Here is a 105,514-nt window from a genome sequence, read left to right as displayed (position 1 = left end):
CTGTCTGCTCCTTCTACAACATCCATCAAGAGCAACATATTCCGTGCTAAGGTAAGAGGAGAATCCCAGCTCCTTTCTCCCCTTTCGCTTTTCTCAGCACACAGACACTCCTTCACAGGCTGCGTACCCGTGTGGTGCACCCAGCCAAGCTCATGACCAGCCACACTCCACAAAGCACCCTGCTACGTCATCCTACCTCACTTGTGAGCATGGATCATTTTCCCTGCAACAAGCAGCATACAGAGCAGCCCTAGCAGCAGCTGTCTGCTCTTACAGATACCAGGGAAGCTGTTAGCTACGGAGTATCATCAGCAGATGCCAAAGCAGAGAGGTGCTGTCCCTGTGCTCAGGTCCAATCCAGCTGAATGACACACAAACAGCCCCATCAACACCAGCCAGATGGCTCAGTGGCCCCAGCATCCACATCATTAAGGCAAACGAACACCAGAAAGGCAACTCACCAAGAACACCGCTTTCAAGCAGACACAGTTCCAGCTGTAAACTTCACAATGTTGATGGCTGAGAAGCACCTGCATTACTCTGCAGAAAACCACAAGACCCAGGTAAAAGTGCTACATACGTTTCCTCTTGCAAGAATTTCCTTCTCTTGTCCAGGTGCTTTTCACCTCTGGTAAGACCTTAAACAATGCCACCATCTCTCCCAGCCTCCTTGGTGGCCCCAGCTTCCCCTAGGCCAGCATGCCCATGGCCCCCAGGCACAGTGGGCAGCAGCAGGGGCTCCCACATGTCTGTGGCAGCACAATCAGGCAGCAGCTCTGCTCTGATGGAAGCTTGCTACACCTTCCTCCACCCCTGCTCTCAATTGCTTTAGGATTATCAAAGACCCTGGGAGGTTGTCAAGGATGTTCTTTTCTGTGTGTTTGCTGTCACTGAAGTAATTAAACAAAGGTCAAAGGGTGTCCCTGGAGGAACTGAGCAGCTGAAGCCCAGCGCAGGACACCAAGAGGTTCTGGGCATTTCCAGGCCAGCCAGCAGCCATACCACCCTATCAGGAACTTGTGAGGTGACAGCTGCCTGTCCCAAACACTGGAGGTCTCCGTGGGTAGATGTTGGAAGATTACTGACAGAAGCACAGGTGTGACAGCGACAGCCAGGATTTGCTCACAAAGCATTAGCCTGAAGAGGAGCCTCTGGCAAATGCAATAGAGCCTTGCAGAAAAGGCCCAGCATATGGGAAGTCCATCCGCTGAGTACGGATGGAGGCCCAGGTACATTTCAGTGAATGTCGTGGTCTTGGGAGAGCCACTCTGTCCCTGGGCAAGGGACCCCTGGGACCCCCCGGACTCCCACCTGGGCCTGCAGACCAGGGTAACAAAGAGGAACAGAGAGAGACTTGAGATGGGTCTGAGCACCTGCCTTTTTCAGACCCAAACTCATGGAAAAGCCATGTCCTCCAAAGTACTCTTGCCAACATGGGACAACATGGGACAACCAGGAGATTGTTGACACTGGCTAGAACACCACAGAACTGGGTCCTGCCAGAAGGAGGAAGTTTATAGCTTGAGAAATTGTGTGCACAAAACCTTCTCATACCCCAGAGTAGGAAAAATCTGGTTGATCTGTCACCCCACTGGCACGGTGGCTTACTTTGGTCCTTCAAACAAGTCTGAGGTTGCTGCTGAGGCCTGTCTCACACTGACACTTACCCCTCCCACCAGCTTGCTGCACAGCTGCACTGGCCATGTACACCCATCACCAGCTGCCTCCCGGAACTTGTCCTTGAACATCCTTGAGGAACGATAACATCCCTGCCTGCTGGCCTGAGCAGGGGCAGACGTATTGTGCCTTGGCATGCTCCCAAGCTGCGGGATCTGCCACACCTTGTGCAGAAATGGGATTGTCCTGGACTGTTGGCAAGTCTGAACATGGATTGACATTAGTACTTGGTCACCTCGCTGCACCTGAGGCTCAGCGCTGCACCGCGCTGCTGCCAGCTCGCTGCACTCCTCAGGGACATGGTTTCTTTGTATCTCCAGTGCCACCATGCTGACCTGTGGCTCAAAGCACCAGCTAGCATGGCCCCAGGAACATCCACCCAGTGTTTTACAGAGATAGGAGCAGCTAAAGACAAGGTCAAACCTTTCCTCTGATGACCGCCAGGCCAAATAAAGGTTAGGGTAAGCACAGCCTCTGCAGGGAGGCTTTCTCCCAGCCAGACACCAGCCTTCCACATCACATCCTCTGTGAGCTAAGAGACCTGACCCACAGTGTTTTCCCAGGCTATTCCATTTCTGCAATCCAGAAGAAACCCAGGTGCTGCTCGAAGGCATGCCTGCACCTTTCCCCTGCTTCAGCTGTCCCTGCCCTCCACCCGATGCTGGTGCCAGCCTCTGCACCAACTGCCTCGTGAGTCAGGCCCGGCGACCAATCCCTCAGAAAATTAATTCAACAGGAGGAACGGGAAACTATTTTTAATGTGGCTCAGCTCTCCAGTCCTGCTCTTTATCCAACAGCACAAACCTGTGTCTGGGAGGGACCATGACGAGCACCTGATCAGTGAACGGGTGCCCCCTTCTCCTAGCTCCAACCTGGCATACACAATTCCAAGTGGCCAGGTAAGCTTGGCCTCGCTGAAGTTACAGGGCCAGCTTCCCACCTCTGGTGCCATTTTGGCCTCAGCAGTACACAGGCCAACATCCAGTGCTCCCCTTTTTGCATTCTTGACCACCACCTCCTGTATTTTAATCCACTTGCTCCACATGCTAAAGCATAGGGATCTCTTCCAAAATAAAGATGCATTTTTTTGCCTCTGGGGATGGTCCCAGGCTGTCAGTTGAAAGCAAGGGAGAGGATGCAGTGTCCAAATACACTATATCCTCATTTGCAGCAAGGTTGCTCCAAGTCTTGTTGCTGTTCCATACTGCCACAGGAAGCAGACAGAGGAGCACAGGGAAGGGGAGGCAGACAGGTCTGCCAGGAACAACCACAGCAGGCAGAGGAGTCAGTGAGGCTGTACTCTCATTTGGCCACTGCTCAGGAGTTACACAGGTGAACACTGACAGCCCTCAGTCTCAGCCGAGGCTCACCACGGAGCTGAGTTTCCACCCACGGAGCCAAACACCACTGCTGCCCCAACATCTCCATTGCTGCTCCACAGAGTCCCCGAGATAAGCAGTGATACAGACCTGCTGGGGATGCCTTTGAGCATGTAACAGGTATTGCTTGATCTCAAAGGTGCTCTGGGAATTTTTGTAAACAAAGATACATAGATCCTACTTCTTCCAGAGAGGGAAACCAAAGTTACACAATTACTATGTGCAAGGCTGTTTATAATTGATTATATGCTTAACCCCTCTTCCTATTTTCAATATGTTTGAACATCCCATTTCCATCCTGCCAGCTACAACCAAGGGACCTTGACACCAGCTGTTCTTCAGCTGACACACGCAACAGAAACCAATCCACAGAAAGGCAGCACAGTCCAACAGGTTATTAGAGCAAGACACGATGCTCAATTCAGACAGGACAAATGCCCGATCTCTCCACTTTCACAGAACAGGAACTTAGAAACAGTTAACCTGGGGCAGACAGAAGAAGGATTTACATAATTTTAAATGAATAGACAAAATACAAATGCAGCCATCCAGAAATACAGGACTGAACTGTTTGGGTCCAGGTGTCACTCCAAGCAGCCCCTGCTCTTTTAGCCCACCAAGGCCAAGGATCAGACCAAGGGAGATTGGAAGGAGCTTGGGAAGCTAGAGCTACCCAGGGTTGACAGCCTCAAAGTACCACCAGAGAAGGACTTGCCTTCTCAGTTAGTATCTTTGGATGAGTTTAATATTATTGACAGGGGAAGGACAAAAACAGACTGTTTCTTTCTTTTTTCAGGTCTTGGTAAACCTTTGGCATTTTGTCCCATCCACCAGCAAGTATTTTCATTTCCAAAGATACTAAGAGCCTTTTTAAAGGCATTATTTTATTAGGATTGGTTTACACAAAAGGCTTTGGTGAAAAACCTTTTCCTCACCCCAGAACAAATGTCTTTCCCCATGTCACCTCACGGATTTCCTTAACCTCTTCATAAAGCTTGGCAATGAGTACAAATCCTTTCTTCCTCCCCTAAATCCCTGGATTATGCACCTCAGCCATTACTTGTAGCCTAACTCTGTAAAGCTCTTTGGGACAGAATTTAGATAAGCTGTAGCCTAAAAATAGAGTCTTAATCCTGCTATGTGCAGCACAGCCTTCACCCTGAGCCCACATAGGACCCACTCCAAGGACCAGTTCCAGCTTTTCCTCTCCACTGCAAAAGCAAACAATTTCCTGCAAATGTGTTTAGTTTTTAAACTAACATGTCTGAAGACTATCCAGTGGTTTCTGAAGTAGAAGAGCCTCCTATGTTACAGTCTCCTCCTCTCTATGGAGGTGGGAAGAGAGTTGCTTGTGCTTCATCCTTTGCAGAAATAAACCTGCTGAGAAGGATCAAGCTGAAAGACTTTTAAAAACAACAGCCCCCCAAAAATCAAGAATTCCAACTTTACTGAAAGCAGAAACTTGGGAGTGCAGGAAATTAATTTTTAAAATACTGTAATTAAAATACTGCTCAGAACTCCTCTGAGTATAATGTTTTCATTCTATTAAATTAATAAAGAAAGCATAATACTGTTTAAATCCTAATACACTAAAAAATATTTTTTCGATCAAGTGACCAGTCTATCAGGGATAAATCTTATGCAAGTTTCAGACAAGAATTAAGCAGGATCTCTGTACCTCCTCAGGTAGGAACCTGAGTACAAAGTCAGCCCTAGAGAAGCCCTGGCCAGAGCCACTCACTCATCATTGTGGCCTGGTGCTGCTATTTCATCACGCCAAGACAGGCTAGATCTGACTTCCTCCTGGTTTTGTTATCTTGTAACTGCCAGAACCAGACCGATCTTGCATGCTGTGGTTGCCATTATGTGGCTGCAGGTGGTATTAGCAGATGTGAAAATACTGCTTCTGCAGCTTCCCACCCATGACCATATCCTTTAAATCTTCTTCTGAAGAGATTGAGAGCAGCCCTGCAGAGAAGGACTTGGGGGTGCTGGTGGATGAAAAGCTGGACATGAGCCAACAATGTGCGCTCGCAGCCCAGAAAGCCAACCGTCGCCTGGGCTGCATCCCCGGCAGCATGGCCAGCGGGTAGAGGGAGGCAATCCTGCCCCTCTGCTCCGCTCTGGTGAGACCCCCCTGCAGCGCCACGTCCAGCTCTGGGCTCCTCAGTGCAAGAAGGACATGGAGCTGTTGGAGCGGGTCCAGAGGAGGCCACAAAAATGACCTGAGGGCCGGAGCCCCTCTGCTACGAGGCCGGGCTGGGAGAGTTGGGGTTGTTCAGCAGGGAGAAGAGAAGGCTGCGGGGAGACCTTATTGCGGCCTTTCAGTACTTAAAGGGGGACTATAGGAAAGATGGGGGCAACCTCATAAGCAAGGCCTGTTGTGACAGGACAAGGGGTAATGGATTTAAGCTAAAAGAAGGTAGATTTAGACTGGATATAAGGAAAAAAATTTTTGCTACGAGGGTGGTGAAACACTGGCACAGGTTGCCCAGGGAGGCTGTGGAGGCCCCGTCCCTGGAAACATCCCAGGCCAGGTTGGACGGGGCTCTGAGCAACCTGAGCTAGTTGAAGATGTCCCTGCTCACTGCAGGGGGTTGGACTAGACGGCCTCTAAAGGTCCCTTCCAACCTAAACCATTCTATGATTCTATGATTCCTGTAACAGCTCCTTTGGTCTTTAGTAGCTAAACCCTTTACTTTACAAAATGCAACCTTCTATGACACAGACATCTTGCAAAGTGTCTGTAACATTTTGAATAAGCTTACAATATACTGACCCTTTGGGTAAAACCAGGCCATTTTTGCATGTTTATACTGCACTTGGCATAACAAGATCAAGCTAGATCATAGATACTGCTGACTTTACTTACAGTCATACTAGTAGGTCCAGCCCTGCCCACTTTGCAATGTAACTTTCTCCATTCCCCTTTTCCTTCAGAGCTGCATGCCCTTTGGGGCATCTGCTAGGGCCTCCCTCTGGAGCCAAAAACCTAGAGAAATCACCCACTAAATTATTTCATGCTGCTGCTGACTTGCTCTCAGAGCAGCATAATCTCCCTCTCTCCCCAGTATGCCCAACCACAAGGCTACAGTGTATCACCACCACAGGGACACACTCCACTCTTGTCACACACATCCTCCTGCTGAGAGTGAGAAGCATCCTCCAGGCCTCCTCTCTTCTGCTGCTCCTTCACCCATCACTCCTAACTGGAGACGTGAACAGGAGCCAACAAACCCTGCTGTGGATCCTCACCCTGATTTCCTCCTGTGCTACATTCCCACTTCCCCCACCTCCACTGGGTGCTGAGCCAAGCTGCCATGGCCCCTGTGCGCTGGCTGGGCCGGGCTTTCACTCCTCCCCAGCTCCTCCTTCTCAGGCAAACACATCACAGGGGGGACCTGAGGTGCCACCACTTGTCCTTGCAAAGGACAGCACCTGGAGGCAAATGCTGTGGAGTTTCAAAGAGCAGAAGCCAGCAACGAGGCCAGGGTGGAGACACCGCATGCCCTGCCCAGGAGCTCCCCCAAACCTGTGAGGACAGGGTGACAGCCTAGCACCAGCACCGAGCAATGCTGGCCTCAACTCTCCTCATCCCTGTGCCATAAGCTGGGTTCCCAGCACCAAGATCAGAGCACGGGCAGCACGACAGGGAGCTGCAAGGCACCACAGGCCCCTACCCTGCCTCAGCATCCCTAGACCTGCCCCGACTCTCCAGTCCCGAGCCCCCGCGGGGCCCGGCCCGCCCCGGCACCCCCAAAAGCACCCTCAGGCTGTGCGCGGCGCATAGCCGCAAGGGAATGTCCCCTTAGGCATCATGGTACTGCTTCGGTACGCACGGCCTTCTCGGGGTCACGTGAGGGAGGTCGCCACGTGATACCGAACGCGCTGGAATCATGTGACCGGCGGCCTGGGGTTCCCGCGCGGGAGGGCTTTCCGGTGAGCGCGGAGCGGAGGCGCGAGCTGGGTGGTTTCCATGGAAACGCTGCTGTCGTTCCTGCTCCTTTTCCTGGCGCCGCTGTTGCTGCCGCCGGCCGGCGCCGCTCCCGGTGGGTGTTCCGGGCCGGAGCCCCGAACCGCGCCGGCCTTGCCGCGGGTGGGGCCCCCCAGCCGGCTTCCCTGAGCCCCGGCCGGGATCTCGACCCAGCCTCCCTGGGCGGGAGCTCCTAGCCAGCCTGGGGAGCACTGGGCTCCCCGGGATCCCCTGGGCCCCAGTCGTCGGGGCTGGGCTGCGCTGGGCCGAGCTGCATGTTGGCGCCGGTTGCCAGTTTCCCCTGTGCTGACTGTCCCCCCTCCAGCTGCCCAGGCAGCAGGGCCCAGCCTGGAGGAGCGGTTCTTCCAGCAGGTGCGGGACCACTTCAGCTTTGAGACGTGTGGCAATGACACCTTCCCACAGCGGTACCTGGTCTCAGGTAGGTCTGGGGGGTGTGCAGCAGCCAGGCTGCTCCCAGCCCTGACATGGCTGTGGCAGGGCCTTGCAATGACTTGGGGCAGAATTTCTGTCTGCTTAACCTTTAACTGCTTCTGTTCTGAGGCAGAGAGCTGTGCTGAGCAGCCAGGAGTCAGTTTGAGCTGAGTGCCTGCCCTTTGTGAGCTAGCCAGTTCCTCTGGCATTGTCCATATCCTCCTCTCCTTCCCTTCAATTTGTCATTCTCACCATGAGGTGTAGGATGCAGATGTGGGATTGGCCTCTGCAGAGTAAGACCAGTAGCTGCATTAAGCTTTACCAGGGCTGGCTCTGTGCATATGTGTCTTCAGTGGGCCATAGAATAGAACAGAATAGGCTATTACAGTTGGAAGGGACCTACAATGATCACCAGGTCCAACTGCCTGATGACTTCAGGGCTGACCGAAAGTTAAAGCATGTTATTAAGGGCATTGTCCAAATACCTCTTAAATACCCTCAGGCTTGGGGCATTGACTGCCTCTCCAGGCAACCCATTCCAGTGTTTCAACACCCTCTTGGTAAAGAAATACTTTTTAATGTCCAGTCTAAACCTTCCCTAATGCAGCTTTGAACCATTCCCATGCGTCCTATCACCAGATCCCAGGGAGAAGAGATCAGCACCTCCCTCTCCACTTCCCTTCCTCAGGAAGCTGCAGAGAGCGATGAGGTTGCCCTTTAGCCAGCTTTCCTCCAAACTAGACAAGCCCAAAGTCCTCAGCCACTCCTCAGAGGACATGCTTTCCAGCCCTGTCACCAGCTCTGTTGCCCTCTTTGGGACACATTCGAGGACGTTCACATTATTCTCAAATGGTGGGGCCCAGAACTGTACACAGAATTTGAGGTGAGGCTGCACCAGTGCTGAATAAAGCGGGACAAACCCCTCTCTTGACTGGCTGGTTATACTGTATTTGGGCAACCCCAGGATGCGGTTTGCCCTCTTAGCTGCCAGGGCACTCTGCTGGTTCCTATAGAGCTTTCTGTTGACCAGCACCCCCAGATCCCATTCTGCAGGGTTGCTCTCCAGCCACTCCTCTCCCAATTTATACTTGTACGCAGCATCTCTTACAAGTGCAACTTGGTGCTCTGAACACAGCAGGAAAAGCAAATAGTGACCCTAACTTTGCACTCTGTAACCATTTTTATTAGGAATGAAAAAAACCTCCTTTTGGGTCAGTGTTTTGTGTGCAAATCCATTTGTTAAAGTCCTGCAACTTCAGATAGCTTAAGCCATGCTGAACAATGAGGGTTTCCAACAAGGAGCTGGCATTGTTTTCCCTTCTAGCCAAATAATGAGCTATCGTCTGTGCAACAGACAGGAAGAGAGAGGAGGCTTTTCTAAACAGTGTGTGACTAAAAAGACAGCAATTCCAGTAACCAGCATCACTTGTTTTTCAGTCCTGTGTGCTTGGAGGAACTGGGGAGAGATTTGCAGGGAGAGAACAAAGGTGGAGCTGTGACTAGCACCAGCCCAGAGTGCTGCCCAGCCTGGTGCCTGCTTGCTGCTGCCTTGCAGACTGCCCGCATCTGCAGCTGCATATGCAGCATCTTGCCTTCCTCACATTGCCTGTTACTCTGCAACTTGTTCAGCACCTGCACCCAGTCATATATATTTCACCAAGCGTGAATTCATGGATCAGTTCAGCCCAAAGATATGGGGACACTAGTGAGTTTTGATAGCACACCCAAGGCTGAAATTTCACTAATTAAGCAGCCCTTTTTGAACAGAACTTTGGGGTGACCTGGTTTAAAGCATTGCATAACTCTTATTTGTTTTCCTTTTGAAGGGTTCTGTTTTGTCTGTGTGTCCTGGGCAGAGCTGAATAATATTTGTGAGAAACAAAACATTAACATTGCAGTTCTGCTGGTTTACAAATAGTTTCTTACTCAAAATTGCTGTAAGTAGTTCCTTTTCCCCTTTACTGTTTCTTTTGCAATATGAGACTTTTCAGATTATCAGTGAGAACTTGAAGGAGACTATTATTTCACAACCAGACATCTGACTGTCTTGAGGCTAACTGGCACTTCCCCAGGATTTCAGTTTTAAAATCGATACCTTTCTTAAGCACCGTGTATGGTTTGGTTTTGGCTCCTGTGAATGTTTGTTTACTTCAGCAGCCATGAAGCGTATCAGAAAAAGGGCCAGAGTAGAGATAGCACTTCAGTTTCCTATCTGATACCGAAAGTAACTGAAACACAGAGAGAATCAGCCTCTTTGTTAACAAAGAGCAGCAGGTTGGCTAATGGAAGGTTTCAAACCTATTTCCAAGCCAAATCGTGCTTTAGCAAGTCTGTGTTGAGAATGCCAAGAATTAAATTCAGGCCTTCCTGTTAATGGAAATAGCCTCGTGTGACATGCTGCAGTGGTGTCCGTAGGACAACCACTGTTGGGGGGTCCCTTTCGGGTGATATAGCAATGTGTTGAGATCAATGCTTAACTGACGGTCTGAGGTCTGTTGTTGAAGAAAGCTACTTATTATTCCTCTTAATTCCTGTGCAATTTAAGACTAAGCTAAAATCACGTTTGTTAAAGTCAGCAAGCATTAAAGCAACTGTTTGCTAGATAAGCAATTATTGACATTGTGAGTCAGCTTGTCCTGCCAGTCTCAATTTGCCTTCAGGTATAAACAGATCAGAGGATGAAGCCCCCATCTTCATATATTTTATATATATGATATATCATATGAGAGCTATGTATGTGTGTGTTACGTATATAACCATATGTCAGCATATCATCAGCAGCATCTCCTGGCTGCATCACCAGCAGCATGGCCAGCAGGTGCAGGAAGGTAATTCTTCCCCTCTACTCCACTCTGATGAGAACCCCCTGCAGCGCTGCGTCCAGCTCCAGGATCCTCAGCACTGGTGAGACATGAACCTATTGGAGCAGGTCCAGAGGAGGCCACAAAAATGATCAGAGGGATGGAACACCTCTGCTGTAAGGAAAGGCTGCAAGAGTTGGAGTTGCTCAGCCTGGAGAAGAGAAGGCTTGGGGGAGGCCGTATTGCAGCCTTTCAATATATAAAAGAAGTTTATAAGAAAGATGGACAGAGAATTTTTACCGTGGCTTGTAGTGACAGGACAAGGGGCAAGGGCTTTAAACTGAAAGAGGGTGGATTTGGATTGGACATAAGGAATAAACTTTTTACTATGAGGATGGTGGGATACTGGACCAGGTTGCCCAGAGAGGTTGTGGATGCCCCATCCTGGAAGTGTTCAAAGTCAGGTTGGACGGGGCTTTGAGCAGCCTTATCTAGTCGAGTATGTCCCTGCCTACAGAAGGGAGGTTAAACTCGATGATCTTTGAAGGTCCCTTCCAACCCAAACCATTCTATGGTATGTGATTTACAGCATGGCTCTACATTATACATCACAGCAGGAGCAGCAGAAAGATGCAGGCGATTGTCTAACGTCCATTTTGTTGGAAAAGTGATCTGTGCATGTGTTTGGGGATGAGTTGGGCTGAAAAGGGTAAAGAAATGGGAAATTGCTCTTTTGGGGGGCAGCTGTTTCCAAATGCCTTGCAGAAGTGAGATTTTAGGGATTTTCAGGCAGAAGTAGAAGTTCCAGGCCATGTGCTGATCTCGTGTAAGTTCTTATTTACTCCCACTCAAATGAGAGATTTCTGTAGCCTGGCCTTTCTAACACCTTTATTCCCCAGCTGGGGTCTCAGGGATCAGCCTGTTCACAGAGTTGTTCCTTGTTAAGCTCCTGCCCAAACTCACCAAAAGTAGAGTCATTTCATGCTCGTTGTTTTTGTTGGTGTGTTTTTTTGTTTTGCTTCTGTCAATTGTCTCATTCAGAAAAGTTCTGGAAGAAAGGATCTGGACCTATATTTTTCTATACTGGCAATGAAGGTGACATCTGGACTTTTGCTCAGAACTCTGGCTTTATATTTGAGTTAGCAGAGGAACAGCAAGCACTTGTGATTTTTGCTGAGCATGTGAGTATTTTAGTCATTATGCATACTATAGAGTCTTGTTCCATTCAATATTACTGAATTCAGCTTTCTGCAGGACAAGAAAAATAGTAAGATCTCTTGCCGCAAAGCTGAGGTATACCTGCTGTAAGCTTTCTGTTCATGGTAACAGCTCTTGTTTACTTAACCATGGCTTCTGGACTTTATTTTTTTTTTTACTATGCCTACCAGCAATCCAGGATACAGCTACTGTTTCAGTAAAACCTATGCCATGGTGTATTTGCTTTAGGCCAGTGCTTTTTTTAAGTAGTTTCCACAGGCCTTGAACCCCACATTGGACTAGAGAGTTATTTTACTTGGATAATATTTAATCTCTCTAGCCTACAAAGTCCCAAGCCAACCTTTCCCACACCACTCTATTAAATCTACTGTTCTACAACTTGTGCATTAAGAGATTACCCTGTTCCCTTCTCTAGTTGGGGATTTCAGGAGAGACACATGCTAAGGGCCCACTTGGCACCTGCTGAAGTAGCTTGTTGTGGACTGTCCATCCTTTACAGGATATGTCCTGAAGGTCTCTGTTTATCAGATGCAGGTGAAAAGGCACTTCCTCAGTTACAAACAAGTTAGAGGACACCTCTTCCTCTGTTATCATTTCCTGTTTGTGCACACTTATCCCAGTAGTGAGAACAGAGAAGACCCAGACCATGACACCAGCGTTTCCTCCGCATATCTTTCTCCTTGCAGAGGTACTATGGGAAGTCTCTTCCGTTTGGACTTGAGTCAACACATCTGAGGAAGACTGGCCTGCTTACTGTGGAACAAGCTCTCGCTGACTATGCAGTGCTAATTACTGAGCTTAAGCAGCAGTACGGTGCTGCAGACTGCCCTGTCATTGCTTTTGGAGGAAGGTAAATGTTTTATGTGCTCCTTCCCTTCTCTGCATCCTTTCCCAGCCACAGTCGTGGTGTTCTCATTTACCTTAAGCAAGTTCTAAAGGCAGAGCTTTAACCTATGTAACCTGATAGAGAGCAAATGTGCCTGTGCCTGAGTTCCCAAGAGCTCATCACCAGGTCTCAATCAGCTCTCCCATCAAGAATTAGTCTCGATTTGTGATTGCTTTGGAGGAGCACCACTGACTGAATGTTTGTAGGCATCTTCAATGTACAGGTCAGCCAGAACCACATATTCTGTGGTGTTCAGGGACACCCTTTGCTAAGAGCCTAGCTAGTCTTTATAATCATGCATGCAAAATGTGTCTCCTTCCCCCATTGAACAGTGACAGCTTCACTTGAGCCCCACTTAGTTCAGCACTGAAGCTGTCAGGACACACTCAGGATGATGCAGAGTTAAATACTGAGGCAGGATTTACATTTGGCTGCAGAAGCAAACTGGGCTGCTATGTTCCCACTGGAGTTGGTGTGAGCATTTGGGAAATGCCAGTAAGAACATGTTGTGTGCTGCTTATTGACCATAACTGGATCTTTTTACATCCATTACTAAATATCCATAAGCTTCTTGTTGCCTTGTGTTAGGCAAGCCTGTGACTGCTGGCCTGAACTTTTGAGTTACTATGTTAAGCCTCCACTATATATTTCCATTAAAGGAAATAACTCTTTTGTCTCTTCTGTGGCAGCTATGGAGGAATGCTAAGCGCTTACATGAGGATGAAATACCCAAACCTTGTGGCCGGAGCATTAGCTGCCAGTGCTCCTCTGTTGTCTGTGGCTGGGCTTGGAGACCCCACCCAGTTCTTCAGAGATGTAACAGCAGTAAGTAGCATCTCTTTTCAGGAGCATTATTTTCTGCCTTTAAGAAGGCTGGATTTTTTTTTTTCCTTTTCCATGTGTTTAAACAGACTTCACAGCATCAGTGCCGGGCAGGGAATGCAATTAAATGGGATCCTGCAAGGAAAAGCAGCAGCTGCAGATGTGATGGCTAAGCATTGCCTTAGCTGTGGCAGCTGATGACCCAAAGGCCCTGATGAGCAGCATAACTCAGTTCCAGCACCTTTAGTACCACTAAGTATTCACTTTCCCATTTCTAGTGACTTGACCATATTACAGTGTGAAAATTTTCCTTTATGTCTGGCTGAACCCCCTTCGGATAATTTAGTTTTCAAATCCTCTCCCAAAATACTGCGCTTTGCATTGATGTGAGTGATTCACAGAGCTCCTTAGTCCCAAGATGGTTGTGTTTCAATGAAGAGCTTGGAAATCGTCATTTCACTGACTGAAAATACACAAGGTGTCCTGGATTCCCTTAAAACCAAAATTTAAATATGTCTCTCACACTTCGAGGACATAAGACCCATCAGAAGATGGTATTGCTCAGAACTGACTTATATTTAGTTTATAAGGAAAGAAACATACTACCTGTTAGTACTGGAATCTTGTGATGGTGTCTGTTTTGCCTCTTTTTCAACAGGAATTTCTAGATCTGGGTGACATGGATGGCTTTGCATGAACTACCTGTGTATGAAACTTGTGGTCCTTTTGTTCTTATTTACATATATGAAAACCTTATTTCAATGTAAAGACTTACACAACAGATCACATTACCAGTCCGCATAAAGAAGAGACTGTCATATGAAAATAAACACAATAGCATTTGAAACTCTATAAGAATAAAAGACATCTTTTAAAATTATACATTTTGAACAAAAAAGTCATCTAATGGGCACTGCAGTAGGAATTCTTCCCTGGTTGAAGCCAATTCCTTCTCAGAAGGCCTGCTCAGCTGGTAGCTCTGTCTTGCTTCAGCTGTGAATATGCTGTGAGTCATTACACACCTCTGAAATTAGGGCTTTGACCTTTTCATGTGAAAAAACTTTCCAATTAATTTTAAAATATATTCTCTGCAGCAGTAAGCCAGCCTCTGGGCTGAGATCCTAAGCAAGTACTTTGTGTTGTTTTCAAAGTAATTCCTTCTACCTTCATGTTTGCATAAAAGCAATCTGTACACCTGAAATCTGAATTCAGTTGCTCTTCTTGGTGTGAGAACACCCCTGAGAGCTGTTAATACTAAGGAAGGCACAAACCTTTCATGAATTATTGCAGGGGCTCTCTCTTCACATGAGTCAGAGTCCATTGTCTCAAAGCAGTTTTCTCTGAGACTTCCACTGAGCTTTTCCAGCTCACTTCATAAACTTCCACCTCACAGGGGAAGCAAGCAAAGGGCAGAAATTTGATTATGCATAAGGCATTTGCATAAGACTGGCTATATATGCCAACTGCCCTGCCTGCAGCTGGGCAGAAAGCCCCTGTGTGAATACTACACACAAACCTGCATGCATGCTTCCTCTAAAGTTACTGCTGCAGGGGCTGTTCAGGCCATCAACTTCAGATCAGGTTAGACATCTGAATTAGGTGTGATTCAAAAGAGTAAAGTTGGTAGCCTGGAGGGGGAACAGCTTTCTTTGGAATCACTGTAATGCCTCCTCTCTGCTTCTGCTGAATTGTTCCTGTCAGTAAGGGTCTGGGAGGGGAGAACTAGAATGGGGGGTGGTTCCTTAGCGTGTTAGGCAATGCACTACAGCAGCCCTTCATTGCCTAGTGGGGAGCTCAGCTGTCACGGCAGCCAGAGCAGACCTACTCCTCTGTCCCAGGCCAATCCATTCCCACACTCCAACTAGAGCCATTAGTAGATGAAGATCAATTAGCACATCCAGAAGGAGATTTGGAACCCCTAAAGGGATGCCCAGGTAAATTGTGGAAATCTCCACAGTGATTTCCCCAAGCCTAACTATCAGATAAAGGCAGAGTTATGAATAAAAGAAAGGGCCCAAAACTTTTTAGGCGAGGCTGTGTCTTTGTAAGAAAAATGCACAGCTAGTGATTTGTGGTTACTTAACCATTGCTTTAGCAGGGTAAAGGGACCTTAAAAGAGCCCTAATAATTCTTATTATTAGCACTGGTTGCCAGCAGATTTCAAACTGCCTTACAAGGTGACAGAAGATAAACCGTTTGGGTTGCTAGAGCCTTCAGTGACAAAAACAAATTGTTACACCAGCATAACCAGTCACAGCTCTTCAAACATACCTTAAAGTGCTTTTTCAGGATCAGTAATGTTTTTCCCAAGAAAAAGGACTTGGCCTTCTGGGTCGTCTGGCAGGTTGCTGGAAGGCTTAAAAAAAGCAGGTTCTTGGTTCCCAAAACAGTGCTCTGCCCACCATGCATAACTGACTTCTCCATGACTCCTTCTCATAGACAAAGTGCAGTTGGAAGGACTGTATTCTGTAAAAAACTTTTGAGCCTGGCATCTGCTTCACATACCAAGGCATGTGTCTCCTCTCGCTGCTTCATATTCATTCTAAAGGTTCCACTAAGTGCAAAGAATGTTGTCTAACGGCTCGTCGCACTGAGATCTAGTGAAACAGTTGCTGCTTGGCCTGAGCTGTGCAGGCTGTTGGCTTCTGCTGGGACATGCTGATTGTCTGGAGAACAAGGCAGAAGCACTGGTGTCGCTGCTCTTAGAGACGCAGATGAGGTTCTGGCCAGTGACCGCTGTCATCTCCTGGTACTTCTGGCAGTTCTTCCTAGTGCAGCCTCCACATGTATCTCCTCTCTGCAACCGTAATCCCATGTCTTTTCTATCCCGTCAGAATTTTCAGAAGTCAAGCCCAGGCTGTGTCACAGCTGTCCGCAAAGCCTTCCAGCAGATTAAGGATCTGTGCCTGAGTGGAGGTAAGGATTTAGCCCTGCAGACGGCTTCTCAAGGGCAGCCAGCAGGCATTCGCAGCCATGTGGAAAAAAAGTTAATTCAGTTTTACTTCAGCTAGGTCTTCAATTGGTTCAGCTAAATGAATGCAAATGCCTACCTGGCTACCTCTTTCTCCTTGCACAACTGATTTTTGATTTAATGAACAGTTTCAGTCAGCATTAAAATTAGTAACCAACACCAAAATGAAAGCATCTATGTGGGGGCTTGTGCAGTGTTACTGAAACTGTCTTTTCTGCACCAAAGTGCAAAAACGCCTGCAGGTGCAAAGCACCTGCATTTTATGCTGGTAAAGCCTCATGTTTCACCAGATACTTGTCCTGAACACCCACACTATTGAGAACTGTTCATATGGGTATGACAGCTGTGTGGCTCAGCTCACTGGACATATCTGAGAAATATCTGGAAGGCAATCTAGGTCTTGAAGCAGCCACTGACATCTCTTTCATCTCCAGCCTCGGACAGTTAGGTGAAGCCAAGGATAGAGACTGGTGAAGATCACAGCAATGTCTCCTAAGTAGGCCAGAGCAGATATCATGGGCTGATGCAGCATCTCCTGGGAGCCCTGTGTGGTGTTGGAACAGCTGTGGTGGGTTCTTGGTCTGTCTCAAGGCTTGGCTTGGACTGCGGTGCCGCATGTCAAGGGCTGTGTCACTGCCATGCTGCAGGAGCTAATCCTGGAATTGCCCAGAGGACCCAGGGGTCCAAACCCCCATTTAGCTTTGTGTCACAGCAGGAAAAAGGTTACTGTTAAATAGCCAAGGTCCTCAAGGTCTGCCTGGGGCCACACCTTCTGCAGCAGAGTGGATAAGGTGGTTGTATTTAAGGCCTAGGCTCTAAAATGAGTATCCAGAGGCAGGTCCCAGGCCTTGGGTTTCCAAGTAAAGACAGCTGGGCTCCAGCGGGCAGCTTGTAGTGTATGATAGGGACAGACAGGAACTATGACTCCAGAATGTGGAGGATGAAAATGATGGGAGCAGCTTTCCCCAGCAGAAATGCAAAGGTATATGAGTGAATCTTAAAGGAATCTCTGCAGAGATGGATTTCCTGACTCCAGCTGACCTCTCTGCATCAAACTGAAGTTTGAAGGCACATCTCAGGAGTTGTCTGTGACTTTGTGAGGGCTGTTCTCGTTGGCAATTCTTACTGCAAATGCTCCCAGCTCCCAAGGAGCTCTTTTTTGTTTGTTTTTTTCCCTGACAGTTCTTCCAGCTGTTGAGTCACCCTGGGACCTGAATGCTGTACCCTACACTCCTGCGTAAGAGCTTGCCTGGGGAGACTGCCCTGCAGGGCACAGCAGACCCTGAAAGGGAGCCTGTGGGGGGGAGGAAGAGGCAGCCAGGAAGGGCACTGGCAAGAATGAGCTCGTACCAAGCTGCTCTTCTCACTGTGCCAGCTGGGACTCATTCTGTCTTAGTGGGTGCTGATTCCCCTGGGCTCTTCCGAGAGGTGTCGGTGGCCACGCGAGGGGCAGAGTGCAGGCCATAGGCTATGTGGGGTCATGAAGCTGCACAGGAAGCTTGTGCCTGAACATGGGTGTGTGTGTAAATTTAGATATAATGTGTCCTCACCACTAGAAACCTCATCTGTCTGTTACAGTATCTCCTTACTCCTGAGTGAAACAAGATGCTGAAGCCTGGTATTATTTTCCTCTGCTGAAGGTTGTGCCTTTCATTTTCCTTCCTTCTGCAGCCTACAATGAGATCAGCAGCAAAATGGCCACATGCAATAAGATCTCTAACAAGGAGGATGTCTACCAGCTTTTTGGGTTTGCTAGAAATGCCTTCACCATGATGGCCATGATGGACTACCCTTACAAAACCGATTTCATGGGTCACCTTCCTGCCAATCCAGTGAAGGTGAGTACCAGAACCCAGGTGAGAGTAGTGGTTTCCGATGTGCACCTCAGTGACCAGAGCGCAGGGCACTGCACAGCTTGGCACACCATCAAGCACATACCACTAGTGATGGTGACAGAGGGAGGTAGCGGTGGATATTTCAGCCCTTCCACTCTGACAGTAAATCTACACATTTTAAACTTCTCTGTGATGGTGGGGAGGGTTTGCTGGAGCCACTCCTACCCTGCTCTGCCTTTACCTTAGACACAAAGGCTTGTGCAGGCTTGTTGACTTGAACTTTTGAACACTGAAAATGTGTACCTTTTAAAAAAGAAAGGGTAGTTTTGTTGTAGCCCACTTCAAAACACTTTCATAGATATATTTGCTTTGTGGGTATGGATGGAGATCTAAAAATCAGGCTCCTTTCTAAGTATTGCCCAGGAAGATGACACACCTCAGAGCATAATGCAGAGAAAAGCCTGCTGCTGTGGAGACTGGAAAACCTGTAAACTTTCAAGAGAGTTGGAGATGGCAAAGTGTGGGAAAGGGGCCTGGTTCTCAGGGGGTTCCAAAGACTTCTCAGACACCAGCTGCTTTTGAAAGGTCCCAGCTTTGATCCTAGATCACTAGTTGCTGTTGCAGTTCTTGGTTTTGCCTGGTGTGCTGTCAGCCTTGTGCTGCTGTTCTCTGCTGCACTCCAGCACACCACTCCAACGGGACTTTATTTGCCTCTGGCCTTGTGGCATTTATCATTCGAGTCCTACCTGGAGCAAAATGCATACTGTGCAAGAGGTTAGACAGGCTACACTGCACTGGCGCTCAGGAGATGCTGTCTCTGGCTCCACTGGGCATCCAGTTCCCTCCTAGGGTCTGTTTAACAACCTGTTAAATGGAAATAATTATTCTACTCCTGCTTGAGAAGGGCATTAAAATATTCTGATTGTAGGAGGAAGGAGCTATTGTGTATACTTGTGGCCTCTGCACAGCTGCTTCACTTGGTAAAGGAACTGTTTGTCCTAGCCCAGTCTCCTTGTTTCTGTGTATTTTGTTGCTAGAAGGGAGGAAAAAAAACCCAAAAAAACCTTTTGCATTAGGCCTGTAGAAAGCTGCTGAACCATAAAATGTTGATAATTCTAATGAATCTTCCAGCTTAGCCCTTCCACAGAGCAGAGGCTGTTACCTATCTTGTCTGCAATTTGCCTGTAATGTGTCTCGTCCAGGTTGGCTGTGAACAAATCCTTGCCCACACAGACCCAATTCAAGGCCTTGCTGCTCTTGTTGGTGAGTTAATAATATCAGTTTGATCTTTTATTTAATGCCCTGTTTTCTAGAAGCACCTGTAAGTAGAGCTGTTGCATTTTGTGTGTCGTGTATCATGGGACCTGGTATGACTCCGATCTCCCACTGGGACGCTTTACCCCATATTGGCTCTATCAGATGGATCGTCCCATGGTGGGCCATGGGTTCATTCTGTCACCTTTCCAAACTTATGATACAAACTGATAAATGATGATAAAACAAACAAACTGAAAAACTTGTCAGGTTTTTCAGCCATTGCAATCCCTTCACCTGTTGACTGACTGTGAGATGTAGACCTCTAAGGTACTTGGTTCTTTTAGAAAAGTTTACCCATATTCTGGCTCAAGGAGTCATAGGTTCAGTGCACGTTCGCTGAAGGAAGTTTTCTGGTCTCTTTGTTGAGGGCAAGGTTGTCATCACAGTGCCTTACAGTCTTAATCCAGTGGAAGACAGTCTTAAATACATTGTGTGTATTTATCTCTGTGAGTAGTTAATTTGTCAGCAAGCAGTGTTTGTAAGGAAATTATTAGAGACAGAATTCAAAGCTCTTTTGAAGACCCTCATAAAAATCTCTCAAGTTGCTCATTAAAAAGTTCTGCATTGGTTATTATTCAGAAAAACAGGTTCTGAATGACAAAAAATTTATATAAGGAATTCTTATGGGTGTAAAGCAGCTTAGTAGGATTAGGAACTAATCATTTTTTTTGCAAATTATGCATGCCACCATGATAGCACCAAGTCAGAAGTGTACCAATTCCAAATCACTGCTACAGATGTTTGGCTGGCAACTAGAAAATACTTATGTCTTGGCAAACCCTGTCAGATCTCCTTGATATAGTCACATCCTACTTCTTTCCTGAGGCAGAATGTTACTCTTGTTTCTTTGTGTTGAACAAGCTGAGGGCAGATTTCTTCCTCCTTCTCACAGGGGGGCGCTTTGTCCCTCTCTGCATCTCACCAGCTGCATTCACTTGAGACAGTTTAATCATGCAACAGGCATGATCCACCAGAGCTTTAGGCAGGGGACTGGCTTTCTTCCACACCTGCCCCTCTGTGTTGTACAGGAAAACACTGTCTTCTTTCTGCATGTGCTGCAGCGATGCACCGCCTGCAAGGTAGAGTGTAGACTCATAGGCTGTGATGCTGAACTGGCAGCAGCTGAATGGGCATAGCATTAGTGTTGTCCACTGATTGCTTACAGGACAATAATACTCCGACTCGTTGACGTGAATCCATTCCTCTGCCTGCAAAGAACCACACCAACACTCACCCATCACATCACACCTCGAGTGGGCATTACTGTCCTGTCAGGCTCGCCAGGTTCATGATAAAGGAAACCAGTGTCTCAACATCTATTTGAATACCATGGGGCTCAAGGTGCCAGATTTTCGATCCACATTTAGCAATCAGAGCCTCAAAAGGAACTGAATAAAATGCCAGAATGGCATGGCTTTAAAGGAGCTTTGTTCTTGGAAAATCAGAGGTGTGAGCTGAGCAAGGTGCCACAGGGACCTGCTGGAACTGGCATAGCCCAGACATTTAACATGTTACGAAGGAAATAATCTAAAGAGAGCCATATTGCATTGAATTGTGGACAATAATTAAGTGTCATCTGGAGGAATTTTATGTCAGCCTTGGTGTACAATTTCTCTTTATAGATTTCTATCCCTTCCTCAGTGAGCAATTAAGTACTCTAAGATGCCTGCATCCCTTCAAAAGAAACTGTACCCATCACGGTAAAATGGGGCCAGGCCCCAGGTCTTTACACTTTCAAATGGAATTGGTGGAATGATCTTTGAAAACTCAGTTCTCTTGGCTTCAGGGAATGGGATTCTCCTAGAGTGAGACTTTCAGTCCCTGTCAGGTCTCTTCCCAGAATGCTGGGCAGTGCTTCCCTCCTCTTTCAGAGGTGGGAAATCCAGGTTTGAAGAGACTTCATTTGCATTCCAGGACTTGATCCCATCTTTCCTAAAATCTCGGCTAGTGTCCTCACTGCAGTCCATTCCTCTTCCTATCTGCCAGTGTTTCACCCACTCTCAGCTCAAACAAGGAAAATCAGGTGGTCACTGTGTTTGGGGCAGGTGCGTGACCAGTCTTACACTTAGGTTTTCCTGTGTTAGCAAGCTGTGCCTCTACCATATGTTTTCTCTAGTTGAAAAAATGCTTTAAACAGCCTTTGTACTCTAGCAAATAGAGTGTGACAACAGAGCAGCTTCCAATGCACACGACTATAATGGCAGGCCAGTCTGCTAAGAGACCAAAAATAATGAAGTTACTGGTCAACCTGTTGGAATGAAACAGTCACAGCCTAGCAATACACAGACACCATTTTGGGTCAGATTTGGGATTATAAGAGCAAGTTAACTTACTCCTTTTAGTGTCCTTCCTCCAATGCAAAAGATCCTGTCCCTGACTGTTGCCATCCCATGATCACAGCGGGTAAAAGCCATGGCACTGTTGCCAATCCAGCGACGGAGGCGAGGGATGTAGCTGTAAGTGTCTCGTAAGGTTTTACCGCCAGAGAAGCCCCCTAGAAGGAAAGCAGAAGTCTTGAAAATCTATCCATCATCCTGTCTGAAATTCAGCAAACCTTCTGCAAACATCAGCAGAGCTGATTTTCTTACTTTAAAATACTTAAGAAGCTCTGGTTTAAAATTTCACACCATTCTGCAGACCTGATGCAGTATGAAATTTAAAACATGAGCTTCTTAGGTATTTTAAAGAGGAAAGAAAATAACTAACCAGTTACAGCTCTTTCTATAAAGAGTTTCCACAAAAGATTTTTGAATAAAGCTCATGGGGTATTTCAAGGGTAACCAGGAACAGCTTTAGGGAATCTGCTTCCAGCCCACACAGTCACAGAATGGTGGATTGAAAGAAAGCTCTTTAAACTTTGGATCTTCAACAGAAAGTCAGAGCCAGTCTGCCAGTGCTGTTGTCAACTTTTTCTCTGTACTAGGCACTCACTTGTGTATTTCAGAGGTGCATTATGAAAAGCTCCTTGCAGAAGGAAGATGCTGCTATGGGAAGAGTTAATGCCTCCAGCTGCCTGCCTGTTGCATTCCAGCCTGCAGAGAGTCTTTGCAAACAAGGAAGATGATATTATCAATTGGCCATAAGCCCCAGCTGACCTGGGTTTTGATGCTTTCTGTGCGTGGACCCTTTGTCCGCGTGGAACTTGTGTTTAAATCTTGTACCAAAGTAATGGTTTTAATTTTTCAGTTTGCTTGGCTGTAGGCTGGCCAAATCAAATTTGCAGTTACCTCACTATTTAGAAGGAAATGAATTCTATAGGTCGGTAAGAGCTTATATCAAGGGATATAGTGTTATCCAGTCTAGATCACTATGGTTGAAGCTCTCTGAGGTGATTTTGTCCTTTCTCTCTAGTAGGAATTGAGACCAACAGAGGCCATGGGTTAGCTGAGTCAAACCAGGGACTTGAACTTGTGCCTCAGCCATTCCCCCAGCTGAGCCATTATCCTTCTTTTCCCAGCATCTGTGCTGCCAGTGCAGGAGCCCTGCTGTTGGTGGGGTACACAGCTGAGTAGGGCAGCCCATGTACTGCCTTCTCTGCCCCTGGGGCCTCGGGTGTACAGTCCATCGCAGAAAATTGCCCTTCCTTGCAACCGTGCAATTGAAGTTAACCTGGACTGGATCAGTACTGTGATCCCAGCTGACCATAACTGGTTTACAAAGCAGGGAGCCTACAGCGATGGCACAATAGCCTGGGACTTTTAACTGCAAAGGGAGTAGCACAGGCAACACTGTGCTTTTCCTAGGACAAACTGAAGATTAACTTTAAAGTCCAAATTAGTAGCTACAAAAGCTAAAGATACTACAACAATTTCCTGAAGTGTTTAAACCCGTGCTGCTTTATTGTTAAACACCCCGCACCATGGCTGAGGATCCCTTGTAGGGCAACAGCTGTACAGACTCAGTGGGTACGAGCGTAAGATACTGAATTATACTTCTTTTTGTACAGATTAACAAAGCAGCCTTGTAGGGTTAGTCCCACATCTTCCATTTAGATTAACACCAGGGTTTAATCCCATCCCCAACACTACGGCAGCTTGCTCCTGGTTTACCTTTTTGGACAGCCAAGTTTTGGGATTTAGCCAGGAATGCAAGGTCAAAGGCAAGCAGGGCTGTGGATTACAAGCAAATGATGTCACCTTTAATGTCTTGGAAAGAAAATAATTCTTGCCCTTCAGGAGGGCAGTGAGGCTGGGCTAACACAACAGGAAAGGAACACTGGAGCTGTGGGTGGTGTTGGTGTGGGTGCAGGCTTAGACTGTGACATTAAGATGCCAGCAAAAAATCAGTGAAACTGTATGAAAATATGCTGCTTTCTACTAGCTCTGTCACCTGAAATATAGAGGATTCCCCTGTGGGTTGTGCCTGCATGATCAGCAATAGGTATGGGGAAAGGAGCTGCAAACTCCCACTTGTTGTCAGCAGGCTGGTACAATTCCACGGTTCGGGTGAGGGACCCCAGCAGTGTCCCACCACCCACGACGAAGATGCGATCAGACAGTACATCTGCGTGGAAGCGTGTCCGCCTCTCCAGCATGCTGGCGACCTGGAGCCAGGAAGTGTTGCGGGGATCAAATCGGAAAACCTAGGTACAGCAGACAGGTGATGGTTAGCAGAAGGCAGGTGGCTGGCTTGCATCTCCTGTGGCTTCAAGAACTGATACACATTTTTCCTGGGCTGAGGAAGGTTTTATATTCTGACCTGGACAGGCTCAACTTCCAGTACTAGCCCCCTGATACAGCAGTACCTCCCCAATGGGACGGCAGGCTCAGCTGTGGCCTTTCTCTGGGGGTCTGGGAACAGGTTGTGCTCTCAACTTGCAGCAAGCAGGAGGTGAAACATTGGCTTAATGAAACAATATTGTTTCAACCACCAGCTAGCATGTGTCAGCTGAAAACTGTTTCAGTGAGAATTAAACAGGCACATTTTGCATCTCTGCTACTGTTTGAGTGTGTAGTGGAGAGGGCAGCTGAGCTTTGCCCACTGCTCTTGCCTAGGAGAAGGCAGGAGTGGCTTCCCCTTCCCTCGTCCTTGGTGGCATCACCACAGGGGCACAGCACCTCTGCTAAGGCTCAGCTTCCACTCACATTCAGTAGTAAACACCTCCCCAAGCTTGTTTGGTCAGTCCCCATTAGAAAGCCCAGGTCACTGAGCAAGGGCAGTATTTGCAGAACCACATGCAGTGAGCGCTGGGTTTGGGCTGTAGCCTGACAGCCAGTGCCACGGCCCTGCTGCTTCAGCATCCTCTGCTCTGCTGCCGCTGAGCTGCCTACTGCCTTCAGGGCAGTAGAAGAGAGTTGCTGTTTGCAGGGGCACTGCTGAGCTAAGTGCAATGCTGAAATAAGCCCCCTGGGAGGATGGGAAAGAAGAATATGCTGTTCTTTCTGGGAAGCTCACTGAAGCAATCTAAGAAACCATAAAATCCTGCACAAGTCCTTTTACTCTCCAGGCAGAAGTGGAAGGTCCTGGGAGCCAAAGCAGATTTGCCTTTCAAGGGCAAAACCAAGGAAGGAGCAGTTCTCAAGTGAAGTGGTAGGCTTTACCCGTGCCTCCCAAGCCTGAGTCCCAGAGCACCAACAATGGGGGTGGGGGTAGCATTCGTGAGACTGCTTCATTGACTGACACGGACCTGGCTGAACCTGCACTGTGGAAGTTGTGTACAGATTAGGATGACAATTTACAGTAGGAGCAAGGTGAGACCAGGGCAAGACCTGATTGTTTCCCAGAGAATTTGGAAGCGGTATTCCCAAGGGCTTTCAGTACTGCACAGAGCACTAAGAAATATGTAGAGGTGGGTGATCTGTGGTGGGCAAGAGGAATGACTCCCTCCATCCCTCCCTTACCCAGCCATTTTCTCAAGGCTAAAATTTTCTCGTGTCTTACCTCATTTGATGGCTGCTTTCCCATGGGATCAAATTTGCACTGTCCCCCAATGACAAAGAGGAAGTCATTGATGATGGCAATGCAGTGGTTGTACACTGGCACGCAGAGGTCCCCAACCTTGTGCCAGGTGCTGCAGCTCTGGTCTGCAGCCCAGATCTCTCTGCACACGCAGTTGTCCGCAGTTCTACCACCAGCGACAAGCAGCATGGTGGAACTGGAGCGGAGGCTCGTGCTCTGGGTCTGCAGGACTGGCTGAGCATACAGCTGGGAGTGGTAATTCAGAGCCTCCTGTAGGTATCTGTGGCAGCCTGAATCCAGCCTCATAAGAGGCATTTCCTGGATGTATCTCTGCAGATCCCTTAAAGGAATGAGAGGAAATCTTATGCTCCTTAAAATATCTGCTGCATCTTTCAGCCGTGTGCAGTCATGCTGCAGCCAGCTCACAGCGGCTCTGAACAGCTCCAGCTTGCTGCATCCCTCAGAGTCAGTCCTGTGTAAAATTTCACAAAGGGTTCCTAAGTCCAGGTCTTTCAAGCACTGAGGATCAATCAGGATCTGTTTGTAGTGCTGCCCTATGTAGCACATGGCTTTCTGTCTCAGCTCCAGTGGGCCAAGTTTTTTAGCAATGTTAAGAACATCCATGCAGTTCTCACAGTTCAAACAACCTTCCAGAAAGCGAAAACACATCTTGATCACCTCCCGAACCAGGAGGGTTTCTGCAGCTTTGAAGGTCTCCTCGATATTCTGTAATGAGAGGTCTAGCTTGTTGGAGTAAATGAAGTTGAGAACATTCCTCAGCCCAGCAGCACTGACAGCTTTCAGCTGGACGTTACCATCCGGGCTCCCTGCTCTTGCCAAGTTTCCAACAAACAGGATCTTGCAGTAATTACTTGCTGATGCTAAAATGATCCTGTGGGCTGGAAAGCAAACCCCTTCTGCCTCCAGTGTCACGTCGCAGAGCGTGCTCTGTGAGCGAAGCCTGCCAAGCCCTTCCATGAGTTTTGCCGGGTAGGTGTCTGACGCGAGCCTTGCCGTGCTGGCCTGCGAGCTGAGCAGCATTGCTCTGAAAGGTGCGTAGCCCTGGAGCAGCCCCAGGACTCTTTACCGCACACACTCAGTGTATCTCCAGGACGGTCTTCTGCAGCTGAACTAGTGGTTTCATGTGTCGAGGGAGCTGAGGCTGTGCTACCCGTGCCACAGAGCCATCCAAAAGGCAGTAGCTGCAGCAGCCTCCCTCAGGGGCCTCTGGCTGGTGCTTTGTAGGCGCAGAGGGTTTGTGGGTTTTGCCTGTGGGCTGTGACACGGGCAGCAGCAGACAGTCACCAGCATAGCTGCATTCCTCCTCCTTACTATCTGGTAACGACCCATACACACAAAAAAGTAGCTCATTCTTTGGCAGCACGACAGCTATGCTTCGCTGGGCCGCTTGGTCAGGTGCTCTTTCATCTGGGCAAGCCTGCACATGCTGTCTTTCCCTTCTTGAACAACAGTCAAACAAAGTCCTGTCTGCGATGTGCCACCCTTGGCCCTGTGACTCAATTTGATGCATTCAAACAGCTACTTTCAGGGAAGGGGTGGGAAGGTCTCAGCAGTTATGCCCTGTTCAGTTTGAAGCATTCAACTAATGGCCCATATACACCCTGCTCCTGGGTTTGTTGTTAACGATTGGAGGCTAGGGCTCGCCCAAGGACTAGTGAGCCAGTAACTTGGCTTTTGGCACAAGCAGAGCAGCAGTGAGCATTTGGGATCCTCTTCTACCCTGTGGATACAGCAGAAGCAAAGGTCATCATGCAGCCAGGCTTGAGACCATGTGAAAGCTTTGGAATGAAGTTGGGATTGTAACCTAACACTGGTGCAAACCCCACTAGCTCTGTCCCAGCCTTACACACTTGCCCAGCTGAGATAGCTACCCCTCTGCTTGGGCTTGGCTGTGAGACTCGTGCAGGAGGCAGTGGGTGAGACAACAGAGAGGTACTGACAGGTTGACTTTGTGCTGTGTTCCCTCCTGGCAGGGGTGTTTTACAACTCCTCTGGCTCAGCACAGTGTTACGACTTATACCAGCTGTACCAGTCCTGCGCTGACCCCACGGGCTGCGGCATTGGCTCGGATGCTGAGGCCTGGGACTACCAGGTAAGATGTTGGAGACATCAACAGGTTTCAGCTGCTGCCCTGGTTATCCCCCACCCCATGACAGCTCTTGTACCTCTCTTAGGTTTGCACTGAGATCAACTTAACTTTCGACAGCAACAACGTGACTGACATGTTCCCTGAGATGCCCTTCACAGAAGCCATGCGAGAGCAGTACTGTCAGAGCAAGTGGCGTGTGAGGCCACGAGCACACTGGCTGCAGACAAACTTCTGGGGAGGAGGTGCGCTGTGCTGGCTGCTCATCCCTTTGGATTACCCTGTAGTTGTCTGCCTGTCCCCATCGGCCCCGCTGAGCTCTGTAGGGACGGGCACAGCACATTAACGAGTCCTGACAGAAACCTTGTGCTGACTTGAGCCAAGCAGGCCCTTCTGTAACTCCTTGAGACAGAAGTGGAAAACCTAAAAACTGCCAAGAACTTGTTTTATTCTCCTGTATTCTCTGTTATTGGCCATGTTTGCTGCATTAGCCAAATGCAGTGGGTAAATGGGCAGGAAGGCGGCCTTTCAAATGTCATCTCTCTCTGAATTTCAGACCTGAAAAGTGCAAGCAACATCATTTTTTCAAATGGAGACTTGGACCCATGGGCTGGAGGTGGGGTAAGCATGTGTACTCCTGCGCACCAAGCACAGAGAACAGCTTTTAGGTGATACACCACCTCCTCTCCCTTTCAAAGCAGCACTGGCAATTCATCTTTAGCCCATTTGAGTTTCTGCAAGTGGCTGTTTTATGCTGAACCATTCAGGACATTAATGATGGACACATTGAATAGTGTCCATCAGCCAGGGACACTGATGCAGCAAATGTGGCTTCACTAGTGCAGACACAGCAGGAGCCTCCTTACCCAACAGCCGGGGTCTTGAACAACAATCTGTTGTGCTTCCATGTCAAGACTTGGACTCAGTGCTGCCACTGGAGTGCTCCTTGCCATCTCCAGTCTCAGCACACTTTGTGAGACCAAGTGGTTGCTGTAAGCAGCGACTCAAACCAGGGCATACTTTGGCTGAGGTTCAACAAAACTTCAGAGTGGTGGCAGAGCTCTATTTTAAAATTTAAAAACAAAAATTACCTGGAAGTGGATTTCGAGGTAGTTGTCCTCCTGACAGTAATGCAGGAGTTTCTTGGTATTAGGCTGGTTTGGCAAGCCCAGCTGCAAGAGGAACCGGCTGCTTAGGGTGCACAGACCCAAAGGAGCATCTTGGTTCGAGCCACCTGTACTGGAATAGGCTGACAGTTTTCATCCTGGGGGAAGCCTTCACTTGGCTCATTGGGACTGTTAGCCATGTACACAGTGTCAGCTGTACCAAGGATCCCTTTCAGTGCTTTTCCTCAGTCCTTTCCAGCTCATCTTCCAGTTTTCAGGACTGATGTCCCGTTCTGCCCAGTAACTTGATGAGAGTTTGTCTCTGCTCCTTTTCCTTGCAGATAAATAGCAGCCTCAGTCCTTCACTAATTGCACTGACCATTAAAGGAGGTGCTCATCACCTAGATCTCCGGTAAGTACTGAACGCCCCTTTGACTGACAAAATCCTACTGCCCTGGGTGTTTGATCCTAGCTAGCCACAGTCTGAGAACCAGGAGATACTTTACTTAAGGAGGGCTGGATACCAGCCTGTTGCAGCAGAACTGTGGAAGCGCAATCCTCTTCCCCAGTACAGGGCTCTTACAGCCTTCAGGAAAGCTGGGCTGTGCAGACTTTGGCACTAAGCTCACACACTTCCATTAGAACATGCCCTTGCACGGGGACTGGTACAAGTGTGTGATAGCCTGTAGTGATTGGTCACAGGAAGTAGTCTGGCATCTCTTGGCATTAGCCACCAGCCTTCAGGCCCAAAGCAGAGACGGCAGCAGCCACTGCTGTAAGGGAGAGCTCAGGGCTCTCAAGCCTGCCTCCCACTTGTTTTGCGGGGCATAAATATGAAGTACAAAACAGATAATCTCTGTCCTTCAGTTCCCTGGCTTGGCTTTCCTTGGGCAAGAGGCAAAGAGCTGCTGCCCACCAACTAGCTCACACTGCTCTGCCTTCTCTAGAGGACACAACCCAGCGGACCCCCCATCCGTCACAGAGGTGCGCAGGCTTGAAGGGAGCATCATCAATGGCTGGGTGAAATCTGCAGGGATGGAGAGAGCATGGGAGAAGCCCTTGGCAGCTTCAGCTGGCAGGCGGCTGTGAATGCACAGCCTCCGGCGAGGCTGCCACCAGGATACAGAAAGACAGTAGCCCGCTGAGCTGTGCCTGTGCTGTTTGAGAAAGCGTTATCTCCTCTGTCGTGACAGTGGAAATTCACCTTTCTGAAGTGTCCCACCTGCCCCTAATCAAGAATCAAAATAAAAGCAAAAGGCCAAATGCCTGACACCAAAACCATATTGTGTGGGTTTCCTGCTCACCTGCTCAGAATGAGGAGGCGTTTCAAATGGTGGAAATCTTATAAAAGCTTGCCTGGAAGGCCCAAGAATCATCACTGTACTGAACAGCATGGTTGTAGGAGGCACCTTAGGGTTGAAGCTGTATTTTTAGACAAAAAGTAACTATTAGATGACTAGTGGAAAAGCAGAGGTAGGCTCATTCCTTACACAGGTTCACAGGGGACTCCACTAGTGACCAGTTACATAAATAAGACTCTGACAGCCTCATCCAGTGCTGTGGGTTTGGTTTTTTTGGTTTTTTGTTTTAACTTGCACAAGAGATGTCCAGCTGACCTGGAGATGTACACAAAGGAATCCCAGTGTCTACTGCCATCACTCAGGAGCTGCATATTAGTGATCAGTAAAGCACATTCGCACTTGAGACATCTTCAGACATTTTTAAAATAAACTACAAGTTTATTGAAGTGTGTGATACAATTTCATGGCTTGGTAGCATAACCAAAGAAGATAGAAAAGGATACTTCTCATCTTCCAAGGTGGAGTAAACTCATCTTTGCACATAAACAGGTGGGTTCTTACCTACTGGAATTCCTATACACCAATAAAAAACTAGAATAATTGCAAAAATATTAAATCCTGGTAATCAATTGGATGCCTCAGTTGATCCATTTACAATGATTTTATGAGTCAGTAGAGAAGCCTGCTGGGTCATCACAGGCTTAAGTTACCAACACAGGCAAAGTCACAGCATTGCTTCAGCTTCTCAAACAAGGCTTTGTGTCAAGTGTTTGCACTGCTGGGTCCTCCCTGCCCTCATGGTAGGATTGCTTCTCAGAGCTACCAAGTCGGTGCTTAGGCTATTTCACAATTTTCAGGTGCTGACAAAAGGGGTTTTTGCATACAAATCACTTACCTCTTCCCTGTTCTTAAGCACAAAAGGCCAAAGCTTCTGCTCCCCACCCCCGCTGAGGAGTGTGGGAAGAGCAGGAGCAGATGAAGTCCATTTATCAGACCTTTCAGATATGTACAAATGAAGGACAACATACGGAAGACCTGATTAGTCAAACTCCCTCCCCCACAGAAGAACACTTTAAGACCGTTAATGGAACTACATCCTCAGTAAGACCCGTATCTTCTCCATTTGTGATGATTAAAACCTCTACACCTGTGCTAAACACTGTCAAAATCCCTTTTGCTCTTACCAAAGTCAGGCTTCAGGTTTGTTGCTGAAACTATGGCTGCATTGTGTAAGCTACTTCCAGCTGCACTGAGAATCTGGTATTCACCTTCCACGCAGGCACCCCTCCTGACTTCTCTGCATCTAGATTTGCTGTATCCCAGCAATTATTCAGGACTAACACCACATTAAAAAAAGCAGTCATCAGTGGATGCGCCTGCAGGAAGAGAGATTACATCTTGCTTGTATTACCTTTCTAAAACCATTGTTGGCTCCCAGCAAGCAGGCACCGTAACTAAACGAACGCAGTGCACTAAAGGAGCCAACTTCACCGTGAGTCTTTAGGAGAGTAACCTGCAAGCCTTTGTCCAGTGGCTTGTTTTGTGCCTTCGAGTGAACAGAGGCCCACATGTCTTTTGACCTTCCGGAAGGATGAGAGATCTTTAATCCTCTTAAAATGGACTATAGTGATCTCTTCCTTTCCTCTTGCAAGATAGTACTTGCCCTGAAGGAATCCACATAGTGCCAGGGACGCAAATGGTTTAGTTATATGGAAGGGTGAACTAAAGGCTTTCAGATACTATGGCAAAGGGAGAAACAAGATATACATGGACTTCCATGCAGATGACAGATGAGCAGCGCTAAACATAATTACAAAAACAGGCTTCAGACACTCTGGCAGAAGTCTGAAGCCAGTGCTACACACGTCCATAACGTTTTGAAGCCTTGGGCAAGGAAGAATGGAATCTCAGTGGAAACCCTGGTTGTGTGGAACACTCTCTGAGCCCAAGAGCAGCAGTCACGGCTCATCGCAGGAATGCTGCTTACGGCTGAACTTCAAGGAACACCGAAGGAAGATGGGAGGGCGAGCAGAGAGTAGATGACCCAGAGCACCACCCATGGGTGCAGCCCCTGTGCTGGTCTAAGTCTTGTACCAGTGGGGCTGCTGAGGAAAGTCTTATTTATTCTGTCATCATGTACCAGCATGGGTAGTATGACCAAGATGGGAGCACTGCACAAAACAGTAAGAAGTGTGTCTCTGGTCACATGCCTTTAAGTCAGAGCTTGAAAACTGATCATGCAAATCAGCAAGTTGTCCTAGCAAGCACAACTCATCCATTTCTGAAGATCTCAGCGTTGGTTTTTAATGGAAGCTGAGGCCTCCAGACTTTGACAGTAAGTTCTAGCAATACTTCAGAGACAAAAAAAAAAAACCAAAACACCCAACAAAAAACCCTAGCCATTCGTCCTGAATCCAAAGTCGGGAAACTCTTAGCCCTTCTGCTGAAGCAACAAGCTTGCCAGACAGCATCCCAGAGCTACCCCGCCGTGTCAGTTTTACTGGTCTTGTTAAATATACCAAGCATGGCACTGGATATCAGGAGCTGAACTGCCTGTATGGTCATTTCCAGACAGGCACAGCTGAACAAAAGTAGTCTTAAAGGGCAGGAGAAAGTCACAAAACTGTAAACCTGTTAAGTTGCAAAAACCTGTACTACCTGCATTCCTCATCACTGCAGCGTCACAGTGGTACAGAATAGGAAACGAAGCAGATTCTTTGCCTAGTATTTAGAGGAGTGAATACAGCTGTATCTGAGCTTGACATGTAATGTTGAAAATCTTGTAAAAGAAAGCCATGTGACACATGGAGGGGCCCGTGTCAGCCACGGGCCTTGTGAAACTGCCAGTTTCTAAGACCTGTAGAGACACTTCAGTTCTCAAAAGGTTCACGGATTAGATGCTAACTATGGCCCCATCCACCTATTGAATTTTCTTTGAGCAAACAGATGTATTTTTTCTGAGCTGTGGCTTAAAGCCCAGAGTATAAGCCTTACAAGTCCTAGAGCTGAGCATGGCATGGCTGTGCCTGTACCCGTTATTGTTTCTCAGTAAAAGCATAAGTGGAACTGGGGTTTTTGTTTTATTTTCATGAGGCAAGGCACTCAGGCTCTTGGAGAGAAACCAAGGCAGCTCTGAAAAGACTGCCTTTCCACAACATTCAACAGAAGCATCAGAAGCACACCAGTATTTTCAAGCACCAAAACAGATTACGGACCCTGCAGTTAAGGCTTTGGTTCAAAGAACTACGGAGTACTCGAAAGAAAACTTCTCAAAGATGTGCAAAGCTTCTGTAGCTGTGGAGCATGTAGTGGAATTCAGATGGGCTGTGAAGCTCAGGGACTTACGTGACACAACACATGATATTAAAGAAGTAAAAATAAATAAGCAATTAAAGTGACCTTTGCAAAAGAACAGGAAGAAGCAGATGAGCTTTTATTAGATTATTTAGGTTTGTGCCATTTCACATGTGATATAGGAGTCCAAAACAAACATTTGTTCTCAAAGGTAGAGAATGCTGACCAATCTTAACTTTAGATTTAAAGGATGAGGACAGTAAAGCCACACTTTGCAAAGAGATTCAGTTTCCCAGGAAGAATTAGGCAGAAAATAAACCATTTGGACCAACAGGCTCAGCTAAATGACAGGAAGTGTGTTTGGGAAAGTGGTGATTTATTCTTCTCTCCTTCAACTAATTATGAAATGGATTATTATTCTCAAGCCAATCATAAGGCAAAAAAATGATAGCACAGACTCCCATGGTCCCATTTGTAGAGTCAATTACATTAAGACTAGTCTAAGACTTCAACAACAGAAGATTTTTGGTGAGCATTTATATATATTCCACTTTTTAAATCTCTTTGTTTTCCTCAGTAGGGCTGCCATATAGATGAAATGCCAAACTCTGCTATGGATTGTGAAACTTCTGAAGTTATTAATTAAGGGTTCAATACTAGCTTCAGCTGAAGGCACAAGGCCAAAGCAACCCAAGTCAGTAGGGCCTGGGGAGTGTCACTGAATTTCTTTTTTTTCTTTTTCATCTCCAGTTCTAAGCCTTCAGCTTTTAGCCAAAGCTCAGCTCCTTAGAAATATGAACCTGCGCCACAAACAAAAACAAAACACCAACGAAAAAAGGTGTTTGCTCCCACATTTCAACAGCATTTTCCTTCTTCACTGTTATGTCAAAGAAAACAAAAATCTTGGGAGCAAATCAGTTGTGCAGACAAAAGCTACAGCTACTGGAGGAACATTAACATTTTGCACAAACTTGTCATGCCTTGCAAATCCCAGGGTCCCTTTGATAACAGAAGAAGGTGCATTTAAATAATTTGTAAAATTTCTCAATTTCCATAAGCCATCATAAGTATATGGAATGATAAATATTCTTTAAAAGACTTAAATAGTGGTCCCAAGGGTAACTCCTGACTCCAGCAAACAGAATTGATCAGCATAAAACAAAAAAAGATGCATCTTACTTTACAAATACTATAGAATACATATACCCCCCATAGTCACTGGAAAATTAACCATTACAGTCAAATTTAATTAGTTCCACTTAGTAGTCCCAGATTTAGAGAGGACTGTACCTCACTGTTACTACCATGCACTGCATACTTCCTGCTGCTCCCATTAACATGAGGGGAAAGGATATTTTGGTGACAACAACCTCTTTAAGAAATACAAATAAGCACATTTCTGAGAACGCGAGTACAGGACTGTCCAAGTAGCTACAAAACCAAAAGGAAAAGCAGTATAGAAAGCTGATTTCCAAAATCATCGTTTAAAATATATTTGCACATATAAAAATAAAAAGATCCCAGAGCTCCCATAAGATTCTTAAAAAAACAACCCCAAACACCTGGGTCTGCTTTGTCTTCAAGCAACTGAACAGATTTCACTAATTCTATTGGGACCAGAAATTTTTGGAATACATTTAGACTGTCTGCTTTTAATACTACTAATGAAAATACTTCTACCCAAAGTACTCCTAAAGAAAAAAAAAATTGAAAATTTCTCCACAGTCCAAAAAATTGTGAATAACATGAACTTTGCTGTACAGTTGTAAGCTTGTTTTGAGTCAACAAACACCTTACAATGCAGTATCTGGACAGGAAGGGACGGAAGGAGGCTGACTTTGAGTTACACCTAATGTGCTCACAAACTTTCCCAGTGCCCAACCTCAGAAAGCAGCTTTCAGTCAGAATACCTGAGTCTAACTGATGCAAATAATATATAAAATGCACATGTAGTTTCACATTATCTTCTGCATTCCTGCAGATCAGTTAAAAACTGCAATACCTCTACAAAATTATATACCACTTTGGGCCAAATCAGCAGCAAATTCTTCTCTTCCATCGTTCATTTCAGCCACAGCTTGAACAGATCGTTCAAAGTGCTCTATAAAACTAAGACACTGTACAACAGATGCTTTGCTGCCCCTTCCTTCTTCTAACGTGATGCAGCATAGCATCTTTGGAATGAGATCAGAGTATCAGTAGCAATACTGACAGCTTTGCATCATCCTGGGACGTGACAGTTCTTTGTTTATTCCACTTACCACCTGAAACACTATACATTCTTACGACAGAATGGTGCTGCAACCAAGTGTTTCAGTGAATCCAGAGTAAACCAGAAACCTGTAGGCTTATTCCGTCTCTCCAGGGACAATCCTGTGCTTTAAGACAACTTGCTGCATTCCCAATATTTAATGAGCATTTAGTAAGACTGACATAAGTGAGTTCTGGTTCACCAGAGCCCCATGTCATGGTCCACACTATAGTTATTCTCTGAACCTCATCATCAATACCAGGAAAACCAGCTTAGTATGGCACAGCCCGTCCATCCCAGAACTAGGGATTAGACTTAAGACTTACATGACTTCTCCAAACCACAGATGCTTTCCCAAAGGTTTTGTTTGTTTGTTTTAAGCCAAAAAAGGTGCAATACAGCATCTCTCCTCAAACCCTGAAAAGTAAAGTGACTTGAAGATAAAAATGCCACTGTTGGAAGGTCTACTGACACCCAGTCTATGCTGGCACCCAGATGGGGAGTGGATGAGCTTCTGTGTTAAAAACGTATTTGTCAAGGTTGATTAAGTCTATATCATCTGAAAACAGCAGAAACATGTATTTGAGTGTTTCCCCAAGGAAGAAGCTCTCCATCTTATCTCTTGGCTCTGGATTACTGGGATTCTGGACGTTGTTAATGGAAGTATAACCACCTGTAGGAACCTGTGCCACAAAAAGGAAAAAAAAGCAGAAATATTATATATTTTGATAATCTAAAATTATTTTCACTTATTAACATCCAGGTGCACTTTGAGAAAGTAAGTGCTAAGAAACAGATCAACATGGTTTTTATTTCATATTTGGTTTTCATTTACATATAAAACTTCAGTTATGAAAAAAATCTCATTGCATTTTGAAAGAAATCATGAGGATAAAATGAAGCAAAATGCCCATTTATGCTTAATTTAAAGTGGTATCACAAAGAACATCCCCTTGAAATTTCTGGACAGATGTACAGAAAGTCACTAGTGCAATTTCTACATTAGAGTTGGTCAAAGTACCATACCTGTTCTCTTAGTTACAGACCATGGATATTTAATGACCACTGGCATCTAGGCCACACTTTTAAGCACATCAGAGTGGTAACTCCATGAGCACTGTAGTCAGAATTAATACCAAAACCCCTCTATTAAAGCATTAATGCCATTTTGTGGCAATTTTTTTTTGGCAACTTCAACCAAAGGGTTCTTTCAACCCAGCCAGGTCCTTCTTAGCTTCTGAATTCTAAAAAAGATCGCAGTAGAGATTCTAGCAGCTTCCAAGAAGGTGTAGAGGCACTTTGGTAGTCCGCATACAGCTTCTGCATTTTACTTTTTAATCAGTGTAATACAAGGGGGTTTGCTCAGAAGCTAGCAGGGCTGATAGCCAGAGCTTTAAACTAGGTTGGAAGGGGGAAAGGGAAAATACAAGGCCAGTCAGTGACAAGCAACAGGATGGCATGCCAAAGTTCAAGTAGCTGCATGCGAGTGACATTCTTCAGACTGCATGGGGAACAAGCAAAGAGGAGCTGGAAGCCTTGGCCCAGTCCCAGAGATATCACACCATTAGCATAGTGAAAGCTGGTGGGATGAGTCCTGTGAGCGGTGTATATGATGGATGGTTACAAGCTCTTCAGAAGGGATAAGCAGGGCAGGCAAGGCAGGGGAGCTGGAATGCATGGAGCCTGCAGTTGGCAATGGCACAGCTGAGAGCCTCTGAGCAAGGATTAAGGGACAGACAAATAATGCAAATGTTGTCGTGGGAGTATACTACAGGCCACCAGGAGGATGACACTGATGAGTTATTCTTTAAGGAACTAAGGGATGCTTCTAAGTCATCTGCTCTTGTCCTTATGGAAGACTTCAACTTGCCAGGTGTCAACTGGGAATACCACACAGCTGGGACAAACAGGTCCATAAGGTTCCTAAACCATCTGGATGGTAACTTCTTGGTACAGGTAATAAGGGAACTGACCAGGAAAGGAGCCTTCCTCAATTTGTTTCTTATTAACAGAGAGGCCTTCGTGAGTGAAGTGCCATTGGCGGCTGCCTTGGCCACAGCGACCATAAAGCAGTCAAGTCTAAAAATCTATGGTAACAGGAGGGAAACTTCCAACAAAACCTCAACTCTGGACATGACGAGAGCAGAATTCAGGGCGCTCAGGGAACTGCTTAGTGAGGTGCCCTGGGGAAAAGCTTTTGAAGATGCTGGAGTCCATCAGTGCTCATCACTTAAGTACCACCTTCTAAGAGCACAGGAGCAGGCAATTCCAAAAGGTCAGGCAGGCAAGGCAGGAGGCCAGCTTGGCTGAGCAGGGATCTTCTAGAAATAAGGCGAAAGAAATAACGTATATGGCCAGTGGAAGGACGATCAGGCGACATGGGAGGTCTACAGAAATGCTGTTCACCACCATAGGGAAGAAATTCATGTGGCCAAAGCTCAAGTGGAGTTGAAGCTGGCCAATACTGTGACAGACAATAAGAAGGGCTTTTTTAAATGTTAATGGCAAAAGGCAGCCCAGAAATAACATTGGCTGGTTACTTGATGACCATGGTCACCTCACAAACAGGGAGAGAGACAAAGCAGAAGTGTTAAATGCTTTCTTTGCCTCGGTCTTCAACACTGATGGTGGGTTCTGGAGGTCCCAGAGCCCTGGGCTAGGGAACCATGACTGTGGGAATGATGAACTCCCAATCAATCCCAAACTTGTGTGGGACTTGCTGCTCCAGCTGGACCCCTGTAAGTCAATGGGGCCTGATGAGATTCATCCAAGGGTACTTAAAGAGCTGATGTCACAGCAAGACCTCTCTCAATGATTTTTCAGTGCTCTTGGGAATCTGGAAGGGTCCCAGCTGACTGGAAGCTGGCAAACATCCCAGTCTTCAAGAAGGGCAACAAGGATGACTCCAGTAACTACAGGCCTGTTAGCCTTACTTCTGTGCCTGGCAAAATTATGGAGATTATTCTGGGAGTTACTGAAAAAAACCTGAAAGACAACACAGTCATTGATCCCAGCCAGCACAGGTTCACAAGGGGCAAGTCCTGCTTAAAAAACTTAACTTCTTTCTATAACAAGGCTACCCACCTGGTTGACCAAGGGAAGCCAGTCATTGTAATCTTTTTGGATTTCAGTAAAGCTTTCAATACTGTCTCTCAGTCTCCTCCTAGACAAAATGTCCAGCAGACAGCTGGATAAACACATAATGCAATGGGTGAGCAATTGGCTGACAGGTCAGGCTCAAAGAGTCATAGTAAATGGGGTTACATCTTAGGGCTCGTACTTTAATGTCTTCATAAATGACTTGGATGCAAGACTTGAAGGAATACTAATTAAGTTTGCTGATGACACAAAACTGGGAGCTGCTGACACTCTTGAGAGGCCCTGCAGAGAGATCTAGACAAATTAGGGCTGGGCAATCACCAACCATATGAAGTTTAACACGGGCAAGTGCCAGATTTTGCCCCTGGGGCACAGCAGCCCTGGATGTAGAGACGGCCTGGGGAACGAGAGGCTGGGGAGCAGCTCTACAGAGGGACCTGGGGGCTCTGGTTGATGGCAAGTCGAACATGAGCCAACAGTGTGCCCTGGCAGCCCAGAGGGCCAACCGTGCCCCGGGGTCCATCAAGCCCTGCATTGCAGCTGGTCAATGGAGAGGATTGTCCCGCTCTGCTCTGCACTGTTGCAGCCTCATCTCGAGTGCTGGGTGCAGTTTTGGGTGCCAGTGTATTAAGGATATAAAGCTACTATAGAGTGTCCAGAGGAGGGCCACAAAGTTGGTGAAGGGTTTAGAGGGGAAGCTGTATGAGAAACAGCTAAAATTACTTGGTTTATTCAGCCTGGAGGAGACTGAGGGCAGACCTCCTCGCGGTCTGCAGCTTCCTCACAAGGGGAAGAGGAGAGGCAGGCACTGATCTCTTCTCTCTGGTGACCAATGATAGGACTCAAGGGAATGGCAGGAAGATGTGCCAGGGAAAGTTTAGGTTGGATATTAAGAAAAGGTTTTTCACCCAGAGGGTGGTGGAGCCCTGGAACAGGCTTCCCAGGGAGCCAGTCACAGCACCAAGCCTGACCACGTTCAAGAAGTATTTGAACAATGCCCTCAGACACATGGTCTAAATTTTGGGGTTGTCCTGTGCAGGGCCAGGAGTTGGGCTTGATGATCCTTGTGGGTCCCTTCCAACTCAGGACATTCTATGATTCTACGATAAGTTCTTTCCCTGAAGGTATTAAGTAGTGCATCTCAAACTGTAAGGCACTGCATGAAAGGATTTTTTTCTGTGTGTTCTTATGAATTTCCCCACAGGTATTTGATGACTCTTGAAAGTTAGGAAGTTTCCAAAGTTCTTGTTAGAGAGCAAGTGGATGAATACAGTCCTGACAGAACATGGTCATTATAAGCTGACCTTACCCGTGTGTATTTATTGAAGTTCTGCAAGATTTCCCAGCCCCAGTCTTGGTATTTCTTATCACCGGTGAATCTGTACATATAAAAAAGGCTTTCCACAGTTTCTGGTCGCAGTAAGTTGTGCCTGTCTGCAGGCTGCAAGACATTAAAAAAAAAATTCAGACAGGGAATTTCCTCAAGGACACATGCAGGAAGAAAAATAGTGATTCCCGTCTCCATCTATTCCAAAGACTTGAGTTATGCATAACTCAGCTTCTAAATACACTACAGAGGTAATTAAGAACAAAAGCTAGAGTACACCTAGAAAGCAAGGCAGCCAGAGAACAAGCTGCTCCACCACCAAGCACATTACCAATATCTGGCTGGGAGTTTCAACAGCACAACAGCATTACAGACAAATCATCAAATTACAGTTCAGGCCAGCTATCTGTTCACCTTGATTTCCACATCTTTGTGGCCCTTTTGTGCATGAAGATTGAAGTGTACAATCTCCGGACTCAGGCCTGTCTCTACTTGAGCATACATCTGGTAACAGGTTTCTATAAGGGCTTCAGCCAGTTTCAGATGATCAGCAGTCAATCCATTGTGAGCTCCCAGTGCCAAAGTCCCAGGCAAAAAGCAAACCAAGTGATCCTGCAAGACAAGACAACTCTTACCGGGGAAAAAATCACACAACAACTAGGTATTTGTGTGTGTGCATCTTTTCTTTTTTGTTGTTCTTTCTCTTCTTCAAAACACATTTCAGGTACCAAGAGCTTGAGGGTAACTTTTTAAACTGATGTAATGCAGCATTAGGCAGGCGTCACTAATTCGGAAAATATACAAGACACTGTTTTTATGCCAAGTTTCTGAAAAGAAGGTCTCAGGTCAGGGCAAGGGGGAAGAGTGCGTCTTTTGGTTTACCAGAAGTATACATTTCATACCAACTCATGAAGCAGGGTGGGAAGCATCACCTAAAAGTTTCTCAGTAGACACTCCTAAAGGGACATAAGGGACAAACTGATCATCTGAATTTAATTTCAAATTTAAAAATGGAACAGAGATGGGAGTCAGCCATAGAAAACAAAGCTTTGGAGAAGGGGGAGAGGTCAGCTGCAGAAGATTTTCATCATTCTGAAATAATCACCTCAGCATTACTGAAAGAGAGAACATCCGCAGAGACCATTAGATCCACTGGTACAACAGGGAAACACTATTAAGCTTTCAGGCATTCTTCTGCCTGAAAACTTGCCCCTTTCTTGCAACTTTCTTATTTGGGGTAGTAAAAAGCCATTACCCCTCACATCTATGGAGTACCAAAGACACAAGAGCACCATTTTTCTAGAGAGTCTGGGATTCAGCTGGCTCCAATGCCCACCACCAGCTCTCCTAGACTTATTCTCTTGTTTACAGCCAGCTGAATGCCACAGATACCAAGCACCATGAACAGAGCATCTTTGGCTCTCTGTGTATGCATGGAAGAGGGACACCTGTGGATGACCACATGAAGAGCATTCCAGCTTGCTTCCCCAAGGCAAAGCTGCAGCAGTGAAAGAACTGGAGGGACCTTTCTTAGTTTTTACTTGCTAGAGCAAACAATTTGTTCAAAGGAAAATAGGAGTGGTATTACTTCAAGAACTGTGCAACACTCTAAACAACCAAGACTAATTTAGTTTACTTTCCAAGAAAGGTCAATGGTCAAAGTCAGTTGAAGAACACACCAGAAAACAGATTGTATAAAAGGCCCAAAACTCATCTCCAGCAAAATCCAATTTGCAACACAAGACTGGTTGTCCTCTTTCAGGGGCTAATCCACCACTGATATTGTGAATGTAAGAATTACAGATTAATGTCACAGACAGAAATTCAAATTATTCTTACCATTCAGAATGAAAGCTCAGGTCTCATCACTCAAAAACACAGTAAAAACACTCTGGTGCACAAGCAGCACCCGTAAGGACCTTTAGAAGCTTTGTCCAGTCCTAAAGGAAATGGTTGAGGTCAACATAGACATAGGAGATGAACATCCCCCACTTTTCCAGTTGGCCAGGGTAAGACACCTGTCAAGACTGTCACCCAATACCAATTGATTAAATACCAAAACACTGACACCCTGGAACAGAAGCAAGCGTACCGACACATGCAGAAACCTAAGGCAGATCTGTCCTATCCTGGGATGGGAAGACCCCTCTACCCAAAACCCAGACTCTGGTCTCACTCACAGCAGGCTTGGAAAGCCTTTGGGAAATTCAGATGCAAGAAGTATGTGCTAAAAACCAGAATGGAACATGTCAAAAACACTACCTCAAGAAACCAAACAAGTCAAAGAATTCACTAAAACTCACTTCAGGTACTGAAAAAATATGCATAAGGCTACACATACATTAATAATACACGACTCATCTTAAACAAAAGCCACACACACACACACACACACAATACCCACACCTGCATGAGATCTTTAACTGAAAGATCGTAACGCATTTTAAAGAGTATGGATGCACATATTAGCAGCAGAGTGTTAAGATCAATCAATTTTCCCTACAGCAAACAGCATACTGTTTAACTCAATAACCCTACATGTAGGAAAAGAAACAAATGCCATGAATGGACAGAACCCTCCAAAATTATCAGTTTGGGTTTTTTTTTTTGAGCCAGTAATACAATATTAGATCACCTGCTTCTTTTGAAGGTAAATGTGAAAAGTGAGGTGTGCAACTATCCACATATATTTTTAAATTATGGAAAACAAATAATACATAAACCAGGCACTGCCTCAACAGTTTCAGACACTGGAATTTTATAACTAAAACCAAAAAACAGAGAAAGAAAATTTTACTCCAGCACCAAAATGTTCAGTCTTAGAGGAATGCAAATGGATCTACTAGAGTAACTCAAAAAGAGTTTGCACAGGTGACTAGTATCTACAAACTAGTTATGTCAGTAGTGCCATCACACTGGCTATATATATAGTCTTGGCTTTTTCTATGGTTTTTTTTTGTTGTGGGTTTTTTTTTTTGTTTGGAGGAGGGAATAGGGAAAGACAGCACAAAAGCTTTGCATCTGCCTGTCCGTATTTGGCTTTTTTTTTGTGGTGGTGGTGTTTTTTCTGTTTTCTTTTGATATTGTTGTTTTGAAATGCAGTTGTACTTCTTACCATCTTGGCACTGAAATGGCCATGAGCAAGCTCTCCTACAAAAGTAAGCTTCTTGGGTTGTGATTTCTGAAGAAGATGCTTTTTCACTCCTTCTATGGCTCTCATATAGTCTTCCAACAGTCTGTGAATTAAAATCATTCCCAGTTGGCTCACATACATGCAGTCAGAACACATTTAATCATAGCTGATGTTCAGCAAAATCCCCTTTTGGAAACCATTATTTCAGTCTAAAGAACAATATTTAACCAAATGTGAAAACTGACCAAAAAACCTCAAAGTCACCCTCAACTGGACATTAATTAGTTATTGCTACCATGTAGCAATATTGGATTTACTTTTCAAGTAAACCCTAAATTTATGTATTAAAGAAGACATACCCCCAACTCTGTTTCTAGGCAGTACCCAGATTTTATTTCAGGAATCCTCAGAAATACAGTAATTGAAATCACAGAAAATCTAGGCTGGTAAGGACTTCTTGGAGGTCTCTACTTCAACCCCCTACTCTGAAATAGATTCAATTCGATCAGGTTGCCCAAGGGCTTATCTGAGCAATTTTTTAGTATCTCCATCCAGAGATGGCCATTCCCCATCCAGAGATGGCCATTCCCCATCCAGAGATGGCCATTCAATAACTTGGAGGAATCTTTTCCAATGTTTGACCACTCTCATTGTGAAATACTGTTTAACAGTATTTAATCAGAATTTCCCGTGTTTCAAAGTACTTTTATGTGGAAAAACCCTGATGAGTAATTCCATTTTGAGGCTCACAAAATGCCGTTGTCTGGGGTCCCAAAGGCAACAGTTCTCCATTTACAGTGAGGTATGGCTTGGAAAAAGCAGAGTTGCAAACTTTTTTTGTAGAGATGTACCTACTTTGATATAAAGAAATGCCTCAGAGAGGCACATTGTCGCTCTGTATGCATTAAACCCCTTGACATGAACAAGTCCCACATAATTAGCTTATAAGCAGACAAAAACTGCTTGGATTTTTGTCTTGTTTTGGAGGAAACCTTATTTTCCAATATCTCTAATTCCTCTGCTCCTTGCAGACATTCTCTTCCAATTTTCCAGTGCAGATGACAGAAACATGAGAGACCTAAAGCAAAGTTTACACAACCATTAAACTTCAGTCTCCTCTTCTTTCTAAGAAAAGTTATTCTTTATAGATTACATCTCCCAATTCAACCATCTTGTAGGATTCACCTTTCCCTAACAAACCCAGAGAAGATAGACATCGCTGGTGAAATGAAACATCGTCAGTACTTCAGAAGTGTCTAATTATGCTCCATACCTACTGCAAAGACTTAATCCTCTTCTTCTGTCTGTAACCCTCCTCACATCTGATGTGCTGAGAAAGAAAAGTTTTCTGCAGAGTTTTAAGACTAGGCCTAACTCTCATACTGCTTTTACATCAAGATACCACAGGTACCTCTTGCTTGCTTAGCTTGCTTTTAAAAACAGGAATATTTTCAGTTGACTGTTCGGCACGTACATTGTTTTTCTTTAAGCAGCAAACTACAACAGAAAGTTTTATGGCTCACATAATTCTCACACCAATGTGAGAAGTGGAAAGAACTTACTCATTTTCTTTTTTCCCACCCTGAATCCATTGCTTGAGCAAATATTCATAGTAGCTGTCAGCTCTGGCTCCCAGAGTGTAGACACCCAAGTGAGTGAACTGCCCGCTATTGGTGTTTATGAACATAGGCACTAGTCCATCATGTTTCCCTGAGAGGGTGTGAACATGCTTCATCACCTCATCTACAGCTTTCTGAAAGAAAGAAAACAGCAAACACAAGTTACAGGTATAAATGATGCACAAAATTGTGGCTAGTAACTTCAGGCTGATAACATATCTTTAACTATTCTTCCTCAAATTAACATCAGGGACATTAAGTTCAACCCATGCAATATATTAAACACAGGATTTAAAACTTGCTGACTCTCAGAACTGATGTTCTGGGTACATTTAAGTACTCTGAAATAACTATAACTATTTCCTTTCCTTCGAGTAAGCCCACTCAAAAGCCAGTACTATGGCACAGGACTATGATCTGACCCTCATATGTACAAAGCAGAATTCCGGCTAAAATAACAACTATGCGAATCATGCAGTAGCCAAAACTTCTTTAAATAACTGCACTCTTCAAAACTTGAGCTGTGGATACAGTGTAAAACAATTAAACAACACTGCCAAACAAAAATATGAGTGGAAAATATTCTTTTCTTTGGAATTAATTTCAACTAACTTTTCTTTATCCTGTGACCTGCTGTCAGACCCGTATCTACCAAGTCACATTTTAGTTCCTTGGACGGCAACACCAAGGTTTTATTCTTTGTATTTAGATAATGGCATCAAGAAACCGCACACAGAATTCTAACAACATCAAGTAAGGCACAGTTGCACAGCCCCCTGTTTAGCTTAATATTTTTTCAAACAAAAATGTCAATGGTAAAAACTGGGGGTTTGGGGGTTGGTGGGAGTGGTGTTCGTTTTGGTTTTGTTGTGGTTTGGTTTTGTTCTTTATTTTGGGGGTTTCTGTTTGGTTGGTTGACTGGTTTTTAAAAAAAAAAAATCAAATGCTGTTTCTGAAGGAGAAAAATAATTTTCACCTCCACTACTACTTTTCAGGTGTTTAAGAATATAATTGGAATTACTTTATTTCTTTTCCTGCCCAAATCTAGAGTTTAACTCATTTAACATCACAAAGACTATAGAGACCACGTGTATTGATGGAGAGTCAGTGATGGAGCTGTAGAGAGGTGGAAAAAGAGAAAAGCATCAAGTGATTCTTCCCTACCTGGAATTTCTCATCTCCAGTGAGACGAGAGAGCTCCCTAAACTCCAGCTGAATACTGGTCACTTCTGCCACAGTGCTGTCAGATGTCCAGCGAGGTGGATGTGCAGTGCCCCGGCCAATGTTGACATCAGAATACGGTATCTTGGAGGGGGTCTTGAATGCTGGCATAAGCCTGTTGCCAATGTCTTTCTAAAGAAAACCCAAGAGCACAGGACAAAACAAAAATAAATACATACACACATGCACAGCCCTTTAAATTTTCTCTCACCAAGGAGACAGAAAAAGATCATAGCAGTCTTAGATGATGCAAGAAAGCCAAGAGCTAAAAAAGGTCAGGGATTTATTCATAGTAATGACTACAGTTTTTGCCTGGTTCCTAGTATTGCATGCCTCATTTGAGCCTGCAATCCCTACGCAACATGATGTAATTCTGAAGTCACTGACTGCATCTAGCTAATCTAAAGAGGTGGCTGATGCTGTTAAAACACACAGAAAGGTTTACAAAAAAACCCCATGACTCTTTGCCAACCATTTATTTCCTCTTTTGTTTCATGAACTTTATTATGGTCAGCTCTTCATCAACAGAAGAATGGACACACAAGAATACCCGATAAAACACAGAAAGGCTCTGAGGTTGTGCAGAGAGCAAAAAGAAGCACAGGCTTAAAAGATTAATCGTAAGTCTATTCCCCACTACTTCAAATACGAAACTTAAAAACCAGCAACATTTAACTTTCTGATGAATCTTCCTTCAGCTTTGTCCAATATGCAATACATAACCCAGCTTCATTTGTAACAGTAATCACTCACAGCTTTCTCCAGGAAGAGGCTGTCTCCAGAGAGATGGTAGGTGCTTAGCAAGCCCCCCAGGATACGAATAGTGCTCTCAAAGAGGTTCACATCCACGTTTTTATCAAATACTAAATCATTTGCTACCCATTTTTTTGCTTCTTCAAATTCTGCAAAGTATAAAAGGTAGTTCAGTTATGAACGTCTGGAATATTCCAACAACTAGACTAGAGACATTAGTACTCCATATATCCATGACAGTTACTTATATCTGTCTACAGAGATCATAATTTTAGGTGGAAAACTAAAATGAAGAGCATATGCTGGGAGAAGTTTGACTACCATTGGCTTAATTCTTATTCAGCATGCACCACAGATGCATACAGACAGAAAAATCCAGCAAAATGAAGTTCCTAATAGTCTAAAAAACAAGAAGAAATTGAGGAAATCTTTGTTAAAATAGTCCAGAAGTTGACATCTTTTAAGTCCATCAATTTGACTTGTCAGACAATTAGTTACACTTCCACAAGAGCCTTCTGAAATTTTTAATCAAATCTTTTTAAACCAAAGTTGTTCTCTACCAAGATAACAGATAACATTTTCAGTTAACAGCTATTAACACCTTTAGTCTAGCAACCTCCTGGGGAGCCTGCCTCCTGCTTCAGCACTTAACCCATGAAATCCCAACAGTCTGCAATTTTTTCCTCCAAAACCAAAATTGGTTATCACACTACTAATTCAAAAAGGAATGTAAAAGCCTTTTTAGATTCAACAATCAGCTTAGCAGCAGCATCACTCAATGATAGCTTTTGCATAGGGTCTAACTCTGTGATGCATGTGAGTTAGTTTAGCCTTCACGGTTAGAGGCATGAGTTACCTCAAACTATCTTACACCATCTAGAAACTCCAGCTTATGAGCAGGCAAAGAAGAAAAAACAGTGTCCCAGAAATGGAAGGTATTCCACAGGAGATTAACTCTAAAGCAAAAGAATGCATCTGTGTCCTCACAAGAAAAAGATGTCTTCGATGTTGAGTAGACTGATAAGAGCCACATAAAAATCTCTGTTGTCAGCTGTTAGCCCTATCTAGCAGTACAATAGAAAAGATAAGGTCCTCTTTCACAGAGGTGTGAGCATTCATCAGCTTATAAGACTGGCAACCTCAAAGAGACCTTTGATTTATATAGTGTTTATTATTCAAAAGAAACCCCAGGAGCTTTCTAAGGCAATCAGCAAAAGAACTGCTATAAAATATGAAGAAGCCTGCACCAAAAACCCATTTTCAACACATCTAAATTACTAATAATTTATTTTAAAAGCTCTGTGCAGTTCACAATTAATTTTTTATGGGGGGGGGGGGGGGGGGGGGGGAAGCAGCAGCACAGTGTCAACTTGATGAAACTTTGAGATAGCCTGCTCAGGCCTAGAGCTGCAAACACATGATACAGGGTTTTTGTTTGATTTAATATTTTACACAAACTTCAAAGGTAGAATGTTATAAAGTTTACAATTTATTGAATAGAGACAAGCAAGCAGCGCTGGGTGCACGGGGGATCCTTCCACCTAACATGCATACCGTCATACAATACTACAGGGTTTATATTCAGTTACTTAATTAATAGCAATTAGTAAAAACACGCCTAAGTTTACACTCACTGGTCAGTGATAAGCATCCCACTTGCCGTTGGTCAGCCGTAGTTAAATTAGCCACGCTTGCCACATAGATTAGCCCGCGTGCTCTTTACGGGTGTGGGGGGGCAAGTCTTTTTGGTCCTGAATTGGGTCGGTGGTCGCACTCTCCCCCTGCCGGAATTACCTTTCCCCCAGTTTTCATGCTTTAGCGCCTTCTGAGCCAAGAAGGTCCCTGCCATCACCACTGGCCGACCTGTGCCCCCCCCCCCCCGCATCTTGGCACCCCCCTTTGTAGCAGGATGCTTCCACTGTTAGCAGCAAACCGCCAACCCACATTCCAACCCTCCCGACCGTTAGCGAGTCAATTGAACGGCCCTCGGTTACACAAGCACAAACAGTTCCATATTGACACAAATCAGATGAACACATTTTACACAAACTTCAAAGGTAGAACAGACAGAACCATGAAAGACTTTCACTGTTTATTGTCCCCTTACTAGCACCTCTGTTCTTCCTATCTTGACACAAAAAAAATGCAAGATTGAAAAGTTTACAAAGGTAGCTATCTATCAAGGCTAAATAGATACAGTTCCAGAAATTTTTTAATACCACTAAAAAAAACCTGCACCACAAAAAGCCTCAAACAACTCTCCAAGCAAGTATTTTGGCAACAGAACCGCAGAGTTTTTTACTTAGTTTTTTTAATCGTTTTGAAAGTTTTCTAACGTAGTAACTTCCAGAGTAACTGTGAAAACATACAGACAGCACAGCAGTTCAGGAAGAAGGTATTGAACACTTCTCCATCCACTGATTCCTTACAGAAACAAACTGCTTCAATCCAGATGTGAAATACTGATATTAGATGTGAAAAAACACAGCCTATGAGCTTTCGAGCTAACTACCTGAGACAGATGGGTAGAAAGCCTACGGTCGCTGTATAATGGCACGAAGATAGCACTAGGGTTTTAGTACAGAAACAAAAATCGGGATGCTTATTAATACATTCCTCAGCTTCTAGCAGATATATCCATTGTTATATTTAACAGCAGAATATTTTTTTTTTCTGGCTCAAAATTCTATTCCAAGAAAAATGGTGTCCTTTAATATAGTTGGGGTTTTTTAATATTTATTTTTATACATGTTTTTATATACATATGTATTTACTGTCATGGAAAACTAAACCTATTGGCCACACATAGTAAATGTTCCCTTCAAAGAACTCTGAACATTTACTGTCTGAATAGAAAATAAGGGATTGTTTTAGAGGGGAAAAAATATTACCTTCTTTTAAGCCTAAAATCCACATGGTATCCAAGGCATCAATTAAGGTAAGCCCAAGTCCAAACCACTCACTGTAGGACTTGGACAAAGGCTTCAGCTCATCATGGCCCCAGGCAAAATCCTTGTATCCTTTCCATGCATGGCGGAATGCTTCTATCACAGCCATCTGCCGCTCATTTAGGGGCACTGCAAGAAGAAAACAGCACCTTGTTCAAGACTTCTGCAAGGCAGTTAGGCAGCTATACCAAACACCATTTTGCTGCATTCTACCCAACATAAAGTGTCTTCTAAACTAAATGATCAGTGTAACGGAAAAACAATCCTCAGATTATTCTTTTCAGTACAGCCTTTCCTCTGCAGAATAACCAGTCAGTGTTTCTGGTCGGCAGTTCAGTCAGGTGGAAACAGAGATCTCTCCCTGGCTAAAAAAAAAAAAAGTCACTTCTGCAAATAAAACATTAAAACAACCACATGCACAGTTGTTAGATGAGTATCACTAAAGACTCCTGTCTCATTCATTGCCTTTTGCTAAATTTAAAATCAGTTACACAAAATTATTTCTTTAAATTTTCATTTAACACAAAAAAGAAAAAAATTGCATTTTCCATCTTGGGCAAAGCCATGTCTTTTTCCACAGTTCTACTGAAATTTTTGCTGGCTATTTGCCATAAAGTTGAGCTTATGTTACACACCCAACATGAAAGTGAAACAAGCCCATTAGCTGAAATTTTGCAAAATTATAAACAAAGATTTCTAAAGTGGGAAACATGAAGCAGCATGACTAACCCCATGTATATGAAGCTAGCAAAAGCCCAATACATCACATTGTAACATGCCACATTTATTGCATCAGCACTTTCTCGCATGAGCCCAGAAAGCGGAACATGTTCTTTACTCCACAAGGACAGCAACTGCAAAAACACCTTCTACAGCTTTCTGGGTAGCCTTAGAAATAGTTTGGTTTAATTCAGGGGGGGAAGACACTTTCCCTGTATTTGCAAGCAAAAGGAAAACCACTGCTAAAAAGGAAGCTGTCCCTTTCAGGCTGTCTCTCTTTAGGCTGTCGTTTCTTGGACAAAAGATGGGAATGTCTGCCTCCTCCTAGAGGCTATATTCCAAAGATTCATCACAAAAATTTATTTTCAAATTCTGAAGGCTAATAAGCATGAAGGTTGTCATGGTGGAATAAGGATACTGAAAGGCTTGGATGATCTGGGTAAATAATCTTTCCTATGCTTTTTGTTTCCTTTACTTTAAATAAATAAAATAGATGCGTGTGGAGGAATTGCACAACTTCAGCCATAGAAGTGAACAGAAATAAAAGTATCATTAACTGTACTATTTACCTGGTTCCTTCTGGTCTTCAGCTTCCACAGATGAAGGTTTTTCTGGTTCCTTTATTTTACTAGATGGAGATTCAGTGCTTTGGTCAGGTTCTATCACAGCTCCTCTCCAGCTGCAAATACAAGGAATTGTAATTAAGACTTAATTTGATCACAGAAAGTCATGCAAGTAAGAAAGACTTACTCTGCATTTCCTTTTTCTCATGATACTTTGATAAAACAGGAGTTGGATTTTGTGTCAAGGATCAAAATAACTATGTTGTCCCCTAGATAATTTTTCTGTTCAAAAGTAATTTGCACCAGAGAAACTTTACTGAATTAAGAAATGTGTCTTACAGGTTCTTGGAATTTCATTAAATTATCTTGGCAATGGAATTTAATAAAGAACTTCTAAAAATAATTAAAACACCTGAGAATGCTCATTAGAAGTATTTTGCTATCTACCAGTTCTGAAATGGTCACAGGAGCCAGCAACACTAAATAGTACCACACAAATGATGATCATCAAAAAATCATGATTAAGAACAAAACACTAGCTACTTAAAGTATTTGCTTTACTACCAAGGGCTTCACAAGCCTTCCCTACAACCAGAGATGCATAAATCATTTTTTACAGGTATTTATGAAAAATCTCCTCAAGAAGTCTTTCAGAATGGACTTCGACTCAAGCCAAGTTCATATCAAGACCAAACAATCTCAACCACACTGTTCAATATATAGATATGTTGCCTTTGAGTTCATTATGGCATCAAGTTGTGCCAGGGGAGGTTTAGATTGGATGTTAGGAAAAATTTCTTCACTGGAAGAGCGGCCAGGCATTGGAACAGGCTGCCCAGAGAGGTGGTGGAGTCACCATCCCTGGAGTGTTCAAAAAACGTGTAGACGTGGCACTTCGGGAAATGGTTTAGGAGGCACGGTGGTGTTGGGGTCACGGTTGGACTTGATGATCCTAAAGGTCTTTTGCAACCTTAATGATTCTATGATTATATGCCTCCTAAGGGAACCAGGCTTACAGGACCTTTACAGTTTATATTGTTTACAGTCAGCATACCTTATGACTTACATAAATCTCATCATTTAGTTTCCCTGTTCAAATTTTTAACTAGTCTTCACTATGCATTCATTGCTCTCCTACGTTTTCCTGTTACCACCTGTTTAACTCTACAAGTGATAGTCTAAGCACAGGAATGAAACACTTCCAAGTCCCTCTGAGACATTTCACATGATGCCAACAGCCAAAATGCTGACACAGGCACAGTTCTGATGCTATGATCAACTCAGCTGTGCCGGTGCTGCAAAGGACACAAACATACAAAAAAGCCAAGCCTAGAGTTCCAAATCTTAAGAATCTATGCTGAACTTGTAGTAGTCTCTTTTATATCCAAGTTACATCCCTCCAGTTATTCCCAAATCAAAAGATTTCAATCAATAGTATTTTAGGAATAACTTAGTAAAAATATAATCATAGCAGCACAGACCCTCTGTAAAAGATATTACTATATCTGCAGAAGGGGTCTTTGAACTGTGTGATTAATCCTTTGTAAGAAAGGAGTAAGCATATCTTGTACAGTTACACACACAGACAACTACATGCATGTCTACGGCTTCTGCCAGTTCAACTTGGGCTTACTTTGTCTAGTGGCATTGTATCCCTAACCAACACAGACACTGGTATAATTTTCCAAGTCTGACCTAGAACAAAGACACTTGTGACAGTATTATCATATTGATACTGGAACATCAATATTTACTACAAAACAAGCCGCAGAAACCTACAGACACTAAGAATCCTCCTGAGCATTAATAGTGTCTAAGCACATCAGAAATACAAACAGCCTTGTAGGGCTCCATATCCTCTGCAGTTCTATGATGCAAACAGTAAAAATAGAAAAGCTGCACATTCATTGAAATTGAATAAATCAGCCTAGCAATATCAACAGCTGTCAGGCCAGACCTGAGAGAAAAATATATGCAAGGAAAGAAATCAACCTCAGACAGAGACAACAAAAAGCCCTTACAATTTTCACTCCAACATCCAATGGATCTTGGCAGGGGAAAGGGGGGGAGGAATCATAACTTGCTGGAAACGTTTCTACCTGATAACAGATTTCTCCGTTTTCACTTCTTTATCAGCCTGGACTGGCACTTCTACAACCCTGCTGGTATCATGTCGGGTCTTCAGTCTCACGTCCCTCTGTGGTGGCTTGATCTGAAGATTGGAAGGACCACGCCGAACATGAGGTGGTTTTGGTGGCTTCTGAGAAAATAAAGGAAAAAAATGTGCTTGGTGTATTGCAGAAATGGTAAAATTTCATACCATAAATCAACAGCATTCTAGTGTTAAACATAACTTCAAATAAATCGTATTTTCATATTGTATCAGGATGTAAGTTCTGCCTTGAATGGAAGTTATGCTAAAGACCTTGGGTTTTTGTTTGTTTTAAACATTTGGTAAAATTATCCAGTTCTTAAGTTCACTCTGATAAATTACTTTTAAGCTATCTCTATTGCTACCAGATATTAATTTAACACAAGGCACTGCCAAGGGATTGTAAAGGTATTTGACTCCATTTTACAGTAAGTTTTTCTCAGAATTAGCAAAAAACATGCCAAATAAAAAAAGCTTACAAAATGCAGTGTTAGCAAATACGAAGAATTGCTATTACAATATACATGTATATTTGTGCACGATCAGGGAAAATTTTGTATTCATTAACTAGAAATCCCAAAATTCATGAGGTAAATACATGAAGAACACCACAGTAACCAGTATTCCTCTACTCCACACAGCCAGTTCATGTTTCTTTCCCGTCATAACCCCCACAAATGTAACCCTTCAAAACCTACTAACATCTGTTCTGTTTGCTGCTATTTTTCCAGCTACCAGAAAAGCTATTCCAACTCATCGTGACACTGTACCCTAAGTCTCATATTCAACCATGACTCTATTTAGGCTCCTCACAAAAGCAAGACTGACGCCCAGAGCACTGCAAATCCAAACAAATTAATCACAGCAGGGAAGTGAAGCCTCAAGTAAGAGGTCACTGTGACCTAAAGTACTGGCACTCCTAGGTATATCAGTGATTAAGAAATAGTATACTGATCACTTAAATAAAATGGTAAAGCTAAGAAATACTATACCAAAGCCCTTCCTGCAAAGGGAGCATTCTACCCAGAGCAGACTTTTAGTCCAGGTTATAATTCTTTCTCCTCAACAACTGTTGGAACCAAACACTATCTGCAGCTTTCAAAAACTCTTTGGTAGCTTTATAACACTCATTTCTTCTCATAGTACCTGAGGTGAAAGCTCTGGGTAGTTTCCAAGGTTGGCATCTGCTTTCTGGAGTGCTGGTAGAACAGCTGGATTTGCCAGCTTTAATCCAGGAATTTCTGGTTCTGTTCTCTGATCATCCAATGATTTGTTTGTAAGACCTAGACACACAAAACTGCTCAGCACAAAGAATCAACAGTTTAGACTCCAGCTAGAAATTACACAAGTTTGCTGCATTCGCATACTAGATGCTCCTCCAAAAAGCATTTCTATTCACTAAACATTAATAAACACACACTAGTTGTTAGATACGAAGTGTCTTTTGGTATTAACACTCTCCCTAATATACAAATAGGCAGCACATGCTTTTTTTTTTAATTGCCATTATTTTAGCTTCTCAATACAGGCAGTAAGATAATATCGAAGGTAAATAAGCCTTTGTATTGTAGAAAATCTTGTAATTTCTAATCTGATGGACAATCAAAACCAAGAGAGGATTACCTTATCCTACTGTTTAGGTTTGGGTTACTGATATCTACATACATAATAAAAGGGACACTCACAGCCTCCAAATCTTAATCAACTAAAACAAAACATTGCTCTAGGCAAGATAAACAATGAAAAGGCATATCAAAAACATTTCTGATTAAGCAGAAACAAGTCATTGAAATATGTCACACAAAGTCATCTCACATCTCAGCTTTAATGGATACACCCAGTCACTGTCAATAAAAATTAAAACTAGTTATAAGAACTACAACAATCTCTTAAATGTAACACCACATTCCGGTAATTCTGAGCAATACGGAACACATACTTTTCCACGGTTCCCCAATGCTTGTGTATGAAATGACTCCACAGACTGCCAAAAAGGCAAACAGGAAGAGAATTATGCTCCGCTGTAGTCGAGACAGCTGCTTCCATTTCTTTAGGAGAGAAAATAAGTAAAAGGAAGAATATTTAGCCTGGCATTAAGAGCCTACTCAGTCAAAAATAGACTCTTATCGGTTCATTCAGAGCAAGCCGCACAAAACTGAGTAGGTTTAATTCTACCCTCTGTTTCCAACTGCAGACATCCATTGCTTATTTTCTTTGATGACAGAGAAACAGAAATATAACATGCTAGCATATGGCACAGCAGGCTCAGAGAAACATCAGAGCCACTTGCTGCAAGAACCAAAGAGACTGCCAAGTGCAAGATTCCCAGAGAGCATCACCTACAGCATGCTGACTTTCATCACAACCTTTGCTGGCTGGCCTGTACATCTGGCCAGAGACCAACTGCGAAATAAGCCAAAAGCCTCTTTACTCCCTTCTGGCTGGGGAGGTACTGCAGAACATACATGCAAAATAAGAAACAGAAGAAAGTGGTAGGAAAACTGAAAATGTTACTACAGCGAAGAAGAAAGGCTCAAAATAAGCTAAGCACCAGTCACTGGACCAGAAAAGCCAAGCACTCTGCCTCTGACAAACCTATGTAGAACTGTCACACAGAACAGGTCCTGCCACCATAAATAAAGTCACCAACCCACAGCAACATGAAAACAAAGTAAACAAACAGAACCAGAACAACGAACATGACAAAACCACAGCATCTTCAAGTTTAGTAGTGGACAAAAATGTGTTTTTAAAACTGAAGTATATACAACAAAGTCACTAAAAGTTAGACAGCAAATGCTACATTAGCCCAAGAGAGCCGTTTCCTCCGTTTACAGAGGAAGCAGTTGGAGTTAATGTTTAACTGCTAAATTACCATTTTGTTAGTTTTTTAACAGCCCTATCAAAATGTACAGACATGGTGTTTTAGTGCCAATCCTACACTTGGGAACAATCCACAGTTTCCTACATACCACTCTATGCCCCACAGCACTTCCCATAGTCCTCATCCTCTTAAAAACAACCAGAAGCTGCAAATGTTTCGGTGAAGAACTGTCAACGTGCTCACTCTGCCGAGCCTCACAGCACACGTTTCCCATTTTCCTCCCATGCTGCTGATTGCACAGTAATACTGTACACCCTTCCCTACGCACACAAGATGCTGATCCTACTCCTTCACCTTCAGCTCTACCTACATGGCCAACCACACCATCATCTCCCAGTTGCAGAAGGATGCTTGAAGCCAGCAGCCCTGTGTTCCCTCAGGGCAGGATGGGAAAAGAGACATTGACTCTGGTGTCTTGGGATAGGTAGGAATGACACAGGAATACTGGAAGGCATTCACTACCATCTTTTTTTTTTTTTTTTTTTTTGCTGACAAAGAATAAGGATAAAAAGAAGGGTGACACATCTTGTGCCCTATCCTCACATTTCTCTAGCTGTTAATAGGAGAGGAGCTGCCATATTGTGTCCCAAAACAAGCTCTTCATACACTTCATCCAGCCACCTGTAAAGCCTCTACAGGTGGCTATACATCATCTTCTACCTCCAACAAGGCTTATCTTGTCACTTTGTCTCACACTTTCCCACCCTACCTCTCCAGCCCAAGACTCCCATCCCCAGTAAAGCTGCATGCCCATTCCCTACCACCAAGCAGACAGGGAGGTCACTTCCACACAGCTCTGCTGGAGACCCCTCTTCTCACACTCAGCCTTCCCCACAAAAAGTAGAACTGTTCCCTTTACTCTCCTAGGGCAGAGAACAGGGCTCCCCCTTCAAGCCCAAAAACAGGTGGCAAAGGCACCAAGACCAAATCTCACACCCCCTCCACTCCTGCCTAGAAAGCACAGCGTTACCCCGCACAGGCCCACTAGCAGAGGGCAGGATTCCCCTCAAACGTACACGGTATCCCCTCACCCCGACTTCGTTCTCAGAAATTAAGATATGACTTGGAGCACTCTCCACCAGGCTGCACTCCGCAAACCCCTACCACGTGGGGAGCTGCTCTTCCCACAGCCCCCAGCCCGGGGCCATCCTCCCCAAAGCCCAGGGCACCCCATCGTCAAGCTCTCACGCCCTCCCCAGTTCGGAATAGGGGGTCCCAAGTCAGGACCCCCAACACACAGTCCAGCTGCGCCCAAGCCCAGGGACACCCCTCACTGCCCGCTCCCTACAGCCCATTCCTCCCCAGTCCTACAGGCTCCCTCACTGCCCCCTGCACCCACCACTACCAGCCTCCTCCCGCTTCAGGCCGGGTCCTCCCTTCACGGCCCGGAGCCCCCGCGGCCCAGGTCCCCTCACAGCCCCGAGCCCGCCCTCACCCGCCAGCAGGAGCGCCGCCTCCAGGCCTTGCTGTTATTGTAGCCGCCGGCCCCCACCGCCTCCTCCGGGCTGAGGGTGACGGAGATGAAGTCCCGCCGTGGCGGCAAGGCGGCGGCGGCAGCGGCCGAGTACATGGCGGCGCCTCAGGGGCCGCAGCCCACCCACCCCTCTCCTTGCGCGCCGGCCGCCATGATCTGGCGCCTCTCAGCACAGGGCGGACGGAGCGGCCGCTTCCGGGTGCCGCTCTAGCCCAAGAGCACTTCCGGGACTCCATGGCGCCGCTAGCAGCAGCCGCGCCGCGCCCTGGGAACAGCGGCCGCAGGGCCCCGGGCCCGCCGTGGGAAGGCAGGGCGGGCGCGGCGGCGGCCTCCGGCGCCCATCGGCGGGAGCGGGGGCTCACCGGCCTCACCGCGGGCAAGGAGGCGGCAGCCGCGGCCTTCGCCGCTTCAGGCAGCGCTAGTGCCGCAGGGGCCCTGCACCGCCCGCTAGGGGTGCCACGGGGGGCCGCGGCTCTGGGCCTGGGCGTGTCCCGAGCCCGAGCAAAGCCACGGTCATCGTGGCACAAGCACCGCTGCCGGGCGGAGGGCTGGTGGTGTGTCGGGACTGAATTTCTGCCGCTCCTTCCCCTCGCTGGCCCTCAGTTTACCTGCTCTCACCACATAGCCAGGCCCTGCCCAGGAAGGACTTCAGCTGCCTGGGCAGGAAATGAGACGTAAAGAGAGGCTGGGAGCCCTCACTTCTCCCTTGTGTTGTGAGATTATAATATAGAGACCAGTCACAGAAACATTGGCATGAAAGAAACATAAATGGAAATGTGCACGTGGAAGGGCACCAGGAAAAGCAACGACAATTAACAGAAGGGCCTCCCCACTCCTGTCAGTCAAGCTCAGGGAGGCGCGGTTCCCATCCAGCTTGAAGAAACACTCTAGCAAGGCCAAGGCACCGGCCATGGCACCAGCCACGCAGCAGAAGACGCTGTGCCTCAACAAGAGCAGGGTGCACCAGACACCATTGCTCTTCCTGCCTGGAAGGTGAGCACACTGAAAGAAAACCCCAAACGACTGCTGACTCCTAGAGGACAGGGAAGAGCTGTCTAATGTCATTATTACCTGCCAGTGAGAGCCCCAGAGACACATCTAACAGCCATCACCCCTCATCCTCTGCATCTCACACACATAGACCTGGGCAGACAGCACAGGAACACAGGCCTGAGAGTAGATAACTGAAATCTGTGAGAGGACGTGTGTGAGTGGATGAAAAGCAACTTAAGCGGTTGTGTAAATAAACCCTTCCACAAGATCTGGCACTGAATTTAGGTACTCAGCAGGATCCACTTGTCCCACACAATTCCTTCCCTCACCCTTCTTCACAGACCCTCACTCAGCCCTTCATCACTCCCTGTGCAAATAGTTCTCTGCATCTTCCCAGGGGCAGAGGAGGGACATTATCAGTGGGGGTAGAGGAATAGGGAAGGGCACCGTTTAGTGATCTACACATTCAGATCCACAATATGACTGGGATGTTGTAATAACCATAAGTTCTACATCAGGCTCTTAGTCCAACAGGAAAAAGAAAGTGTTGAAGCAGCCATGGACTCCTGCTTTAAGTGCTGGCACTGAATTAACCTTCAGCTGTATGTAACTATTCAGTTAACATGCATCATTTGAGCCTTTAAATTTGTAATCCACTTCACACTGGATTTCCGTATAAAATTGAAAATTAGGTGGTTTTCTGAGCATTTCTTGATTAGAAACACTAAGCAAGCAAACAACTCTGGTAGATATGAACACTCCACAAAAACAAGCAGAGGAACAATTTAACAGAAGCCTGCACCATACACTAATTTTTAGTGTTTATTTTCCTATCACAGGAAACTACTGATTCATGTAGCTTAAAAACACGTTGAAAACCCCAGCAGCCTTCATACGGCTGCCAGGAGAGATAGTTGGGGTGGAAGAATATCTACTTCTGACCTTTGCTGGGTTCAGCAGTGAACCCCCAAAACAGAGGACAATCTATCATTTATGAAAAATTACTAACTTTCCCTACTGATTGTTCTATAAATAAAGCCCCATTTTAAAAGTGCCTGTCAACGGGCAGCCAAGCAAAAGTTGCACCACAGTGAGTGCTCATTACCTACACAACAGCTGTGAAAGCCTGACTCAGATTCAGATCACTCAAATCTACTTTAAAGAAAAAGCACACACCACCCACAATTAAACTCCCTCCCCTTGGCAAATTGAGTTGAAAAGCTTGAAAAAAACCAAACCAAACCAAAACAGATTGCAGGTAAGAACAGTGTCTTCTGTTTTCTGATGAAAAAATACATCCCACAATGTCAAACCCCTCCGCTGAATTCCGCACCCCCTGTACATCTGAAGTGTGGGCTCTGTAGCCTCCAGCCATGCCATCAGTGACACTGTGCCAGTGTCCTACAGCTGCAGTGGCAACACCCATGACGTGCAGGGACAAAGACAAGTGTATTTTCCTCATGAACAGGAAACACAGACAGACACACAGAAATCACAGTAATATCTTTATTAGGTGCTTAGGTGTCCAAAAGTTTCTGGAGTGCTACAGGACCTCCCTTTGTTTCAGGTACTTTTTTCATTTCATAGTGCATACTGGAATTACTTTGCAACATACAGGACAGATTTTTGTTTTTCAAAAGTTCTCTCAAAATTCTTTCTACGTTCCAGTTTAAAATGTGAGGAGTCATAGGAAAAAAACAACAAGCAAGGCATTCAGCATTCTAATTGTTTCTCCTTGAAAACAACCTCTAAAAACCACTGCTGAGCAGCTCAGTGTACACATGATTAAAGCACATGGGAACTGAAGTTTCAAAAGAGAATGCACTTCAGAAAGAGCAAAAGAAATATCCTTTCTCTATAGCACAGTGTGATTTAAAATGAGCATGTACCTGCATCAACAGGCAGTACTCACAGAGGTACAACACAATTTCTTTGCAGATATAAAACTTGACCGACACGAATGTAATGACCCATAGAAACACCACGAAAAAAGTTACAGAATTGAGTGTCAAGGACAAACGCTTAATTTATATCAAAAATGGGAATTACTGCCTGCACATGCAAAATGAGTTAAGGAGAACCGCCATTGGCTAGTTTGCATGTGCAAAAGGCGCATTACTCATGTGCATGCAGACACACTTTACACCTGAAAACCCTGCCATTGACATTTAGATGCTTTCTTTGGAAAACATGAGCCTACTTACAAACTGTATGTACTCTCAAAGCCATTTTTATACTTCCCCAACATTCTGAATACAGGTTCATGTCAGGAATTACAGAAAGCTACCTAAGTTATTGAAAAGATTTATGCTTAATATAACAGCATCAGCAATTCCTCAGTAGAAGCAGATGCATGACATAACATTCCAGATGAGGCAACTTCCTCACCACCTTCCTTAACACCTGATTTAGAGGAAAAGTGGAGAGTCTTCCTCAAGCAAAGGCCACCCAGCAGTGCACCTGAAGCATCCTCACCATTGCTGAAATTACTTTGGTGTGTTCAGTGCAGGTTCTGAAGCACGCAGGTGCCCACCCAGCTGGAGCCTGCCAGGGCAGTGTCCAACGGCTGAACAGGAACAATCATTTGTGGATCACTGCCACCCTGGGATCCCTCAGCCAGGGCCAAGTTCACATGCTACATATGTTTTGGCAATTAGCATCCTTAATTAGCTGGCACTTATCTTTACTTTATGGTTAGTAATATATTTAAAAGGAAGGCATCTAAAGAATTATTTCATAAGTGAAAGAGTGCTGGAAAACTACCTGGCCAGAAACTGTAGAAGTAGAGACTGGTGTTTTACTGTGTACACTGGTTATGCTGGAACTAAGCCCTTTTTTGGGTTTGGTTAAGGATTAAATTCTACCATCAGGATTTGTTCCTCTTATTACTTTCAGGCACTTTAAAAAGAGTCCCCTTTGAGGGATACAGCATACATTAAACAGAAAAATGAAAAGTAAGATAAATATTTGTTATAGACAAGAAGAGCAGAGGGTTGTTGTGAAAAACTCTCATCATATTTTTCTTTTTTTTTTTTTTAATTAAAAAAAACACAGATCAGTACAGCTGTAAAGAGCAATCAGTCTAAGCTGCGTATTTACTTATGTTTTCTTGGATGGCACCAGCGAGCCTCGATCTGCAAACTGGTCTGTTCTGCTTTGGAGTCGAACCTCAAGTAACACTTAAACACAGCATCATCCCTACCTACAGCAGACTTCTCTGTATGATCTGGTTAGAGTATGCAACTGCTGAATTAGATCATCTAACCAGCACAGGATTAGGGAAAAGATGGATCAAACTGATTCTTCAGCTGTGCACACAATTTAAAAACAAAACAAAAAAACCCCAACCCCACCAGCACAAACAAGATACCTAACAAGGCACTGAAAAGATTTAATCTTCTTGAATGCAAAGCTGATTTATTAGGCCCGGACTGGCTCTCTTACATATCTGTATGCACAGCAAATAAGAAATATAAAATCCGTTTGGTAGCCAGAAGGTATTAATCTTCATTCACATTCAAGTCTACAAAACAGACTGAGGTAAAAGGCATAGCCTTCAAATTTACCAAACAGAACTGCTGAGCATGCACATGTGTGTAAACATGACTGCTGTAAGGATTTGGCATCGACCTGATACTGCAAAGCAATCTTTTTTTATAATGCACTTCATACTGACATTGGAGTAATGTCAGTTCTTATAATGGATCTGACAGATATCTCTTCTGAGGAGGAAAGGCCTCCCTCCTCTTCAAGAATTTCCTAGCATTTCCCCTTTGTTTTCATCAAGTACAAAGGGAGAAGAGAAGTCTTTGTTCTTCATGTACGCCTCCAGACCCTGAGAACGTGTGAAAACAGCACCATTAGGTCATAAACACATCAGACTGGTTACCTGCACTTATTTTAAGTCTATATAATGTCCTCAAAGAATGACTGACTTAAAGTTAAAAGGTCACAGCAAAGACAGACAACAGCAACAGTTTCCCCAGTGACAGAGATGGAAAGCATTTCAGCCCCAAGCCCGGGGTTCATGAAGGAAAGGCTCCAATGAACCATAAAACAATGGATCTCAGAAACAAGCTTCCTGGGGAGGGGCAGGCATGAGAAGGGGTGTCTTTAACTCACATTATAATAATCCTAGCAAAGAAAAGTCAAATTAAATTGCCTTGTTTTCATTCTGTTCTTACAATACATCGATTGCCGTGAGTTCGCTACGTGCACGCAGAAACCTAGCCAAGATGTGAGGCTTTATGGATGCCCTTTCCTACAGTGTCCACATATCCTCCTTCAATCCACGATTTCTCACCCTGTCTGTCCAAAATAGGGAAGCTCCTCTTCTCACTGCTAAATGGAAGCAGCTTTCCCAGGACCAATTATATTCAGAGGGACGAACTTGAGAAATCTGTTCTAAGACGTGGTTTCTCTAAAGCCAATGCACATATCACACTTCTCATTCAGTATTCACTTACTGTGGGAGATGGGCACAAACTAGCATACAACCGAATACAGTGACCCTGTGGACTTTGTAATTTGAATATTCTGCACTTTTTGTTCAGAAGAACTCAAAGTACTTGTGAGTCTTAATGAAACTGTGCAGCCTCCTTGTAAATCTCATTTTAAAGGTGGCTAAAACTGAGAGTGAACAAGCTGCTGAAGAGTATACCACAGTGGAACCACAAATGTAACACAGAGCCCGAGTCTGAGTTCCCTTGATCTTACCATTTCTCAGCAAGCCCAGGCTAAAGAAATCCCCAGTGTTTGGAAGGAAATCAGATGCATACCTACACACTCTTAAAAATATCTCCATAGACAGTTATTCTCACCTCTCCAAAGTAAGACACTAATGGAGAAATCTCACACACAGCCGGAGGATCTTCAGTTCCTGAGAGACTAGAGAAGAGAACACAGGATTAATTTCTTGCTATGCTTAAAAAACAGTGCATCCTCTTTGAAAGGTTAGGATATCCAGAAGGATAAAACATTTGTTATATTCACGTGCACCAGACATTATATGAACACAAAGTGTGAAAATAAAAGGGAATTGGCAGGTCCCAGATATTTCTCATCAAAACAAGAACATCACTTTTACAGACGTGCTTTCAAGTAAAATGAACAGCTTGTGGGTTTATTAAACTATGAGTTGATGAAGTGTAGCTCCACAGAGTAAAAGCAGCTTCCCATTCACCGTGATGCAGGAAGTATCTGAATTGGAAATTGCTATAAAAGCTATCCTTATGCCCACCTGAGAACCTTGTTGAGCTTTTAAGCACAGGCTATATTCAGAAAAAGCTGGTGAGGACTACAAATTAGAATTCCTTGGGCTGGCTAAATCCAGAATGATGGAAAAAGGTTACCCCTGCCTAAAAAGTCAACTCATGACCCAAAGGGCAGGAACCTTTGCCAGAGATAAAGCCCAGAGCACTGTGCGTTACTGTCTAGAGCATTCACAATCACTGATGGAGCAGGAGCTCTAATAGACGGTACTCTGCATGTTCAGAAAAGACCAGCTCAATGAAAATCATGCTGAGTCACCCTGTGATCAAACTAACGCCTGGTTTTGTAGAACACAGTACATGTCATTAGCTAGCTAGCATGGCTGGGCAGCCACAGGCAGAGAAGCTGTGAAGGAGGTCACAGAGGTGCATACCCGAGTTTCTCCGGTATCCTGCAACCATTTTTGTCCAGAAATCTGGCCCCAGCCTTGAGAGCCCAGCGGTAATGCTGGGCCAGGAGGGCCTGCCGAGCAGTGGTAGGAGTGTCTTTGTCAGCTGTGTCAGCATTTTTTAGTGGTGAGAACTCCTCTTCTCTCAAAACTTCAAACACCACAAAATTCCTACCAGCGAAGGGGAGAAAATGATAATGAAAAGCAAAGCTAGCCATCAGCCCTGTTAATGCAAGAACTTTCATGGGGAAAGGCTCATATATATTTTAGGGAGCAGCGATGTATGCAGCCTGCAGTCAAGCTAAGGAAAGCCTACATCCTATCTGAAGGACAAAGCAGTACCAGGGCTGTATGATGGAAAAACAAAAAAAGCCCGTTCTCTTTGGGAGAGACTCTGCAGCCTCATGACCATCCAGAGCTGTGCACAGGTGAGAGGAAAACCAACAGTTCTACAAAGATCCTACAAAAACCTCTCCAGGTACTAAGAGGCTTGTGGACAAAAAGTCTCAGCTAAGAGCATGTCAGGATGGAGTGAGCAGCGATGCCTGAAGCTCAGACACAGCACCGAGCTGCACCACTCACTTCAGAGCAATGCACCCCTGCTCCAAGAAACGGCCAGGCTCCACTTGGGAGTCTGTAGGCAATGATCAACTGAGGACACCAGTTCCCAGGGACGAATAAGCATATGGGAGGATTCACAGCTGAATGTTAAGTACAGCTGTTTACCAGAAATGGGAATGCAAATTTAAAAAATCCCACAGCAGCATCTGTGCATTTCATGTGTGAAGAGCAGCTGCCAAGCTGGTTTTGCAGTATTATTAAAAAAGCACAAGGAATCACTGCTTCCAAATGAGTCCTTTCAAAGCTCAGAACTTGGCACTGTTTCCATTGCACTGGTTTTGCCTTTGGTATGATACTTCCTTACTGAACATGTCTGGAAATGGAGACCGGTTCAAACCTAGACCTCTCTATCCTAAAGTAAAGCCTCTAAAATGGAACGTACTATCCCCAAACAAAGATAATTCAGTTTGCCTGAGGTCTCTTCTTGCCATTTATTTCAGCCTAAACCAGAATTCGAGACCTCAAAAAATAGATTTTATAAGAACACTTATGCTAAATTCCTAAATTATTAAAATCCCACATTCCCCAAGCGCAAAGCACCCCTGACTGTGCTAACACTATGACACAGCACCCTCAGCTATGTTTTAGAGCTTGGCAAGTCAACACTGATAGTTCCCACAGCAACAGTAACTTGGGCCCACAGTGCTTAAGCAACCTGTTTTCCAAGCACAAAGGGTGCGAGCTGAGCCCTGGCGTAACACACACCAAAAACATAACCAGAGCTGCAGTTGCCATGAAAGTCACAATCCTGAAAGATCTGATTTTTGTGAGTCTGAATACTCCAACATGGGCTTGTATTAAACATGGGGTTTGCGCTTGATTTCCTTTTGTTTTTCCTTCTTTCTTTCTTTGACAGAGCTGGCAGAGGTTGGGCCAGCCAACAAATCCTCAGCAAAACAAACGGTTCTGGGAACATGGTCAGAGTAAGCCTGGCTACTGCCAGGCACCCTGTGACTGCACCTCTCAGAGCCTGGTGTGTTGGAGCTTGATGTAGATGCAACAGCCTTTCTAATAAGCCACCCACAAACCACGCGCTCCCTGGCAAGGCCAGTTACAACCTACAGTCATTCAAACAAACATTGAGAAGGGGAGGAAAAAAAATAAAAATCACTTCTGCCACTAACTTAGAGAACTGGAACACATCAAACACAAACTTCTCCAGCTTTATCCCATTTGGTTTTAGCGGTTTTACCAGATTTCCCTCCTCATCAATGTAGGGTACCTTCTTTATGGCTACGTGATGCCTCAGCTGTGGCTCATATTTCCTGCAGAAGGAGAAGAAATAAGTTCATTTACTTCATGCCCGCTTAGAAAAAAGTAGTACACTTCTAGGAAGCTGATGGCTTATTACTGCTCTGGGTCATCTCTCGACTGTTGTGGGTGTTGCTGTCTCCAAACTGATCCAAGTCACATCCAGGAAACACTTCACTAAGTAGAGCAGCCCAGCTAGCAGCACTCCCTGTACCAGTGGGACAGGACAGGGTACAGCAAGAGGGAGGACCTAGCATTGAGCTGAAATTGCAGGCAGAAATGAAAAAAAGGTAACCCAGATTATCTGATCAGGATGACAGCGGAGCAGAGCAGATTCCTCACACAAGGGTGGATCAAGCTCTTCAGGAAGGTTGTATGGCTGCTCACTGAATGCCCAGCATCACATCCCCATCTCCCAATACCAAGGTGCAGAGTCATTCTCAGCTTCACCCCCTCCCCCACCTTCTGTTGTCCCAAGGGATGGCATGGATGACATTCCCATTGAAAATCCTCAGTGCGGGGCTGCATCACTGACCACACTGCAGCCCACATGGCTGCTCACCCTTGCAGGCCCAGGAAGGTCATGCACTGGTATCTCTCAGTCGATTTAGCTACAGCAAAACATTCAACCTTTTCATTGGGTAATGCCTGAAAAGCATGCTGGGGCTGTCAGAAAGGGCACACAGCTGTTTTGAACTGGTTGGAGGAGAGAGGAGGTGAAGAGGAGATCAGGAAGTACCCATAACTGAAATTACAAAGTGAAAAATGGGAACACCCTCTTTTGGAGGTAGTTCTGGGCTGCACAGCTGCCTAGCAGGTGTGCTGACACTTACTGGGCCACTGTCTCCAGGAACTCAACTGTGAAGAAATGGTTGCAGATATTGCCACTGCTGTACATCAGTCCCCCATCAGGGCTTTGCTGCTGTGCAGTCTCCAGGCTGATCTCACTGTACTCCACCACCTGGTAGACCCCATCCACACAGCACACCACCCCAACAGGCTCTGTGGGGTAGGCCTTCTCCACCACCTGCAGCCACAGGACAGAGGGCTATGACAAGGAAGAAGAAAATTCCAGTGCTGTTCCAACTCCCACATACAAACGATCCTACAGGCTGTTGCACGCTGATCCTCCAGCACCTCAGGAGCATGGGCAGGGCAGTGCTGGGTGTATGGAGTAGCCTGGAGGCATATTTTACCCAACAATTGGGCATAAAACCCAGTACTGGACCACTTAATTCCACAGTTACTCAGAAGACAAACCAGTTAAAAAGAAATCAGCATACTGTAGGGTACTTTTCTTATCAAGGACTGGGACCTGGCATTAAATGAAAAATGTTTGCAGCTATTAGCGTTCAGCTTCCTGTTTGCATAAACAGTGCTCATGATTTGTAAAACACAACCCCGTCCAATAAGGCTTCTAGATAGCCAAAGTGCCTTTGTAGAAAGGGCAAGGCATAAAGGGGAAGCAATTCCAGTTTGTAGTTTCCAGTGCAGTTACAGTCCCTGCTCTACTTGAAGTTTATTTTCCACAGTAGTCTGGGAAGAGGGGAGGAGGACACCCACAGGTAGGGATTCTGAATGCAACGCAGGCAGCAAGCAGCTCCTCTAAATCTGCCTGGAGCAAGCTGCTGTTGGACAGAGGCCCGAACACCCCAGTTCATCTAAGCTCACCCTAGCCAGCAGTTTCCAAGCGTAATCAGACCTTAACTCCCCATGGGGAAATGGCCCAGCATTAACACCACCTCACCTTTGCACCACAATCTGCCCCTTTGGAAACACAGAAGCCTATGAAGACTGGATCCGCCATTTTCACGAGGATGTTGTCCACACAGTATACATGGACATACTGGATTCCACGCTGCTTCATGTCATTCAAGATCTTATTATCTACCAAAGCACGGTATAAGCCACCATTGCCATCTATAATGCAAGACAAAAGAGAAAGCCCCAGTTAATTAGTGACTTTGTAGGGGGATTGTGGCTAACAGAGCAAAAACTCAAAGTTCTGAGCAAACTTTCCTTAAGAGCAGAGCAGGGAATGCTTTGTAGCCAAGAGTCCACGCTACCAGATTTTATTTCCAGCCCTACCACACAGCTCAGGCAAGCCTGTTCCACTCCACACCCCAGCTCCCTCACCTGCAGAGCGCCTCACAGAGAAGCATTATGAGACTTTATGAAACTTTGTAAGATCTTTAGAGGGAAAACACTAGAGGGCAAAACATTACGCAAAGGGTGGGAAAAACCTGTTACATTTCTCCTCCAGTGCAGAGCAAAAGCATATTTAAAACTCAGCCTGGAGAAAAAGATTAAAATAAATGTTATTCTGTGTTTATCTTTTCCCCGCAACTTCACAATGCCCTTTTAAAGGCTTGAACTGCAGCTGCACAAAAGACACCTGCACGTTTGTTCATCACGGATCACCCTTTCATGGTTCCTCCTTTGATACCCCCATCAGCTCAGGAAAACCACTCTGCAGCCACAAACACACATCACTGCAACATGGCCCAAACCAGGCTACGTTCACCAAGTCTCTTACCATGTCCAGGTTAAGAGAACAACTTTATTAGGTGAGACATTGCAATCTTTTTGGATTTGGAGTTAATCTTCTTGCTGCTTTTTTACTCATTTCTAGCTATCAGCCTTGAACAGGAGCCCAGATCCCGACAGCTTCACCCCTGGGAGGCAGCACCCCAGGGGCCTCACACACAGCCCTGCCGATGCACATAGTCCCTAACCTGCAGCTGTCCCACTCCTAATCCGGCCAATATTCCCAGGCTTTGAAAAAACATGTGCCGTGGGCAAATCCCCAGGAAGAACTAAACAACGATTGCTACACTCTTGATTACCAGCCTGAAAAATTTAACTGAACCCTCCCATGCTAATCAGAAGCATTAACGTTGACCTCCAAAGACCACTCTGTGTGCCAAGGCTGGCTGATGGGTAGTAGCAGTTATCAACGCATACTGCATTACTGTAGCATGTAAGGGTGAACAGTGGGGTACCTGGAGCCATAGCAATCTTCCCCTTCTCCTCCAAGATGACCTTCCCATCAAAGGTGACAGCGGGCAGCATCCTCTGTTCAAACATGACCACATTGGATTTATGCAGGTTGAAGTAGTCATGTTCTACAAAGAACTCCTCTGTAGGCCCCAGCGTGAACTCACTTGTCATGATGTACCTGGGTAGGAATGGGAGCTGAGCAATGAGCAAAAAAATCACAAGCGAAAGACAAAACTAAAAATGGAATATGAAAGAGAGGAAACCCAAGAGTGTTAAATGAGACACTACAGTATCCTGTGGTGTGTATGCTTCCCAAACCCTGGCTCAGACAAGGCAGTGATTTCATAAAGGTCTTTCTTCATAGTCTAACAAAGAACACTTAGCAGAAAACATTCCCAGAAGCATGCCGCAGCACCTTTCTCTCTCTCACACACCACATCCCATAGGGAATTCATATTTTGCATCTTGCACAGAGCTAGTCTCTTCTGAAGCCTGGAGGCTTTTGAAAGCTAGGAGCAGCCAGGAGAGACAGCAGCCAGCTGCAAACGACGACAGCAGGAGGTGGCCTGAAAATGGAGCATGACAAGCATTTACCACTGTGAGGGGAAGAGGTTTTTTTGCTGTGGCAGAAATTGTGGGCAAGGGAAGATGGAGGGTCTTGGAAGGTGAGCTCTAGGCGATCTCTCCCTCCATGCAGGAACCTGAGAAAGCACAGCACAAACGGATGAGATCTCTTACAAAGGATCTGAAACAGGCACTGAAAAGTGCCGTCTATAGCGTTGTCAGGGACTGTGCTTCAAAAGACAGCACAGTACAGCAGTTAGGGTAGTGATTCAAGGACAGTGCTTGGTCCCTCAGGTCTGCAGACACAGACCTGCCACTTCCCATCCCGGCGCACCCTCCTCGTGCTGCTGGCGTCACAAATCCTGCCGACAAAAGGCTCTCCCCGATGTGTTTCTGTACAGCACCCAGCAAAGTGCTTCTGGAAGACAACTTAGGCAAGACTGCGACACAGACACCTGCACAGTAGGTCTGTGGCTCCAGGTCACCTACCAGGGGATGGCACAGTTGCAGTGGTGTCTCTGGCCAGCAAGCTGCTCCACTTTGCGGATTCTTTCTGCTTGGATCTGATACAAGGTCTTGCCACTGGGCAACCCCACGTTGTACATGCCCTTGGGATAGCTCACTCCCAGGCGAGTTCCTTGTCCTCCAGCCAGGAGCAGCACTGCCACCTTGTTCTGCGAGATCTGATGCAAGCCTGAACAGGAGAAAGAAGCCCCAGGGAACATAGGAATCACAAAAGCCACCAACACCCTGTCCTCTTCTCCTGAGCCTTTCTGCAGAGTTCAGGCAGCAGCCAGAAGCTGCCATTTCAAAGCCCACTGCTGGCAGTTCAGAGAGAAATATGATGCCGCATACAATGCTAAAAAATTCATTTCACCTCTTTGATGCAGCAGTTTACTCACCTAAAGCAGTGGATGGTGTAACAACAGCCATGAGTTGCAGCTTAGGGGGTTCAAACTGGACATTAGGATAAAAACTCTTTACTAGGAAGGTGGTGCAGCACTGGAAAAGATATCCAGAGAGGTGTGGGATGTCCTTCCCTTCAGGTTTTCAAGGCTTTGACAAAGCCTGACCTGACCTAGGGCTGGCTACAGTCCTATTCCAAATAGGGGCTGAACTAGAGACCTCCGGATGTCCCTTATCACCAACATTTCTACATCCCAAATAAGCAGTCTCATCGTCTTCAGTAAAACATGAGAATTTCTGGAATCTGCCTTAATCAACATGAGCCAACAATGTGCGCTCGCAGCCCAGAAAGCCAACCGTCGCCTGGGCTGCATCCCCAGCAGCATGGCCAGCGGGTAGAGGGAGGCAATCCTGCCCCTCTGCTCCGCTCTGGTGAGACCCCCCTGCAGCGCCGCATCCAGCTCTGGGCTCCTCAGTGCAAGAAGGACATGGAGCTGTTGGAGCGGGTCCAGAGGAGGCCACAAAAATGACCTGAGGGCCGGAGCCCCTCTGCTACGAGGCCAGGCTGGGAGAGTTGGGGTTGTTCAGCAGGGAGAAGAGAAGGCTGCGGGGAGACCTTATTGCGGCCTTTCAGTACTTAAAGGGGAACTATAGGAAAGATGGGGGCAACCTCATAAGCAAGGCCTGTTGTGACAGGACAAGGGGTAATGGATTTAAGCTAAAAGAAGGTAGATTTAGACTGGATATAAGGAAAAAAATTTTTACTACGAGGGTGGTGAAACACTGGCACAGGTTGCCCAGGGAGGCTGTGGAGGCCCCGTCCCTGGAAACATCCCAGGTCAGGCTGGACGGGGCTCTGAGCAACCTGAGCTAGTTGAAGATGTCCCTGCTCACTGCAGGGGGTTGGACTAGATGGCCTCTAAAGGTCCCTTCCAACCTAAACCATTCTATGATTCTATTCTACGAACTATCTGTACTTGCTGCAGATAGGACTAATAACAAAGCCAAGTCTGCAGAAGCCACAACTCCCACAGTCTAATTAAAAACAATATCATTTCTCCTGACAAACCAGGAAAGTCCAGAACTTGGGGAAGAACCGGACTGCATAGTAAACACCCAGCTCGTTCACAGTCTTTGTTCCCTGCCTTCTCTCAATCCAGCATCACAGTGATGACTGGCAACCATAAGAAAGAGTTTTCCTTAGGGAACACTGATCCTGGAGGAATGCAGTGAGCTCTGGGACTGGCCATGTCAAAAACCACAGCTTCTGCTTCTATCAGAGCCTTTTGCAACCTAAGGCAAGAAGTCCACCACACATCACAAAGCCTGCCACTGCTCCCTGCAGTCCAGGACAGGCCATGCTTCAACCCAACCTCTGAGGAGAGGACAAACACCCCACTTTCAACCATGCCTGGGACTAAAAAATTCCTGACTTGGACTGAAAGACACAGGGACCAAAGATATTGAATTAGAAAAAAAACCCCATGATTGTTTTTATGCTAATCTTTAAATAATTAGCTGTTTAAATGAGCAATAGAGGGAAAATACCAATTGCTGCTGTAACAACCTGGTTTGGTTTTAATTCTGTTCAAGAATCTACCTTTCAGCAATAAAAGCAGATGTAAGTAACCCATGACATTGCAGTAATGATGTTGACCTCCCCATGCTTAGAAGCTTCAGTTCCACCACAGCAGCAACACCATGTTTCTGCCTAAATATACCCTTTCTGAAAAGGCTGGTAACGCCCACTCAGGAACACTGAAGGAAGACAGTTGTGCACCCCTGACATTGCTTTGCTGCAGAGCAAGCCTCTGAGCTCACAAGACCACAGAAGCGTCAGTTGGAAGCCACCTCTGGAGATCTGCAGTCCACCCTCCTGCTCTCTAGAGGAAAACCTGCACTGAAGGTGGAAGTCTTGGGATTTCAAAGTTTCAGGAGGTCCTTGGATAGAGGGGGAAGCTTGAATTGGTTTAAACTTGAAATTTAAAAGGCACAGACAATAGCATTGTGTGAGCTGTATGGTGATGCAAATAGAATAAGCATAATTTTATGCAACAAACCACAAGCAATTAACGGCTCTTTTGCATCTTCACTGAACTTCTCATCATAAAAGGCTTAAAGCACAGAGCAGGGGGTCTAAGGTATTAGATACGCACTATTACTTGCTCTGGTCCACCACACACTCAGCAGGCTGTTTGCCAGCTCAGGGCACCGTCATGGAAGAAGGGAATGATCAGAGTGAAGGGCCACAGGAGCATAGTTCCAGGCCTCCCAGTGCCCTGGCTTGGGTGGCAACTGTACCCCCCCACCAGGACCTGGCGCAGAGGCAGCAAACTCATGCAGGAGGGAAGCGTGCGGGTGAGATGTGCTTTGCACACGAGCCTGGCTTGCTGCAGCCACACAGCCCTGGGGAACTCAAACCTGGGTAAAACCTTCTTTCGTACTAGCCCACTCTCCCTTCCTTTCTCTCCTTTGCCCACACAGACACAGAGATTCAGCAAGCCAACAGACAGCTCAGCACCAGGCTAGCCAGGGGTGCTCAGCTCCCAGCTGGCCCTTGTGTCCACGTGCCCACCAGGACCAGCCCCACCATTGCCTCTGCTTGCACCCGCGCCTTGGAGCGACAGCTGCGGGATGGAACGGGGAGGAATTACAGGCCAGCGGAGGGGTCAGCCGCAATGACAAAACTACCAGTGGGGAGAGGAAGGGAAAGCGATTGCCGTTAGAAATCAAATCCAAAGCCTTCAGTTTGGATCACTCTGTTGTGGCAGCCACCCCCTGTCCTGGAGCAGGGCAGAGAGAGGATAGGCATGGCTGTAGCTGAAGCAGCGAGTGCTACCACAAGCAAGGATGTGGTTGCACAGATCCTGCCCATTTCCTTCACTTGCTTTATCCCAGGAAAAGGAATCACAGCTGTCATGGTCCTGCTGAGCTGAACCAGTGCAGGGAGTCAATTCACCACTCCGCAAGGAAACACCTCTCGCTTGGACAATCTATCCCTGAGCAAGCTTAATCTTGGCCTCTCCACAGTAACGATAAACCTCTCACAAAGCAAGATAAATAGCAGCATCTGAGCAAAGAGAAGCCCTTGGCCATGAACGCTGGCAAAAGTGTACTTGCTATCATTCCCACAACCAAGGGTGACACTGGATGAGTCACACTCCAATGATTACCAACAACATTTAAAACCCACAGCAGATGGACACAGGCCCAGAGACCTGGCAATGGGAACGGCTCTGAACGTCACCATGCCACAGCCACCCAGGGCTGAATGAGTACCACAAGACAGCAGCATGAGACCACCATGTGCAGCTATGCAGGGCCAGCAAGCCCAGTGAGCAGAATCTACTGGGCAGAGGAGCTAAGACAAATATATGTCATAATCCAGTTGGCTGCAGCTACTTACTCCTCAGTATGCAAGCAAATACCTGGCTCGTTCACAGCTGCACCAGTTGTGTCACACCAGAGCCCTACAGCACCAGTTAGGAGGGTCACGAGGGCAGCAGCGTGAAAGGAAACATACAACCTTCCTCTGGCATCAAGAGGACCAGCAGTCCTCTAAGAAAGCAAACCTGAAGCTCTCTAAAGATCTGAACAGCCTTGGACTGAAGTTGAAGGCTAAGGCATGTGGTTAGTAAAATCAAAGTACCCATCCACATCCCACTCAGGAACACTCAAGGTAGGAATGCTTGCATTCCTAACAGCAACCAGAGTCATGGTGCATCTGCAGCACGTTCATTGCCTACCTCCATCAACTGTCTCCATCAAGACACTCCCCCATGCTCCAAAGCCGAGTACTCATTAGTGCTCATCCTTATAGAAGTCTTGCCTTACCACAGGGCTGGAGCAGGCAGTGCTTCTCTGTTTGGCCTCACATACGTGAGCAGGGCAGCACGGTGGCAAGGCTGGCGTGCTCCTTCCACCAAATCTGACTGAAAACACGCCAGTGGAAAAAGAAAAATTAAGGGAGGGAAGAAATTATGAGGGGAAAAAAAAGATCTAAAAAAGTTCCCCTGTGAGACACTTCCAAACTGTTCTGTTTCAAACAGGCAATAAAAATATTTTACAAAACCTAAATAATCTAGGACTGAAACGGCTTGAGATAAAATATTTCACACTGATTTAAAACAAAGCTCTCTGAGGCCTGAATTCTGCATTTGCGGGTCTTGGTCGCTGCAGCACAGGAGATTCTGCTTTGGGGTGCAACCGAGATTCATCCACCAGTGGACCAAGCCCAGCGCTCACCCTGCCCCATCCCTGCCGCAGCACTGTCGGGCTCACACCGATACGCACACTCTGGTCCTGATGCGACAGACCACATCTGACTGACCTCTGATTAGAGGTTTATGCAGAGCAATAGACTGTGACCAAGGGGAATCACTCACATGAAGCTCTGGAGCGAACGCTGTATCAGAAAAGCCTGCGAGGTCCCATTTGTCATGCAGCATCCAGCGCAAGCAGCTGCGATCCTTGGCCACAACACACGGGTGCCAGGGCTGGCGTCACCCCACTGAGCGGGGACATCCCAGAGGAGACGGCAGTTCTCAGAAGTTTTCCACGCAGTGACAAGAGGATGGGATCTGCCCAAGTGTGATTTGGCATTTCACAGCCACCTCCCGGAGGGGCCTCTCACTGCGGAGAACAAAATCTCAACCTAAGCAGGATCAACCTGAGGCCAAGGCAATACCGCTGACATCATCAACGATGTCATTCTCTTTTTCTCTTCCCCAAATCCAGCAGACTGTTGGGGCTGTGTTCCTGGGAGAGGGCTGACCACGGCGCACATGAACAACTCAGCAAGAGGACTCTCCTTCCCATCACTCATGGTATTCCCAGTGTTTACAGTGCAACTCTACAACTACCAGAGAGTTTTTCCAAGTTTCTGATCTTAGGTCACCATGAAAACAAATATCGCCAAAAATTTAAGCAGGTCTGCTCTGACTTCCTGACTGTAAAACTACTAATATTCATGACTAAAGTTCATAACAACTGACTCATCTTGCTGCACATTCCTGCAGTAAATGGAAATATTTATCCCTCTTAAAAAAAAAAAAGAACACTTTGTTTTCTGCAGTATATGAAATATGAACAGTTCAACCAAACAAAAAAGGGAAGATGTGTTGGCTGTTAAGATACTCACTAATGCTGCAATAAGTCTTATTCTGCATAGAAAGTAAAACACAAAAATAGATTTTGCAGAAAGGACAGATTGAACTTGCAAGATCAGACTGAATTATCCTGCTGAACAGGAGCATCAGCCCGATTACAACAGCAGTCAGCAAGAGAAGAATAAAGCAAGATCAAAATAATTAATTCTACAGAGCAGTCAGACAACTGGAACAGCTCAGCAAACCCTCTGATGAAATGGGAGCTACACTGCAGCCCATGCCCAAGACTTAAATTTCATTAATAAATCATTTACAGAATGTAAAAGCGTCTGTGCTCGATTTATACCATCACCCCTAAGGCTGCCTAGAAAATGTGATCGCTTAATGTTTGTGTTTAAGATCTAAAAGCAAATCTGACCAGGCTAAGTTTTATCAGCTCAGAGACAATAAAGTTTTAACAGTTAAAAAAAGTGTATGTTGGATGTTCCCAAGTTTTGAGTTGCCTAGTTCTTTTAACAATCTTTTTTTAATAACAAAAAAGGGGGCAGGAGAAAAGGGGAGACATCATTTCAGCTGTTCAGTCTTTGTTTTCTAGAGGACACGCTGCAGGTGGGAGCTCGGACACCCACAGACAGAGCACAGACAAGCTCAGCTGAGGGGTGACCCCAACCCCGCAGCCAAGGGCTGTAGCAGCTGTGCGGCCTCAGTGCTGTCGAGCAGTGGGTCAGAACTGCTCACTCTTGCTCTCATCCAGCTCAACACCACGAGCAGCTCACTGGAAACAAGAGCCTTTCAGCACCTGCGTCCCCTCAGAGACCCACAATCCCCACAAAACTTGTGCCAACACCAGCTCCACCGGTAAATGCTGTGCAGGGGCACAGGGATGCTCCAGGGGATGAGGCCACATCCGCAGGGACACGCAGCATGCCAGCACAGCCTGGGTTCAGTGGCACAAAGCCTTGCTCCTGATTGTCCTACTCCAGGAAATAAAACCAAGGGCTGATTTCCATCTCCAGCATTAAACTGGATCATAAAAAAACAAATCAAAGCAAAACAGAAGAACCACGTCCCCCTCTCCTGGTAGAAATTAAGAAACGCTGCCTGCAGGACTGATGTGGCCTGGGGCCATCCGGACTTCAGGGCCAGGTGATTTGTGTATGGTGCCAGTGGTCCCAAACACACCAGACCTTCTGGACCCCTGCAAGCATTGCTTGCAGCAAGCGATGCCAGCACTGCACAGTTTGCCTTCCCTTCCCTGCTGCAGACAGCAACTCAAGGCAAATATGTCAGCTCCTCGCTGGCCTGGCAGGGCAGAAGACGAAGGACCCAGTTTGGTAAAATCATTAATTCAACCACGTGGCCCTGACCTAGACCCATCTGCCTGTAGGATTCATGGGTTCCCTTCCTCCTCACCACGACACCCTCAAACAATGGACAGTGACCACCATCCCAGTGGGTCCCCTACCAAACCCCACTGGTTACATCTGGGTGGCCGCCGTGGTGCCGGCTGGGCACTGACACGCTCCTCTGCTTGGCTGGAGATGTTAATAGAGCTAGTGGAAACCCTGGCTGGACCAAGCACAGATGGCCCCTGGGTCACCAGAGTTTCCTCCCACTCCCTCCATCACTGCTCAGCCCTGCCAGTGGAGTCTGACGTGGCAGAAAAGCTCCTCTGCCCTGTGACCCTGCTGCTTCTATTTTTGCTTTTGTTTGGAAATTTTTACTCCTCTGCCCACACATTCCCACCTCTTTGCTGGCAGGTTTGGGTCAAGGCTGTGCAGATGCTTGCCACAATTTAGACAAGTGTGTCTCGAACCACAGCTAGTTTTTTCTGGCTTCCTTTTTTTATTATGATTAGTTTTTAACAGTGCTGTTATATTTTATAAAGAGGGAGAGGACATGCATCTGAACCTTTGTAAATAAATGAAATAGAGCGTGCCCTTAGAAAAAAGGACAGGATGCCTGCTTACAACATAGGTGCTATGGAGGGAACACAGCAATCCACACGCAGCCACCACCTCCCTCATCACCCCCATCTTTCACACACCCACAGGGTGACCAGGGAAAGCCACCATCATCTACCAGGCTTGAAAAAACATGGATGCTGGGCTTTCCTAGGCTTCTTCCATACTACCCAGCCACTCTGCTCCCAGATCCTATCTCCCTCCTGCAATGCACATGGCACAGCCTGGATGGGGCTCCCCACCAGCATGAGACCTGCCTTTGCACCCGTAATTTGTCGTGGGGGCCACCCACATGGCCCGATGCAGCTCCCTGTTTTGGCAGCAATGCAAACCCTCTGCTCCCACCCTCCCCAGGGACGTCACCTCCACCTGCAAGGCACAACATTACCCCGTGTCCTGCCGACCACATGCTCTCCAGCCTCAGTATTTAACAGCAAAGAGTGGAAATTCAATGTCTCTCCCAAAGTGCCTCCACAGCCACTGCTGTGCACCAGGCATCCGGCTGCCCGTGTTCGGGGCCCAGCCGGTACAGCCATAACCTCAAATCTCTCCACGGCCTCACCATCACCCTTGGCTCCCACTCGCCTTCCCCCACCGGACCCAACACCCCTGAAGCGACAAGGTGCTGCTCTGCAGGCTGCTGGGTGCCACCGCAGAGGTGCCACCGCAGGACACAGCTCCCTGCCCCGAGGACCCCGCCAGGAGCAGCCCCGGGCTCGGCACCAGCCCAGGCTCTGCGGGATGCCGCCGGAACGGACGTGCCCCCCGGGCACCCCGCGCTTCGCACCGGTGCCGGGCCGCGCTCCGCCGGTTTTACGACAGCCCCGCTGGTGTTTCAGACAAACCTCAGCGGTTTTGGCACCGAGTGGCGGCAGGGACGCGCTGGGGAACCCACCGGGAGCGGCCAGCGGCGCCGGGACAGACCCTGTGGCCCCGGCCCAGCCCTCGCCCCGGCCGCCCTCCGGAGCCCCGGGCGTTAGGGCCGGGGAGGAGCACCAAGGGCCAGAGCCCGGACACCCGCCCTGGGCCGGGCCGGGCGGCCCCGCGGCCGGCTCACCTTCCGCTTCCCAGCGCTCCAGCGCGGCAGGGCTGCTGCGGCGGGCGCTGCCGAGCAGCCGGGAGGGGAGCGGCTCCATTCGGCCGTCCAGGCGCTCCGGCGGCCCCCGCTGGCGGGCCCCGGCCGCCGCCGCCAGCCGGCAGTGCTCGCCTAGGCCCGGCGGCAGCGCCGCCAGCAGCGCCCTGCGCTGCGCCGGGCCCAGCTCGGCCCAGAAGCGCAGCAGGTGGCTCTGCCCGCACCGCGCCAGCCGCGCTCGCACCTCCTCGGGCGGCCCCATGGCGCGGCCCCGGCCCCGGCCCCGGCCCCGGCCCCGGCCCGCCGGCGAGACCGGGCGGGGCGGGGAAGGAGCCGGGCGGGGAGTGGGCGGCGCCACTGCACGGCGGCCCCGCCCCGAGCTCTGGGCGCGGCGCTGCGCCCCCGCCCGGGCGTCGCGTGCTGCCCGAGCTCGGCTCCTTCCGCGGGCCCGCGGGGCCCTGCCTCCCTCCGCCACCGCGGGGTGCCTGTCTGCACCTCGCCCGGTGCCGGGCCCCGGTCTTGCCCGGTCCTTGCCCGTCGTCCTGCCCTGCGAGGCAGGCTGCCTGCACTCAGTACAGCCTTCCCCCACGGCCGAATTCACAGCCAGGGTGCCGGGCTGTGCCGGCGAGATGTTTGGCTGCTGGGATGTATCTGCCAGGGACCCCAGGGGTGCTGGGACCTTTGTGCCTGCGAAAGTCTTACGCCCTGTCTTGCACTCGTTGCAAACGTATCAAAATGCTCATCACACCAGTGTTGGTAGAAATTTTCTTCTGTAAAGCAATAAAAACAATGGCAGGCTGGATCAAATATACTGGGCAGGACAACCTGAGAGAGCAGGACAGAGGTACGCTTGGGCCAAAGGAAATACAAACATGTAGGTAGAACAGGAAACCCATAATTAAAAAAGCAGACAGATAGCAAACACTGATCCATCGCGGTAAGATATGCTACCAGGAGAGAGGTAGAGCTTCTTATTTTTAGGGCGCTGCATCAGGCTTCAATATATAAGTATCCACCAATATGTTCCCCAGAGAAATGTAGTTTTACAGTTGTTCTCTGAATAAGACAAAAAAAGGCTGGGTAGTTTGTTGCTGTGGCATGACTGCTACTACATGCTGCCCTTAGTTGCTCTTGTGACAGCTGGCTTCAGCAGCAGCAGCAGAGTGGAATTTATAACAGGACAGAGCAATTGCTTGATAGATTCTAATCAGAGGCCTTGCAGCATCTATCGCACTTCCATTTAAGCCCCAGATATTAATATAGGGACATTTAAACTCATCATGCTGAGACCCCATCAGCTGGCTGGGCAGGAGGGTGAGACTGGACACAGGTGACTGCCATTTCCTGCCAACACAAATTCTTGCTCTGCAGACCCAGGCATGTTGCCGAGCGAGCAAGCAAAACCACCACCCCCCTGGACAGCTTATTTTAGCTTCCCACCGGCCGCCCTTCTCCCAGCCCTCGTGACAGCCTGTGAGCTGCCAGGCAGCCACCAGACTTCCTGTTCGCCGGCCCTCCAAGGGGAAAAACAGTCTGGAGGAAAGAAAAGTAACTTTGTGGGAAGTTCTCGGCCCCCTCCAAAGCAAACAGAGCATGTCCTCGGGAGGCCCCATAGCAGCAAGATGGAAAACATGTTGGCATCTCAGAGCTGGGAAGATCAAACAAGATAACCCTCCCCCAAGGGAAAATCTGCTGCGTCTCCCTGACCACACTCCCCTCACCATTTTTAGCCTCTGCCCAGAGGTTTCCTGGGGACAGATGCATTTCTGGGTTGACACTTTGGTACCCCACTGGAAGTGATTCCCTGTACCCCCTCAGCTTTGGGGTGACAGAAGGGGTTAACACCAGTTGCTTGTGGTGAATCAGACAGTGACAGGGAGCATCAGAACTTGGCGTCTGGGCTGTTGTTTGCACAGCCCTGGTCTGGTTTTAACCAAGCTGCGACCAGCTCCTCCTGGGTATGGTCTGGTAACCTGCACTGGCTGGTGCAAGTGCACAGCCCACTTTGGCTGCAGCACTGTTTTGGCTGGCAGGGCAGTATGTAGAAGCAGGCTGTGCCATGCCAGCTGGTCTGCATGCCAGGCAGCAGCATGCACTGAGCCCACAGACATGCGGCTGGTCCCCCACCAGACCTTGCTCTCTTCCAGAATGCAGCAGCAGAGGCTCAGGACATCTGCTTGAAAACGGTCATCATGAGACAACCTCATGGCTGCAGTCACCATGTGTCCTCTGCTGAGTCAAGATTCACATGTGAACACCTACATGCTGCTGAAGTCACCATGGGGCTTAATATACTGCCACAGTCACACAGCATCACCCATAGGTGGTCAGTGTCATGTAGGAAGGTGCCCCAGTCTCCACCACCAGCACCCTTTTCCCCCAGTGGTCTGCTGGGGTTTGGTGCAGCTGCTGCAATCCCTCCTCCCAGGAGTTGCAGTGCTGGTTGGTGGGACACACTGTCCTGCCACCAGCCTTCCAGGGGACATCAGACACCCCATGCCCTTCCCAGAGAGCGACACTGGGGCGTTGGGTGCCAGCACACCAGAGCTGTCAGTGTCACTGCCAGTATCTGCAGGCCAGCAGTGAGGGAGGATTGGGCCAGGTTTGAATAGCAGCTGGTGCTTCCCAGTAGCTTGGAGGAAGGAAAACTGAATAACTATGTTGTTTATATTTAGAAAACCAAAGATGGCTCTGCCAATCAGAAGAGACTGGGCTGGCTTCAAGATAAACTATTCACTGAGAGGGGAAAAAAAACCCCACCTCAAAAAGCCTTTTCCAAGAATTTTCAAGATCTCCCTAACCTCATTCACCCGACCACGTGAGGAGGAAAACATCAGCCTGTCTCACAGCAGCCTCTTGAGGACACTTTGGTATGGGAAGTGTAGTACGACCAGAGCTGCACTGGGCAGTTGTGTCCCAGCATCCTGTGCCAAAGCAGAAGGCTCCACATGGAGGAGCAAGAGTATTTCAGCTGAACCACCAGACACAGTCAATGCCAGGAATTGTTTCTGGTATCTCTGGATTGCTTTCCTGGTGGGATAGACCTGCCAGGCAGGAAAATTGGACAAGAGACATTGCGGTAATTTTTAATTTCTCCTGTTGTTCCTGGCTGTTCCAGCAAGTGCAGAGATGTGGAGGAACCTAGAGAAAAAAACTAATTTTCCTGAAGATTTAGCCTTTGCTGAGCAAAATAGTCCATGTGCTGGTGCTACCAGAGCTGAGCAGCATCACGTTCACTGCCTTGTTTATACAGCAGAAAGGGGAGGGATGATGCACTGGTTCCTTCTCCTTGTACCCTTCCCAGGTGTGAACCTGTTCCGTCAAACATGAATAAGCCAAGCAGAGATCTCAAAACGGGTAAGACAGGTCTGGGAAATTTATGAAAATAATTGGTTTAAAGAAAAGCAGGCTGTGAACAGCCCAGCCATAGCACAGAGGAGACCAGCCAGACCAGGTCCTTGACAGAGAAAAGCCCAGTGAGGGTCTCTAGAGGCTGTTGTGATATACTTGGGTCTGAGAGTGCTGAGAAACTCCATGAGGAAGAGCGGCAAGAGCAGGCTGCGAGGCCAGGAGTAGGACAACACTGCTGAAGACACCTGAGGATGGAGTCTGGCCCAGGCAGGGAAGCTGATGGTGAGGGGAGCAGAGCAAGGGCCACATGAGTGGGAGGGCTTGAGGGCCAAGCATTTTACACCCTTTGCCTTTGAAGCCAACTCAGAGCTAAAGAAAATCACCCTTGGCACATGGCACAGGGAGGTGTCTGTGGCATAGGGAGATTATAGAATCATTAAGGTTGGAAAAGACCTCTAAGATCATCAAGTCCAATCATCAGCCCAACACCACCATGCCTCCTAAACCATGTCCTGAAGTGCAATGTCTACGCGTTTGCCTGACTGCTCTTTCAGTAAAGACATTTTTCCTAATATCCAGTCTAAACCTCCCCGATGCAACCTGAGGCCATTTCATCTCGTCCTATCACTAGTTACTTGCAAAAAGAGACCAACCCCCACCTCACTACACCCTCCTTTCAAGTAGTTGTAGAGAGCAATAAGGTCTTCCCTCAGCCTCCTCTTCTCTAGGCTAAACCCCCCCAGCTCCCTCAGCCACTCCCCAGCACACTTGTTCTCCAGACCTGTCCTGGTCTCAGCTGGGATAGAGTTAAACTTCTTCATAGTAGCTAGGATGGGGCTATGTTCTGGATTTTTGCTGGAAACAGCGGTGATAATGCGGAGGTGTTTTAGTTGTTGCTAAGTAGCACTTACACTGGTCAAGGACTTTTTCAGCTCTGCTGGGTGCACAAGAAACTGGGAGGGGGCACAGCCGGGACAGCTGACCCCAACTGACCCAAGGGATATCCCACACCATATGACGTCATGCCCAGTATATAAAGCTCTGGGGGAAGAAAGAGGAAGGGGGGATGCTTGGAGTGATGGTGTTTGTCTTCCCAAGTAACTATTAGGCATGATGGAGCCCTGCTTTCCTGGAGATGGCTGAACACCTGCCTGCCCATGGGAAGTAGTGAATTAATTCCTTGTTTTGCTTTGCGTCCACGCAGAGCTTTTCCTTTAGCTGTTAAACTGTCCTTATCTCAAACCATGAGTTGCCTCACTTTTACTCTTCCGATTCTCTCCCCTGTCCCACCAGGGGGGAGTGAGTGAGCAGCTATGTGGTGCTTGGTTGCTGACTGGGGCTAAACCACGGCAAGACCCTGCCCCAGCCCCGCTGCCCTTCTCTGGACACGCTCCAGCCCCTCAAGGCCCTTCTTGTCCCGAGGGGCCCAAACCTGAGCCCAGCATTCGAGGTGGGGCCTCCCCAGTGCCGAGCACAGGGGCCCCATCCCTGCCCGGCTCCTGCTGGCCACCCCAGTGCTGACACAAGCCCGGGGGCTGGTGGCCTCCTTGGCCACCCGGGCACTGCTGGCTCATGCCCAGCCGGCTGTCAGCCAGCCCCCCCAGGGCCTTCTCCGCCGGGCACTTCCCAGCCCCTCTGCCCCAGGCCTGGGGCGCTGCCTGGGGTTGGTGTGACCCAAGGGCAGGACCCGGCACTGGGCCTTGTTAAACCTCACACAACTGGCCTCGGCCCATCGATCCAGCCTGTCCTGATGTCCCTGCAGAGCCTTCCTACCCTCAAGCAAATGGACACTCCCACCCAGTTTGGTGTAATCTGCAAACTTACTGAGGGCGCATTCAATCCCCTTATCCAGATCATTGATAAAGATATTAAACAAGACTGGCCCAGTACTGAGCCCTGGGGGATACTGCTTGTGACCAGCTGCTCACTGGATTTAACTCCGTTCACCACAACTCTCTGGGCTCGGCCGTCCAGCCACGTTTCACCCAGTGAAGAGTACCTGTCTAAGCCATGAGCCGCCATGTCCATAGCACAGGCAGCCTCACAACCTGAGCGCCCAGACAGTGACTAATCATCCTTTCTGGCCATCACCCTTCTCCAGCATGGTCGCTCCCTGACGCTCATTCTCTCAGCGTAACAAGCATTAATCCAGGATGGGGGCTCTGGAGGTGCTGGCATGTGGGTGCCCAGGGCCCCTCAAGTGAGTCGTGGTGCTTGTTGACATGGGAATCGTGACACCAGGGCTTTGCATTCTGCTCTGTTGCAACGCACCATCTGACGGAGGAATTTTGCGGAGGAGGACAACACCTTTCATTAGGGCTAACATGCTGTTGGATCTAACAGCAAATTCTGGTATAAGTTAGAGAAACCCATTCTCTTAACAAAGCCAGATCATACTAAACTTATGAATATGATCCAAATCCTGTTTCTCCAACATTTGTCAACTCTGGTATATTTTTTTCCTCCTGTCTCCGTGTCCATAGTTCCTTTGGGCCCGTACCCCAACTCCTGTCGGCTGGTGGCTGTTGGTGGTGCACCAGCCACAGCGCTGGGATGCCCGGACTCAACTGCCCCTGTAAGCATTCGCTTCCCCCACAGCACCAGGCAAGTCGAGCACACAGGATCTCTCTGTGCTGATGTAAAAGACCCATATGTCCCTCTCACGTGGGGATGCTGCCGAGGTGAGAAGATGGACTGCCACTTCTGGGCTGTGTTTGCAAAGCTGGCAGTGACAGTAAACACCACATTGTTTTGTTTTGTTTTGTTTTTCTTGCTGTTCACTAATCACGTTTGCTCTGGAGACTTCACAGATGTAAGGTCTTCAGGTACCTCTGCTTAAAAAGAGAGCCACTTTCCTTTCTGCGAGGTTACGGTGTCTTTGAGATGCAAAAATCCAACCGTCCGAAGCTATTTATTACAACCGGCAGCAGATGCACCCGTTGCATTTGGGCGCAGGTAGCGGCACCCTGAGTTTGCGGGTAAATAACGAGATTTGCCGCTGCGGGAGCAGCGGGAGAGGGTCTGCGCTGCGAGACGTGAGTTGCCCCGGTGGGTGGACACCGGCCAGCGCGGCTCGTCCCGGGCGGAGGTCGCCGGGCCGCTGCCGCGGTGCCGGCCCTCGGGTGGCGGTGGGGGGGCGGAGGGGGGCACCTCTCTGAGCCCACCCCCCCCGCAGGGACCGGGCGCCGCGGCTGGGGGCGGGGCGGGCGCCGCCGGGAACTCAAACCGCCGTCCCGCCCCTCAGCTAATGGCCAGCGCCACCGCCCCCAGCCAACCAACGAGAGCGCAAGACCTCCCACCACCAACCAATAGGAGCGCGGGGGCCGGAGCGGCGATTAACGCTCGGGAGCGGCGGCCGCGGCGATGGCGCCGGAGCGCGGCGACCGCTCGCTCCCCGCCGGTACGGAGGGTCTTCCCCGGGCCTTCCTGCAGAGCCTGCGGACTCTCTTTGATATCCTGGATGACCGGCGGCGGGGTTACGTGCACCTACGGGAGATCGAGTCCCGCTGGCGGGGAGCGGAAGCCCGGGAGCTGCCCGCCGGCGTGATGGAGGGGCTGCGGCGGGCGGCCCCGGCCAGCGGGTACCTCACCTTCGAGCGGTTCGTCCTGGGGCTGCGCGCCGCCCTGCCCGGCCCGGCCCGCCCTGTGGAGAGCGGCGGGCGGCGGAGCGCGGAGAAGCCGCCGAGCCCGCGCTGTGCCGAGGAGCGGCGCGGGAGGAGCGGCGGGCAACGGGAGCCGGGGCACGGCCAGCCCCGCGGCCGAGGTGAGCCGCCGCTGCCGGCGGGCCCGCAGCGCCGCGGGTCGGGAGCATGCCCGGCCCGCTGCCGGCGGCCGCGGAGCTAGGCAGGGCTGGTTGGGACCCCGCGGCTTGCTCCGGTTCTTGGGCAGCGCAGGCCTGCTCCCTCCTCCGGGCTTAAACCAGCAGCGAGTTCTTCCCGCGGGGCTGACGCAAAACTCCGCCAAAGTTCCGGCTGTTTTTAATTTTGCTGTGGTGGGTTTGGATCCACGCTGCGGGTAAAGCGGAGTGGGAAGCGTGCCGCTCTGCTCTGCGTCTCGGATTTGAGTTTCCCTTCGCTTCCCTCCTCGCGTGGGTGACAGTCTGTTTATAGCCGTGACGAGAAGAATTAAGGGCTCTACTGTAACGTGTCCGCGGTTGTCCCCTGGCACAAAGGTAGGAGGTGACCTTGCTCGGGGAGGGGGTGACGCAGCTGGTCGTGTTGCCGAGTCGCTGGGCCCTGGGGTGTCCAAGAGCCAAGCGACTTTGCCGGGGTGAGAGCTGTGGTCATGGAGCAGCCCCGTTCTTGGGTGGGCCCTGTGCTGGGAGTGCACCCTCAGAAAGGCTTCGTTCATGATTTCATCCACGTTTTGGGCAAAAAAAGAAAAGCAAAAGCTGATCCAACTTTTTTGTTTGGATAATTCCACGGCACTAGTTACAATTATAAATAAATAAGCAATAATTAAATAGGAAAGTGGCATCAGGGAGATTTGCTTTGCTGTCCTGAAGTGCTGTCCAGGTGGCCAGGCCAGGGCTTTGTCTGCAGAGCTCGCCAGCAGGTCCCTGTGGGCTCTGCCCCTTCCTCGGGACCTGGGGTCCCTGTGCTGGGTCTGCCAGGGCCCCCTGCCCCTGGGTGGCGTGCTGACCTTGGCAAGGGGGAGACCATTTCACTGGCATCCTGATTTCTTACTAGTCAGTAAGAGACGTTAGGAGGAAACCAGGCTTCTGGGCTTATATGGTGTAGGTAATAATTATTTATCTAGATTTGTGAAGCACTTTGAGATCTACAGACACAAAGGTCTATGTGAGGAGCTGGTGTTTGTTATTGCAACACTTGAGTGCAACGACTTCCTCTATCCTGGGCAAGTTGTCTGGGCTGGTTTGCCTTCCCTTCCCACTCGTTCCCTCCCAGTCCCCTCTTCTGTTGGGTGGAGAAGAAACTTTAGCTATGGCTGAGGTTCTCTGTTTTCCATTTCGCCTCCAGACTAATCACTGAAGCTTCATCTAGGGAATATTATTAAGCAGACTAGTTCTTCTATCATCAAGTGTAAATCTGGAAAAACCTGAAAAAAATCCTGCTTGGTAAATAATCGGCAAATTGAAAGCTCTGCCCTGGAATGGAGTGAGCAAATGAGTACAGTAACTTTCTGATTGCTGAGGATCTTTCCATTATAGGCTGATGTACTGATGTCCTGAGCCTGCGGGCAGGCCCTTGCTGCCAGCTTCCCACAGTGCAGGGCCGTATTCTGGGAACAGGCCTGAATTTCAGGTTGATTCAGCAGCTTAGTGAACCTTATAGCTCAGAGTTATTTTATATCTTTTAGCTCCAGATCCTGCCCAGCATTCCTTTCCACCGTTGGGGGTTTCCCAGTGTGTGGCTGAATGAGTAGGTGGTCTCCTCAACTGGCTGCAAGGGAGCTGGGCACTGCCATGGCAGGGTGCTGCTCTTTCTCGTTGTAGAGAAACGTGCTGGGTGCTGAGAGCTGCCCATGGGTCCAGGAAGCCCTGTCTCCATTAAGATTATATTGTTTGGGCTTGAGGCTGTTCAGAGCCTCCACCTGCATGAAGTAGCTGCTTTAAGAATCTAACTAAGTGTAGAGAGATGGTGTATCAGTGCTCATTGACTGCAGAGGGTCTGAGGAAGCTCTCCCTGTCTGTTTTGGGGGAAGGAGGCGCTCACAGGATGCCACCCTAGCTCTGCCTTCTGGTCCAGAGGGCCTCTGCATGCATCAGAAGTTGTTTGGATGTGAACTGTGGCAAGATGGCAGAGCTTGGGGCCAGGTGATCCTCCTGGCACATCCAGGGGTGCAGTGAGCCAGTGGGACAGTGATTCTGTCCCCTCTTCCCTGCTAACATCCCTTAGCATATGGGCAGAAGTGCTGAAGTCCCTCCTCAGAGTCAGCTTCCAGCTTTTCAGAAGATCTCATCAGCCTGGTGGTGCTGGAGCAACCCACAAGCCACTGCTGGGCGCCAGCCACAGTCACTAGGGACCCGACAGCATCTGCTGGGTGCAAGGATGGTGAGGCTGATATTGGAGACATCACTGGGGATGGAAGTCACCGTGATGGCTTCCTTACCACTGGTGCCTAGGTGGGCTGTCACAGCAGTGTCCATAAATATGTAAAATGACCATGAGGTGTCTGTTCCATCCTGGGCACTTGCTCTGGCTGGCGAATGCTGGGCTCATGCCCTAGAGGGGCGCTGGGAGGGAGGAGGCTATCCCATATCTCATGACAGGACCTCTTCCATCTCTGGTGAGCTGGTCCTGCTCTTTGCCTAAGAAGAATTGATCCTAGCTCGTTATCAGGGGTCCTGTTTTAGCCACTACATTGTCAGCTCAGGTGCACAGAGCTCAGTTCTTTGACCAGGGAGCACTGCCTTACCACAGGTTCAGCTCAGCTCAGCCTGGCACTTCCAAGTAATAGCAGCAAAAATATTTTTAACAGGTTTCTACCCTGCAGCTCTTCCCAGAGGTGCTCCTGGCTTTGCTTTGGTGTTCTGCCTATTGAAGCTACCCTGGGTTTGGGGATGTTCCTCAGCTTCCCAAGTAGAAAGTCGTACAGGTCTGCTAGGAGAACATGTGCATGGTTGCACCAGTCTCACTGGGTTCCTCCCAGCTAGGTAAGGGTGTGTGAAACGAAAGACAGTTGGCAAACGTGAACAGGTGATATCAAAGACTTTGTTTATTGTGATGCTGGAGACCTGTCTACGCCGGAGCACTTGCTGGTAGGAGAAGCAGGGTGACATGATGGATCAGATGAGGACTTTTCCTGTGCCATGGTGCCATCTTTCCCCAGTGACACAAAGTGACAGGCTGAGCGAGGCACTTGTTGCCTGCTGCCCTGTGACTCTGAGTCCAGGTCCCGTTGCTGAACCAGCACAAACGTGGCAGCACAGGCAGCCCCAGTGTAGTGCAACTCTCCAGACCTTGTTGCCTTCAAGGTGAAGGGTGGCTGCCCTCGCTTGTCCCATATCCCTCTTCCATAGTGTCAATATGCTCAGCTGAGGAGACTTTTGGAGCAGTGGGCAGCAATGTGCCAGGCCAGGCAGCGCTACACACCCTGTCCCAGCACTCACAGCCCTTCATGCCTGCACAGGAGGGAACAGGCAGCTCTGGCGCCTGGGAGCTGGAATGTGCCCAACCATGGGGGAAGGATGTGGTGATGGGTGGGGGTACCTGGGAGATATGTGGGGAGCAGTCCTGAGGAGACAACGTCCCCAGCTGCCTCGCTGCCTGGCCTTGCTTGCCTACCTCCATGCTGCTCTTGTTTGAAAGCCAGGTTGGGAAGGAAACTCTCGAGGAAAGCTGTGCCCAGAGAGCAGGGTGAGCTGCAAGAGCGAGGAGGTGAGCATGAGGCAGCATCTGCTGGGGACTCGGTAGGGGACCAGGGTAAGAAGGGAGGTGCAGCAAGCTTGCCTTTTGGGGGTGTCTGGGAAGGGTGCTGGCTGCACCCTTGGCTGCCCTGGTTTGGGGCAGCAGGGCGGTGCCCTGCCAGCTTGGCCAGAAGCAGGGATCTGGGCTGGCTTGGCTGTGGCCACAGGGCTGGATTTTTGGCGAGTTCTCCAGGGTGGGTGGTGTGGGGCTTGTACTGACTTCACTGCATGTGCCCAGCCAATACCTGCTTTGGTGTACAGGCAGCACAGAAGGGAGATGTCTGATCCAGCCTGAAACATGCCAGTATGAACTTAATCTCAAAAAATAGGTTATGCATGGATTTGCATCAGCATTGTGTGTTTGTAGTAGATCAGTCTTTTGTAAGATAGGATGTTGGGATTTTAATAAAATTTTGGAAAACATACAGCCTGATTTATTATATGCCTAGACCACAGGCATGGGGTCTTGGGGGGCAGATCTGCATGGCCAAGCCCAGCACCAAGCAGGAGCTGCCTTCAGGAGGAGCCAGGTTCCTGGCAGAGCCTGTGCCACCTGAGCGGGAGCCAGGACAAGAACAGGATGAGGGTAGGCAATATCACTAATGGTTTAATTGCCTGTGCTGGGACTGAAACAGCATTGCCTGGAAGTTGCCTGCTTTTTGCAGATGACGACCACTGAGGTCTGTTGCCAGCCTGGTGCAGGTAAGTCAGTCATTGCTGAAGCCTGCCCTGCCCATACAAAGATGAAAGCAAGCGCTCAGGCTGGTGCTTTGCTCAGCTGCTCCCTGCCACGTCTATTTGCATGACCACCCCGCAGATAGTCCCATAGAAATGGCTGTGGGGAGGCTTTCATTGCAAGTGGCTGGAGGCCTCATCCTTTCCTCTGTTACAGGTGGTGATGCTAAGGCTGCTGGACAGTCCCAGGGAGATGGCAGCCTTTCAGGGGCTGGGGACACTCGGAGGCATCAGAGGGGACGTGCAGAACACCGGAGACACACCATCACCAATGGTGTAGACTTCAGCATGGTAAGGGGAGAGACGTGTTGTGGGGTCCAGTGAAGGGGCCCATGGTCCATGGGGGAAGGTCAGTTGTGGGGGCACTTCACCGCTGACACCAGCTGTTTGGGTTGTGGCTCCCCCCTGCCCACCCTACATGTGTGAGCCATGGGGTGTTGGGCAGATCCTGGTATTTTGGATGCAAAGCTCTGTTGATGCATGTGGAGGTCCTGCCATTACTTCTGAGGTGCTTCTGTCCCGAACTGTGCCAGGCAGGGAAGAGGCACATGTTTCCTTTCTTCCCCACCCAAGTGGAGTCAGCCCATGGACCCAGTGTTTGACTACATGGGTGCCTTCCCTGGGGGCAGAAACTTGGGCAGGGAAAGGCAAATGTGTAGGTGTTGGAGCAGGTGGGTCTCTGGGCCTTTCAAGCACTCCAGCAAAGGTCAGGTATGCTCTGTGGTGCTGGGCTCTGTCCACTGTCAGACGTTCTCTGCAGATTGGAGCTCAAGTATGCTGATCCTCCTTGCTCCTGGGAGACATTTTGCTGGTAATGCAGAGGAATCAGCATTGAATTTAGCCAGGCAGCCCAGGATGGAGGGATCTGCCCTGCTCCCAAATGGGATGGAGGAGCTGCCCAGGCATGTTGCCCACAAGCTCAAGCTGAATTTTCCTGGGAAGAGAGCCAGGACCCAGCTTGCAGAATGAGCTATCGTCCAGAGCTTGTCTTGCTGGTTGCTGGAGCTGCTGCTGACTGTCACTTCTGCAATTCCACCATTCGCACCCTGGTGTCACTCTGCTCCCTGAACCCAGTGGGGCTGACTGGTGGTGCAGGCAGCATCTGTTACAGCCTGGTGCTGGCCTTGGGGGACATAGCATACTCCAATGCCTGACCTGGGGAGGTGGGGGTTTGGGCACATATGGTTTGCTGGACTTGCAGCTATTCAAGGGGTTGGGGTGCTCTTGGGTTGAGGGTGTCTCTGCTGAGAGGTGCTGGCAAAGAGTAAGAGATGTAGATGCGTACGTATGGGGATGGGATCTCTCGTCCTCAGGGTTTTGGTGTCTGGGAGTTGCTGCCTCAGAGAGGGGAATGTCCCTCCTTCCCTGGCAAGGCTCTTCCACTGTGTGTAGCTCCAGACTGGGGCTCATCACTTCATGAGCTCAAGGTCCTTCCTGGTACAGGCAAGGAGGGTCTGGTAGCCAGCATATCTCCTTGAGAGCTGGGGTTTGTTCCCAGCTCTGCCACAAGCGCTCTTGCCCTGGGCTTGTGTTGCCCTTGCCTCTGTTTCCCAAAGCTGCTGTTGGGGCAGTGGAAGAGAGGTCCTTTGCCGTTCTTCCCCCCTCCCCATGTACCTGGGTGCTGCACTGCCTTTTGCATGCTTCTCCCTCCAGAGAAGGGGTGTTGGTCCCTCTACCACAGGAGAGAAGCCTTCCCTGGCACCCTGGCAGGAGCCTTTGGGTACCATTCCTACTTCTGAGCATACAGAGACAGTTTGAGCAGGTTTGAGTCCAGCAAGGACCCAACCTCTATGCAGGGCAGTGCTGTCATATTCCCTTCCCACCAACCATACTGAGAGGTTGTTGGGCCCCGGAAGAGACTAGGCACTTGGCTGTGATTAGGCTAATTTGCCTAAAGCCCATGGTGGGATGGGAGCACTAGTATCCATCTTGCATCCCAGGGTGCACTGGGACAAGTTCATCCTGAGCAGCAAAGCAGAGGTGTGGTGGTTGTGCTGCAGCCCCAGGACCCTTTGCACCACCATAGCCGGTGTCTGCTCAGCTGGTGTTTTTCAGCCAGTCCATCATCAGATCGGCCCAATTTCCCCATAGCCACAGGGGATGGCTGGGATGAGACCTTCTGTGAGAGGCTGAGTGCTTTCATTTGTAGGCAGCACAGCATACAGCACTGTCCCCTCCCCTTCTACCCCAAGTAGCACCAGCCAAGTCCAGCGCTCTGTCTTCCTCCTGACCCAGAAGCTGCCTCTGCCCCCAGAGCATCCCATCCTTAGTGAATGCCATCTGTTCCCATACCCTGCGGAGTTGGTGATGTCCCACTGCTCTCTGGGATGCTGCCTTTTCCTCTGGTCACCATGCTGGCCAGCAAGCCTGGTGGAACTAGGGCAGGCCAGGCAGTTGCAGGCTGCAGCCCAAGCTGGGTGGGGGTCCTTGCCACATACAGCACCTTCTTCATGCCCCTCAGCAACAGCCTGTGTAGCACCAAGGCTCTGCGCTTCTTGTTGTGGGTACATCCCCTTTGGTCCATCTCTCTGTCCAAGCATGGGGAGGTGGGTGTTGGGGGGACATCGTGTTGCAAACAGCATTTCCAGGAGCAGCAGGAGCAAGAGCAGCCCTGGGGTAAAGGGTGGCTGGCATGGCGTGGCTGGGAGGCTTTGGGGCTGGCATTGGGGATGGGAAGCACTGGCGGCTTGAAGAAGGTCTTGGTATGGTCTCCTTTGTCCCTGGGGATGGAGATCTATTCAGAGTCACTTCTGAGCTGAATTGTCCACCTCCAGATGCTCTCAAAAGTAGCAGAAGCTCCTGAGCATCCAGCAGCTTCTGGAAGACCAAAGTCCCACTGGTGCCTGCAGAAGACTCCTGGAGCCCAGTCTGTGCTGTGGGTGGTGGAGGCCAGGCTGTGTTGTAGCAGAGAAGGCAGAGGCAGCAAGGCAGGCAGCTCCCGTTGCTCTTGGTATGGAGCCAGGGGAGCAGGCTGGCACAGCCTGGGAGAAGGGGAGCAGGAGCCCTGGGCTCACTGGGTGAGGGCTGATGGAAGGATCACTGCACCAGTTCCTGTGTTCCACAGGGATGTCCCCTCTTCTCTCACCACCTCTGCAATTGCCAGTGGCAGTGCAGTGCTGAGGGGCTGCAGAAGAAGGTGACAGCAGAGCAGGGGACTCTGTGTCCCGTGGGGCAGAGATGGCTGCTCCAGCCCTGCTGTCAATGGAGGGGCCAAGCTGCCTGCCCTGCAGCAACCCTGGCTGTGCCGCATGCAGTCCTGCTCTGCCTGTTCCAGGGCGCTGGTCTGGGGCAGAAGTCCCAGGCACCCTTGTAGCAGCCCTCTGGGCACATAAACATCCCCGCGTCCCTCTCCAGGTGATGCTGGTGCTTGAACCTGAGAGACGCAGAGACACTCAGCAGAAAGGTATGCTGTGCTCTGCTCAGCTCAGGCGCCTCAGGGGTAAAGCAGAGGAGGGAGGAGAGCAGGGTGCTGGGGAAACAGTGCAGCAAGTTTCCCCCCAGCTTCCAGTCTGCACGTTTAATTTGGCTGCTTGCCTCTTGCTGAAAACTGTGTGTTTGTGCTGCTGGCTGATGCTGTAGCCTTGGGGAGATTTGGGGAGTGGCTGCAAACCCTGCTCTTGCTGTGTCCCTGGATAAATACAAGGCAGAGAAACCTGCTTCTGCAGTGGGAAGCAGGAGTGTGGAGGTGGCCTGACCATCCTTCACCTGCTTCTGTGCTCTTAAACTGGAGAACTCTTCCCCCAAAGCAGCATAAGGCAGCAGCCACCATCCTACTTCTCCATGGTTTTTCATGCAAAGAGGGGCTGAAACCCCTGCCCGTATCCATATCCCTCTGTGCCTTGTGAAAAAACTAGCTTCTGGGGCTTGACAAGGCCTTGGTGGGGAGGGGGTGACATCTCTGTGCACTCTGTCCTGCAGCTGAAGCACATGAAGGAGCTGGAACAGGAGAAGGATTTCCTGCTGCAGGGTCTGGAGCTGGTAGAGCATGCACGGGAGTGGTACCATCAGCACATCCAGTTCATGCAGGAATGTCAGAGGCTCCTGGGGAAGAACAAAACCAGTGCAGTGAGTCTGGGGTGCCCATCTGCTTGGGAGGGTCTGGGGCTGCTCTGTGCGTTTGGAGAACTGGGCTGGGACTTTGCTGGTCCTGGAGCCGGCCCCATGGTAACCCCCATCCTCTTCTTCCCATCCCCCAGGAATTCCTCCCTGAGGGCAGCCAGAGCCACCTGGGGCACCTGGTCCCCAAGCTACAGGAGGTGAACCGCTGCCTGGCTGACCTCCTTTCCACCACTGGCAAGGTGAGAGCAGCAGACTAGCAGCATGTGGTTGGTTGTGTAAGCTTGGGACCCATCCTTTCCCCTGTCTTATGCTGGTGGCTGGGCTGACATTGGAGCTGCCATAGTTCTCCTGGGCTCTGGGGACGTGGCTTGGCTCCATGGGCAAGATAGGGGATGGCCAAGAGGACAGCACAGCTGGCCCCAGCTGGGATGAAGGATGCTCAAGGCATGTGGGGACTAAAGGAGATCCCCATAAAGATGTAGCCATTGTTAAGTGAATAAGGAAACCATCCTGCTGAGGTGCTGAGTCAGCCTTCTCAGACCTGGCTGTCCTGGCAGGAAAGATTTCCAGATCTGCCTGCCTTGCTGGAGACTCTGATGGCCTGTGCTGGGTTATTCTCGTGTGCTGGGCTTTTTTCCATTTCACATATGCCACAGAAACTGTGGCCTTGGAGAAAGGCTGGGGAGGGCCACCAGGAAGGATGCTTGATGTCTCATCCCTTCTCTTTATCTTCTCTGCAGTCAGTGAACCCCTCCTCAGCTCTGAGCAGGCTGGTCCCTGTGGTGTCCCCAGTGTCAGCAGGCTCACAGCAAGCCATAAATATGCTGAAGGAGCAAAACCGGCTTCTCACCAAGGTGAGTGGGGGTATGGGGGGATGAGATCACCTTAGGGAGGCTGGGACAGGAGGAGGGCTGGGATGGGGAAGAAATACAAGGCAGTGGGAAGTGTTCCTTCAGCTTGGCCAACCTTGGTCAGAGGAGGGTGTGTGGGCTGCACCTGGAGACCCCCTGTCACACAGCTGTGTCCAGCTGTTTGCTGGGTGAGGGTCTCTGGGCAGGGTTTGGGCGTCCCTGCTGGAGGGAAAAGACTGTGACAAATGCAGGTCATGAGAGGGTGAAGATGCTGTTGCTGGGATCTGCAAGCAGGGCTGCTGGGGAAGGGGTACCCGTGGTGCCCCTGACAGGGCCAGGCTTACTGCTGGGTTTCACATGGCAGCACCCACAGTGCAGCAAATGCCAGCATTTTCCTCCTCTGTCCTGTGCAGGAGGTGACTGACAAGAGTGAACGCATCACCCAGCTGGAGCAGGAGAAATCTGCCCTGATCAAGCAGCTCTTTGAGGCTCGTGCCTGTAGTAACCACGAAACAAGCCAGCTGGACTCCACCTTCATCTAGCACCTGTCTCCTCACTCTATGTCCTCAAGCTTCCCCGGGGGTTTCATGGGATTCTTGCACCCATTGCTCCAGGTGTCATATCTCGAGGTCTGGAGCTGCTGGTGGCATCTCTGCAGGAGGAAACTGAGGAGGTGTTTCCCTGACCCTGCCTGAGGAGTATCCCCGCACTGCTCTGCTGCTGGGCTTACCAGCTGTGCTGCTCTCAAGCTGTTCCTTTTCTGTCTTTTTAGAGACTGCAGGGACTGTACCCCCAGCCCAGTGATCCCCAACATGCTGGGGGAAACAGCCGCTACCTATGCTGCCGGGGAGGGGGGAGGCAGGGGCAGCTGCTGTCCCTTGGCCTCACTTCAGGCTGAATTCTGGCTGCTCTCAGAAAAAGATGATGCTGCTTCAACATTCCAGCTGTCATCTCCAGGCAAGCCTGGCCATTGAAGGGTGGCCTGCCCCCTGCTTGTCCTGCTGTTGGAGGACAAGATTGAAAATCCAGTGGAGCGTGCCTGGCCCCTCTCTGCTGCCTGAGTTCTGCCTGCCAGTGACGGTGTACTGGGCCAGAGCAGTGCCTGAACTGGTGCTCCTCCTGGTGTAATCCCTCTTTCCAGTTTGCAGTAGTGATGCCATAGTTGCTGTTTACATGTCTACAGGCTTCTGTAGTTAATGAGCCATAGACCCAAACGAGGTAGCCTGTACCTCTGAGCTGCTCTTTCAGGCTGCTTGCAGATTGAGGCAGACATCTCTGCGTCCCTTTATTTGGCTTGACCTGACAAGTGTTTCCTTATGACTGCCAGGCTTATATTTTTTCATTATGGCTTTAAAAGGAGAGGTGATGTCCTACAGCATGAGGATGCTAACACAAGCCTGACTTCACAGATGACCTTTAGGACAAGGTTTTGTATTTAACTGAATGTGAGTGACAGAGCAGAGGCTGATGGGCTCTTTCTGGGCACATCTCCAAGTAGCAGCTTTGCCTGTCCTGGTGGTAGTCTAAGCATGGGTCCTGTTAGTCTGGTGCAACTCAGGAGACCTCCTCCTTCCCACCCAGTTCAGTGATGATGCTTGAGCTGAACAATGTCTTCCACTGTGGCTTGGTACTTGGTATTTATGGTACTTTCACAGGAGAGCCTTGTGAATCCCCATGTAGCACAGGGCTGGCCCTCTGTAGCTCCAAGACCAGGACCTTTCTTTCCAAGGTTGTTTCAGGCTCTGACTCTCCTGACACAATGCTGTGACACAATGCACTGATCTGGGCAGAAGTGTTGGACCTGCCCTGCTGTGGCCTGGGCACCATGCAGACCCATTCCTTTATCACTCCTGTTTTTACCTGTCTAGTGCAGACATGTCCCATCCAGCTCCTCTCTTTGAGGTTGATTTTTGACCTGAAGCTCACTGCAAGGCACGAATCCCTTCTCTACCCTTGTGCCTGCTGCCCTATGCCAGAGTGGGGATCAGCAGAGTGCCAGGGAGAGGGAGGAAGAGGGAGGAGCAAGGCCATGGGTAGTTGTGACCCCCTATCTGCAGGAGTAGGGTGTTAGTTGTCCCCTGGGCATCAGTGCCTGCCATCTCTTTCATGATGCCACCTCTGGTATCCAGTGCCTGTTTTACCTGAGGTTTGATTAAAAGTGACCTTCTTTATAAGGAGGGTCGCCTGTTGGTAGGAGTAATAAAGTGGGGTGAACTATTTAATTTATCCTTCCGTCTCTCTGCTTAAATGAGCTCATCTACAGCTGCTAGCCTTGAAGTTCCCGACTGTCCTGTCCCAGGGATGTGGGGTGAGCTGAGGTTGCACAATCACAGCTTAGGCATGAGGAGCCCAGGGCCTGTCTGTTCCAGGCTGCGTTCCTATGCCCTTTCCCATCCCCTCTGGCTTCCCTGGGCTCTGGGGCTGGGGACCCTCTGGTCTCTCCCCACTGCTGTGGGACCAGGGTTGTGAAGCCACCTGCCTCCTTTCCAATGCTTGTAGCTTCATCTGGCTGCTACTCCAGAAGCTGTGTGGGGCTCATACTCCTCAGGTGATGCTGGTGTGTTACACAACCCCTTATTTCTTTTTAAGTCCCCTCTGGCTGTGGGCAGCAGTGGCCGTGGTGCTCTGCAGTGACTCCTTCCTGCAGGGGCAGCTGGAGGGGACCTTGCTGGCATGGCATGCTGTGGTGCACATCCCTCTGCCCTGCGCTGAGGCTGGCAGCGCCTCTTTGGGGTGAACCTGGGGTTCTGTGCTGGCCAGGGGCACCTTTCTTTGCTCCTTGGCACGGCCAGGCTGGGGGGTGAGCTGGGACCCCCTGCATGCTGCAGAGCCTTCTGTGGGTGAGCTGTTTATGCCTCCAGTGCCAGCAGAGGAGCCAGGAGGGGGAACCGGAGCCAAGTCCCCTGCAATTGGGAGAGGGAGCTTTGCTGCAGCCTCTTTCAAGTGGTGCTTAGGGCAGCCGCAAGCCTTGGACATGGCAAGGAGGGGGGACAATAATTGCCGTTGGTTCCTGTTTCATGTCTGTGCTTGGGTGTGGAGCCTGTGAGGTCTTTCAAAGGAAAGAGAGGATCATTGTCCTCACTCAATGCCACTCTGTGCAGAGCTGGGACAGCTCTCCCCCCACCCTGCTGCTGCCCCAGCCCAGGGGAATGTCCTGGCTGTGTTCCAGCAGCGCTGCCCCCGGGCCCCTCCTTGCAGAACTGGCGACGGTAGAGCTCTGAAACTGCAAGAGGCCTCCTGGGATTGGGGTCCCCCTGGGAGCTGCAGGACTGACCTCAAGCTGTTGCTCTGGCCTGGCCATGCTGTTTCTGGGTCCCTGATGGGTCTGGCACATGCTTGATCCTCACCTGCGTGTCTGGGCTGCGTCCACTTTGACACCTTTAACTGTGGGGGCTGGTACCACTATAGTGGCAGTCTGGGAGCCATGAGACCTGGGTTTGTGGCCAGGTCTGTAAGCGATGCACTGGGTAATGCGGGTAAGCGTCTTCCCTTCTTGTCAGGCTCTGTTCCCACTAGAGCTGGGTTTGCACAGATCTGTGAATGCACCTCCAGGGCTCTGATCACATCTGGAAACTGCTGTGTGAAGCTGTGGTCCACACCAAGAAGAGCTGCAGCAGGTCTCTGCTGTCCCCAGCCAGGACAGCTCCTGCTGACCCACCTCAACTCGGCACCTCCATGCTTGAGTTTGTCAAGCTCAGGTGCAACACCATGTAGTCAACACTCATGCCACGGGGCACTTACCACAGGCGTCAGGGTGAGCCTGCACAAGGGGTCCCCACTGCCACAGCCTGGTGATAGGGGGCTGTTACCAGGAGCGGGCTGTGCTTGGTCCTTGTCTGGGCTCAACCCAGACACGTTAGGTCCCTGGGCTACCCTGGGGGATGGGGGATCTCATCCTCTTATGTCCTCAGCCATGTGGTTTGGGAAGGATCCAGTCACTCAGGTCTATTTGTAGTTTCTCTTCTGTCCAGCTCCATGCCCTTCTCACGCCCTTGGAGGCTGGGCTGCATGCCAACTACCCTGCTTAAAGAAGGTCAGCTCTCCCAGCAGAGCAATTATCACAAATGCCAGCAGGAACAGCCACATCCTGGGCCCCTAGCCTATCTGTTTTGTGCTTCTTGCTTTTCTTCTGTGCTGCACGGTTAGAAACTGCTCTGCCCAGGGTAGCTCCTTGCTGCCCTGGGCGGTTTGCAGTAGCTCTAGTGCCCAGCGTGCTGTCAGCCCATATGCACTGCACCCACTGTCCTGCTCTTGCTAGTGCGAATCCCTGGGGATGAACTGATGATGTGATGACCTGAAGAAGCCCTCAGGTCCTGCGGCTGGTCTTTTCTGGGACAGGGAGCTGGGCTGTGAAGGGCTGTCTTGGCTGAGGTGGTGCCTGGTGCATCTCAGACCTGCAAGCTGGCACCTGGTACCTTTTGCTCATCCCCTTGGTCCCTCATTGCAGGTGTTCTGCCCTGTGCCTTGTTGCTGCAGCCCTGCCTGTATTGCAGGCTCCAGCTCACCAGTGCTTTTCTCCTCTTGGCAGAGATCAAACTGCCTCCTGCCTTAGCAACATTACCTAGTGCATGCTCAGTTCTCTCTGTTCCTCCTCCCTGGCTGCGGCCATGGCAGAGCTTAGTTTTCCACTGGCACTTGAGGCACAATGGAGCAAATGGACCCAATCCCAGGTGGCAAGAGACCGGGTCTGCCCTCCCCTGTGAGGGGTACAGAGCAGGGGCAGCGGTGGGTTGGCCTCTGCTGCACCATCCTGGCTCATTCCTGGGGGTACGCTGGGGCCACTGTGTCAGGTGTCCCCAACATCTCCATCATGGGGGAAATCAAGCACAGGATCCTGATTCTGCTTTAGCATCCTGCCAGGTCTGATGTCTCCCTGCAGCCGTGACCCCAGCCTGGCGCAGGTGCTCACTGCTGCCTGCACAGCCAACTGAGCCTCTTCCAGGGTACAGCTGATTGAAGCCAGATGCTCCCTCCCGGGGACAGCTAGTGTGGGAGGGGTGGAGCTCCCAAAATTCCTGTTTTAGTCTGCAGCTGCGTGCCATGGGGACCATGATTTTACGCCTTGCATTACATAAAAAGGCAGCTGCCTGTGGCAGATATCCGCCCTGTTTCCTCACTCTTGAGAAGCAGCCGTCGGGGAGCAGAGCACAGGCTGGGGCCCTGGCCAGCACCCTGGCGGGGCCACACTCGCTGTGCAGGTGCCCTTAGACCCACAGTGTCCCCTCATGGGACCCTGGTGTGGTGGTGGGTGCAGACATGGTGGAGGTGGTCCCCTCCTCCTGCCCTGCCATCAGAGCACCTCTGGTCACCCTTTTGAAGAGATGATAGGATCACACTGGGCAGGTCCATGCCCCAGCATGGACAGGCAGCCGAAGGGGCAGAAATGGCTGCATAGGCAGAAAGACTGCACTGGAGGCTGGGCTGCAGCCGCACCCCAGGGAGCGATCAGAACCCACCTGTGCAATAACACTGTTAACTGCTCTGCCTCAGTTTCCCCAGCTGTAGATAAGGGCTGGGCACATGGACCAGCATGTCCCCATGGCAGGAATCCTGGGCTGCTCCATGCCTGCACGATTTCAACAACCAAGCATTTTTTTCTCCATTCATTCTCACATCCCACTGCAGCCTGGCCCCACAAGACAGGCCAGGGAGGACACACAGCACCTCTTTGCCGTGCAGCTGCAGCCAGGTCCAGGGGCCAGCACTGGGAGCAGTGTGTCCTGCTGCCCTGTAGCCTCTCCAGGGTATTTCCCCCACATTTACCCCAAGGGCATCCCTGCAAGCATACAAGGCACCCCACAAATCTGCTGTCCCCCACCCCAGGCAGCCAGGGGCACCCTGTCTTCAGACAGGTCCAGGCAGGTAGGTTTGATTTCTTTTCACTACTGAAAATGTTCTCCTGCCTGTGGAGGCGGTCTGAGGGGTGTCTACAAGCCCAAAAAGGTGCCAAGTAGGGATGTGATGGCTGTAGGGTTGTCCTCTGACCCTTTTCCTTGTGAAGAAAAAAAGAAACCGTTATCAAATCTTTCCATCAATAGCCTGATGGCAGGCAGGGCTGCCTGTGCTGCCTGCACTGGGGCATCCTGCAGCCGCCCCCAGGCAAGGGTCATGACCATGGCCATGTTTGTGTGTCCCACAGGTGGGGACACACAGGGCAGAGCTCAGATACAATGGCGATAGCCGAATGCAAGCAGGACATCCTAGCCCAAGTTCCCCAGACCTGTGTCCCCAGGTATGGCCTCCAGCCAGCTCCTTGCCAGTGAGAACAGAGCTGCCACAGAGGGTTTGAACGCTGCCAAACCCCGCACAGGTGCCATACGTCACCCTGCCTGTGAGGAGGGTGTCACAAGTGACACGAATTTGCCCCATCTCAGCCCTGGGCTCTTCCCTGTCATGCCGCTGTGGTCCTGGCAGACATCTGAACTAGGCAGCAGCACCACGGGTGGGCAACATGGGCAGGTCTGCAATGGGGAGGAACGAGGGAAACAAACCTGGCCATACCATACTGTGAGGATGCACCAGATGCATGGGCTGACTTTTCCCCTTGTGCCATTGCACACACCTTCATGGCAAAATGTTTTCTATCTGTATTTACTGCTTGGGGTACCCAGAGTGATGTGAGAGGCTCTGAGCAATCTGATCTGGTTGAGTATGTCCCTGCACATTGCAGTGGGGTTGGACTACATGACCTTTGGAGTTTCCTTCTGAACCAAACTATCCTATGATTCTGTGATTCTATGTGGAGCTGGGGAGGTAAAGGGAAGCTCTGGATGAGCTGTGCCACAGGCAGCGCTGGGATCAACAGGGAAGGGCTGAGCATGGCAGGTGCCGTGGGTGCAGGCAGGCTCTGCCTGCGGTAACGGCAGTCCCGTGCACAGGATCTTGCACAAGGCTTTGTGTTGCTTCATTTCTACAAAGGCGTTGAACAGCTCTCAAACCACAACAGCTTTTCCATCCCTGTTGAAGATGAACAGCTCCCATGTTGTGCTAGACAAACTCGTAAAGAATAAGGCTTTTTTTGTCCTATTGGCTAAACAAAGAAACCCGAAAGACATCGCCTCAGCCCCCAAGAGTTTTTTAGCCCAAAATTAAAATATTTTGCATTGGTATGCATTCAGTTTGGGCTTCTTAAACACTCTTCCCTTTTTTCTTCCACTGTATTTAGGGCCAGTTGAAATGGAAAAGCTCTTTCTAAGTAGCACACAGAGAAATGACCCCCATCCTGGTACTCCTGGCATGAGCTCTGCCATGCAGAAAGCATCCACATCTTTGGGATGTTTCCAAAATCTTCATTAGATCTTAAATTCTTCCAAAACCTCTATTAGTCCTCAGGCTGAAACACTTTGCAGGGGAGACCTGGTCCCATGGGCAGTTTGGACATCCCTCCATGTGGGGCCAGGAGATGGTGTCTGGATTCAGCATCCCACAAGGGATGTGCCCCAGCCAGCTTGGAGAGAGCTCAGCTGGATGGGCCAGGAAGATAATAACCAAATAATCTAACAATTTCATCATTAAATATTTAATATTGATGGCTTAGAAAGACAATAATTTCTGCTTCTGAGAGACATCCCAGTGCTGATGCTCCTGCTCAGATGCAAACACCTACCTTCTCACCAGTGGCCACATGGCTGGGCAGCGCCAGCACCAGCTGCTCTGTGCCGAGCTGCCAGGCTTGTCCCATGGAGATGGATGAGCCCAGCACCCCAGTAGCATCCCAGGCATCTCTGTGGCCAGAGGCACTCAGCTGATCCTCATGGGGGTCTTGCAGAGGCAGCTTCATCCCTGCAGCTTTCCACACTCTGCACCGCCCAGAACACCTCGACATGTCAGCTCTCATTTTGCTTCTCTGTCCAAAATTCTGGCCCAGCCATTTTTCACATTTTCCTCTGATGAGTAGGCTGTTACACCAATGCCAGTTCCCAGAAAGTCATAAATCTCCCTGGCCCTCCTAAAATCATTAAACTAGAGGGAAAAAAAAAAAAAGAAAAAACTAAAAGCAGCTTTTGAAAACAATACTTTTTGGAGAGGGCCTTTATTTCTCTGTAGGGTCCTCAGCCTTCATCACTGCCATCACTCAGCTTTCCCCTGCAGCGCCCATCCTTAGTGGGAGCCTGGTCTTACAAAACCAAAGAAGCTGTGAAAACCTAAATATTGCAAAACTTTATTTGGTTAAGAGAAAGCCGTTGGGGCCATTAAGGCTGTGAGGTTGAGACCAGCTCACCCAGCAGGATCCAACACCAACAGAAATGTCCTAGTTGCTGCGTGTCCCACAGGATGGCTGTGCCAGTGGGGTCTGCAGGATGGGGTATGGCTCCCACTATGGCTGCACCGTGTCCTGGGGAGAGGGGGAGCTCAAAGCCCACCTGTCTGTGCTGCCCTGGCGACTGTCTCTGCTCCCTAAGTTTTTGCAGGGATTTCCACCATTTTCCCAGGGCCATGAGCTGCTTTTCCTCCTCCTGCCTCCCAGTGGGACCAGCGGCTCTCCCTGCTCACAGGGTGTTTGTGTGGCAGACTTGGGATGTGGGTCTGCAGGACAGGGTCTCTTCTGCCAGGACCCTACTGCCCCTCACAAACTGGGCTGGCACCTGGTTCCCGCTGCTATGACCATGGGGGCCATGCTGGCCAGAGGCACCTGTTTGCAGGGTGATGTCCGCTGGGGTAGGGCAGTTTTTGCCATCCCTCCAGCTGCCAGCCCAGCTACAGGGCTGGGAGGAGGTTTTCCCTGTCCCCCACATGTGCCCGTGTCCGGCCGTGACAGCCACCCTGGCCTGGCCACGTGCATGGCACTGCAGACCACTGGTGCAGCTTGAGAGCTGCTGGAATGCTCCAGCACAGCCTGTGAGTGCATAACAATCACCCCCAAATGACAGGCAGACAGGGGGACGGCAAGGGGGAGACACTGCACGGACACCAGTGTGCCAGTGTTCATGGCACTGCTCCAGGCAAATGCTCAGGGATTCAGGCACTGCGGGAGAAACGGGCTGCTGTGGGTGCAGCAGCACACCTGTGGGTGTACATGCTCACACTGTGCCAGGCTGTCCCAGGGCCATGAACAGCATGTCTGTGGTCACACCACGTCCATGGTCACACCGTGTCTGAGCTCACACTGTGACTCTGCTCACATCACGCTAAACTCTGTTCCCAGCCCCGCTTTCCCTACTCAGTTCCCGGCTCCCCAGCAAGGCAAAGAGGAAGGAGCCCCTCCACAGGCAACAGATTCTGTTGGGGCTTGACGTCCTCCACTGCAGCACACCCACGCACCCTATACCCCCCCCCACACCCCTGGCCACATGGGACACCACCCGAGCCATTTAAGCATTGTCTGTGCTGTGGGGTGAACCTGGACCACAAGGCTGGGGGAGGCACCTCATCCTACAGGAGCCTGGGAAAAACAGGCTGGGTATAAAATTAGCAGGAGCTTTTATTGCTGGGATTTTATTTTTAAATGCAATGGAAAATACATCACTGGAGGGAAAATCCAAGAGGTCTGGGCCAGCCTGTGGGATAACGGTGTACCTCTATCCCATGGTGAATGTCCCGCTTGCTGCCAGGTGGGATGGAGGGTGGGAGCTGGCTGCAGGGTGCAGCTGGTGCAACGTGAGGGCTGATCCTGGCCCCTGGGGCACACCCAGGGTGGTGTGTGAGGAGCAGTGGGGGCAGCAGGGGTGGATGAGCCCTGTCTGCAGGCATCGTGGTGGCCATAGGGTCCCTGAGAAACTGAAGTGGGACGGCACCTTCCTCTCTGAGCAGGATGGGACCCTCCAGCCAGACAAGATACAACTGGGGGTCTGGAAACTCAGGACTGTCCTGGAGAGGCCAGAGAGTGATGGAGCCACCAGCTCTTCCAACGCATGAATGAGGTGAAGGCGGCAGCCAGACTCAACCCGACTTGAAGCAGGCAGTTGGAGAATTGTCTCCTGCTGGGGTGGCAGGAGCTCCTTGGTGAGGGATGGTGCTGATGCTGGAAGTTTACCTGCACCCAAAGAGAGTTTTTTTGACAAATCCAAAGAGGATGTATCTACTGAAGGGTGTAAATACAGAGAAATCAGGAAATCACCTCTGGCTCAGGAAATCCCCTGAGCTGAAAACAACCAGAGACTGGGAGAGGGCTCAAGTATGCTTGTTGTCATCTTCTTCAGCCCTGGACACTGCTGGGTGTCAGGAAGGGACAGTGAGGACAACACAGCTGTGTTACTGCTGCCCTCTCCCAGCCTTATTCGCTCAGAGAGGTGTGTGCCAGCCATGGTCTAATCAAGTGCCTGGTTACCCAGTGAGCTCCTCACCACAAGTTGCCTGGTAACTTCCAGGGGACCCCAGTTATTCCAGACACTGGAAATGTGGCTCCTTGCACAGACACAGATGCTTCTGAAGCCACAGGACCTGGTGTCCGTCCTTCCCACTCAGAGCTGTCCTTCTGCCCCACAGGCGCAACAGTCCTGGTGGGGTGATGAGAGGAGCCTGAGTTGCATCTGCAGCCTGGGACAGGGCTCAAGGTCTCCATGTTGGACCCATGTACCTCTGGCTGGCACTGGCTGGGATGCAGCAGCCACTTGGCAGCTCTGATTGGCCCCAGTTTGTGGAAGTCCTGCTGCAGCTGGGCACCCACGTGATCGCAGGAGAACTGAAAATACCCATCCCGTGGCTCACTTTTTAAGAAAGGCACATGTGGGATGTTGGAAAGGGAAACTGAATCATTTAGCAAGGCACACGCCTTCCTATACAATGAGGTGGAGACAGGATGCCGTGGCAGCCAGGCAGGCTTCTGGCAGCAGTTTGGCTCTCAAACCAGCCCTCAGAGGCTGTGCAGGCTCCTACCATGGGAAGGTGGAAGTGTGGGCTCCTCCACAGGC

At 48.5% G+C, this 105,514-nt stretch overlaps 4 protein-coding genes and 1 pseudogene across 10 annotated transcripts; 2 read left to right on the top strand and 3 right to left on the bottom strand.

Annotated features, from left to right (window-relative positions):
* Positions 1 to 6,936: 6,936 nt before the first annotated feature.
* Positions 6,937 to 29,700, top strand: DPP7 (dipeptidyl peptidase 7). 4 transcript variants are annotated; one of them, XM_064468652.1, is made up of 14 exons: positions 6,937 to 7,105; positions 7,355 to 7,468; positions 10,243 to 10,365; positions 11,304 to 11,443; positions 12,167 to 12,330; positions 13,056 to 13,191; positions 16,023 to 16,104; positions 17,831 to 17,997; positions 19,197 to 19,257; positions 27,204 to 27,322; positions 27,405 to 27,561; positions 27,873 to 27,937; positions 28,764 to 28,834; positions 29,290 to 29,700. In XM_064468652.1, the coding sequence occupies exons 1-14, from the start codon at positions 7,033 to 7,035 to the stop codon at positions 29,444 to 29,446; spliced, it is 1,629 nt and encodes a 542-aa protein (XP_064324722.1). In that variant the 5' UTR covers positions 6,937 to 7,032; the 3' UTR covers positions 29,447 to 29,700. The 4 variants fall into 4 exon arrangements, with proteins under 4 accessions (XP_064324722.1, XP_064324724.1, XP_064324723.1 ...); XM_064468653.1 differs by having other exon boundaries at positions 6,939 to 7,105; positions 29,370 to 29,700; XM_064468654.1 differs by lacking the exon at positions 10,243 to 10,365 and having other exon boundaries at positions 6,938 to 7,105.
* LOC104043328 (kelch-like protein 9) lies at positions 19,990 to 26,559 on the bottom strand (annotated as a pseudogene).
* A 3,423-nt stretch (positions 29,701 to 33,123) lies between the features above and the next one.
* MAN1B1 (mannosidase alpha class 1B member 1) lies at positions 33,124 to 57,347 on the bottom strand. 2 transcript variants are annotated; one of them, XM_064468649.1, is made up of 13 exons: positions 57,123 to 57,345; positions 54,743 to 54,851; positions 53,950 to 54,086; positions 52,751 to 52,911; positions 50,658 to 50,767; positions 49,312 to 49,497; positions 46,421 to 46,569; positions 45,611 to 45,799; positions 44,390 to 44,580; positions 42,810 to 42,930; positions 40,109 to 40,306; positions 39,677 to 39,808; positions 33,124 to 35,951 (listed from the first exon to the last, which is right to left on the bottom strand). In XM_064468649.1, exons 1-13 carry the CDS (start codon positions 57,255 to 57,257, stop codon positions 35,748 to 35,750), a joined length of 2,022 nt encoding a protein of 673 aa, XP_064324719.1. In that variant the 5' UTR covers positions 57,258 to 57,345; the 3' UTR covers positions 33,124 to 35,747. The 2 variants fall into 2 exon arrangements, with proteins under 2 accessions (XP_064324719.1, XP_064324721.1); XM_064468651.1 differs by lacking the exons at positions 53,950 to 54,086; positions 54,743 to 54,851 and having other exon boundaries at positions 57,123 to 57,347.
* A 2,299-nt stretch (positions 57,348 to 59,646) lies between these two features.
* Positions 59,647 to 78,622, bottom strand: UAP1L1 (UDP-N-acetylglucosamine pyrophosphorylase 1 like 1). 3 transcript variants are annotated; one of them, XM_064468362.1, is made up of 9 exons: positions 78,544 to 78,622; positions 69,739 to 69,943; positions 68,688 to 68,863; positions 67,433 to 67,605; positions 66,519 to 66,712; positions 65,559 to 65,699; positions 63,799 to 63,984; positions 62,975 to 63,041; positions 59,647 to 61,989 (listed from the first exon to the last, which is right to left on the bottom strand). In XM_064468362.1, the coding sequence occupies exons 2-9, from the start codon at positions 69,852 to 69,854 to the stop codon at positions 61,903 to 61,905; spliced, it is 1,140 nt and encodes a 379-aa protein (XP_064324432.1). In that variant the 5' UTR covers positions 69,855 to 69,943; positions 78,544 to 78,622; the 3' UTR covers positions 59,647 to 61,902. The 3 variants fall into 3 exon arrangements, with proteins under 3 accessions (XP_064324432.1, XP_064324430.1, XP_064324431.1); XM_064468360.1 differs by having other exon boundaries at positions 78,285 to 78,617; XM_064468361.1 differs by lacking the exon at positions 78,544 to 78,622 and adding an exon at positions 70,152 to 74,487.
* Positions 78,623 to 84,974: 6,352 nt separating this feature from the next.
* Positions 84,975 to 96,886, top strand: SAPCD2 (suppressor APC domain containing 2). Its single transcript, XM_064468635.1, has 6 exons — positions 84,975 to 85,413; positions 89,912 to 90,045; positions 93,673 to 93,819; positions 93,951 to 94,052; positions 94,554 to 94,667; positions 95,078 to 96,886. The coding sequence occupies exons 1-6, from the start codon at positions 85,014 to 85,016 to the stop codon at positions 95,204 to 95,206; spliced, it is 1,026 nt and encodes a 341-aa protein (XP_064324705.1). The 5' UTR covers positions 84,975 to 85,013; the 3' UTR covers positions 95,207 to 96,886.
* Positions 96,887 to 105,514: the final 8,628 nt, after the last annotated feature.

The sequence above is a fragment of the Phalacrocorax carbo genome, chromosome 18 (assembly GCF_963921805.1).
Source record: "Phalacrocorax carbo chromosome 18, bPhaCar2.1, whole genome shotgun sequence".
Lineage (NCBI taxonomy): Eukaryota > Metazoa > Chordata > Aves > Suliformes > Phalacrocoracidae > Phalacrocorax > Phalacrocorax carbo.
Note: the sequence above shows the minus strand (reverse complement) of the source record. Positions and strands in the feature narration are given on the sequence as shown.

What these genes read in the sequence shown, in the direction of transcription:
- SAPCD2 (XM_064468635.1), top strand. Translation starts at nt 85,014, where the DNA reads ATGGCGCCGGAGCGCGGCGACCGCTCGCTCCCCGCCGGTACGGAGGGT. An exon ending in GGAAGAACAAAACCAGTGCA is followed by an intron (nt 93,820 to 93,950) that starts GTGAGTCTGGGG and finishes CCCATCCCCCAG; the next exon opens with GAATTCCTCCCTGAGGGCAG. An exon ending in TCCTTTCCACCACTGGCAAG is followed by an intron (nt 94,053 to 94,553) that starts GTGAGAGCAGCA and finishes TCTTCTCTGCAG; the next exon opens with TCAGTGAACCCCTCCTCAGC.
- MAN1B1 (XM_064468649.1), bottom strand. Translation starts at nt 57,257, where the DNA reads ATGTACTCGGCCGCTGCCGCCGCCGCCTTGCCGCCACGGCGGGACTTC. An exon ending in CATTGGGGAACCGTGGAAAA is followed by an intron (nt 54,087 to 54,742) that starts GTATGTGTTCCG and finishes TTGTGTGTCTAG; the next exon opens with GTCTTACAAACAAATCATTG. An exon ending in GCCTCTTCCTGGAGAAAGCT is followed by an intron (nt 45,800 to 46,420) that starts GTGAGTGATTAC and finishes GGTTTTCTTTAG; the next exon opens with AAAGACATTGGCAACAGGCT.
- DPP7 (XM_064468652.1), top strand. Translation starts at nt 7,033, where the DNA reads ATGGAAACGCTGCTGTCGTTCCTGCTCCTTTTCCTGGCGCCGCTGTTG. An exon ending in GGATCTGTGCCTGAGTGGAG is followed by an intron (nt 16,105 to 17,830) that starts GTAAGGATTTAG and finishes TTCCTTCTGCAG; the next exon opens with CCTACAATGAGATCAGCAGC. An exon ending in CTGAGGCCTGGGACTACCAG is followed by an intron (nt 27,323 to 27,404) that starts GTAAGATGTTGG and finishes TACCTCTCTTAG; the next exon opens with GTTTGCACTGAGATCAACTT.
- UAP1L1 (XM_064468360.1), bottom strand. Translation starts at nt 78,561, where the DNA reads ATGGGGCCGCCCGAGGAGGTGCGAGCGCGGCTGGCGCGGTGCGGGCAG. An exon ending in GGGCAGATTGTGGTGCAAAG is followed by an intron (nt 66,713 to 67,432) that starts GTGAGGTGGTGT and finishes CTGTGGCTGCAG; the next exon opens with GTGGTGGAGAAGGCCTACCC. An exon ending in TAGTGTCTTACTTTGGAGAG is followed by an intron (nt 61,990 to 62,974) that starts GTGAGAATAACT and finishes ACACGTTCTCAG; the next exon opens with GGTCTGGAGGCGTACATGAA.